This window comes from Pongo pygmaeus, chromosome 3, assembly GCF_028885625.2.
Source record: "Pongo pygmaeus isolate AG05252 chromosome 3, NHGRI_mPonPyg2-v2.0_pri, whole genome shotgun sequence".
NCBI lineage: Eukaryota > Metazoa > Chordata > Mammalia > Primates > Hominidae > Pongo > Pongo pygmaeus.
This window is the reverse complement of record NC_072376.2, coordinates 39,591,732-39,717,974: the sequence shown is the minus strand read 5'-3', so window position 1 is coordinate 39,717,974 and position 126,243 is coordinate 39,591,732. Positions and strand designations below refer to the sequence as shown.

The 126,243-nt window shown below is 43.8% G+C and overlaps 1 protein-coding gene across 3 annotated transcripts; it reads right to left on the bottom strand.

The window, feature by feature from the left end:
- Positions 1-64,712: 64,712 nt before the first annotated feature.
- RHOH (ras homolog family member H) lies at positions 64,713-119,872 on the bottom strand. Of its 3 annotated transcripts, XM_054485687.1 has the most exons (4): positions 115,438-115,895; positions 69,614-69,734; positions 68,457-69,269; positions 66,913-67,702 (listed from the first exon to the last, which is right to left on the bottom strand). In XM_054485687.1, exon 3 carries the CDS (start codon positions 69,058-69,060, stop codon positions 68,485-68,487), a length of 576 nt encoding a protein of 191 aa, XP_054341662.1. In that variant the 5' UTR covers positions 69,061-69,269; positions 69,614-69,734; positions 115,438-115,895; the 3' UTR covers positions 66,913-67,702; positions 68,457-68,484. The 3 variants fall into 3 exon arrangements, with proteins under 3 accessions (XP_054341660.1, XP_054341661.1, XP_054341662.1); XM_054485685.1 differs by lacking the exon at positions 115,438-115,895 and adding an exon at positions 119,596-119,872 and having other exon boundaries at positions 64,713-69,269; XM_054485686.2 differs by lacking the exon at positions 115,438-115,895 and adding an exon at positions 94,444-96,563 and having other exon boundaries at positions 64,713-69,269.
- Between the last annotated feature and the right edge of the window lie 6,371 nt (positions 119,873-126,243).

Sequence of the window (126,243 nt, the reverse complement as noted above, 5' to 3'; positions counted from 1 at the left end):
AGGAGTAAGCCATCGCACCCAGCCTTTATTATATCCAGTGGTTTAACAAATTTGGAGTTTTCAGTTATAAGTATTATGTATAATAATGCCGTTCAAACACAGAAAGTGAAACTATTTGAAAGTTTCTTGTAGAATTGGCTGGGAAGAAAGGCAATTCATTCTCTTTGAAGGATTTCATTCCCGGGATGTGGCTGCCTGCTTAAAGAGCAGGTTCCATTCTGTAGAGGAAGCTGGGACACAAGGAAAGACCCTCATCTCAAAAATATAGCCACTTCACTTCCTGCTGACTTGAGTTTATTTGGTTTGGTAAACTGGTTTCTCTTTTAAAACAAATGTCCCCTTAGTAAGCTAAGCTCACTGGTCGTTCACACCTGAGAACCAGAGCATCCTCTGCTGATTAGTAAGGAGTTTCGGGGAAGGGGAGTTGCGACTAGGCTGCAGGAGGAAGTGACACTTGGGGGACAATAGGCCAAGGCTGGTGGGATTGATGGGACCCGGGAAGTCCCTGAAAGCAGGGAAACAAAGAAGTGGGAGAAGGGCCAGACAGGGTGGCGCTCACGCTCTAAATCGCACTGGCTCGGCTTTAACTTGTTCTCAAGACACTGGGGACAGCACGTGACCACCAGAGGGCAGCAGCACAAGATGAAATTAACAGGGACTCTTCACAGGGCCCCTGGCTTTTCAGGTCCCAGGGAGAGCCAGCCTTCCCATCCAACCTGGATCTGCCTGGTTTTCTTTGTCCAAAGTCAACCAGGGTGGAAGACTTCAACCAAAGTGGCAGGGCCCACTTTCATACACATTCCTTCAGGGATTCCTGGTGATGGTCGTTCCCCCTCTCTAGTTCACTGATGCCATCTCTATCACACATTTAACATTGTATTAAAATAGTCTTTAATGTGGGTTATATATGCTTTTTACCTAGCCACACCCTAAGCAATCAGACCTGCGAAATGATAATTTTGGTGTGCTAGTGTGTGTATGTTATAATTATTACATTAGAATATCTGTATCACCAGAAAATCATCTCACTATCACCTATAGGATGTATATCACACTTGGAAAAACATTGCTTTACTTCATTAAATTCCCCCCAATGACCCAATGAAGAAAGTGACATTATTCTCCCCATTTTCTAGATGAGGAAACTGAGGCTCAGAGAGGTTAAATATCTTCCTCAAGAATTTTCACCAGAGCTGGGATTTGAACCAAGGTCTGTTTGACTTAGAAGGCAGTGGTCCTTGCTTTCTCCCTAGGAGAAGGGAGCAGAGATACCTAAAGATGCCTGACTCCCAATCCCACAGGAACATGCCCCCTGTGGCTCACTTCCTCTCTTCTTTGTCTTCAATTTCTAAGAATGTCTTCTTTTCACTAAACGAAACACTCCAGAATGCATTCTGCATGAATAAAGACTGCCAACTCCATGGCAGAAATAACATTCCTTTTGGGAATGTTTATCACTTCTAAAATGATGATAAAGAAATTCAACAGTTTGTATTTCTGGACGAACTAGGGGAGAAGAGGAAATAAAGTATCTACAGAGTATCACAACACACCTACAGGAAGCTGAGCAAAGTAGGCTAATCACACTGGGCCCGGAGGACGGCTGGTAACAGAAACCTCGACGTTTATCTGAAGTGACTGCTCATCTCTGGGCACCACGGTGACAGGTGTGATAGAAAGATAAAACCCTAGACTCTGCCGCTCACCCGCTGTGGGCCCTTGGTCAAGCCACTTCTCTCTGAGCTTCAATTGCCCCATCTGTAAGAGGATAACAATTCCGGCCTCAGGGGGTCATCATAGCAACAAATGAGGAACCTGTAAATTAGTGCCAAAACACCCCACTTATTACTACTGTTTTTAAATGATTGTGAGAGTAAAAAGGGCCTTCATGTTCAGAACCCAATCAGCTTAGAGTGAATTGTAGCACTTGGCAAATACTGCCTTTTCTGCTTGGAAACTTCACTTAAAAAGAAAAAAAAAATGAGGTCAAAGAGCGATTCCTAAAGCAAAAGAAAATTGCTAAACTTTAGACTATTCGTAACCCCAAAGTCCTCCTTCAGACCATGTTTCCCCTTTTTCACTCATATCTAGCCCAACATGCATAAATCCTTGCTTCTACCCAAGGGCCACACAGAGGAATGGACAGACAGGAAGAGTCTTTGCCCAGTTAGTTTCACTTCCTCCCAGGCACCCCATGGTCACAGCCCTGGAGAATTGTTTTCTGTGGCGCTGAGGGCTACATTTTCGTTTTAATCAGTGCGAGGTAGGCAAGACACTTAAGTCAGAGAGCTTGATGATGTAATGAATTTGCCAGCTGCCAATGACACTAGGACCTCATCACATTTCTTTGTTTTCCTTTCTAACCCCAAATCTAGCAGGCATCCCTGTTCTCATTAACAAAGCCTCCTATTAGCACCGTTGCTCCCTAACTACCATTGGACATCACAGAGAGAAGTTCTGTATCAAGAACAGTAGAGCAAAAAGACAGGAAGAAAGCAAGTCCCCAACATCATGCAGCCCACGTACCACCTCTGGATGGCTTACGTACGATGAAATCTCCAAGATGCCTTCCAAAAACCAGATGTCCCTGTCCTTTCTGGAACTACCGCCATCCCCTGTAACTCGGTAAGCCTCATCTCCAACCTCATCCTGCTCTAACTCGAGCACAAACATAAGTCTGTAGAACCACAATGGCCTTGGGGGCATCATTCTCTTTGCCTTGTCAACATTTCTGTTTTGTATCCCTCCCTGCTCCTGTCTAGAGGATGGTACTCAGTCACCTGAGACTCATCTTGTAGATAGAGCTTAATGGACCACAGGGAGAGGGCATCACTCCTGCTACAGTCTGATGCACACACCTGGGGCCCAGCTGCCCAACCTTCCACCACTGAAGTTCAAACAATTGCATCTTAGACAACTCCTCCACTTCTAATCAGCCCAGCATAGAGGGAGTTCGGAGGTGTCAGACACCCATCAATGGCTGAGAGAGAAAGAAATATAGTAAAAGATCTGTTAGCAGTCACTTTGTGCCCAACAGAACTCCCACTTGTCTTATGTCTAAAAAGCTGGCCATTGACTTTCAACAGGATTTCACTGATGCTATTAGAAAATATTTTACCACTAAATGAAAATAAAGATAACTGCCTTTCTGAAGATGCAAAAGGTAAGAGATAATACATAAAAATGCAAGTTAATCAAATTTCACTTGATGTTTGATGACATTCAGCATCCCAGAACATTGCTTTGGGAATTATTTTCTCCTTTGATCTTGCAGAACAGTGTGAATAGACATAGAGGCCATTTGTGTAAAAGAAGAACCTGAGGACGTAGGGGAAGACAAAAGAATTTGTCAGGGATGGGAAAAGCACACCCATTTAAATATGCAGAAACCTTAATGCCAGTGTCTGGCTAGCTATTAAGCAGTAATTCCTTCTCTATCCCTTATCATATCTACATTATTCTGCAAGATTCTTCAGTGTAAAGAGCGCTGTAAAATGTATTTTTCAGATTTATCTCGTATTTTTGCCAGATCAGCCCACCCCAGCTGCCTCTTACACAATCCTCAGAGCCCACGGAGCTGCACTGTGGGCCCTCAGATGATCTGATGCAGATATAGAACCCCTCCCCCACATTCTTTTCTTGCTAGCTTGCCTCTATTACAAACTGTCCTCCTCACTCAGATATTTTCAATCCTGGTAGTTTTTGCTTGTTTTTTGAGACAGGGTCTCACGCTGTCACCCAGGCTGGAGTGCAGTGGTGCAATCATAGCTCACTGCAGCCTCGACCTCCTGGGCTCAAGTGATCCTCCTTCCTCGGCCTCCCAAAGTGCTGGGATTACAGGCGTGAGCCACCGCACCTGACTTCCCCAGCAGTTTTGGCCATGATCTCATTTGCCTCCTTCTCCTGATTAGGTCAGCATTAGAGCATCCAAGAGGCTACATAATATGGAATAAACATAGGTCATTTGATTTAAAACAAAATTCTGGCTTTTTACTTCCTAGCGATGCAAGCTTTGTTGAGTTCCTTTTCTTAGCATTTCTGCTTTTTTAAAAAAGTTGCTATAATACTAAATCATAGGATTTTTGAGATAACTAAATGAGAAAATGTGCATAAGACTTGCAGCACCTTAAGTGCTCAGTAAATAGCAACTCTTTTTCTCCCGCTTCTATTTCCCAAAATAGTCCTGGCTGGGAAGACTCATTGTCACAGGCTACACTAAATAATTTGGTATTATTATTACTCAGATTTCATTCAATACTTTCATTCATCATTCTAAGGAACACACTAACGTGTCATTTTTGGCACCTGTCTCTGGGGAAGTAATAGTGTCGTTTTTTCATAGATCATTTTCATAACTGGCCCTTTGCCCTCACATAATACCACAGGGCGGGCTCAGATCAAAACTGTCAAGATCCTCAATGGTTTCGCACTTAGCACCAGGAAGCCTCCGTTGGTCCCTTGGAAACCGGAACAGTACCAACCAAGAAGTTTCTACTTCGCTTCTACTCAGATGGCACTGCCGAGAAAAGGTGGGAGGGCTGCCTGCTCAAGTGTGGCCTTTAAAGACAAAGTGGAGAAGAAAAAGAGGTGAGAATGTGGTGCAGTAGTCTGTGAACCTGAGATATGCCGCGGTGGGAAATAGCGGCCCCTAAGGAGCCATTTGTATAAACCAGTTCACAGCTACGTGCAATGTGCCACCTGCAAACAGAGCCTCTGAGACATAGAAAGGGTTTTCCGATATTGCTTTTACCATAGAAAGGATTATGGCTCATCTTGGTTCTTGGTGAAATTTGATTTGATGCTGCCTGCACCGTTCCAGAGTTTCTTGGTCTAAGCCAGGGGCCAGGGGCCAGAGGCCCCCTTACAAACAAGATGTTTTCTTTAAGATATAACTGAGGCTGCTATAAAAATGAGAGATAAAAACAGAAGTTTGTTTTTCTTAGGTAAGAGTGTGAGCATAAGCTTTCCAGACCTGCTGTGTGATTCCATAATGTTGGGGATGTAGTTTCTTCCTGTCTTTTTGCTCTAGTATGCTCCATACACAGCTTCCATCTTGTGATAGCACATGGCTGCCCCAGCTCCCACTATCCCATCCACACTCCTACAGGCAGGAAGAAGAACTGGAGCAAGAGAAGACATCCTGCTTTCCATTAAAGGCAGTCTGGAAATTCCAAGCATCAATTCCACAATCATCTCCTTGGCCAGAACTTAGTCATTGGCCCACACCTAGCTGCAAGGGAAGCTGGAATTGTAATCCTAGGTGGACCATCATGAGTCCATCTGGAACATTACTGTGGAAGAACAGAATGCAATATTGGGGAACAGCTAGCACTCTGCACAAAGGACTAGACAGGAATATAAACCATTGATTCCTGCCAGGTGTAAGGACATATGCGTATCTTTTTGGGCAGTGGAGCACAGAGCAAACAAGGAGAGCCCCATTTTAAGCAGCAGCCCCTTTCACCTTAGATGATATGGTCATGCAGAAATTCAGGCTCCATGTTCAATTCTGCTGTTTTCAAAAGAAACCAGGAATCAACATTTTTAAAAATAATGAAATCTCGGCCAGGCACGGTGGCTCATGCTGTAATCCCAGCACTTTGGGAGGCCAAGGCAAGTGGACCACCTGAAGTCAGGAGTTCGAGACCAGTTTGGCCAACATGGCGAAATCCCGTCTCTACTAAAACAAACAAACAAACAAAAAAAACAAAAAATTAGCCAGGTGCATTTGCTTATACCAGTAGTCCCAGCTACTCGGGAGGCTGAGGCGGGAGAATTGCTTGAACCTGGGAGGCAGAGGTTGCAATGAGCTGAGATGGCACCACTGCACTCCAGCCTGGGCAAAAGAGCGAGACTCCTTCTCAAATAAAATAAAATAAAATATAAAATAAAAATATAAAATCTTTCCATTTTAGAATGTTGGCTCAAATTTTTTTTTAGATTCTGTGTGGGCCCAACATATCTGTGGACTGGATATGGCCCAGTAGCTGCCATTTCGGGGCTCTATATTGATTCGATTTGCATGAAAATGTCCATTGTGCTTAACTCTGCCTGAAATGCAAAATTTTGGGAATCCAAAATTAGAGTTAAAAGGCAAATAGGCTTAGTAAAGAGCTGTTATCAAGACAAAGCCTTCAAAGTACTTAATTTGTTTGGCTTGTTAGTCGGGCAGTGAAACACAAGAAAATCACAAATTGGTTTTGAATGGCTCACAATGTCCAAGTAGTTACTTAACCAGGAAAATGAACTTGAAGAAACTCTCAAGTTCCATTTTTCAACATGTTTCATGTGTGAGATGGAAATGATATGCGTGGCAGCCATGCTAATGCCGCTGGATCTCCTGCTGTGGGGAGCGTGATTGATGGTCACCCCAAGCTGCCTTTCTGGATCCAACACCACGGCTACAGGGAGGCTGCACTTCCTGCCAGCTGCTCCAACCAATGACTGAGCACAGAAGGGGGACAATTCCAATAGTCCGCTTTGGCTCCAGGATTCTTTACCAGCCTGGCCAAACCTTTCTTGTAAACTTACTGCAGTCTCAGGCTCCTCCAACCCACTCCTCCTTCCTTCTCTCCTTCCATTTATTTATTCATTTATTTATTTATTTTGAGATAAAGTCTTGCTCTGTTGCCCAGGATGGAATGCAGTGGCGCAATCTCAGCTCACTGCAACCTCCACCTTCCGGGTTCAAGCGATCCTCCTGCCTCAGCCTCCTGAGGAGCTGGGATTACAGGCACCTGCCACCACACCTGGCTAATTTTTGTATTTTTAGTAGAGACAGAATTTTTCCATGTTGGCCAGGCTGGTCTTGAACTCCTGACCTCAGGTGATCTATGCGCCTCAGCCTCCCAAACTGCTGAGATTACAGACATGAGCCACCGTGCCCGACCTCCTTCTCTCCTTCCTGGTACAGATGTCAGAACTCCTCTCCCCGCTTTCTCTGGCCTCCTCCTTTATCCTTCACAGGTGTGTCCCTCATAGATCTCGTGCACCTCTAATACCATCTTGGCATCTGCTTCTCAGCAGACCCCCAACTAGCACATGATGCTAAAGACAGCAGCAGCACGTCTAGGGGCTAACTCTGTGCACAGTTCTGAGAATAGAACTAGAGTCTCTGGCAAGAATAATAATCATGGCTAACTTTATTGAGCACATACTGTGTTCTAGTACCAAGTATTTCAGCCCTGCATGAGTTGTCTTCACAAAAGTCCTCAGGTAGGTGATGAATTGCTGGTCTCTTGATTTTACAGATGTGGAACTAGGTTAAATAACTTGCTCATCTTCCCACAGGTGGTGGGCAGTGATTGAAACCCAAGTTGATATGGCTCTAAAGCCCAGTCACTCATACATCAAATATCCGTGTACTCCCTTCCCAATTTTTACTATCTTCAACTATCACCACATGCTATCCTCATGACTTTTATTATTTATGAATAGCACTCATACAATTATTTACTTTCTATTTTTCTTTAAATTAATTGATTTTGAAAACTAGAACATGTTTATTTTAAAAGGAAACACAGTAGCCCTAAGGTAAATGGTAGGCTGCTATCCCTTGCCATACATTTAAGGTAATCCCAAAGATAATTATCACAAAGACAGAGCAATATTGTCAAATTTGATTTAGACAATATTATAACATTTAACTAGACACTATATCTAACTAAAGACTAATTCCAAGGTCTGCACTCACTTTGGTTTTGTTATGTATAAAGGGAGATAAGTAGATGTTAGGTGTTAAAGATAGCTTCAAACGAAGCCTTTTTCTTGACAAAACCAGAAAGATTGAAAACATTTGAAAAGGGACTAACTTTCTCAGTGTGTGACTCAATGCTCTTGATCCTTTGTATCCCTAAAATCCTCTTGTCGCGGTACATTTTGGGAACTAACGACCGATATAAATATGGAGAAGGCTCATTCGAATAAGGAAAAAATGTATAGAATTGTTCCAAAAGAAAATAAAATCAATTTCATTACTCTCCAACCTCAACTGGTTCTCCATAACACAACTGTGCACCCTGGTTTATCTGGAGGGTGCAATCTTTTTAAAAGTAAAACAAACCGGAGCCTGCAGCACAAGTGAACCCTGCCTTTTTGGCAGGTGTATCCGGTAGAGAAACAAAACACCGCTCTGTGGTTAGGCTACTGGTGCTCTGGAGTTCAGCACATTCACAAATCAGCCTGTCTGGGAGGCGGCTCAACCACACACATAGACCCGGGGCCTTTGTAAAAATATCTCCCAGCCTCTTTAGGTTCGGAAGACAATGCTGATCCGGAGCTGAGCAACAGCGACAGGCAAGTGTGGACCACCCCACCTGCCTGGCTGTGCACTGGGCCCTTTCCAGCCCCAGCCATCATGTTACTTATATAGACAATGGATAAAATCCTACTGCACAGATTGCAGAGCTTGGCTGCAGTATAGACACATTTCAAGAAGTCATGCCCCACTGTCCAGGGTTTAACCCCAAAAGACAAGACCAATATTTAGTCACTCTGTGAATTAGTGTTTTGAGTCCCATAAGAAGGTGGAGAGGGTTTCTCACCAACCCTCCTTTCTGCCTCTGTGTTCCTCAGTCAGTTTCCATGATGTGTCATTTGTATTTGGATTGGTGAGTGGTCGGCAGATTTAATTGGCTCTGGAAGTAGAGAAAGGACTGGGATGCCACGTGGAGAAGTGTTTCCTCCGTTCATCCTCAAGAAGTCCCAGTCTAGGCCAGGCGCAGTGGCACATGCCTGTAATCCCAGCTCTTTGGGAGGCTGAGGTCAGGAGTTCGAGACCAGCCTGGCCAACATTTTGAAACCCCATCTCTACTAAAAATAAAAAATAAATAAATATATTAGCCAGGAGTGGTGGCAGGCACCTATAATCCCAACTACTTGGGAGGCTGAGGCAGGATAATTGCTTGAACCCAGGAGGCAGAGATCGCAGTGAGTCGAGATCGTGCCACTGCACTCCAGCCTAGGCGACAGAGTGAGACTTGGTCTCAAAAAAAAAAAAAAAAAAAGTCCCAGTCTTGTGCCCAGTCTTTTGCAGATGGGAACTCAGAGGCTGAAGTGAGTCACTGAATGCTGAGGTCTGACAGCAGGTCTCTGGCAGTTTCTCATGGGATATTTCCTTAGACCTCTGGATTTCTGGCATATTATTCTTTTGAGTAAATCACCACCCCCACCTGACATAAGTCGTAAAGAAGGAGAAATGATTAATACTTGCCAAATGCTGAATACCTTAAATAGCTCCCATTTAATGCTAAAACCCCATGAGGTTGAGATATATATATGTTTATCGTCTCCCCTCTACCAATGAGGAAACTGAAATACAAAGAGGTTGTTGAAGATTGCCCAAAGCGAAGAATCAAGCCTAAGTAGTCTGACCTCAGTGTTCAAACTCAAAACCACTATGCTGCCATCTGAGGCAAATATACCTGCATTCAAATCCAGGCTCTATCTACTAGTAGAGATGTGTGTCTTGAGCAAATCCCTTGACCATTCCGGCCAGATGGTCACTTTACATATGACCATCTTCTCATATGTAAAGTGAGGATAAAAATATTCCTTACTGCTTATGGCTGGTAAGAAGAGAAGTTAAATGAGGTAATGCAGGTAACATGCTTTGCATGGTGTCCCACGTGCAGGAGGAGCTCAATAAATGGTAAGTATTATTAGCAACAACATCATATCCCAAAGGATCACCCACCTTTCTGTGGCTGATCTGGGCAGGGGAAGCCCACAAGACAGAGAAAAACTCATCCTCCTCAAGTGGTCTTTCCCCTTCAAAGCTACATGCCCCACGCATGTGCGAGGGGCCCTACAAAACACTTTCAGAGCCATCAAGGATGTTTGGAGACAGTGACAAAATCCAGGAGATAGATGGCATCATAGACCTCTGAGAACCAGTCAGTGTGCTGAAGATCTACATGTGCCCCAGCACATTTCAGAGAATGAGTTCATTGTGAGGAGTGAACTGAGGAATGCCCACTCCTTGATGAGAACCATAAAGTTTGCAGAAATTCTACATATGATAGTTTTAAAACTGGTCTCAAAATTCTTTGACTCTGCCCCCAACGAGAAGTGCAGTCCAATTCCCTTACCCTTGAATATGGGCTGGGCTTAGTGACACTGGGTGACTTCTAAAGCTACATTACAAAGGATATTTTACCTTGGCTATCTCTCAGGACGCTTGCTTTTCAATTCTGCCTCCCATGGTAGGAGGAAACTCACGTGACAATGGAGAGGTTGGGTATAGGTGTTCTGGTCCTCAGCCCCAGTTGAAGTCCTAATGAACAAGCCAGCCTTTGGGATGACCCCAGCCTCAGTCACTATCTGACTGCACCTCATGAGAGGCTCCAAGTGAGAACCGCCTCCTGAACCCAATCAATAAGAAATAATTATTGTGTTATGCCTCTAAGTTTGGAGTCGTTTATTATACTGCAATAAATACTTGGAACACTCATTTTTATTAATTTATTTTAAAATAGGCTGGGTGCAGTGGCTCATGCCTATAATCCCAACACTTTGGGAGGCCAAGGCAGGAGGATCGCTCGAGCCTAGGAGTTTGAGACCAGCTGAACAACATAGAGAGAACCCCATCTCTAGAAAAAATTTAAAAAAAAAATAGCTAGGAGTGGTGGCACACACCTGTGGTCCCAGCTACCCAGGAGGCTGAAGTGGGAGGCTTGCTTGAGCCCAGAGACTTGAGGCTGCAGTAAGCCATGATGGCACCACTGCGCCCTAGCCTGGGCAATAGAGCAAGACCCTTTCTCTTAATAAATTAAGTAAATGAAATAAAAATAACTGTAATAAGAACTAGAAATAGGAGTCACTTTATGCTTTCTCCTGAGGAAAAAGTGGCGAGGTAGCCTTCTGTTGGAATAAGCCTGAGAAGTATTCTTTAGCTCCCTAAGCCATCAAAACTAGGAAAGCTTTGTTGTGGATTGACCCTTGAAGGCCTCTTTGAAGCAGGACTGGGCCCAATAGAGAAGCAGAGCCTGTTCCCTAGGCAGGTGCAGCATGTCAGGCTGTAAATATTAATGCAGAGGTTGTCAGCAAACCATCAGGCAATACCAAGTGTTTTCCAGGAGTGTTAGCAAAGTTATTGGCCCTTGACACTTGTGGAAGTGAACATTGCAAGCCCAGCAGCTTCAAAAAATGGGTATTGAGATAAACTTTCATACATATTAATATGATTTGTCTCTGTGTCCCCATTCAAATCTCTCTTGAATTGTAATCTGCATAATCTCTACATGTTGAGGAAAGAACAAGGTGGGAGGTGATTGGATCGTAGGGGTGGATTCCCCCATGCCGTTCTCATGATAGAGAGCGAGTTCTCATGAGATCTGATGGTTTTATAAGGCAGTTTTCCCTGCTCTTGCTCACTCTCTCTTTCCTGCCACCCTGTAAAGAAAGTCTTTGCTTCCCCTTCCTCTTCCGCCATGATTGTAAGTTTCCTGAGGCCTCCCCAGCCATGTGGAACTGTGAGCCAATTAAACCTCTTTTCTTATAAACTACCCAGTCTTGAGCAGTTCTTTACAGCAGTATGAAAACAGACTAATACACATATATATACAGACAAACACACAGGCACACAGGGCTCTACTACCTTGCTAACTGTGACTTGAACAAATTATGTAAGCTCTCTTTGTCTTGGTTTTTTCATGTCTAAAGTGGAGATAATAATACTTTCCTCATAGGAGAGTGTTGAAATGTAAATGAACTTCAAATACTAAGAGCAATAGAATACAGCATGCTCAATGAATATAAGTTATGACAATAATCCATACATATATGTACACACATAAAAAAGAGACTGAAGGCCAGGTGCTGTGGCTCAAGCCTGTAATCCAAGCACTTTAGGAGACCAAGGCAGGAGGATAACTTGAGCCCAAAAGTTTGAGATCAGCTTGGGCAATATAACAAGATGCCATCTCTACAAAAAAAAAAATTGTTTTTAATTAGCCAGGTGTGGTGGCACATGCCTATAGTCACAGCTGCTCAGGAGGCTGAGGCAGGAGGATCACTTGAGCCCAGGAGGTTGAGGGTGCACTACAGCCTGGGTGACAAAGCAAGACCCTGTTTCAAAACAAACAACGAAAAAAGAGAGACTGAATGAAATTACTCCAAAGAGTTACTGTGGTTATCTCTGGGACCTTTTTAACACTCTAAATTTAGTTTTTAGTGTTCAATATTTTTTAACTTGACTTAATCAGTGGGATTTTTAGGTCTAGGAAAATAAAGATGGAGGATAAATTAATGCTCAGCCATGTGATACAGATGCAAGATGTTGTAGAGGTTTGTTAGCTGGAGATCAGTGAGGACTACAACAGTCAGGATAGGTTTCTTAGGGGTGATGTTGCTCAAGATAGACACGGGAGGATAGCTGCCTTTTCCAAGGACTGGTTCCATTCACTTTTCTTCTCTCTTTCTCTTTGTCTCTCTCTCTCTCTTTGTCTCTCTCTCTTTCTCTCTCTCTCTCTCTCTCTCTCACACACACACACACACACACACACACACACACACACAGATGCATACATGGACATTCACACTGTTTTGATCTCCAACTACACCAGATGCTGAAGCAATAAAGAAACCATCCCTGTCTTGAGGAATTTCCTAATGTGCAAAGTATACACATAAACAAGCATCCTTTCAATTTAAAACAGTAAGTATTAGTATAGCATCAGGCACAAATTAATGCTTAGCCATGTGGTTAAGTAGGAGCACAGGCACAGTATATTAGCCCACCCTGGCCTTCGGATTGGCTAATTCTTAGAAATGGAATTTATTGAGAAATGTCTTAGTCATCTCTGGCTCCTATGGCAAAATAGCATAGACTGGGTGGCTTAAACAATGGCTTTTATTTCTCACAGTTCTGAAGGTTGGAAATCTAAGATTATGGTGCCAGTAGACTCAGTATCTGGTGAGGGCTCACTTTCTGGCTTGCAAACAGCCACCTTCTTGCTGTACTCTCATATAGCAGGGGTGCCAGGGCAGCAGCCCAGGGATAGAGCTCTGGTGTCTCTTCCTCTTCTTATAAGGGCACTAATCCCACCATGGGGCTTCATTTTCATGACCTAATTACTTCCCGAAGGACTCCCCCCTCTAATATCATCACATTGTGATTAGGATTTCAAAGCATGATTTTTTTTTTTTTTTTTTTTTTTTTTGAGACAGAGTTTCCTTCTTGTTGCCCAGGCTGGAGTGCAATGGCACAATCTCGGCTCACTGCAACCTCCGCCTCCTGGGTTCAAGCCATTCTCCTGCCTCAGCCTCCCAAGTAGCTGGGATTACAGGTGCATGCCACCACACCTGGTTAATTTTTGTATTTTTAGTAGAGACAGGTTTCACCATGTTGGTCTCAAACTCCTGACCTCAGATGATCCACCTGCCTTGGCCTCCCAAAGTACTGGAATTACAGGCATGAGCCACCACACCTGGCCTTCAAAGCATGAATTTTAGGGGGGTATAAACATTCAGTCCACATCAAAGGATGAGTAATGACATAGTATATGCAGTAAACTATGAGCAGTTACCTACCAAAACAGTACCCTTCAAATGTTTTCCCTCCCCATAGAATTCTTTCCGCAAACAAAAAATTATATGCAGTAAACTATGAGCAGTTACCTACCAAAACAGTACCCTTCAAATGTTTTCCCTCCCCATAGAATTCTTTCCGCAAACAAAAAATTATATGCAAGAACCCAGTAGATAAAATTAGGTTGGCTGGCCTGCTGCGGCGGACCACACCTGTAATCCCAGCACTTTGGGAGGCTCGAGGTGGGCAGATCACTTGAGGTTAGGCGTTCCAGACCAGACTGGCCAACATGGTGAAACCCCGTCTTTGCTAAAAATACAAAAACTAGCTGGGCGTGGTGACATGCGCCTGTAATCCCAGCTACTCAGGAGGCTGAGGGAGGAGAATCACTTGAACCCAGGAGGCAGAGGTTGTAGTGAGCTGAGATCACACCACTGCACTCCAGCCTGGGTGATAGAGTGAGACTCCCTCTCAAAAAAAAAAAAAATAATTAATTAAAAAATAAGTTGGCTGCATAGGGGCAGTGGTGGCCACCTCTTCCCAGAGGCAGCCCGTGAGGCATGACTTCACAATGCTTAAGGCTCCAGGGTAGGGGACACTGGGGCCACAGGACTGAATAGCCTGCAACATGGAAGACAGAGAAGATGGGTCTAGGGGAGTGGGTTAGGGTCGGGTTTTGGAGGGCCTAATGTGCTTAGCCTTTGTCAGGAATGCAGTGAGACACCACTGAGGGGGGGTTTATTTGAGAAACCTGTGCTCAGATTTGTGCCTTGAAAAGGAGTCTCATGAGAAGAAAGTGTGCTAATCCAGAGAAAGGGTCATGAAGGCTTGACCTAGGCCAGAGGCCACAGGGAGGAAGAGGGTAGGTCGCTGGAGCACTTCATTAATAGTTTCTTCCAGAAGTCGATTCCCCACTGGGAGATTTCACTGGAAGAGGCCCAGCTGCCTAAGGTGGATGTCAGCCCCATGAGTGGTCCCACAGCCTTTCATTCATACTGACTTCTTTTCCAGCAGCCATGCACCTGTGCAATCCCATTAGCACAATGGCATCAATGCCTATTATAAAGATAGGGACAAAAAAGGCATGCAGGCCAGGCGCGGTGGCTCACACCTGTAATCCCAGCACTTTGGAAGGCCGAGGCGGGTGGATCACCTGAGGTCAGGAGTTCAAGATCAGCCTGGCCAACATGGTGAAACACCATCTCTACTAAAAATACAAAATTAGCTAGGCATGATGGCAGATGCCTGTAATCCCAGCTACTTGGGAGGCTGAGGCAGGAGAATTGCTTGAACCCAGGAGGTAGAGGTTGCAGTGACCTGAGATCACACCACTGCACTCCAGCCTGGGCAACAAGAGCAAAACTCATCTTAAAAAAAAAAAAAAAAAAAAGGTATGCCGCTGTGGTTAATTTTATCTGTCCACTTGGCTAGGCCATGGTACCCAGATATTTGGTCAAACAGCAGTTTGTATATTGCTGTGAAGGTATTTTTTAGATAAGATTGACATTTAAATGAGTGGACTTTGAGTAAAGCAGATTACCCTCCGTAATGTGAGTGGGTCTCATTCGATCAGGTGAAGGCCTTAAGAGAAAAAAGACTGACTCCCTTGAGAAAGAGGGAATTCTGTCTGCACACTGCCTTCAGACTTGCACTGAAACATTAACTCTTCCTGTGTTTCTAGCCTGCTCTCAAGCTTTGGATTTGCCAGACTCCCTAATAAGTGAGCCAATTCTTTTAAAGTTAATATGGATCAATTGATAGGTAGATGATAGAGAGATGGGAATAGATGATAGATGGAGATGGAGGTGGAGGTGGAGATGGAGATAGAGAGGGAGATAGAAATGGAGGTGGAGGTGGAGAGAGATGGAGATGGAGATGGAGGTGGAGGTGGAGATGGAGGCAGAGATGGGGATGGAGATGGAGGCAGAGATGGAGGCAGAAATGGAGATGGAGATGGAGGCAGAGATGGAGATGGAAATGGAGGCAGAGATGGAGGTGGAGATGGAGGCAGAGATGGGGATGCAGATGGAGGCAGAGATGGAGATGGAGATGAAGGCAGAGACAGAGATGGAGATGGAGATGGAGGCAGAGATGGAGATGGAGATGGAGGCAGAGATAGAGGTGGAGGTGGAGATGTAGGCAGAGATGAAGATGGAGGTAGAGATAGAGATGGAGATGGAGATTGAGGCAGAGATGGAGATGGAGGCAGAGATGGAGATGGAGATGGAGGCAGAGACGGAGATGGAGATGGAGGCAGAGATGGAGATGGAGATGGAAGTAGAGGTGGAGATGGAGGTGGGGTTGGAGATAAAAAGGGAGATGGAAATGGAGGTGGAGGTGGAGATGGAGGTGGGGTGGAGATAAAGAGGGAGATGGAAATGGAGGTGGAGGTGGAGATGGAGACGGATAGAGATGGAGATGGAGATGGAGGCAGAGATGGAGATGGAGATGAAGGCAGAGACAGAGATGGAGATGGGGATGGAGGCAGAGATGGAGACAGAGATGGAGGCAGAGATGGAGATGCAGATGGAGGCAGAGATGGAGGTGGAGGTGGAGATGTAGGCAGAGATGAAGATGGAGGCAGAGATAGAGATGGAGATGGAGATTGAGGCAGAGATGGAGATGGAGATGGAAGTGGAGGTGGAGATGGAGGTGGGGGTGGAGATAAAGAGGGAGATGGAAATGGAGGTGGAGATGGAGATAGAGACGGATAGAGATGGAGATGGAGGTGGAGATGGAGATGGAGGCAGAGATGGAAATGGAGATGGAGGTGGAGATGGAGATGGAGGCAGAGATGGAAGTGGAGGTGAAGGTGGAGGTGAAGATGGAGGTGGAGGTGGAGAGAGATAGAGATAGAGATGAAGATGGAGATGGAGATGGAGCTGGAGGTGGGGGTGGGAGTGGAGATGGAGAGGGAGAGGGATAGAGATAAAGATAGAGGTGGAGATGGAGATGGAGATAGATAGAGAGACAGAGGTGGAGATAGAGGTGGAGATGGAGGTGGAGATGGAAATGGAGATGGAGCTGGAGCTGGAGGTGGGGGTGGGAGTGGAGATGGAGAGGGAGAGAGATAGAGACAGAGATAGAGATAGAGATGCAGGTGGAAATGCAGATGGAGATGGAGATGGAGCTGGAGGTAGGGGTGGGAGTGGAGATGGAGAGGGAGAGGGATAAAGATAGAGGTGGAGGTGGAGTTGGAGATGGAGATAGAGAGAGAGAGAGGTGGAGATAGAGGTGGAGATGGAGGTGGAGATGGAGATAGATCCTATTGGTTCTGTTTTTCTGGAGAGCTCTAATGCAGTGGCCTGCCCCATTGCCCAGTTAGCTGGGGATAGATTAGAGGGAGGAATAAAGTGCTGATCTGTAATGGTTTACTAATTCAACCTCCCCACACTTTCTCCCCCAACAATGGGCTCAAAAGTTGGAGCAGGCCATGCTCTTAATTGGCAGTCCTCTGATAACATCACCATCCAGCGTCACCCCTCCCAGCTAATTTTTGTATCTTTAGTAGAGACAAGGTTTCACCATGTTGGCCAGGCTGGTCTTGAACTACTGACCTCAAGTGATCCACCTGCCTCTGCCTCCAAAAGTGCTGGGATTACAGGTGTGAGCCACTGTGCCGGCCAACCTTTCAATAAATTCCAGTTATAATGCTTAACATTCAGAGATCTCTGTGCACTGGATTCAATCTCTATTCCTTGTCCCTCCTTTTACAATTGGTAAATTGATTACTGTGCCCCAGTGTTCAATGTGCCCCCCTAAGAAGATTGTGCATTCACATCCTTTGCCCTGTTACTTGCAGGCCCCACATGGGAGAAGTAGACATTCCTACTCCATTGACGCAGAGCTTGTCCACACAACTTGCTTTGCCCAGTAAAATGTAATCAGACATGACTTACACCGATCCTAGCATAAACATTAAATGGTTGTGTGGCTTGACTGAACGAAGGGCAGGTGTCCTCTAGCAACGTGAGGGAAAAGAGTGTGGAACTCATGAAGATTTTTCTACTTTTCTAGCAAAAAAAGTATCAGCTGCCCCCTCTGAAACTTTTTCTTGGAAGTCTAGATTGTACACTCTGCTGTAGTGTGGAATTATTTCGTTTTAAGCAATAAATTATTTCGTTTTAAACAGCCTGTGCTTCTTAAGGGCTTGTTAAATCACTTAAGATTTGGGATTTTTACATGACAGACCAATTGATTTCTGTGAATCTTAACTCATTGTTTTTGGGAAAAGTGTCTTAAAATAGTGTCTTGCTTTATTTTCACCATGTAGCCGGATAGGAAAAATATCTTAACAGCTAGTGCCAGACTCCCAATTTGAGTGTGAAATATCTTTGTTTAGGACAATAGCTTTCTAGGTCATTTGGGATGGAAAGTGAGACCCTGAGATTTGAGAGAACCATTCTGTTTTGGAAATAAGTATGAACCAGGGGCAAGAAGCAGTGGGAGAGAGCTGAGATAAATTTAGAGTGGAAAGAGAAAACGAAGAGAGAGTACAAGATTAAGCAAACCCTGGAATCCAGTTGGTTGAAGCAAAGAGGGATTTTTGTGCCCCCGAAAACCCTCTCTCCCCTTCTTGCATAGTAAAAGCTTTCCAGCGGGGCACACCACGGCTCTGTGAAAGACTCCATTTCCCAGACTGCATTGCAGTCAGTGTGATCATGTGACTATGTTGCAACAATGGAATGAGAATGGAAGTGATGTCTACATCCTCTTCCTTAGAAAGGAAATCCTTGGCCTCCATTCCCTCCTTTTCTCCCCTTCTGATGGGCTGTTTGTGGATGTGACTTGACTCAGCTTTGACCATGCAGATGAGGACATAACCACTCTTAGGGGATGATGACACACCAGATAGAAGGAACAGTGATTTGAGTGACTGTGGGCAGTAGACCTTCCCCTCACCTGTACTGTTAAACTCTGGACTGAGAGAGAGAGATAAAACCACTGTAGGTTGCTGGGAATGGGAGGGGGATATTACTGTTTCAACATCTTAGCCTAAATCTCAACTAACGCAATGGCAGAAATCACTATGGAGTTTTTGAAAAACAGAGATAAGGCTGGGCACAGTGGCTCAAGACTGTAATCCCAGCACTTTGGGAGGCAGAGGCAGGGGGATCACAAGGTCAAGAGATCAAGACCATCGTGGGCAACATGGTGAAACCCTGTCTCTACTAAAAATGCAAAAATTAGCCAGGTGTGGTGGCAGGCGCCTGTAGTCCCATCTACTCAGGAGACTAAGGCAGGAGAATTGCTTGAACCTGGGAGGAAGATCTTGCAGTGAGCCGAGATTGCACCACTACACTCCAGCCTGGGCGACGGAGCGAGATTCCATCTCAACGAAAGAAAGAAAGAGAGAGAGAGAGGGAGGGAGGGAGGGAGGAAGGAAGGAAGGAAGGAAGGAAGGAAGGAAGGAAGGAAGGAAGGAAAGAAAGAAAGAAAGAAAGAGAAAGAAAGAAAGAAAGAAAGAAAGAAAGAAAGAAAGAAAGAAAGAAAGAAACAAAGGAAGGAAGGAAGGAAGGAAGGAAGGAAGGAAGGAAGGAAGGAAGGAAGGAAGAAAGAAAACAGAAATAAATGAAGGAAAGACACTGGTTTCCATAGCTGGGCTGACAAAGCACAGATCGGGGAAAACACATGTGGGATGGGCCAGAAACTGAAATAATTTCACAGAAGCAGGAGCTCCAAGCCAAAGATTTCCATGATGATAGAAGCACACCTGAATTCACAGAAATCAGGGAGGGCATGGACTTTGCACAGAATATGAAATGGAAGAATGTTCCAATTCAATCTAAGTCATAGGGGACAGGAGAACACCGATGGACACCTGGGCCAAAACAGAATAATTAATCCAAGAAGGCAGGAATGTGTAAGAGTTAAGAGTACAGATTCTAGAGTTGGACTTTAGGTTCCAATCTCTACACTACCACCTACAATTATGTAACTTGAGGGAAGTTACTTGAACTTCTGTGAATTGGGTATAACAATAATATCTACCTCATAGCGTTGTCATAGAGAAATAAAATGAAGAATATAAATAAAGCATGTAAAGCACTTAGCAGAGTGCTTGACTGAGCAGAATGCCTTGTAACCACCCAATGGGTTCACCTTCCCTACTACCTAGACAGAGCCAATTTCTCAAGACGGGGGAATTGCAATAGAGAAACAGTAATTCATGCAGAGCCAGCTGTGTGGGAGACCAGAGTTTTATTATTATTCAAATCAGTCTCCCTGATCATTTGGGGATCAGAGTTTTGAAGGATAATTTGGTGGGTGGGGGAAGGCCGGTGAGTTGAGAGTGCTGATTGTTTGGGTCAGAGATGAAATTATAGGGAGTTGAAGCTGTCCTCTTGCAGTGAGTCAGTTCCTGAATGGGGACCGCAAGATCAGATGAGCCAGTTTATGGATCCGGGTGGTGCCAGCTGATCCATCAAGTGCAGGGTCCCCAAAATATCTCAAGCACTGATGTTAGGAGCAGTTTAGGGAGGGTCACAATCTTGTAGCCTCCAGCTGCATGACTCCTAAACCATAATTTCTAATCTTGTGGCTAATTTGTTAGTCCTACAAAGGCAGTCTAGTCCCCAGGCAAGAAGGAGGTTTGTTCTGAGAAAGGGCTGTTATCATCTTTGTTTTAAACTATAGTTCCTCCCAAAGTTAGTTCAGCTTACACCCAGGAATGAACAAGGACAGTTTGGAGGTTAGAAGCAATATCGAGTTGGTTAGGTCAGATCGCTTTCACTGTCTCAGTTATAATTTTGCAATGGCAGTTTCAGCCTTATATATGATAATGAAAAAATTCACCTTTATTATTAATGATAGCTAACTAATTTCATCAAAATGCTCATATGAAACCCAAGCTATCATTCAAGGCTCAGACAATAATCGCCAACTTTGAGGCTCCTTTGGCAATGTCATATGCTCAAAGGTTTCTTACCTGACCTGAGGAAGGAGGGTAGGCAGGAGGGTTTCGATCCAGCATGTGAGGTGTGCAGGACAGTGATCTGGAGCTCCATCGTTCAGATGAGAAAACAAAGTTGAGAAAGGTGCCTGTCAGTCTATTCAGGCTGCTATAACAAAATACTGCAGACTGGATGCTTACAAACAACATAAATTTATTTCTCACAGTTCTGGAGAATAGGAAGTCCAAGCTCAAGACGCTAGCAGATTGAGTGAAACCTGCTTCCTCCTAGACAGCTGCCTTCACAATCCAACCCCACCAGCAGAAAGAGTGAAGGGTCTCTCTGGGGCCTCTTTTATAAGGGCATTAATCCCTTCATGAGGGCAGAACCTCACCTCCCAAAGCCTCCACCTCTGTGAGGGGGTGGAGCAGAAGGTGAAGATTTCAACCTATGAATTTGGCAGGGACCAGTATAAACAGACCATAGCAGTGCCTGAGACAGCAAGTTAGTGGCAGAACTAGAAGTAAAACTACAGTCTCCATCATTTGAGTTCCAAGACATTTTTGCAAAACCAGATTGAGAACAAAATAATAACACTGATACTGAAGTTTCAGGCTACCTCATACCTCCTGCTCCTTCCCCCCGTGTCCCTTCTCAGTAAGCAACCCACTATCCTCTCAGCAATTCAGGCAAGAAAACCACAGTCATTCTGCCCTTCCTGTTTTCCCTTACCCCCTACATCTAATCAGCTTTCAAGTTGTGTCTATTTCATCTCCAAAATTGCTCTCAAATTCATCTACTTCTTCCCACCTCCACTGCCACCAGCCTGTTTCAACCCGCCCACAGTAGCCTCCTAATTGGTATCCACATTGGCCCTCTCATTTTTCTCTCCTCTTGGCAGTCAAAGACATTTTTTAAAACACAATTGTAATCATTCCTGTCCCTGCCTGATGGCTTCCATTGTTTCCCACAGCGTCAGGACAAAGTCCAATCAGCCACCTGGTTAGTTTTAGCTTACAACACTCTCACTGGATTTCTTTTCTTTTCTTTTCTTTTTTTTAAGATGGAGTTTTGCTCTTGTTGCCCAGGCTGGAGTGCAGTGGTGCAATCTCAGCTTACTGCAACCTCCACCTCCCAGGTTCAAGCAATCCTCTTGCCTCAGCCTCTTGAATAGCTGGGATTACAGGTGCCCGCCACCACGCCCAGCTAATTTTGTATTTTTGGTAGAGACAGGGTTTCACCATGCTGGCCAGGCTGGTCTCAAACTCCCAACCTCAGGTGATCCGCCCACCTCGGCCTCCCAAAGTGCTGGGATTATAGGCATAAACCACCGTGCCCGACCTCTCACTGGATTTCTAAGTAAAAACCACACCAGTTTTTCTGTTTCCAGGACAACATTCTCTGCTTTTGAATTTTCCCCAGTTTCCTCTGCCTAGGTCTTTCCTTCTCCATCTCCCTTCATCCAGCCAACTCAAAAACATTTTTGTCAAGCTCCTAGTGTGTGCCAAACACTGTTCTAGGCCACCGAGGTGGTTAAGCTTTTTTGTACCATGAATTCTATGAGTAATCTGGTGAAACCTTATGGACCCTTATTCAGGCTAAGGCTTTATAAATGCATAAAATAAACAGAGAGGCTTATAAAAGAAGCCAAATGTATTGAAACAGTTACCAAAGTATTTTTAAATTGTGATATAGTAACTTACTTTTTTTTTTTTTGAGGCAGAGTTTTGCTCTTGTTGCCCAGGCCGGAGTGCAATGGCGCGGTCTGGGCTCAGCTCACTGCAACCTCTGCCTCCCGGGTTCAAACGATTCTCCTGCCTCAGCCTCTGAAGTAGCTGGGATTATAGGCGCTCGCCTCTACGCCCAGCTAATTTTTGTATTTTTAGAAGAGACGGGGTTTCACTATGTTGGCCAGGCTGGTCGCAAACTCCTGTCCTCAGGTGATCCACCCACCTCGGCCTCCCAAAGTGCTGAGATTACAGATGTGAGCCACCGCGCCTGGCCTTACATATTTCTTTATTGCAGTAAATAACAAGATCTAGCAATAGGTCTAAAAAAATACTGTAACTTCATAGTAGTGATCAGCATAAATGATATTTCAAGATATGTATAAACCTGTAGCATGTGACACAGTCCCAAATCCAGTTCATACAACTGCGGTTTGTTGCCTACATTCATGACAGAGGAAATACTAAACTTCAATTAGGGATTAGTGAAAATAAAGATGCGGGTTTTATTTTTCTATGCAAATTCATAAAGCCTAAACTATCCACAGACCCCAGAGGTTCCCCTGGATTAGTTTAATCCTGGGGAATATACGAGGAAACCAGACTGACACAGGAACTTATGTTGTGGTTGGAGCAGGCTGATAATAAACGAGATAATTTCACAAGATAATTGTGATGAGTTGTTGAAGGTCAATAAGCAAAATAATTCCAGATGATAATGAATTGTTGAAAGAAAATAAAACGATTGAGATTAACTTGCAACTAGGATGGTTGAGGAGGGTGATTAGAAAAGACCTCCCAGGGCAGGGCGCAGTGGCTCAAGCCTGTAATCCCAGCACCTTGGGAGTCTGAGGCAGGTGGATCACGAGGTCAGGAGTTCAAGACCAGCCTGGCTAAGATGGTGAAACCCTGTCTCCACTAAAAATACAAAAATTAGCCAGGACTGGTGGTGGGCAGCTCCTCGGGAGGCTGAGGCAGGGAATTGCTTGAACCTGGGAGGCAGAGTTTGCAGTGAGCTGAGATCACGCCATTGCACTCCAGCCTGGGTGACAGAGTGAGACTCCATCTCAAAAAAAAAAAAGAGAGAGAGAGAGAAAAGACCTCCCAAGAGGTGACCCCAGCTAAAACCCGAAGGAGGAGAAAGAACTAGTCCCATGAAAAGCCAGGGAAGAGTGTACAAAGAAGGAGACAAGACAAGGCAGGCCCTGGCATAGCAAGGTGACATGATTTGGATCTGTGTCCCCAGGCAAATCTCACATTTGAAGGGGTGGGTTGCCCCTCCACACCTGTGGGTGTTTCTCGTTAGGTGGAACGAGAGACTTGGAAAAGAAAAAGACACAGAGACAAAGTATAGAGAAAGAAATAAGGGGACCCAGGGGACCAGTGTTCAGCATATGGAGGATCCCACCAGCCTCTGAGTTCCCTTAGTATGTATTGATCATTCTTGGGTGTTTCTCGGAGAGGCGGATGTGGCAGGGCCATAGGATAATAGTGGAGAGAAGGTCAGCAGATAAACACGTGAACAAAGGTCTCTGCATCATAGACAAGGTAAAGAATTAAGTGCTGTGCTTTAGATATGCATACACATAAACATCTCAGTGCCTTACAGAGCAGTATTGTTGCTCGCATGTCCCACCTCCAGCCCTAAGGCGGTTTTCCCCTATCTCAGTAGATGGAACATACAATCGGGTTTTATACCGAGACATTCCATTGCCCAGGGACGGGCAGGAGACAGATGCCTTCCTCTTGTCTCAACTGCAAAGAGGCGTGCCTTCCTCTTATACTAATCCTCCTCAGCACAGACCCTTTACAGGTGTCCGGCTGGGGGACGGTCAGGTCTTTCCCTTCCCACGAGGCTATATTTCAGACTATCACATGGGGAGAAACCTTGGACAATACCTGGCTTTCCTAGGCAGAGATCCCTGCGGCCTTCCGCAGTGTTTGTGTCCCTGGGTACTTGAGATTAGGGAGTGGTGATGACTCTTAACGAGCAAGCTGCCTTCAAGCACCTGTTTAACAAAGCACATCTTGCACAGCCCTTAATCCATTTAACCCTGAGTTGACACAGCACATGTTTCAGAGAGCACAGGGTTGGGGGTAAGGTTATAGATTAACAGAACAAAATGGAGTCTCCTATGTCTACTTCTTTCTACACAGACACAGTAACAATCTGATCTCTCTTTCTTTTCCCCACAACTGAATTGTAATCCTCAACGTTGGATATGGGGCGTGGTGGGAGGTGTTGGATCGTGGGGGCATATTTCCCCCTTGGTACTGTTCTCATGATAGAGTTCTTGTGAGATATGGTTGTTTAAAAGTGTGTGGCACCTCCCCACTCTCTCTCTTGCTCCTGCTCCGTGCCTACTTCTCCTTCGCCTTCCCCAATGATTGTAAGTTTCCTGAGGCTTCCCCAGAATGAGAAGCCGCTATGCTTCCTGTACAGCCTGCAGAACCGTGTACCAATTAAACCTCTTTTCTTTATAAATTACCCAGTCTCAGGCATTTCTTTTTTTTTTTCTTTTGAGACAGTCTCGCTCTGTCACCCAACCTGGAGGGCTGTAATGCAGTGGCATGCTCTCAGCTCATTGCAAGCTCCGCCTCCCAGGTTCAAGGGATTCTCCTGCCTCAGCCTCCCAAGTAATTGGGATTACAGGTGCACACCACCATGCCCGGCTAATTTTTGTATTTTTAGTACAGATGGGGTTTCACTATGTTGGCCAGGCCTGTCTCAAGCTCCTGACCTCGTGATCCACTCGCCTTGGCCTCCCAAAGTGCTGGGATTACAGGCGTGAGCCACCGCGCCCGGCCTCAGGTATTTCTTTACAGTGGTGTGAGAACAAACTAATACACATGGGCCAGGCACCAACTACAGTGTGACCACTGCGCAGTGCTGGGAGATGAAGTCAGAGAAGCAGGCACACATCAATCTGAAAGGCTGATGAAGGAAGTGCCTGAGCTCCTACTTGGGTTCCCTTCTCTGGAAAATTAGGATGGCACTGAGAGCAACCCGGGGTTATTCTGGGAGCCCTTGAGATTATGTGAGTGAAAGGACCTGGTAAACCCACCCTCCCTGGGTGCTCCCTATGGGTCACACGTCACACCATTAACTCTCACAGTTGTCATATGAAGTGCATGCTACGAGGGCCCCCATTTCTCTAAGGGGTTAAGTAATTTGCTTAAGGTCGCTTAAGTGGCACATGACAAAACTAGAATTCAGGCTAAGCTACCTGACTCTCTAAAGCCCTTACACTTGATCTTTTCTACCTCTCGTCAATTTTTTTGTTTTTTGTTTTTATGTTTTTTGTTTTTGAGACAGGATCTCACTCTGTCACCCAGGCTGAAGTGCAATGGCACAAATTCAGCTCAGTGCAACCTCAATCTCCAGGGCTTAATCAATCCTTCAGCCTCAGCCTCCCGAGTAGCTGAGACTACAGGTACACACCACCACACCTGGCTAATTTTTTTTTTTTTTTTTTTTTTTTTTTTAGTAGAGATGGGGTTTCACCATGTTGCCCAGGTCAATCTCCCGAGCTCAAGCACTCCTCCCACTTCAGCCTTCCAAAGTGCCAAGAATACAGGCCTGGCCCACACAAACTATTTCAAATCAAATTCACCCACTTCCCCAATTGCTTCCAGAACATGACTGTCCACACACGATTTTTCCCCCATGCAGAGCAGGGTCTCCAAGGAGGAGAAGCTAAAATCCAAAGCAAGCAGCTAAATGCTGCATAGCCTGAGGGAAGCCACTTAGCCCTCTGTTAAAACCAGCATAACCATGGCAACCCACTTCCAGAGCCAGGATTGTAAGAGTCCAACAGAGAAAATCAGCCTGAATCAATGGAAGGAGGCGAAGTGTTCCATTCTTTCCAAGGGCAGCTGGCTTGTCCTCCGCCAGCACCCTGAAGGGCTCAAAGCAGCCCCCTCCACAGCCCACCCCCGACCTCCAGGCTTGCTGCCAGCCCGCTGAGGACTCCTCATCCTTCTGGGTACTCTTGGTCCCCATCCCCTTCCCTCCAGAAGGTTCTCTCCTGAAATAGATGAGGGCTAAGACTTTGCAGGGCACAGAATTTTGCTGTATTCACCTTCCTAAAACAGCCCCAATCCAGCCAGGCAGTGTTTCCTTCCCAGTTTCAGGGAGGTAAGAAAAAGAGGGAGAATCAGGCAGAGGGTGAGGGCTGTGCAGACCTTTTCTCTTTTCCCGCTTACTTTTTGTCTTCTCTTTCTTTTCGCTCTTTTTTTTTTTTTTTTTTTTTTCTGTGAGAGAGAGTCTCGTTCTGTTGCCCAGGCTGGAGTGCAGTGGCACGATCTCGGCTCACTGCAACCTCCGCCTCCTGGGTTCAAGTGATTCTCCTGCCTCAGCCTCCTGAGTAGCTGGGATTACAGGCACCCACCACCATGCCTGGAAAATTTTTGTATTTTTAGTAGAGGTGGGGTTTCACCATGTTGGGACTGGTCTCGAGCTCCTGACCTCAAGTGATCTGCCCGCCTCGGCCTCCTAAAGTGCTGGGATTACAGGCATAAGCCACCACACCTGGCCTCTTTTCACCCCTTCTCCAACAACTTGAACTCAGAGCCTTCCCTTCAAAGCTTCCTTGGATGATCTCCTTCCAATGGGTGCTTCAGCCTAAAGTATTTGAAATACAGGTTCTTCCCGCTTCATCCAGGTGTGTGGGGGCAACATGAGCCCTGCCTCCTCCTGCTGCCTCCAGGATGGGAAAAGGAATCAGCAGTTCTGCACTCTGGTTTGTTTCAGGCCTTCACCCAATACACAAAGACCTTGCTGGGCTGGGGGTCATTTCAATGCCCTGGGGGCCAAGTGCTTTCCCAGCACCTTGGACCACCTCTTTTAGACCACGTAGTGCATCTTCCTACCCTTTTAATTTCACCGTCACCTGCAAGACTGAGGATGCCCCAGAAATGACAGACGGGAGCTTTTTACTGAGTCTTCAGCCATGTGCTAAGTGTCTTACACGCATTTCCTCATTTAAACTTCCTAATTATTTATGAGATGGATACTCATATGAGTATCCATGGATACTCATGAGATACAATATGAGATTGTATTATCCCATTCAATAGAAAACTATTATTTTGCAGGACAGAAAACTAATGTTTAATTTTTCCTAAAGGGATCTTGTTATGTTGCCCAGGTTGGAGTACAGTGGCTATTCACACGCACGACGATCATGCACTACGGCCTTGAACTCCTGGTCTTAAGCATCCTCCTGCCTCAGCCTCCTGAGTAGCTGGGACTAGAGAAGCTGATATTTAGGAAGTTGAATAATTTGCCCAAGATCACTTAAGCTTTTACATTCAGGTCATCTAACATCATGCTTTTTACTTCCCTAGATAGGGGTCCGTTGGTCAAAGAACGAGTCTAGATCCTTTCCACGGCAATTAGACCAAAGTTTACTTTGGGCCCCAGATTAATTTACCAACCTGAGGTGACGTGGGTACTGTTGTGTCATGGAGACTCTTACACAGATACCGTAAAAAGGTCATAGACTCCTTTGTGAATGGAAAACATGAACTGCCCCTCAGCTTACTACAGGTGTCCCACGGAAGTGCAGCCTCCACTGACTCATAGGCGCGGCAGACACCTAATGGTGGCAGCAGCCTCCTTCTTTGTTGTGGCTTCTCTCTTGAGCTCATCTTGCCAAACTGCAAGAGAGTAATCAAAATCCCTCCATTCGGCCAGGCGCGGTGGCTCATGGCTGTAATCCCAGCATTTTGGGAGGCCGAGGCAGGCGGATCACGAAGTCAAGAGATCGAGACCACCCTGGCCAACATGGAGAAACCCCGTCTCTACTAAAAATACAAAAATTAGCCGGCCATGGTGGCGCATGCCTGTAATCCCAGCTATTCAGGAGGCTGAGGCAGGAGAATCACTCTAACCCGGGAGGCCGAGGTAGCAGTGAGCCAAGATCATGCCACTGCACCCCAGCCTGGCAACAGAGCAATACTCCATCTCAAAAAAAAAAAAAAAATCCTTCCATTCAACTAAATTCCTACTCATCTCGCCACAGCTCCTCAGGAGGCAGGGAAAGCAAAGCGAAGCAAAGGGAGTGAGCGGGGGAGCAGGCTCGCCGTAGGTGGGAGGGAGATGGGCTGCACCAACCTGAACAACCTGACACTCTGCCTCTCACAGTTGACGGATGGAAAATATGTGAAGAGGTGGATGACACCCCTCAAGCTGTGCTCACAACACAACAAACACTGAAGGTTGCCAGGAAAAAAAACAGACGCTAGGAGATGGAGGCCTCATGCAAAGAAATGGGAGGGGTCGTCACGTTTTCATTCCTGGCCTGTCGCTAAGAGCCTCAGGACCTAGCTCTCCTCAGCCTGGGCCCCGGCACCATCAGGGCACTTCCTGGCTTCCCTGTCTTGGCATCGTGTTTCCCTTGGGAGGGAAGCAGCTGAGGGCAGGGTTGCAGCTCTTCGTTCCCGTGTGTCCCAGCTCCCACCAGGTGCCCACCCCATATAGCTTAGGACCCTTTAGGGAAATAAACTCATGAAACTCTGAGACCCAGGAGGCAGCCTAAAGAGTCCTTTGAAATCAGACCTGTTTTCTCCTGGGAAACACAAGCCCTTAACCTAACTAAGAAAGTGCAGCGGGGACCAGGCGTGGTGGCTCATGCCTGTAATCCCAGCTACTCAGGAGGCTGAGGTGGGAGGATCGCTTGAGGCAAGCAATTCAAGACCAGCCTGGGCAACATAGTAAGACCCCTATCTCTACATTTTTTTTAATTAGCCAGGCATGGTGATACGTGCCTATAGTCCAAGCTGCTTGGGAGGCTGAGGTAGGAGGATTGCTTGAGCCCAGGAGTTCAAGGGTGCAGTGAGCTATGATCGTGCTGTTGCACTCCAGCCTGGGCAAGAGAGTGAGACCCTGTCTCAAAAAAAAAAAAAAGAAAGAAAGAAAGAAAAAACAAAACAAAACAAAAAAAAAGGTGCAGGGGACAAGGTGGGGAATGAAGCTAGAGTGGAGTAAAGAAGGTGTGTGTGTGTGTGTGTGTGTGTGTGTGTGTGTGTGTGTGTGTGTGTGTGTGCACATATAGACCCTAATCATAGCACCATTGAGTCCTTTGAGGTAACTGCCCAATAAATAGTATTTCTCTTCCCTACCTGGGTTCTGAACAAGATAAGAAATAGAAGAGAAGAGGTCAGGCTTGGTGGCCCATGCCTGTAATCTCAGCACTTTGGTAGGCCAATCTGGGTGGATCACCTAAGGTCAAGAGTTTGAGACCAGCCTGGCCAACATGGTGAAATCCGATCTCTACTAAAAACACAAAACTTAGCCAGATGTGGTGGCAGCTGCTTACTTGGGAGGCTGAGGCAGGAAAATCGCTTGATCCCAGGAGGTGGAGGTTGCAGTGAGCTGAAATTGCACCATTGCACTCCAACCTGGGCAACAAGAGTGAAAGTCCATCTCAAAAAAAAAAAAAAAAAAAAGGTAGAAAGAAAGAATTAGAAGGGAAGAAAAAGCTGGAGGCCAAATGTCACCTTTATTACTGCTACAGATACGTAGGAAGACATTGCCTAGTGTGAGAGCCAAATGAACCGCAGAATCAGGTGGATCACCGGCCCATTCTCAGGAGTGCTCACCAGGGGTGGGCTGGGGAGATGCTACAGCCCTGGAGGAACTTGCAGCATGAAGGAGCACGGAGATCACATGCTACCCTTGGCCAGGCCTGGCCACAAGAGAATAAAGGGAAGAGCTAAACTGAACATACACAGTTGTTTCCCCAAATTTACCAAGTATCGATAAGTCACTTCATGTATTAGTCCGTTTTCACACTGCTGATAAAGACATACCCAAGACTGGGTAATTTATAAAGAAAAAGAGGTTTACTGGACTCACAGTTCCACGTGTTTGGAGAGGCCTCACAATCATGGTGGAAAGAGAAAGGCGCATCTTACATGGCAGCAGGCAAGAAGAGACCGAGAGACAAGTGAAAGGGGAGACCCGTTATAAAACCATCAGATCTGGTGAGACTTCTTTGCTATAAAGCCATCAGATCTCGTGAGACTTCTTTGCTACCGCAAGAACAGTATGGGAAAAACTTCCCCCGTGATTCAATTATCTCCCGCTGGGTCCCTCCCACAACACATGGGAATTATGGGAGCTGCAATTCAAGATGAGATTTGGGTGGGGACACAGCCAAACCATATCACTCCACTTCCAGGGTGTGGAATGTATAAAAGGGCAAAGAGAGAGACCCCAAGTTATATCAGTGAAGTTCCCTTCAGGGGAGGGAAGAAGTGTGCCCCACAACAAGCATCTGTAACATTGAATCACATGAAGAAAGTGTTCATTTACATAATGTCTCCCACTTCCAACTGTAAGCCCCTTAAGGGAAGAATTGCGATTTATTTATCATTGTTTGTCAAAGTCTTATACTCAGAAGACACGCAAATGTTTGCTGAATGAATGGAGACCTAGAGTCTAGACACACCTAAGCTCAGTTCTCCTCAGCAAATTACTGCAGAAACTTGAGCAAGTTATTTACCCAGAGGTTGTAAACCGATGGCCCACAAACCACATCCAGCTCTAATATGATCTCTTTGGCCCACCAGTGTCTTAAAAGTTTGTAAATTCGATGAAGCTTTTAAAACTTGGGAGATTTCACATAAAAGATCTGGATCTCTGGCTTCTGAAAACTTGGAAGACTTATGGTAGATTGAGGCAAAAAAAATAATGGCCTCAATTTTTCACCCCTCTCTTTGTCCACACACTGTGCAACATCGCTTTCAGTTCTTCCCATAAAGACTGAATATATCATCCTCCTTTGTCTCTGGATTGGATTTGTGACTTGTCTTGGTCAATAGAATGTGACAGAAATGATAGTTTTTCCATTCTGAGCCTGGACCTAAGAGACCTTGTACACTTCCTCTCTTTCATTCTTTCTTGGAACCTTCCAAGACCCCATGTGAACAACCTTGGGCTGGCCTGCTGAAGGATGAGAGACCATACCAAGTTGTCTCAGTTGTTCCAGCCAAGACTCAAGACATGTGAAGGGACCTAGCCAAGATCAGCAAAGCCAGCCCACAACTCACCCACCTGCTAGCCACACATGCATGAGCAATTCCAGCCAAAAGTAGAAGGCCCAACCACCTGATTCATAGGTTGTAGACAATAATAAGTGCCTATTGTTTTAAGCTACCGAGCTTTGGGGTAGTTCGTTACATAACAGTAACTAACTGAAACACTTGGCCATGTAGGGCCGGCTGTTCCTCATCACATCACTTAACTGGGGCTGGGCACAGTGACTCACACCTGTAATCCCAACACTTTGAGAGGCCAAGGCTGGAGGATCACTTGAGCCCAGGAACGCTTTGAGACCAGCCTGGGCAACATAGCAAGACATCGTCTCTACAAATAATAATAATAATAAAAATTAGCCAGGTATGGTGGCATGCACCTGTGGTCACAGCTACTTGTGAGAGTAAAGTGGGAGAATTGCTTGAGCCCAGGCAGTCGAGGCTGCAGTGAGCCGTGATCATGCCACTGCACTCTAGCCTGGGTGACAGAGTGAGACCCCATCTCAAAAAAAGAAAAAAAAAAAAATCTTAGCTGGGGCTGAGTAGCCCCTTGAGATGAGGCATGAATTTTGCAACTTCCAACTGCATGCCAACCACTATCATCTCACTGACTATACATTTGTATACCAAAAGAGATTGAGAGAACTACGTAGTCTAAGAAAAATTAGAAAGTGGAGGAAAAATTTACAGATTGCTCTCCATCTTCATGGGTTCTGCGGCCATGGATTCAATCAACTATTGATAGAAAAGATTTGGAAAACAATATTGCATCTGTACTGAATGTGCACAGACTTTTTTTCTTGTCATTATTTCCTAAACAATACAGTATAACAACAATTTACGTAGCATTTACATTGTGTTTGGTACTTTAAGTAATCGAGATGATTTAAAGTATACGGTAGGAAATTAATAGATTATATGCAAATACCATGCCATTTTATATTAGGAACTTGAACGTCCCTGAATTTTAGTATCCTGGGCTGGGGATCCTGGATCCAATCCCCGACAAATACCGAGGGATGACTGTATGTTCTTACTCTGACTCCCTGTACCTGCTTAATTTCTAGATACGCTTCAGTTTGAGTTCTTGTTTTAATCCCCCCAGCCTTCGTCTGTAAAAATGGGGTTAAACACATATGCATCAGAGGATTCTTTAGGTTTAGCGAATAGCATTGGGGTTTGTTGTTGTTGTTGTTGTTGTTGTTGTTTTTTTGAGACGGAGTCTCACTCTGTCGCTCAGGCTGGAGTGCAGTGGCGCGATCTCGGCTCACTGCAAGCTCTGCCCCCTGGGTTCACGCCATTCTCCTGCCTCAGCCTCCCAAGTATCTGGGACTACAGGCGCCTGGCTACTTTTTTGTATATTTACTAGAGACGGGGTTTCACCGTGCTAGCCAGGATGGTCTCGATCTCCTGACCTCGTGATCCACCCGCCTTGGCCTCCCAAAGTGCTGGGATTACAGGCTTGAGCCACTGTGCCCGGCCAGCACTGGAGTTTAATGCATAAACTCTAGAGCTAGACTGCCAGGGTTAAGATCCCAGTTTTGCCACTTACTAACTAAATCCATGCATTGTGCCTACTACTGCCCTGATAGATGTTCAATAAAGCTACTTTTTTTCCTTTCCCTTGTTAGAAATCTTTCTAATCTTCACAGTTTCAGCATGTTGTTATCAATCAAAGCTAACTTTAAAGGAGATTATTATTATTATTTTATTTATTTATTTATTTTTTGAGATGGAATCTTGCTCTGTTGCCCAGGTTGGAGTGCAGTGGCACGATCTCTGCTCACTACAACCTCCACCTCCCAGGTCCAAGCAATTTTCCTGCCTCAGCCTCCTGAGTAGCTGAGTACAGGTGCATACCACCATGCCCAGCTAATTTTTGTGTTTTTATTAGAGACAGAGTTTCACCACATTGGCCAGGCTGATCTCAAACTCCTGGCCTCATGTGATCCACCCGCCTCAGCCTCCCAAAGTGCTGGGATTAGAGGCGTGAGCTACCGCGCCCAGCCAAGATTATTATTTTAGAGATATACTAAGAACTGATAGAGATAAAAAAATGTCAATTTTTTGAGTATTTTACAAGAATTATAAAATTATTATTTATACCTGGTGCAGTGCAGTGGCTCACACCAGTAATCCCAGTGCTTTGAGAGGCTGAGGCAGGAGGATCACTTGAGGCTAGGAGTTTGAGACCAGCCTGAACAACATAGCAAGATCTCATCCTAACAAAAAAATTATAAAATTAGCTGGGCATGGCCAGGTGTGGTGGCCCACGCCTGTAATCCCAGAACTTTAGGAGGCTGAGGTAGGTGGATCACCTGATGTCAGGAGTTTGAGACCAGCCTGGGCAACATGGTGAAACCCCATCTCTACTAAAAATACAAAAATTAGCCGGGCATGGTGGTACATGCCTGTAGTCCTAGCTACTTGGGAGGATGAGGCAGGTGAATTGCTTGAACCTGGGAGGCGAGATGGAGGTGGTTCAGTGAACCGAGATGGAACCACTGCACTCCAGCCTGGGTGACAGAGTGAAACTCTGTCTCAAAAAAAAAAAATTAGCTGGACATATTGGTGCATGCCTGTAGTCGTAGCTACTTGGGAGGCCAAAGTGAGAAGATCACTTGAGCCTAGGCGTCTGAGCCTGCAGTGAATTCTGATTCCACCACTGCACTCCAGCCTGGACAACAGAGTGAGACCCTGTCTCTATAAATAAATATACATACATAAATTAAATTAAATTAAATATTTATTCCTTCTGACTGAGGTACAAACACCTTCTGAAGAGATCCTAGAGAAATAATAGAGGCAAAAACACATAGATATTTACAGTGTCCATTCAAGCAAGAAAAATGTATCCATAAAATAAATATCACTATGGGAAAACATGGAAATTTGTTTAGAAAAAATGTTAAGTGAAAAAAATACACAAAATAGTATGTACACATTAGTTGAGATTCTATTAAAATATAACTACAGTTGGAAATGGTTGGAAGAGAATGTAGGACAATATAATTACCGTGTCAAACATGTAAGATATTAATAAAATAATTAACAAGTATACTATAATTTTAAAATTTGGAAAATATAGGTCATTATACTATCATAATAAGTGTTTAAGTATTTACAGGGCATGACTCAGTGTATTATAATACATAATTCTATTAGCATTTATGAGTACATTTAATTTTGAGAATTGGTGTGAATAAGAATAAGCTATTATAAAAGCAAAGAAATTTGTCCCCTGAAGGTCTGCAATTTGAATGCTTACACGCAGAGACTTTTCCTCACTTCCGTTGTCACACCTGCTTGCATACCTCCTTGTGGAACCAAATAGAACAGAACAAAATTCTGACACCTCCAGCTCAGATCAAACTATATCAGGCCTGGCCAGGCACGGTGGCTCACATCTGTAATCCCAGCAATTTGGGAGGCCAAGGCTGGCGGATCACCTGAGGTCAGGAGTTCGAGACCACCCTGGCCAACATGGTGAAACCCCGTCTCTACTAAAAATACAAAAAGTAGCCAGGCGTGGCGGCGCTCGCCTGTAGTCCCAGCTACTTGGGAGGCTGAGGCAGGAGGATTGCTTGAACCTGGGAGGCGGAGGTTGCAGTGAGCTGCGATTGCACCACTGCACTCCAGCCTGGGTGACAGAGGAAGACTCTGTCTCTAAAAAGAAAACAAAAACAAACTATATCAGGGAAATAGTAAACTAAGTTTCCATCCTTGACAATTACTCTTAAATGAGGACAGGATGCTGTTTTCAACCAACCAGGTAGAAGAGCATAATCCCAGTCTGCCCAGATTTACAACCCTGGCTCCATGCCGTGTGATGGAACATCACACCTAGTGTGTTATGGTCACACTCAGCTTTTCAATATGTCCCCGTAGCTACACAAAGAAAGGACCACCTCCCTCCTCCTGGGTGCTAACACTGAGTAGAAGCCCCTTTACCCACTCTGACATTCTTCCACAGGAGGAAGAAGCAAGAACTTATTTGGGTGTGGGTAGTTTTGTGGTTTAGGTTAACAATGGAGGAAGAGGGCTATTGAATGAAGTCAGCTTAATTGATGAGCTTGGTGAAGCTCAGTTCTCTCTTTTTTTTTTTTTTTTTTTTTTTTTTGAGACAGAGCCTCACCTTGTTACCTAGGCTGGGGTGCAATGGCGCGATCTCCGCTCACTGCAACCTCCGCCTCCTGGGTTCAAATGATTCTCCTGCCTCAGCCTCCTGAGTAGCTGGGATTACAGGCGCCTGCCACCACGCCCAGCTGTTTTTTGTATTTTTAGTAGAAACAGGGTTTCACCATATTGGCCCGGCTGGTCTCGAACTCCTGACCTCATTATCTGCCCACCTTGGCCTCCCAAAGTGCTGGGATCACAGGCGTGAGCCACCGCACCCGGCTTCTCAGTTCTTCTATATCTTGCCAGTTGAATATGGACTCTTGTTTTCCTGTCTTTAACATGGATTAATTCTCTTTTTGCCCATTCCTACTTTACAGGTGGTGGCGATGAAGGCAGCTAATGAGTAATGAGTACCTACTATGTGCCAGGCCCTATGCTAAGCTCTTCATATTCATTTATCTCACTTAGTCCCCACTGAAACCCCATAAGAAAGGTATTTGTGGCTGGGCACAGTGGCTCACGCCTGTAATCCCAGCACTTTGGGGGCCGAGGAGGGTGGATCACTTAAGGTCAGGAATTCAACACCAGCCTGGCCAACATGGTGAAACCCCGTCTCTACTAAAAATACAAAAAATATTAGCCGAGTGTGGTGACTGGCTAACATAGTGAAATCCCATCTCTACTAAAAATACAAAAATTAGCCGGGTGTGATGGCACATGCCTATAGTCCCAGCTACTCGGGAGGCTAAGGCAAGAGAATTGCTTGAACCCAAGAGGCAGAGGTTGCAGTAAGCCAACACCATGCCATTGCACTCCAGCTTGGGTGACAGAGTGAGACGCTGTCTCAAAAAAAAAAAAAAAAATAGCTGGAAGACACATATTAGAAGAGTAATGAAAAGAGAAGACAATTATACCTTATTCCTTGTACGCAGTATTGGGTTTCAAAATAAACTTTAATTCTGAAACACTATTCCCTACTTGTTGTAGCATCTAAAAAAAAAAAAATGTAATTGCTCTAAGCCCGTGGAACTTGTAATCATGCGCTACCAGCTCAGAGCACCCGAAGAGACCTTCCTGATTACAGAGGCCAGTGGCCTCCTTTTGTAACTGAAGACACTGGCAGAAAAGCAGGTCACAGCAAGGCCACACAGAGCTCCAGCCCAAGCCTAATTTACCAGGCCTCCTTTAGTTCTCTGCTGGCCCCTTCTGCAGTTTTAATCCCTGTCCAGATGCTTCTTAGAAACACTGAAAATTTCACCTACCTCTCTTCCTCCCTCACTCCCTCCCCCACCCTCACCCAACCACATCTTAGGGTTCTTGGTCATCATCAAGCGCGCTGTGCCTGCTGGGCTGCCTGTGTTCACAGAGCCCCACATGCAAGTGCAGGAAGGTCTGCAGGTATGAGCTTTGGTTAAGCTGAGAGACTCCCCTTAGACTCAAGCTGTCCTCAGCCAACCACAGTCAAGTCTTATTATTCTGCAGCAGAGGGTCCTCCCACATGCACTCACATTTGAAGGCAGCTGCAGCAGAGATGTCAGCAGAACTGGCTGAAAATTGCTTCTATACTCTTTGCACATTCATGCAGTAGCAAAGATATGATATATAACTGCTATAGTTTGAATGTTTCCCCCCAAAGCTCATGTGTTGGAAACTTAATCCCCAATGCAACAGTGTTAAGAGGTGGGACAGTGTTAAGAGGCTCTGCCCTCATGAATGGATTAATGCTGTTCTTGAAGAGTGGGTTAATTATCATGGGAGTGGGTTCCTGATGAAAGGACATGATCAGCCCTCTTCCCCACCATCTCTCTCTCAAGCGCTTGTCCTCTCTTGCTCTTCCACCTTCTGCCATGGCACGATGCAGTAAGAGACCCCTCACCAGATGTGGGCCTGTTGCCCTTGGACTTCCCAGCCTCCAGAACGGTAAGAAATAAATCCCTATTCTTAATAACTTACCCGGTCTGTGATATTTTGTTATGGCAACGCAAAATGGACTAAGACAATAATTAAACCAAATACAGAGATCTATAGAAATACAGCTAATGAAGGCTCCATTCTTTAAGTTTTGAGTTAGACAAAACTAAAAATTCTCTATGAGACACACTCCAATCAAGCTTTTGCCAACATCTTTCTGCTAAAACTGCTCTCAGTAAGGTCACTGCTACATTGATAAATGCAATGGGTGATTCTCAGTTCTCTTCTACTTGAATCATCAGTAGCACTGGACGCAGGTAAAGACAGGTCCAATTCCTAGATAATGTTACTTGGTGAAGATTCATTCATGCTCTGGTGACAAAGGTTTGGTAATTAACACCAAAATGGACCAGTATTCTTTGTAGTTGTTGAATATATATTTGTGCTTAAGTTAACTGAGTACAGGTCCATCTGTGAAATAGATTCAGTTCTTTTTTTTTTTTTTTTTTTTTTTTTTGAGACAGAGTCTCACTCTGTTGTCCGGGCTGGAGTGCAGTGGCGTGATCTCGGCTCACTGCAACCTCCGCCTCCCAGGGTCAAGTGATTCTCTCACTTCAGCTTCCTGAGTAGCTGGGATTATAGGCACATGTCACCACATCTGGCTAATTTTTGTGTATTTTGTAGAGACAGGTTTCACCATGTTGCCCAGACTGGTCTTGAACTCCTGAGCTCAAGAAATTTGACCGCCTTGACCTCACGTGCTGGGATTACCTGTGTGAACCACCGTGTCCGGCCTAGATTCAGTTCTTAACTACACTTTTTGTCTTTAGGAAGAGCCAAGTTATCAAGTTTGTGTAGAGAATTGCTTCAGAGGTGGATTAAGCTAAGAAGATATAGTATTATCAACTACTACCCACACCCTTGCCACTTGGTGAGTCTTCACTATGCATCAGAAACTGCATAGTCTGTAGCAAAGGTCACAGACTTTCTGGAGCTTTCTGTAACCTCACTCCCTGGATTTGAATTCTGGCTCTGAGGTTTATCAACGTAGAGAACAAGAAAGATATACAACATGTAGGGCGTGAGCAGTTGCATAAATTGTTCACTGCATAAAGATACCCAGTCAAGGAGTGAGTGGCAGCTGTGATTCTGCCCATGCCCCTCTCACCAAGCCAGTCTTGCAATGTATCCAGTGCAAGATAATGTCCACCCACAGGAGAAGTTCTTTGCTTACAGAGGTGTGTCTGTTCAGAGGACACGACATTTTTTTTTCTTTTTTTAAATTTAATTTAATTTTATTTTTTTGAGATGGAGTTTCACTCTTGTTGCCCAGGCTGGAATGCAATGGTGCACATCTCAGCTCACCGCAACCTCCACCTCCCGGGTTCAAGCAAGTCTCCTGCCTCAGCCTCCCGAGTAGCTGAGATTACAGGCACATGCCCCCACACCCGGCTAATTTTATATTTTTAGTAGACAAGGGGTTTCCCATGTTGGTCAGGCTGGTCTTGAATTCCTGGACTGAGGTGATTCGCCCTCCTCGGCCTCCCAAAGTGCTGGGATTACAGGTGTGAGCCACCCCGCCCAGCCTGACTTTTTCCAATTTATACAAAGATGCCAAATGACCAAGCAGCAGCCCTGACACTGGGTTCTCATGACGCAGAAATTGGAGCTTTTATCCTCAATATAATTTGGTTATGGATCAGTTATATTTAGAACCCCAAAGCCCAGAACACTGCCTGGCACACAGCAGCACTCAACAAATATTTGTTGGATAAACAAATATAAAACAATCCGAGGCCGGTGGCTCACGCCTATAATCCCAGCACTTTGGGAGGCCAAGGTGGGTGGATCACTTGAGGTCAAGGGTTCGAGACCAGCCTGGCCAACATGGCAAAACCCTGTCTCTACCAAGAAATACAAAAATTAGCCAGGCGTGATGGCGCATGCCTGTAGTCCCAGCTACTAGAGAAGCAGAGGTGGAAGAATTCCTTGAACAAGGGAGGCACAGAGGTTACAGTGAGCCAAGATCACACCACTGCACACCAGCCTGGGCGACAAAGTGAGACCCTTTCTCAAAAAAAAAACAAAAAAAGGCCAAGAGCAAGATATAAGTGCTTAGTGTTGACGAATATAGTTGCACTTCTCAAATTGTGGTCCAGGAACCCCTGGGGTTCCCTAAGACTTCAGAGAACCATGAAGTCAAAACTATTTTCATAATGATACTGTTGACAAACAGAGTCGAACTCTGTAAAATATTTGAAAAGACTTTTTCTGAGCCAAATATGAGTGACCGTGGCCCATGACACAGCCCTCAGGAGGTCCTGAGAACATGTGCCTAAGGTGGTTGGGCCGTGGCTTGGTTTTATGCATTTTAGGGAGGCATGAGACATCAATCAAATACATTTAAGAAATACATTGGTTTGGTCCAGAAAGGCAGGCCAACTCAAAGCAGGAGGGCTTCCAGGCTACAGGTGAATTTAAACATTTTCTGGTTTGACAATTGGTTGAGTTTGTCTAAAGACCTGGGATAGATAGAAAGGGAATGTTCAGGTTAAGATAGAGATTGTGGAGACCAAAGTTCTTTGGAAGTCTTATAGTGGCTGCCCTTAGAGACAATAGATGACAAGTGTTTCCTATTCAGATCTTAATTAATCTCTTTAGCACTGGGAGGGTCTGGAAGAAAAAAATCTAACTATGTTAATAGAGATTCTTTACATATACAAATTTTTCCCCACAAAGAACAGCTTTGCAGGGCCACTTCAAATATGTCAAAGAAACATGTTTTGAGGTAAAAATATTTTGATTTCTTGTCTGGTAATGTTATGCCAGAGTCAGGTTGGAAAGTAAGTCACGATATATAGTATAGGGTTAAATAAAACCCATCTGATAAGAATGTATGATTCGTAGGGCATGACTTCCCAGACCCCTTAGGTAGGAATTTGGGCAAGATTAAAAAAAAAAAAAAAAATCAGAGTTTAGTCCTCAATACTAAAGCCTTACTTGTCTATTTCACTCTCATTTTCTACAAATATACAAAGTTCAAAAAGCTCATTAATATGGTTTCAGATTCCGCATCGCAACTAACCTTTCAGAAACTATAACTTAATTTTTGGAATACTATCAAAGAAAAATATATCCACAATGATCTGAAAAGGCTATTAGAATACTTCTTCGTTCTAACTACATGTGTGAAGCTGAATTTTCTTCATGTATTGAATCCAAGACAACAAATTGCAAAGTGCACCAAATTGAATGCAGAAGCAGATCTGAGATCCAGCTGTCATCTGCTAAGTTAAACACTAAAACAATTGGCAGAACCATAAGACAATGCTATCTTCTCATCAAAATTTTTTGTTTAAGTAAAATATAGTTATTTTTATTTTAAGAATATATTATTTATGCTAACATCTGCTGGGTTTATTATTGTTACTTCCAATTAATATATAAATATTTTATAACTGTTGGGCGCGATGGCTCACGCCTGTAATCCCAGCACTTTGGGAGGCCGAGGAGGGTGGATCACCTGAGGTCAGGAGTTTGAGACCAGCCTGGCTAACACGGTGAAACCCCATCTCTACTAAAATTACAAAAAAAATTAGCAGGGCGTGGTGGTGGGGGGCCAGTAATCCCAGCTACTCGGGAGGCTGAGGCAAGAGAATCGCTTGAACCCGGGAGGCAGAGGTTGCAGTGAGCCCAGATTGCGCCATTGCACTCCAGCCTGGACGACAAGAGCAAAACTCCGTCTCAAAAAAGAAAAAAAAAAGAGAAACAGCTTCCTCTATAGAGGAAGAGGTTTCCAAGCAGAAAGGACTGGCTGGCAGTGAATGCGCAGAATTTTATACTCTGGTTTGAGGAGGCGGAGTCTGATTTACATAGGGCTCATAAATTGGTTTGATCAGGTATGACGTTGACATAGCCGGTGGGGAAGGCTGGTTGCCCCACCCTGATCTTCTTATGCAAATAGGCTTTCCAGTTGATCTGCACCATCTTGTCTGCTTTTTTTCTTTTTTGAGATGAAATCTCGCTCTGTCGCCCAGGTTGGAGTGCAGTGGCACTGCCTCGGCTCACTGCAACCTCGGGTTCAAGCAATTCTCTGCTCACTGCCTCCCGGGTTCAAGCAATTCTCCTGCCTCAGCCTCCCAAGTAGCTGGGACTATAGGCGCATGCCACCACGCCCGGCTAATTTTTTGTATTTTAGTGGAGACGAGGTTTCACCGCATTGCCCAGGCTGGCCTCGAACTCCTGAGTTCAGGCAGTCGACCTGCCTCGGCCTCCCAAAGTGCTAGGATTGCAGACGTGAGCCACCGTGCCCGGCCCCTCTTGTTGGCTCTTTGCAGCACACGTGGCTGGCAGAGAAGGGAAGACGGAGCCGCCATCTTGAAAATGTCTAGTCCTTAGTTCCTGACTGCAGTCACCCCAGTAAGCTACCAGCTTGCAGGCTGCTCTTTGTTAGAAAATGATTTGGGACTGCTTTTCATTAAAAAGAAAAGCCTTACTGAGGAATCCCATGCCCTTGCAATCTGCCTAACTGATTTCTTCTTAACTCCTGTATCACTAATATAAAGCAAACTAGATTATCAGAACCATCTGGAGAACTTTGTGGAAATACAGATTCTAGGCTCCTCCCCTCTACACTGTAATTTGGTAGAGCTGGGATAGAGCTCTGAAAATTTGTGTTTCATAAGAACTCTCCCAGTAATTCTGATCGTCAGTCATTGGTAGAAACAATAAATATATTAAAAATTTGGAGAAATACAGGATCAAAATCAATTGTCAGAGAAGGCTTCAGCTATTCAACAAACATTTCTCATGTACAGACTATGTTTCAGGGACTATTGGGAACATTGGACAGACACCAGTGAACAAGACTCAGGCCCTCTTCTAAGGAAGCTCACAGACCAGTGAACGAGATGGAGGTAAAGAGTTGGACCACACAGTGTTGTATCTGATAGGGAAAATGGAGTGCTATTGGAACACAGAGACAGGGTTCCTCACTTCAGAAGAGATGACCTCAAATGACACAGAGGATCTACAGAACCAAGAGGAATGGATGACAAGGACATCATGAATGATGGCCTAGAGCCAAATGGCTGTGATGCTCCTGTTGTGGATATTGATTTAAAAGCCAGACTCTAAAATACTTTAAGAGATTTATTCTGAGCCAAATATGAGGACCATGACCCATGACACAGCCCTAGGAGGTCCTAAGAACATGTCCCTCTGTGGTTGGGTTACAGCTTGATTTTGTACATTTCAGGGGAGTTACAGGCAGACATCAATCAATACATGTGAGGTATACATTGGTTCAGTCCAGAAAGGCCAGACAACTCTAAGTGGATGTATGTCTTTGGAGGACTTCTAGGTCATAAGTGGATTCAAAGATTTTTTTTGTTCGGCAACGGGTTGAGAGTTAAGTTATTATCTAAAGACCCAGAATCAATACAAAGGAGTGTCTGGGCTAAGATAAGGGGTTGTGGAGATTAAGGTCCTTATTATGTAGATGAAGTCTCATAGGTGGACACCCTTAGAGGTAACAGATGACAAATGTTTCCTATTCAGACCTTTAAAAAGTGCCATACTCTCAGTTAATCTCTTCAGGATCCAAAAAAAAACCTGGAAAGGGAAGAGGATTCTCTACAGAATGTAAATTTCAGCCAGGTGCAGTGGCTCACGCCTGTAATCCCAGCACTTTGGCAGGCTGAGGTGGGAGGATCGCTTGAGCCCATGAGTTCAAGACCAGACATACATTTCTCCCATAAGAGACAGCTTTGTGGGGCCATATCTAAATACATCAGATAAATATATTTGAGGATAAAATACTTTAATTTCCTTCAGGGCCTGCTATCTGACATGTGGCACTATACTAGAGTTAGGTTGGAATTTGGTATCTTATTGCTACAAAAGCCTGTTTTGTCAGTCTTAAGATCTCTGTTTTAATTTTTTTGTTGTTGTTATATGGTTTTTGTTTGTTTGGTTGTTTGGTTTTTGTCTATTTCTTTTTTTTTTTTTTTTTCTGAGTTTCACTCTGTTGCCCAGGCTGGAGTGCAGTGACGTGATCTTAGCTTACTGCAACCTCCAACTCCTAGGTTCAAGTGATTCTCCTGCCTCAGCCTCCCGAGTAGCTGGGATTACAGGTGCACATCACCACGCCTGGCTAATTTTTTGTATTTTTAGTAGAGACAGGATTTCACCATGTTGGCCAGGCTGGTCTCAAACTCCTGACCTCAGATGATCCACCCGTCTTGGCCTCCCAAAGTGCTGGGATTACAGGCGTGAGCCACTCGGCCTGGTCTTTGTTTTGATTTTTTTAGAGAAAAGGTATCCTTCTGTTGCCCAGGTTCTTATTTTAATGTTAATGCTGGTGAGTTGTGCCTGAATTCCAAAGAAAGGAGGGTATAATGTTATAAAGGAGGCTATAGTGAATTCCAAAGAAAGGAGGGTATAATGTGGCATGTCCAACCCCCTTTCCCATGATGGCCTGAACTAATTTTTCAGGTTTACTTTGGAATTCCCTTGGCCAAGAAGCGGAGTCCATTCAGTCCGTTGAGCGACTTAAAATTTTATTTTTGGTTTACATGGATAGTACATTAGCCAGCCTGGCTGGGGTGCAGGGCTGGCTGGGGAACAGAGCAAGAGAAAGGCATATAGGTGGGACTAGAGGCCTTTAACCCCAACAAAAGAGCTGCTTGGATTACAGTTCAGGGTACACAATGGAGGGTAGCTTGGAGGGTGGTGGGCTGAAGAATGGGATGGCCTTTAGTTGGCAATTAGAATAACATGATTCTAGGGGCCATCCAAGGCAGTCAGGAAAATAAGCAACACTGTTCATGCTCATGGTTAAAAAAAAAAATTAGATAACCTGCCAAAAAATCAGACAGTGGGATAAAATTAATTTAATAAACCCTCCCTGAACTTTCTATGCCTTTTTCTTAGAGGATTTCATGAATCCTTTTGTAGCAGCAGCTCTTAAAATTCCGGGGTCATGGACTCTTGAGACTCTGATGAAAGCTTTTGATAGTCTCTCCAAGAACACAATGAATTAAAGCAAAAAATTGTATGTGGCTAGGCAGCATTTCTCTACTCTCATGTTCCCTTACCTTTACATCTTCTTTTCTTCTTTCTGAAAGAGAGGTCATTTGATAAGGAGTGGGGGGTGGGGGGCGACTAGGGGGGAGAAAAAAGATGCTTTCAGCAGAATCAGGCACCCGAGCTTTCCTAGAAGAGGTAGTGAATATTTGCAGCAGAAAGTTTAGGTGTAGAAATTTTATTTTGAAATATAGGAAGCCTCTTCCTGGTGTCAGAGGCATTTGAACCAGAGCAACATCATCATGAATAGGAGCTGGGTAAAATGAGGCTGAGACCTACTGGGCTGCATTTCCAGACGGTTAAGGCATTCTAAGTCACAGGGTGGGACAGGAGGTCGGCACAAGATACAGGTCATAAAGACCTTGCTGATAAAACAGCTTGCAATAAAGAAGCTGGCCAAAAGCCACCAAAACCTAGATGGCCACAAGAGTGACCTCTGATCATCGTCACTGCTACACTCCCGCCATGACAGTTTACAAATGCCATGGCAACATCAGGAAGTTACTCTATATGGTCTAAAAAGGGGAGACATAATTAATTCACTCCTTGTTTAGCATACCAAGAAATAACCATAAAAATGGACAACCAGCAGCCCTTGGGGGTTCTCTGTCTATGGAGTAGCCATTCTTTTATTCCTTTACTTTCCTAATAAACTTGCTTTCGCTTTACTCTATGGGCTCACCCTCAATTCTTTCTTGTGCGAGATCCAAGACCCCTCTCTTGGGGTCTGGATCGGTACCCCTTTCCTGTAACACTGGGAAGTAAAAAAAAGCAATACAGGGATGGAAATGTGAAAGGAAAATAAATCTCGAGACCCCAAAATCACAAAGCCAAGGGAAAAGACAAGCTGGGAACTATGTCAGGCAAACCTGCCTCCCATTTTATTCCTAAATAAGATGGCTACAAAGATAAAAAGCTCCATACTTCCCTCACAATTTACCCACAAGGAAATTCTTTGTGGACAAAGGACAGACAGAACAGAACTCAAAGTCATCCCTCAGAGGCTCACATGGGACAAATGCGTATCCAATTGCTTCCTCTGCCCTATTGTTTATGTAGAATTGCAGATTCACTGAGCCAGACTAAATTTTATATTCAGTGGAAGGTTGATCAAGGACTCTGAAGAGTCCACTGCAGCCTTTTGTCTTTTGACTACTTATGACCCGGAAGTCTCTGCCTCACGTTGTCCCGCCTTCCCAGACTAAACCAATGTACATCTTACATGTGTTGATGTCTCGTGTCTCCCTAAAATGCATAAAAGCAAGATGTGTCTGACCACCTTGGGTACATGTCAGGACCTTCCAAGGCTGTGTCACAAGTGGATTCTTAACTTTGAAAAAATAAACTTTCTAAATTGATTGAGACCTGTCTCAGATACCTTTTGGTTTATGGAAACAAGGAGAGAGTCCAAGTTTGGTGGAAGAGGGAAGGGAGCAATTAACTAGATTTTGTAGAGTTTGGTTGATGCCTCGATGGAGAAAGTAAAGAGCTGTACTCAACGAGTAAGAGTGCTGGCCTCATAGTCAGGCTTTCTGGAAATGGACTGTACCTTTACACTCATCGAATACTGTAGCCATAACTGAGGTCAGTTTTACCACTTCTTATTTCAGTTCCTTGAGAGCCTTCATCTGCCACAGCATTTGGGATGAGTCTTCTTCCAGTCAGGGCTGCTGATCACAGTTGCACAGGCTGTTCACTGAACAAGGCAGAGGGGACAGTGGAGACTGAAATCTAGCTGTGCTGGGCTTGCCAAAACTCTGTAGGCTGGCATAGGGCCGTGTGCAGGCAGAGCAGGCACCATTTTCTGACTCTCACAAAGGAGTCCTGCAGGCTGGCAGCGCCGTACCTACCACCTGCCTAAGGCTCTGCTCTTTCTCTTCTGCCTCCACCTCTTCCCTTCACCCTCACCATGGCAGAGGATTATATACTTGTCAAGTTTCCGCAATATGATGCAGGCTAGAAACACTGGCCAGGCTGCCATCTCCCTCCTCCCTCTCCCTTCCCTCTGCTCCTCCCTCTTTCCCTCATCCCTCTCCCATAGCCTCTTCCACATGGATTCGCTTTTTCAGAGAAAGTAGATTGAGGTTGAAGCAGAAAAATGACTCAGTATGTGACAAGTCATTCTCCTACCAATAGCATGAAGAAAACAGACGCAGTTTTCAGCAGCCTCTTTTCTCTCAGCCCAAGCCTCAAGCTAGGAGAAATGTTGTGAAAAAGAACAGCCCATAAATGGTCCCTGAGTGACAGCCACAGAGTTAAAACCACAGGAGGGCTCTGCCTGCTCCCACAGCTGCAGGGTGATGAGGCTTGGCTGGGTTCCAGATCACAGGCCTGCAGTGGCCCAGGCTCCAGCGTTAGTCCTGTCTCCCCGAGGAGCCCAGGCCCAGGCTGGCTTCTTCCTGCCCACTACTCAGGAGGAGCTTGGACCCTGTGGGAACTGGTAGTGTTGCCCCAAAGGCAAGCCCTCTGACTTTCTCGCTTCAGGCAGCCCCTGCTCGCCCTCAGGCACTAGGCACCAGCTTGGCCACTTTCCCAGGCCCATGGGGCATCTGCTCCTCCCATCTCAGGCCTGAGGGAGAAGCAACAGCTTGACCCGGAGCAGATGATGCAACCAGCTTTGCAAAAATCTTAACTAAGGCAATTACGACAGTGAAAGAGGTCAGACCTAACCGACCCCATCTTCCTTCAAACCTCTAAACTGTCTTTATTCATTTGTGGGTATAGGCTGAACTAGCCTTGGGAAGGAATTTAGTTTATAGTTTAAACTCTGAAACAAAATTGATAATAGCCTTTTCCTGAAAAACCCCTTCTTGCCTGGGGACCAGTCTGCCTTTGTAGGATTAACAAATTATCTACAAGATTAGAAATTACGGTTTAGCGGCCATGCAGCCTTTGGCTGCAAGAGTCTGAACTTCTCCAAATTGCTCCTGGGAATGACATCACTGTTGCAAAACCTAACATCAGTGCTTGAGATATTTTGCAGACCCTGCATTCCAGTGCAGCAGATGACACCACCTAGACTAATAATCTGGCTCAACCAGTTCTGCAATCCCACCCAGGAGCAGAAGTCAGCAAGAACAACTCACTTCGACCCCGCATGATTTCATCTTCAACCCGACCAAGGAGCACTCTCCACTCTCCGAGCCCATACCACCAAATTATCGTTAAGAACTCTGATCCCCAAGTGCTCAGGGAGATTGATTTGAGTAACAATAAAACTCCAGTCTCCCGCACAGCCGACTATGCATGAATTACTCTCTCTCTCTCTTTTTTTTTTTTTTTTTTTTGAGACGGAGTCTCGCTCTGTCACCCAGGCTGGAGTGCAGTGATTCAGTCTCGGATCACTGCAACCTCTGCCTCTTGGGTTCAAGCAATTGTCTGCCTCAGCCTCCCAAGTAGCTGGGATTACAAGTGCCTGCCACCACACCTGGCTACTTTTTTTGTATTTTTAGTAGAGATGGGGTTTCACCATCTTGGCCAGGCTGGTCTTGAATTCCTGACCTCATGATCCACCCGCCTCGGCCTCCCAAAGTGCTGGGATTATAGGCATGAGCCACCACACCTGGCCTGAATTACTCTTTCTCTATTGCAATTCCCCTGTCTTGATAAATCAGCTCTGTCTAGGCACCCAGCAAGGTGAACCCATTGGGTGGTTACGGTAATACCCTGGAACTCCAGGACTCTACTTGAGGAGATGTAGGGACAGCAAAACTCCATCCACCTCCACGCTCTTAGGGTCTCAGCTGGACCCAAAGGCTAAATTGACATAAGATCGATTAACAGGAGAAAAGCATACAACTTTATTTCATATAAGTTTTACATGGCACGGGAGCCCTGCTAAGGAAATGAAGTCCCCCAAAGAAGCAGCTAGAGTCAGTTACTTATTAATATATACTGGATTGGAGCTAGACTAGTAAGTTGTGAAGAAGCAACTAAATTATGTAGAGAGGCTTAAAAGATAAGAGTTATTTGAACAAGGTCTGTGCAGAATACTCCTGGTCTCTACTTCTCATCCTCGAAGATAAGGATGTTGTGTCTTTCACACTGGAATTTCATCTCCTGCTTTTTTTTTTTTTTGAGACGGAGTTTCGCTCTTGTTGCCCAGGCTGGAGTGCAATGGCACAATCACGGCTCATCGCGACCTCCACTTCCTGGGTTCAAGCAATTCTTCTGCCTCAGCCTCCTGAGTAGCTGGGGTTACAGACGTGCACCACTACGACTGGCTAATTTTGTATTTTTAGTAGAGATGGGGTTTCACCATGTTGGTCAGGCTGGTCTTGAACTCCCAACCTGAGATGATCCACCTGCTTTGGCCTCCCAAAGTGCTGGGATTACAGGTGTGAGCCACCATGCCCGGCCCATCTCCTGCTTTTAAGAAACAGCACAGAGGTCAGAGTGACCTTGCACCCACTGTTTTCCATGTGCCTTTAACTTAAAAGTCAATATGCCAGAATGGCATGTTTTGGGTGGCATATTCTTAATTCTTTCAGAGATCAGGGGTCCATAGTCATCACCATCATCATCATCATGTGCATGTAGGATGCACTAATACATGCTGGGCAGATACCAGGCCCTTTACATTCCATATTCACTCTCACAGCCACCTCCTGGGGTATTATTGTCTCCATTTCACAGATGACAAAACTGAGACTGAGAAATACTATAAAGCTTTCTCAGGGTCACTGAGTCCCACCAACTCCATTAACCCATCAGAATTCTCTTCTTCCCTCTCTTTAGTTATGATCACGTGTTGTAACTGTATTGCAGCCTTTCTTCAAGAGAAATGGCCTCTAGGAGTCTATTTCCAAGATTCACACTTGATAGGGCATTTTATAGGCAAAGAGAATGGCCAGATAGTCATTGTTAGACTAGACACAGAATAAAAGAATGGCTGGTTAGGCCAGACATGGTGGCTCACGCCTGTAATCCCAGAACTTTGGGAGGCCGAGGGGGGCCGATTGCCTGAGGTCAGGAGTTCGAACCCAGCCCGAACTCCTGGTTTTACCAGGAGTAACATAAAACATGGTAAAAACAGGGGTTTTACCATGTTTACCAGAACATGGTAAAACCCGTTTCTACTAAAAATACAAAAGTTACCAGGCGTGGTGGTGCACGCCTGTAGTCCCAGCTACTTGAGAGGCTGAGGCAGAAGAATCATTTGAACCCAGGAGGTGGAAGTTGCAGTGAGCTGAGATTGCACCACTGCACTCCAGCCTGGGTGACAGAGCAAGACTCCATCTTAAAAAAAAAAAAATATATATATATATATATATATGTGTGTGTGTGTGTGTATATATATATGTGTGTGTGTATATATATGTGTATATATGTATATATATACATATATGTATATATGTATATATACGTATATATGTATATACGTATATATATGTATATGTATATATGTATATACACATATATGTATATATGTGTATATATGTATATACACATATATGTATATATGTGTATATATGTGTATATATGTATATACACATATATATGCATATATATGTGTGTGTGTATATATATATATGGTTAAAAGTCAACTGGGCTGTTGTCTGAAAGTCTGCAGGGGGTCAGGGAGCGAGGCAGGTGTGACTTGTTTCCCAGAACAAGTCTTAATCCCATCAAAGTCCATCAGAAAACAGCTTGGGCGTTTTATTAGGAGCACTGAGTTTCTCCCCAGAAGGAAGTTGTGAATTACACACATACAAAAAAGGGTCTGTCCCAGACCAGGCCTGGGGCAATTTTTCTTTTCAGTGCTATCATGGTGAACATGACATTCTACTGATGACTAGACTATTCCAATTCAATTATATAATCATAAAACATGGTCATGGTGTCACAGCAATCACTTGCGGACAGAATAAGTCCAAATCATCTATATGTCTGGCTTATAACAGATATGTAATGAATGTTTTATTCTGTGAATGAATGAACTTCCCTAAACGGAGAAGGAATGAGTGAATTAGATCACCACTGTTCAAAGTGCAACCTGCCATCCAGGGCAGGTCTGTAAACTGTTACTGGATCATGGCAAGGTGAGAAAGAAAATAAACTTTTTGTCTGAGGAATATGAGCCCTTTTAAGTGATCAGGCCCAGAGAGGCATTAAAATGAGACGGCAGTCATGGCTCACTCCACCCCTACCTGTAGGAGATCCGTCAGGGTGGTAGGAAAAATTATAGGGAAAGACACAAAGCTTCTTAGAAGGCAGGGAGGTTTTGCAAAAGCTTTGGGAGAGGATTATGGCTGAAGGCAGCCAAATTCTCTTATCTGGGGGCTGAGAACAAAGGGCAGATAACAGGGGAATGTAAAGGAACTTATCTAGATAAATCTGTTTACTTATGTCTCCAGAAACCAACCTTTGCTCATTCGTATGCAGGACTGCTCTCTACTTGGGGGGTCGACAATGTTAATTACCCCAAATTGTCTTTGGGTGGTCGACAATGTTAATTACCCCAAACTGTGTTTGCTCCAAGCCTTTGTCGTTAAATCTGTACTAAATAAATGCCAGTGTCTCTGGCTTATGGGAGCTGCTGCTGCTGCACTCTTGCTGGTGGTGCTAAGCAGAAGTCCCCTAGCCACGCTGTCAGGTAAAATACCTGTGTCAGCATACTTCCTTCATCCATCGCTCGGCCAGAGTCTGCAGGACACACTCGGCAGCAACTACCACCTTGAGCTAAGTATTTATTTTGAAGCCACCTGCTATATGGACTCTAGACTGAATGTCACCACCAAGTGCCTATAAATTAACCTAACATATGCCATATGCTAGACAACATTATTCACACACTATAGTTCAACAATATATAGCCAATTACTAATCAATGTTATCTCTGTAACCCTGTGAAAATTCCTGAAAAACAACTTTTGCAATTGCCCTCTCTCCTGATTGATCCTTTTTTCCTTAAAAACTTCTCCTTTATTCTCAGGAGAACTTCTCAGTGTTTCCTGGGTTACAGTCCTTAGCCTTGTCCCAAATGGACTCTATATTAATTTTGCCTCAATTTCCTCCTTTAGGTTGACAAAGGTAAGCACAGAAATTGAGAGAATGACATATGGAAAAAGTTTGATAGCAGTTGGACAACGTCTGTTGAGTCTAATACAGGAGTTCGGCTGGCACTGTGGCTCATGCCTGTAATCGCAGCACTTTGGGAGGCTCAGGCAGGGGGATCACCTGAGGTCAAGAGTTCCAGACCAGTCTGGCCAACATGGTGAAACCCTGTCTCTCCTAAAAATACAAAAATTAGCTGGGCATGGTGGCAGGTGCCTGCAGTCCCAGCTACTTGGGAGGCTGAGGCAGGAGAATCACTTGAACCCGGTAGGTGGAGGTTGCAGTGCATCCAGATTGCACCATTGCACTCCAGCCTGGGTGACTAGGGCGAAGCTCCTTCTCAAATAATTATAATAATAAAGGAGTTAAGAAGAAACTGCTTAGGCAGATAGTGAGGGTATGGGGGTCCTCGGTAAGGTTTTCCTTTTTATTATTTATTTTATTTTATTTGAGACGGAGTCTCCCTCTGTCCCCCAGACTGGAGTGCAGTGGCGCGATCTCGGCTCACTGCAAGCTCTGCCTCCCGGGTTCACGCCGTTATCCTGCCTCAGCCTCCCGAGTAGCTGAGACTACAGGCGCCCGCCACCACGCCTGGCTAATTTTTTGTATGTTTTAGTAGAGACGGAGTTTCACCGTATTAGCCAGGAAGGTCCCAATCTCCTGATCTCGTGATCCACCTGCCTCGGCCTCCCAAAGTGCTGGGATTACAGGCGTGAGCCACCGCGCCGGAATTACAGGCGTGAGCCACAGCACCTGGCAAGGTTTCCCTTTTTAATGAAAAGTAGCCCCAAAATCATTTTCTAACACAGAACAGCCTGTAAAATCGAGCTGCAAACATAGACAAGCAAGTGGAAAGCTTGCACAGGTGAATGCCAGCAGGAAAAAAGCTACCTGGGACTAAGCATGTTCAAAATGGCGGCTCCATCTTCCCTTCTCTTTGCCAGCCATGTGTATAGTAAGGAGCAGACAATATGGCGCAAGTCAAGTGGAAAGCCCATTTAATGGCATGGTAAGATTAGGGTGGGGTGGCCAGCCTTCACCGAGCACTATGTAAACGTCACACCTGATCAAACCAATCTGTGGGCCCTATATAAATCAGACACCGCCTCCTCCAGCCTGCCTATAAAATCCGGTGCACTCCGCCACTGGCTTGTCTTTCCTTATGGAAGGCACTCTCTCTCACTAGAGAAAGAGCTATTCTCCTTTCTCTTTATTTTGCCTATTAAACCTCCACTCCTAAATTCCTTGTGTGTGTGCATGTCCTAAACATTGGCACAAGATGATGAACCCTGGGTATTTACCCCAGACGATGCCGCTTCATAATAATAATAATATAAAAAAATAGATTTACATTTTAATATGTTCTTGGTTTTTGGTGTTTTTTTTTCTTTTTTTTCCTACTAATTATTTGTCCTTCCCCCCCACCCCCCCGACTTGGAATTCACAGTGCTTTTAAACAGTATTCAGCTGTAGTGATTGGGTTTTATTTGTTTGTTTATTTTATTTTAAGATTCTTCACCACAGCAGTTAATCAGATGATAATAGACCCGCTGGGAAGGGCAGACTTCAGCATATGAGAGGTTCCATTCCTTTTTTTTTTTTTTTTTGAGATGGAGTCTCTCTGTCACCAGGCTGGAGTGCAGTGGCTTGATCTCAGCTCACTGCAGCCTCCCCATCCTGGGTTCAAGCAATTCTTCTGCCTCAGCGTCCCGAGTAGCTGGGATTACAGGTGTGTGCCACCACGCCCAGCTAATGTTTTGTATTTTTAGTAGAGATGGGGATTCACCATGTTGGCCAGGATGGTCTTGATCTCTTGACCTCGTGATCTGCCTGCCTCGGCCTCCCAAAGTGCTGGGATTACAGGCGTGAGCCACTGTGCCCAGCTGAGAGGTTCCATTCCTAAGAAAATGCCCTGGCAGAGAAAGGAACCCTGAGTCCCCTCTACACAAACTTTTAGCCAGTCAAACCTAACAACAGCCCCACCTCAGCTGACCAGTCTTTTTCTGGAGGAGAGGGAAGTTAAAGGTGTCCATTCAGGGATCCCCATCCGAAGCTTCTTAGAGCTGTGCTGCAGCTTGAAGCCTCAGCACATGTTCTCCCTACCCCACCCCCAAGCTTCAGAAAGAACCAGGGAGAATCAGAGACCTTAGCATCGAAGCAGAGCGAAATCCGAGGCTCTGTGTTGTGGCAGGATGGGGGTTTTCTTCCCCCCTTCCCCACTCCTTTCCTTCCTCCCCTCAGCCCCCTCCCCTTTCTTCCTGGGGGGAAGTCTGTTAAAATGGAGGAAAGTGACTAGGCGAGCCTAAAACACACAGCAGTTTCTTCTGACTGGTGTCAACAGTACCAAGAGGGAGGCGTGTTGGTTTCCTAGCTGTTCCACCCTGGGTCATCCGCAAGGCTTGAGCCTCCTCCGGGGACAAAGGGGATCTGATACAGCACCTTCACCATGGAGCCCAACCTTGCAGGAAAGGCAGAGAAGGAAGGCAGAAAAAAATGGAGCCCGGGGTGGGGATGCGAAGGAGCAGCAAAGACAGAGAGAGGAGAGCCGGCCGATGGTCGCCACACTCTGGAAGGAACGTGCAGGTGACTTGAAAGGAAGTTAAAGAAATCTCTGTGGCCACGCGCGGTGTCTCATGCCTGTAATCCCAGCACTTTGGGAGGCTGAAGCAGGCAGAACACCTGAGGTGAGGAGTTGGAGACCAGCCTGGCCAACATGGTAAAACCCCGTCTCTACCAAAAATACAAAAATTAGCTGGGCGTGGTGGCGCACACCTGTAATCCCAGCTACTCAGGAGGCTGAGGTGGGAGGATTGCTTGAACCTGGGAGGCGGAGGTTGCAGTGAGCCAAGATCACACCACTGCATTCCAGCCTGGGCAACAGAGTAAGACTCAGAAAAAAAAAAAGAACTCTCTGGACTTTACATCTGTCATTGTAAGATTTTTCTTTCCAGGATTGGGATGTTCCCTGTAAACCCTCCCAGTTTATGTAACCAAGGAGTTAGAGTGTGCAACCTAATAGGTGGGCCCATTATTGGAAGGGTGGTGGTAAGGAGGCCAGGCTGGGGGCCAGGTTGCCTGGACTGAATCCTGACTCTACCACATGCCAGTGTCTTACCTTAACTAAGTTTCCTCATCTGTAAAGGGTGGATGAAAATTGTACTTTTATCTTGGGTGCTTACAATAAGTAAATAAATTAATATATGTAAAGTACATAGTGCTGGGTATATCTGAGGTTATTACTATGAGTCTAAGCAAGGCTATTTATATATGTGTATGTATATATCTATATGTGTGTGTATATATATATGCATGTGTGCATGCACACATACACACACACACACACCCCTTAGAAGCCCATGGATACAATTAACAAACATGGTTACAGGTTCCTGGGAAAAATCTAGGCTAACACCCTGCCATTACACAGTGTAGGAGTATGTATATTCATTAACATACTGATATACTGATACTGAAAGCTGTTCACAATATAATAAATGAAAAAAGTAGATTGCAAATCAGATTGCACCATACGAACCTATTTTTGTAAAAATACACACATATGTGGATAAGAAAAAGTCTGGAAGGGTAGAGACAAAAAAAGATGTAACAGTAGTTATTGAAGTGATTTTTATTATCATCTTTTTGTTTCATTGCTTCTAATCTTTTCACCAATGAATGTGCAATATCCGTGGGTTTTCTATGTCTATCCTAATAGACATAGAAAAACATCAATATAAAGAATTTCTTTCCGTTATGATTTCTTTCACTTGTGCCAACCAGGCTAGATTGCAGATTTTCCTGAGGAGTATTTGGGGAAAGGGGTGGGAGAGTATCTCTGGGGTGCCCCTGAACACACAAAGCCCCAGCCTGAGTTGTTCAGGACTCACAGCTCTAGCAGTTGAGCTTATTGCTAATAAGCCAGGCAGTGCCTCTGGCTGGCTGGCGTGTCCTGTGTCTTCCTGTTCTGTACTCTTACTGGTTTCATGTGCTAGCCTTTGTCTCTGACATTTTCTTTTTTTTTTTCTTGAGATGGAGTCTCTCTCTGTCACCCAGGATGGAGTGCAGTGGTATGATCTTGGCTCGCTGCAACCTCTCCCTCCTGGGTTCAAGTGATTCTCCTGCCTCAGCCTCCCAAGTAGCTGGGACTACAGGCGCCCACCACCACGCCCAGCTAACTTTTGTATTTTTAGTAGAGACGGGGTTTCACTATGTTGGCCAGGCTGGTCTGGAACTCCTGACCTCAGGTGATCTGCTCGCTTCAGCCTCCCAAAATGCTGGGATTACAGGCATGAGCCACCACACCCAGCAGCCTTGAAACTTCCATCACAGAAACCTGAAACGAACAGGCAGAGTCCAAAGCTCCAGGCTAGAGGCTGGAAGTTCTGAGGCCTGCAGGAAGAAGTGAGAGCCCTTGGGAGCCGAAGCCTGGCTCTCAAGTCCCAACTTGCCCGAAGCCATCTGTGTGTCTTGGGCAAAGAGGAGAGTCAGTTTCTTCATCTGTAAGATGATAGGATTGGGCTAAATCCTCCCTGAGGTCCCCTTCAACTCCAAAAAATGGGAGTCCAGTAAATAACAGAGAAGCCGGGGAAAAGGTTCTGCCGTGTTGATTTAGGTTTGAGCTCAATGAAAGGGTCTACACTAACAAGAGATTAAAAAAAATTATATGGGTTTGCATGCAGTATCCAGAGAAGTAAGGTAAATACAGTTTGAGGCCTGGATTTATGGATTATTTCCTTCTTTCTGACTTTTCCATTTGTTAAACAGAGATAGCATCGATATCTGTTTACTCAATGAATGCCTAGCAGACAACCACACAGTAAGTGGGTTCAGTTAAAAAAAAATGCTCTGACAATAAGGGTGAAAATAGTGACAGCCAAGGCTTGGATGGAAGACCTCACTTCTGGTCAGTGACTGCATGTGTGTGTGGCCTGGATGAGCCATGTCACCCTCCTGGACCTCAGCTCATATACTAACACCTCACAGGGTCATCCTGAGCATCAGATGAAAGCATCATCAAATGGAAAAAAGGGAGTTTGGAGCGAGAGATCTAAGTACAAATCCTGATTCTGCCAAGCATTAGTTACGTGGGCACAGATGAGTCATTTAGCATTCCTGAACCTTAGCTTCCTTGCCTGCAAAATGAGTCAAGTAATAATAACCTACAGCATTGCTGTGATGTCATAGGAGACAGCGTACACAAAGTACTATATAACCTCTAGAGTGCTGACCAAATACTGGCAATTGTTATAATAAGACAAGGAAAAGCACTTTGGAAAATTTTAAAGTACTAAATGAATTAATGTGCGGAGATGATGACTGTGAGGATAGATTCACTTAAGAAATGTGGTTCAGCATTACTATGGGCACACCACTGTTTGATGCTAGAGCAATCAAAATTGGGTGAGAGAGGTACCCCCGGGCTGCAAACAGAAGCGATGAAGAGGAGGAAGAGAAAGGGGAGAGGGAGGAGATGTATTTGAGAAGTACACATGTGCAGTGATTTACCTAGGGCTGTCTGAAAACTTTTTAAAAAAATATCTTCAGTCCAACACCTCAGTAAGTCAATTCCCCGAGACAACAGATCTACGATGCAACAACTGCCCTTGGGTTAGCTCTGGTGACTCACTTGTAAATTGCACCCCTATCTGTTTCAATTAGTGTAAAAGTTCTACAGGCAGACTGTGCTGCCTTATTATGTTCTATTTAAACATGGCTACAAAGGACGTTCAACTGCATCAACAGTTGGGCTCCAGCAAGCTGCAACCTCGCTGCTTCTCAAGCCTGTGCTGCCACAAACATACATGCTCAGCCTGCAGATTCTTGGAATCGCTCCTCAGGGCCCTGTAGGCGAGGTCTTCACTCTGAGTCCTGTGTAGGCCCTGAGTTCTAGTCATTTCCTTCCTTTTGTGCAGAATCCATTAGAAACCGCTTGCCTGTGTAACCCCCCAGCACCACCCTGGTTCTATGAATCATGCCAATTTTCTGTTCTGCTCTATTTGATAATCCATCCCCTGAAACCGCCCCAATTCAGTCATTCCCAGCAGGCAGACAGATGGATTAGAATCCCCAATGAAGGCAGTCACTGCTGGAGGGCGTTGTGCAATATCGAACACTCATCAAGGTAAAAAGCATGTGTGTCCCTCTCAGGGCAACAGGGAAAAACCTAAGCCTGCTTTCTTTTTCAAAGAGGTTGTTTGTGTTAAAACCAGATCACTGATGTGGTCTGTCAACATCATTCGGGCCTCTCCTCTATCAGGCCTCCCTCTCCTACCAAAATGCTAAATATCCTCTCTCCCGTTTCCTAATTTATTTTCTTAATAGCACCGAACATCCATCTACATTGTTCATTGTTCTTTTTTTTGAGACAGAGTCTCGTTCTGTCACCCAGGCTGGAGTGCGGTGGCATGATCTCGGCTCACTGCAACCTCCGCTTCCTAGGTTCAAGCGATTCTCCTGCCTCAGCTTCCCTAGTGGCTGGGACTACAAGCACCCGCCACCACGCCTGGCTAATTTTTTGTATTTTAGTAGAGACAGGGTTTCACTGTGTTAGCCAGGATGGTCTCGATCTCCTGACCTCATGATCTGCCCGCCTCGGCCTCCTAAAGTGCTGGGATTACAGGTGTGAGCCACTGCACCTGGCTACATTGATCTTATCTGTTTATTTTGTAACTACTGTTCGCACCCCTATCCCTAATTAAATCCTTAAACTCTATGAAAGCGGGAACTTTGGCTATTGCACAGCTTGACACTAAGGCCAAGGTGCAATGATAGAAACATAAGTAAATAATTAGGAAACAACACAGCAAGTCCAGCTATGGAGAGATGCTCTGTGAGTCATTGAGTCCTCCACTTTCTCCGAATCAACCCCGTAAAGAACCTAAAGAACTCAGTATATTCTGAATGAATAAACAAGTGAATGGAGATGTCTTCACATATGATAAGGGACTGAGCCTCTGTTGATCCCTTCTGTGAGATACTGAAAGGTACCTATTTGTGCTAAGAAGCAATACTAGAAAGAATTCAAGTACAGCAAACACGGATTGAAAAGCAAGTGTATGAAAAGCGAACAAGTAAAAACCCCAGGTTCCTCTCTTCTTAGGAAGTTTACAGAAAAGAGCAGCAAAGAGTAGGAAGAGTGAGGTGTTCTGGGTCTGCCACCAATTTGTGGGCTTAGGCAGGTCAGGCAATGGTCTCAAAACATAATGGTCTTCATCCATAAACAGTAGAATCCTGCCAGCTCTGAGGTGTATAACAATAGAATGACACAGCTGCCATTTATTGTCTAGACATAATGTAGCCTTTACCCACATTAGCTCCTTTAATGCTCACTATGTTATTTTCTCCATTTCACAGATGGGGAAACTGACACACAGAGAGGTTAGTTAACTTACACAAGGCTGCAGAGCCTAGTGAGTGGCAGAGCTGAGATTCAAGTTCAGACAGTTTTGCTTTAGAACCTGAACTTTAAATTTTTTAAATTAATTATATCATACCCACAAAAGAATACATAAAATATATCTGGATATTTTGAAGAATAAATAATAGGAAAAAATTAATGAACACTCAAGTGCCTATGTCCCAAACTTAAAAATAGAACATTGCCAATACCTGTGACACCCTGGGACCAGAAGAGGTAATCACTTACTTGAATGATGTGTTAATGATTTCTGTGTTTAAAACAATTTTTTTTTTTGAGATGGAGTCTCGCTCTATCGCCAGGCTAGAGTGCATTGGCACTATCTCAGTTCACTGCAACCTCCCCCTCCCAGGTTCAAGCAATTTTCCCACCTCAGCCTCCTGAGTAGCTGGGACTACAGGCATGCGTCACCACGCCCAGCTAATTTTTGTATTTTTAGTAGAGACAGGGTTTCACCAGTGTCGGCCAGGATGGTCTCCATCTCTTGACCTCATGATCCGCCCGCCTCAGCTTCCCAAAGTGCTGGGATTACAGGCGTGAGCCATCACACTTGGCAGAAAACAATTTTAACCCTAATACTATTATGTTTTGCTTGCATTTGAACTTCATATAAGTGAAATCATACTCCATATATTATTTTACTACTTGCTTTTTTCCTTCAACATTGTCTATGCTCATTCATATTAATATGTATAGCTAAAATGTATTCTTTTTTATTGCTGCATAATATTCCGTGGGTGAATACACCATTTTTTAGCCATTCTCTGTTGATGCCATTGGGTCATTTCTAGTTTTTGCTATTATCTACAATGCTACCAATAACATTTTCGTATATGTCTCCCAGAAAATCTATGCCAACATATCTCTAGAGCATGAAATTTCTCGGTTAAGAGTATAGGATATTCAACACTGCTGAGTAACGCCAAAATTTTATACCAATTTACACTCCTGCAAGCAGCATCCGAGTTCCTATTGTTTCATTTCCTTATTAATGGTCAATAGTGTCATGCTTTTCTCTTTTTTTTTTTTTTTTTTTTGAGACAGAGTCTTGCCCTGTTACCCAGGATGGAATGCAATGATGTGATCTCAGCTCACTGCAATCTCTGCCTCCTAGGTTCAAGTGATTCTTTTGCCTCAGCCTCCCCAGTAGCTAGGACTACAGGCACATGCCACCACACCTGCTAATTTTTTTTTTTTTTTTTTGAGACAGAATCTTGCTCTGTAACCCAGGCTGGAGTGCAGTGGTGCAATCTCGGCTCAGTGCAAACTCCACCTCCCAGGTTCAAGTGATCCTTCTGCCTCAGCCTCTCGAGTAGCTGAGTGATACACTCATTAGTGTATCAGTAATGCATTACAGGCATGCGCCACCATGCCAGGCTAATTTTGTATTTTTAGTAGAGACAGGGTGTCACCATGTTGGGCAGGCTCAGCCTCCCAAAGTGCTGGGATTATAGGCATGAGCCACCATGCCCAGCCAATGTCATATTTTTAAATTCTCTTGCCAATATTGTGGTTTGAAAATGGTATTTTATGGATAGGTTTGTTTTCATTCCCCTGAGTACAAGTGAGTGTTTATTGGTCATGTATATTTTTTCTTCTGGGAAATATCCAGTTTAAAACTGGGCTGTTTTTCTTATTGATTTATAGTTGTTCTTTATATATTATGGATAATAGCAGAGCTTCTTGAACATAAATATATTGTTAGAAGATCCACAATTTTTGAATGTTGCTATCCCAGAACTATTCTTTTGTTCATTCAGATTAGAATTAACCAACCTCCTCCTTTCTCTTCCAAGCAAATGGATGTTAAGAGTGGTATTTCCTAGGTTTTGAGGCTCAGGAAAAAGCAATTGCCCAGACCTGCAACTCATATCCTTCAGTAGGGATTTGAGTAATCATTTAATGACAGACTATGTAGATGACTAATGAGTGTATCACTCAGAGTCCTACAGGAAATGAGATTTATTCCAGGTGGTTCAAATGAAGAGACTTGAATGAAAGCACTACTTAGGTCAGGGTCAAAGGACCACATTAAGGATGCTGCTGCATCCAAAGACGAGGACCAGCAGGAAGCCATTACCCCCATAGGGTTGAGGGCGAAGAGAGGAAGCACCGCCCTAGGGCCCAGTAGAAGCTGGAGCCATGGAAGACAAACTTCCCAGTAGAAGCTGGAGCCACAGAGGGACTCATGACTATTGCCAGATAAGTAGCACCAAAGCCAGAAACGTATAGGGAAAAAACACCCAACTGTTCTCCCCTGCTACCCTCTGATTTCCTGCCAGAGTGTCCACTGGCTGAACTCAAGTGGAAGCCAGGCAGGAAGAGATTCGGGTGATTCAGTCCACAGGGTTAGTCTCCCAGGCCCAGAGGAGGGCAGAGAAGGGTGGAAGATGGAAATGGAGGAGTGGGGGCAGCAAGCAGAGAGCAGCCAGGACAGTGGGACGTGAATTACCTGAGATTTTATTCTGGGAAGAATGACAAAAGGAAGCTCCTGTAGGAAGACTGCCAAGCTCTCACTATCACCATTTCCCTGTAGTATGTAACAAGGATCATTGTCACCATCTTAAATTAGCAAGTGTAATGAACACTTAATATAATTATAGATATGATTTTTAGCTGGTCAAGTTTAATTATGCCAAAATTACTTGGTAAAACTGGGACATTTTGTGGTTTTTTTGGTTTTTGTTTTTTTTTTTTTTTTGAGACATAGTCTCCCTGTATCCCCCAGGCTGGAGTGCAGTGGCACAATCTCGGCTCAGTGCAACTTCTACCTCCTGGGTTCAAGTGATTCTCCTGCCTTGGCCTCCAGAGTAGCTGGGATTACAGGCATCTGAAACCACGCCTGGCTAACTTTTGTATTTTCAGTAGAGACAGGATTTTGCCATGTTGGCCAGGCTTGTCTCAAACTCCTGGCCAAAACTGGGACATTTTGAAAAGTAACTGTAAAGGGGAAGTATCTCTATATATCTGTCTCTCTCTCTTTTTTTTTTTTTTTTTTTTTTTTTTTTTTTTTGAGACAGAGTTTTCGCTCTTGTCGCCCAGGCTGGAGTGCAATGGCACGATCTCGGCCCACTGCAACCTCTGCCTCCCAGGTTCAAGTGATTCTCCAGCCTCCCAAGTAGTTGGGATTACAGGCACCCACCACCATGGCTGGCTATTTTTTTTTTTTTTTTTTTTTTTGAGACAGAGTCTCGCTCTGTCATCAGGCTGGAGTGCCGTGGCGCAATCTCGGCTCACTGCAACCTCTGCCTCCTGGGTTCAAGTGATTCTCCTGCCTCAGCCTCCCGAGTAGCCAGGACTACAGGCACCTGCCACCACACCCGGCTAATTTTTGTATTTTTGTAGAGACAAGGTTTCACCATGTTGGCCAGGATGGCCTCGATCTCTTGATCTCGTGATCCACCCGCCTCGGCCTCCCAAAGTGCTGGGATTACAGGTGTGAGCCACCGTGCCCGGCCCAATTTTTGTATTTTTAATAGAGATGGGGTTTCACCATGTTATCCAGGCTGGTCTTGAACTACTAGCCTCAAGTGATCCACCCCACTCGGCCTCCCAAAGTGCTGGGATTACAAGCATGAGCCACCACACCCAGCCTCAGTGTCTTATCAACAGGAAGAGAATATCTACCTTGTGAATTGTTATGAGCATTAAATGAGATGACGTACCCAAAGTACCTACCAGGGGTGCTGGAACCAGCAGGCATTCCAATGTATTCCAATGTATTTTGTTGCTATTATCATTATCCCTAAGTATTGTTTTACTCATCTTACTCTAGCTAACAATGTTACAAGCGGTGCTTACGTCTGTGCCAATTTTTCATCCTATGACCCACTTTTTAACAAGTTTTAGGATATTCTAATCTGATCTGGAATGTTCAGCCTATGTCTCTGCATTGGGATCTACCAAAAACATAATAACAACACCATTTGAACAATAGTTTACAAATATAAAACACTTCCACAATCTTTTTTTGTTGAGACGGAGTTCCGCTGTGTCACCCAGGCTGGAGTAATGGCATGATCTTGGCTCACTGCAACTTCTGCCTCCCAATTCCTGCCTCAGCCTCCTGAATAGCTGGGATTACAGGTGCCCACCACCACGCCCGGCTAATTTTTGTAGAGACAGGGTTTTGCCATGTTGGCCAGGCTGGTCTCTAACTCCTGACTTCAGGTGATCTGCCCGCCTTGCCCTCCCAAAGTGCTGGGATTACAGGCATGAGCCACCAAGCCCAGCCCGCAATCATTATTGTACCAATATTTATATAGTATCCTAGGAATTCATATCTCTGCTTTAAGAAAGGGAAACTAAGGCTGAAAGACACACAACCCAGATTTTCTGACCCCAAAATACATCACAATTGTCTGGTCTCTCCACTCCCTCATCATGGCTTTTTATCTACCATTAGTATTGAGTTCCAGGTCAGGATGCATTTTAGAATCTACCAAAAAGCTAATGTAGACTTTAGGTTTAATCAAGAACTTTTTATGAACTTATAGCTCAAATAATTTTCAGAGCTTATCTTTTCTTGTGAAAACCTGCGTGACATCTTAGCCATTGATTATGTTTCTTTGCTTTATCTGGACAGATACAGTGTCAGGAAAAGTAGGTTCTTACTGTTGAGTTGTACTGACCCCATTCGACTTGTAAGCATTTCTTTCTCAGCACTGGGGCCGAGCACTCACAGAGCCCTGTCCCCTCTGTCATGTCATAACTCTACAGATGCACCAAAGTGAGTCCTTCCATCACATTTCATTCTGGGTAAAGGGCCCCTCCTAAGTATGTAATCCTTGAAAGAAAAGAGCCAAACTCTCCTCTTCCCTGTCACTTCCTTATTCAAAGGAAATACCTGAAACCTGAGGGGTGGAAAAGTGAGATAAGAAAAAGAGAATATTGGCCAGGCATGGTGGCCCACGCCTGTAATCTCAACACTTTGGGAGACCCAGGCAGGTGGAGCACCTAGGGTCAGGAGTTCAAGACCAGGCTGACCAACATGGTGAAACTCCATTTCTACTAAAAATACAAAATTAGCCCGGCGTAGTGGAACATGCCTGTAATCTCAGCTACCTGGGAGGCTGAGGCAGGAGAATCACTTGAACCCAGAAGGCAGAGGTTGCAGTGAGCCGAGATTGCACCATTGCAATCCAGCCTGGGCAACAAGAGCAAAACTCCATCTCAAAAAAACAAAACAAACAAACAAGCAAAAAATGAAGAGAAACAGAATATTGGCTGGGCACAGTGGCTAACACCTGTAATCTTAGCACTCTGGGAGGCCAAGGTGGGAAGATCGCTTGAGCCCAGGAGTTCAAGACCAGTCTGGGCAACATAGTGAGACCCTGTCTCTACGATAAATTTTAAAATTAGCCAAGTTTGGTGGCATGCACCCGTGGTCCCAGCTACTTGGGAGGCTGAGGTGGGAGGATCACTTGAGCTCCAGAAGTTGAGGCTGCAGTGAGCCATGATCACACCACTACACTCCATTATGGGTGTCAGAGCAAAACCTTATCTCAAAAAAAGTTTTTTAATAAAAAAAAGAGAATATTTCCCAAGCTTTTTATAACATTAAATCATGGTGTATTTCATCTCTGCCCATTTATATGCAATCAGCCTTTGGAATTATGCTTTAAATACCAAGGATTGGAACGGAGACCTTTGCAAATGATGGTGTTGTGCGACATAGGTGGGTCCCATTCTCATTGCCAGAAAGAAAAGGGCAGGACAAAGGTCAGACTTGGAATATTTTATTTAAAAATATATTTTTCCAGCTACTCGGGAGGCTGAGGCAGGAGAATGGCGTGAACCCGGGAGGCAGAGCTTGCAGTGAGCAGAGATCGCGCCACTGCACTCCAGCCTGGGTGACAGAGCGAGACTCCATCTCAAAAAAATAAAAAATAATAATAATAAAATAAAAATATATTTTTAAAAATACAGGCTACTTGACTGACAGGGGTGGAGCTGCAAGCTACATGAGGTCGGATGTGGCAAAGCCATTCAGTCAAGCTGCTCTGGGAGGAAGTGAGGCAGGGTGGTTTTGAGCAGACCCACTTGAGACTCCTGGGGCAGCCACTCACCTGCTGCATGGGCTTGGCCTTGTCACATCAACATGCTGAGCCTCAGTTTCCTCATGTAAGATGGGACTCAGTATAATGTGGGCCTACACACATGTGGCAAAAGAATGCTTCACTCGGTGGCCGGCACAGCACATCTGAAGCACTGAACAAACTTAATCAGGATGCTTCTAGCTTTCTTGTCACTCACCGCACTGGATTCTGCTGCCCAGTTAACTAGTCAGTGTAAAGTAAGACAGAATAGAATTGCTATGGATGGAATGTTTGTGTCCCCACAAATCTCGAAATGTTGAGGCCTAATCCACAGTGTGATGGTATTTGAAGGTGAGGACTTTGGGAGGTATTAGATCATGAGGGTTGAGCCCTCATGAATGGGATTATTGTCCTTAGAAGAAGAAACACCAGAAAGATGATCTCTTGCTCTACCATGTGAGAACACAGCAAGAAGACACCCATCGCAAACCAGGCAGAGGGGTCTCACCAGAACCCAACCATGCTGTCCCTGGCCTTGGACTTCCCAGCCTCCAGAACTGTGAGAGAGAAATTTCTGTTGTTGAAGCCCCCTAGTCTATGGTTTTCCACTATAGCAGCCCAGGCTGACAGAGACAAGAATGAGTTACCTGACCATGAAAATTAACTCTTTAATGTCATCAAGAACATATTTAATGCTGCTACTTGGAATAGTTAAGAATTGATATACAATAGTCTACAAAAGGTACCACAAATTTTAAAGTCTAAGAAAACTGTGTCTGCATCTAGGTAGACAAAAGTAAGTATGTGCTCATGTAGAACACACAACACATGGATTCTACCCATATGACCTATTTTTCTTCTTACCCCTGCAAGGCTGGTGAGGGTCTGCTTCCTTTCTATAACCACTGTGTGGCACAGAAGCCCAATTACTGTCTTTCTCTCCATTTCAATTCAACACAACTTTAGCTCCATTGCCTTCCCTGTGCTGAGCCCTGGGGACACTGAGGAGACCAGGAGGCAGTACTACCTTCAAGAACAGCAGTCTAGCAGGAAGACAGACACTTATTGGTTCCATTTCTTCCAGATTCCGCCACTGGAAAGGGTTTACACATAGATTCCTGGTCTCAGGTGTGAGGGTTCCCAGAGGGAGCTGTTAAGCTTGGCTCCAGCCAACAGGTGGAGGTCTCACCTGTGTGTCCTTGCCCAGTTGACAGCAAAGCCATTTGAGTGTGCCCTCTCTGGCCTTCCCTTCCTGCTCTGCTGCCACTGTGGAACCACCTCCTCTTCCCTCACTTAGGATCATGTACGGTGGCCCTTCCCACTTTCAGATACCCACCCCCATCTCTCTTCAACAAGAGAGAAAGAAAAGCCTGGGGGACAGCCCACTGCAGTGAATAGAAATTCCTTCCCACTGACATGTTAAATACTTCTCACCACAAAGGCTGGCCCTGAACACCCGCATTCGTGACTTAAGACTCTGTGTGTTGAGGGAGAAGAAGAGAATCCCAGGGATATCAGGGGATATGAGATCCCTTCCCCTCCCCTGCCTGGTCATCTTTCAAGCCCCCCAACCCTGAGCTGAGAACTAGAGACAGGGGCTCTCCAGTCAAGGGAGGCGGGTGACTTAGAGGTGAGTACAAGCCACGGCCTGGAGAGCTGAGAAGTCTGGGTGAAGGCAGCTGTGTCAGCCCCAGGGAACCGAGGCAATCCTCCCACCAGAGATCAAGACCCTGGTCCCAGGCCTTTTACTGGCTGTGGATAGGAGGAGAGAGAGAAGGAGAAAGCAATGTGTGAATGAGCACACATTTGGTTTTTGATACTGATTCTAGCTATAAGGAATTGACTACACAAGGAAACAGAGAAACTGATTTGGCTATGTCAACATAATTCTAATCAAAGTCATTTATGCCAGCCGCCTTACCTTTTGTGTGTAATAGTCACGTTACCCCATAACAATGATGTACCTTCATAAAGGTGGTTCAGAGTGTTTCCAAGTTTTGATTAGGGCAGTAATTGATTGATCTATCTAGGTGCCAGTCTTTGCAATTTCTTTCTTTCTTTCTTTCTTTTTTTTTTTGAGATGGAGTCTCCCTCTGTTGCCCAGGCTGGAGTGCAGTGGCGCAATCTCAGCTCACTGCAACCTCCACCTCCCAGGTTCGGGCAATTCTTCTGCCTCAGCCTCTTGAGTAGATAGAACTACAGGCATGTCCCACCACACCCAGCTAATTTTTGTATATTTAGAAGAGACGGGGTTTCACCATGTTGGCCAGGCTGGTCTTGAACTTCTGACCTCATGATCCACCCATCTCAGCCTCCCAAAGTGCTGGGATTATAGGCGTGAGCCACCGCACCCTGCCCAACCCAGCCTTTGCAATTTCTACCTTAAGTTATGTAGTCCTCTATTCTCAACTTTAACAGATGAGCAACACCATTGCTTTTAAACTATTCGATAGAATGGGGTTTGAGTTGTATGTGTGAGAGCAGGTTGTGTGCGAGTATGTGTGTGTCTATTTATTCAGTATTTCCCCTGATAACTTTCTGTTATCTGAGCAGTTGCTATATAGCTTTCTTTTTCCTGTGCTTGGAATTTGATTTTTCTTTTTTGAAGACTGTAAATTCTACCTTTTTTCCCTTACATACACATATATATGTAGATATCCCCCCAATAATCCTAATCAGACCTTACAATTCATAAATTATATTGCCACAACAGCTCAGTTTAGACAAATTTATAACAAATTTGTGAAATTAACAGAACTTTGAGCCCCCTGTCTTTCACAGGACCTGCAGTCGCCTGGGAACCACCCTACCAGAAGTGAAAGTGACACTCTCTTGCTTCTGTTCCAAGTCCTGTTGCCATTGCTTGGAGCAGTCTGATTCTCTACCTGAAAGACGGTGTTTCAATCAGTCTTGGTGAATGAGAGGAGAATATTTAGTGCATAACTGGAGTTGAGTGAAAGACAATATAATAAATAAATGAATGATGTTTTATCATTTCAGAAAAATATAGTGATAACTTTAAAATCATTAGGCAGTATTAGGATATCTTATGGAACTATATTTTATATCCAACGCTGAATAACAGGTAAGTAGAAAACAAGTTGCAAAGATTCATTTATGGTCATTTTTAAATTTGATTACCCATTTAAATCCAGCAGCCAAGTGGTTTCAACAGGCTTTCTACTTGAGGTGAAAATAATAACACTACAAACATATGGCAGAGCTTCGTACGAGCATTTCACTCACAGAGGAGTTTATGTTTTCGAGGATGTAGGAAAAGATTTTCCAAGTGTGAAAACTAAATATATACAAAAGCAATACATTTTGTTATTAGTTAAATAAAATGTGTCTTTAAATATGGAATTCTTTGAAAAACTCACTTCATCGTCCAAAATTATGGAGACTATTTCACTTTTTAAATCAAAGATGGAATATTCATTACAGTTCCCCAAGGGATTTTCTAACTGGCCCGGGCAAGGAGTTCACTTGTAGAGTGTAGTTAGTGAAAACATCCAGTGGCCAAGCCTCATCAATAACTGTATCCAAAAGGAGACGCTGCTTGGGGTGTACCCAGAGAAAACACCAAGCTTTCCTGGCTTCCCGGCCCTCCCTCTCCCCATTAGTCTTTGGGGCGCATACATAAGTGTTGTGTGAAGTCTTTTGGGGTTTAGAAGATCTTGCACTCGTTGATGGAGAAGAGCCTCCTTCTGTTTCGTCTCCTGGCCTGGTTGACGGCAGTTCGGACGGCGCACTCAAACACCTGCTGTACTCCCCGATTGCTAAGGGCTGAGCACTCCAGGTAGCCCTTGGCTCTGACATCCTGGGCCAGTTTCTTCCCTTCCATGGCATTGATGCAGGAGGCCCTATGGGGCCCCATCTCCCGCTGGTCAGTCTGGGTGGCCACCACCAGCACAGGGGTACAGGGCAAGTTGCTCCTGATTTCACCAATCCACTTGTTCTTCAAGTTCAGGAATGAGTTATGGTTGGCCACAGAGTAGCACATCAGCACCACGTCTGCCTGCTGGTAGGACAGGGGCCGTATGCTTCTGAAAGCATCATTGCCGGCTGTGTCCCAGAGGCCCAGGCTGATCTGGATGCCATCCATGAAGACGTCCACCCCCGTGTTCTCGTACACTGTGGGCTTGTAGGCCTCCGGGAAGGTCTCGGAGGTGAAGCGCACCAACAGAGAGGTTTTCCCCACAGCAGAGTCACCCACCAACACACACTTGATGGAACTCAGCATCTTCCCAGCCTGCTCTCCTACTCTCAAGTCCAGAATCCCAGGAAAAAGAGCTCTCAGTGGGCAGCTGCAGCACACGCCATTCAGCAAGGGGAATGCAAGCCAGGTAGGTCTGTGTCCTCAGGACCTCTGACGGCGATTTGCAGAATGTTACTTCTCCCTGCCCTTCCAAGCACAGTCTGCTTTGAAAACCTCCAAAGCCTAGTCTTCAACTGGAACAGAAAGAGAAGGGGGAAAATGAAGTCTTACTTTCTTTCTTGCCTTTTTTGAAGACAAGGGGCTTCCTCATTGGCAAACTGATTAAATGTGGGGCAATCTCAGTGTAGCCATCCAACCCCACTTGTGCAATCCACTCTTCCCCTCACAGGGAGAGCTTAGATCTGTCTTCCCCTAACACACACACACACACACACACCACACACACACACACACACACACACACACACAATGCCTCCCGGTCAAGAAGCAGAAGCTGACTTTATCTGTAAAATCACTCAAGCACTAAAAAGCACAAGCAACTGCTCTGATTGCAACATGAAAAAACCTCAGTAGCAACCTGGTGTGTGAAGAAGACGTTTCCAAACAGCTCTCTGTCGGCTTCTACTCCAAGAAGTGGCAAAGGCCCCGAGAGCGTTCTCCACGGCTTCAGTCTCTGACGGATCTAGCCACGTTGGAAACTGCAAGAAACAAGAATGTTATGAGCGACAGATACTATATGCATTTCTTTTTGTTTATTGACTAATCACACAGTCCTTGGTTTATGGGAATATGTGTTGTAATAGGGGAAAAGAAATTACTAGAACTCTAAAACTTTGCTGTGGTTTTTCCCTTGAGGTTTTTCCAAAAACTGGTAAGAGATGCAACAGACTGGCCTTAGAGTTATCTGTATCTGAAATCAGGCACTGTCACCTACACGTGGCTTTGAGCACACTGCTTGAACTCCACGCCTCAGCTTACACATCTGCAAGATTGTGATAAATTTTGGAACCACTTCTCAGAGATGCTGTGAGGATTACGTTATTTCTTTCTTTTAACATTTTTGGTGGCCATCTGTGTATCCTGAACTCCGCTATGCCCCTGGTTAAACAAAATAACTTGCTTGAAAGCAACCATATTCAGTGCCTGTCACTTAAACAGGACTGCATAAATGGGACAATCTGAATTTCATGAAAGGCCAAATAAATTCTCATTCAGTGCAGTGGGAAAGCTCCAGGCAATGAGCTCCGCTTTGGAGACAGTGTCGTGTCTGCTGCGGCACAATATCACAAGGCCAGCCCAGCTCCAGACGAAGGAAAAGTCTTTCAGACCAAAATTCAGAGTAAAGGTTATTACTGCAACCTGGGCTTGTAACCTCCCCTCCTTGGCGATCTTCCTGATGTATGTCGTGCAGGGCAATACAAAGCAAACCTACACGTCTGATTTAAAACATAATTTTTAAGTCACTTCTCTAAATCCTGGCATTCCTTTCCAAAACATTTTTTTTTCTTTTTCTTTTTTCTGAGACAGGATCTCACTCTGTCGCCCAGGCTGGAGTGCAGTGCTGTCATCACAGTTCACTGCAGCCTGGACCTCCTGGGCTCAAGAGATCCTCACACCTCAGCCTCCCGAGTGGCTGGGACTACATGTGTGTGCCACCACACCAGGCTAATTTCTTGCTTTTTTTGTAGAGACACAGTCTCACTATGTTGCCCAGGCTGGTCATGAACTCCTGGCCTCAGGGATCCTCCTGCCTCAGCCTCCCAAAGTGTTGGGATTACAGGTGTGAGCCACCGCGCCCGGCTGCCAGGACATTTTTATCCTCATCAACCCACCGTCTTTGTTGTTTAATTATACCTAATAGCCTTTGCCAATGAGTTAGCCAAATAAATAATTCACATGATACTCACATATTCGTGTTTTTAAACACAGGTAAGCCAGGTGACCTTGGCCAAATTACTTAACCTCTCTGAACCTTGGTTTTCTCATAAAAATGAAAATAAGAAAAGGACTTTCCTCATGTGATCATTGTAAGGATTCAGAATGTAAAGAGTCTGATTTAGCACAAAACCTGGCATCTGGGAATTATAGGAAGCCATCAAGTTATCCATTTCACTACTATCGGAAATGCCAAATACTGAATGTCCATATCGGAGGGACCACTTTGCCAAATGTTTACCTGGACTCTTTCTCCAGACTCACACCAGGTTACTGTCACACACCATGGTCATGGACCCCATTTGAGACTAGACCTTTGAGGAAGGACTCCTTGAGGGCTCCATAGGCTTTGGTTAAACTTTAGATCCTTAGACCAAGAGGCAACTTAAATATATGCATTTGTGACTTAGTCCAGAGCCAAGAGCTCTTAAGACATTTCTACGTTTTATTTTTTTAATTTAATTTAATTATCTTATTTTTTATAAATAGAGTTGGGGGTCTCATTATATTGCTCAGGCTGGTCTCAAACTCCTGAGCTCAAGCGATCCTCCCACCTCAGCATCCCAAAGTGCTGGGATTACAGGCATGAGCCACCGCACCTGGCCTTAAGTTTTATTTTACCCCAGTGTAGCAGGGCCAGAATTAGGAAAAATGTACACGCTTCGGGCATTTATTTATTTATGTATTTATTTTAATTTTATTTTTTTGAAATGGAGTTTTGCTCTGTTGCCCAGGCTGGAGTGTGGTGGCTCGATCTCAGCTCACTGCAACCTCCACCTCCTGGTTCAAGCAATTCTCATGCCTCAGCCTCCCGAGCAGCTGGGACTACAGGCATGCACTATCACACCCAGCTAATTTTTGTAATTTTTGGTAGAGACAGGGTTTCACCATGTTGCCAAGGTTGGTCTTGAACTCCTGACCTCAAATGATCCACCCGCCTTGGCCTCCCAAAGTGCTGGGATTACAAGCGTGAGTCACCGCACACAGCCACTGGCCACCTTTATTTATTTTTTGAGACAGAGTCTTGCTCTATCTCCCATGCTGGAGACAGAGTACAATGATGGTTCACTGCAGCCTCCACCTCCCAAGTGATCTTCCCACCTCAGCCTCATAGGTAGGACTATGAGCACTCACCACCGTGATCGGCTAATTTTGTTTAGTTTGTGTAGAGACAAGGTGTCACTCTGTTGCTGAGGCTGGGCCCGAACTCCTGGGCTCAAGTGATCTTCTCGCCTCAGCCTCCCAAAATGTTGGAATTACAGGCATGAATCACCACACCCAGCCCTTTTGGTTATTTAAATAAACTTTTCAATAAACTGACTGAGCTAAAGCCAAATTTCCTGTGTGAATATCTGCAAAAGGAAATTAATAAGGCATAACTGGTTTTTTGGGGGTTTTTTTGTTTGTTTTTTTTTTTGAGATGGAGTTTTGCTCTGTTGCCTAGGCTGGAGTAGAGTGGGACGATCTCGGCTCGCTGCAACCTCCGCCTCCCGGGTCCAAGCGATTCTCCAGCCTCAGCCTCCCTAGTAGCTGGGACTACAGGCGCCCACCACCAGGCCTGGCTAATTTTTGTATTTTTAGTAGAGATGGGGTTTCACCATGTTAGCCAGGATGGTCTCGATCTCTTGACCTTGTGATCTGCCCGCCTCAGCATCCCAAAGTGCTGGGATTACAAGTGTGAGCCACCGCGCCCGGCCATAAGGCATAATTGTTAAGGTCATGGGCTTCAAAGTCAGGTAGACCTGGCATTGAATCCGAGCTGCCCAACCGACTACCTATGGACGAACTTAGAAGATTTTCTTAACCTCCTTAAGCCTCAGTTTCCTCCTCTGTAAAATCAATATAATAATATTATATCTGCATCACAGGTTGTTGAGAGTATTAAGTGTGCTTAGAGCTTAGAGTGCAAAATTCTTTTATTTTTTTTCCTTGAGACAGAGTCTCACTCTGTCGCTCAGGCTGGAGTGCAGTGGTGTGATCTCGGCTCACTGCAACCTCCAACTCACGGGTTCAAGTGATTCTCCTGCCTCAGCCTCCCAAGTAGCTAGGATTACAGGCACCACCACCATGCCTGGCTAATTTTTGTATTTTTAGTGGAGACAGGGTTTCACCGTGTTGGCCAGACTGCTCTCAAACTCCTGGGCTCAAGTGATCTGCCCGCCTCGGCCTCCCAAAGTGCTGGGATTACACGCGTGAGCCACTGTGCCCGGCCTAGAGTGCAAAATTCTTAGCAGGTGCATAATATAAACATACTGTATGTACATAGTAAACACACAGTAAGTAGTCCCTATTAATAACATTCTCAAATAACAATTACTAAATATAATGATAAACAGTTATTAACTCTAAGTAGGTAATTTAAAGTAGCACAAAAGAGGTTTCTCCAGCAAAGGGTGTTCTGTGTGTCTCACACCCAGACATGGCTACAAAAAGAGAAAGAAAGAGACTCCTGTCTAAGCTTTGCTACCTAGAGAGTCAGAAAGGAGAAAAAGTCTCTGTTCAATCAAGTGACCCTCATGTGCCAGCCAGTTCTGACCCCAAGTGGCCCATCAAGTCAGCTTTCAGGGCCTCAGTTTCCCAAACTGTAAAGTAGTTTCTGATAGTTTTATTAAAACTGAAGCCAAAGTAGGAACATTTATTACCTGCTGCAGTGAATATGAAAACATAAACCGCTGCATTATTGTGCAGCAGTAAAGATGGATGACAAGCCTTGAGGAGAGGAGGAGCCTTGGCAGATGCCTAACTATGGAGCTGTGGGAGGAGGAGAGGTAGGGGAGGAGCTGCGGTCCAAGGCAGAGCCATACCCTATATGGACATGACAGATAATCTTCAGAATGGGTCACATGTGTCCAGGAGTGAGCCGCCGCGAGTTACATCATCAGCATGTAAGTCTGATGGGCTTGAATTCAGCGGAATTTCTCCTAAAGAAATTCCCCCTAAAAGGGCTTCTGGGTGAAAAAAGTGAGTCTTCCGTGGTATTTCCCAAGTGGCTAACTGGCAAGAGTGGCCCAAGTATGTCTCTTCGTACGGAAGAGTTACGAGAGCGTCATGGGTGATGACACTGAGTGGCCCTCCAGGCCGTTCTTCTCAGGCCTTGAATCAGATAGAATTAATGAGCCTTCACCTCCAGAGCCTCTGGGGTCTCCATAATATGATGCTCTTGCCCTTTTTCCTCTTTCTACCATTTTCATGAAAAGGGTCCCTCAACAGGCCTCCAGGGTTCACACGCACAGAGACAGAGGAGGGAAGGGAGGCTTCACGTTGCAAAAGCAACAGAGTTGGGCCCTTCTGCCCACTCTGGCAAAGAGACCAAGATAGACACAAGTGAGGGATTAGGGGAAGAGACATCCTAACCCATTTCCTCCTCCGGAGAACTGAGGCTGTTCAGTAGGAAATCCTGGTTTCCTTTTGGCCTCAATTCTAACGGCCGTGCTAACAGACACCCATTCTCCACCTGACACCCTCCACAGGCTCGCTCCGTGCCATCCTGTTGGCTGGAAAGACCTGCTCTTCACTCAGCCCCCAACTCCCACTCCTTCTGGAAAGCCTTCCTTGACCACCAGTGCTCCCCAGCCCCTGCCAGATCAGACGCCCCCTGCTGTGTTCCCAAAATACCTCTATGTACATTTGACATGGAAACCACCACTCTGCTGAAATGGCTCGTCTTCTCAGTTGTAAAATGGAATCAGATTTGCCCTGCCCTCTTCACTGGGAGCTCATATAGATCAGGTGGAAATGATAACAATACAGAAATAATTTCCGTTTGTACTTTTACAATACTTTGTACATTTGGAAATGCTCTCTTGTTGGTTTTGCGAGAAAGTCTTTTTAGAACAATACATCATAATATAGAGCTAAAGTGAAATTATGACTATTCTTAACTGATTGTTATTATTGCAGGGTTGAAGTTAGCTGGGCTTTGGTGGAGGCAGCTTACTTCAAAATGCTGATGGAATCCTCAGCTGTCTTTTTTAAAAAATGTGAGTCCATCGCCAGTTGGGGATGGCCTATCAATTACAGAGAATACATCTAAATGTCATCCTCCTCAAGGAGCTTTGGACAAAGGACCTGTGCTGGTAGCAGCTGATTCATTCACTAAGGAAATTGAGTCCACCATGAATCTCACACAATTAAATGGCCAGGAAGTCACCACGCTCCTCAGCAACCCATCTCTAGCCAGCACCTTCAATAGCCCCTTCATAGCCTAGCAGGGACATCACAGCAAAAGCAGGCCTTTCTCAGGATGGGTGAGCCCATGGGGGCTCCCCAGCTGGGAAGTGGGGCTGAGTGCTTTGTTCTTTTCTCTTTTCTTTTTTTTTTTTTTTTTGAGAAGGAGTCTCGCTCTGTCCCCCAGGCTTGTATGCAGTGGCGTGATATTGGCTCACTGCTGCCTCCTGGGTTCAAGTGATTCTCCTGCCTCAGTCTCCTGAGTAGCTGGGATTACAGGCATCCATCACCATGACCGGCTATTTTTTTGTATTTTTAGTAGAGAAGGGGTTTTGCCATGTTGGCCAGGATGGTCTTGAATGCCTGACCTCAGGTGATCCACCCACCTCGGCCTCCCAAAGTGCTGGGATTACAGGCGTGAGCCACCGTGCCCAGCCAGTGCTTTGTTCTTGTGGTGAAAGGGAAGCAATTCCAAAAACCTTAAGCAACTTTAGAAAAAAAAGGTGTAACCATCTCTAAACTTTTTCACTCCAAAATCTTACTAGTTTTCACTATCTAACAAATAGACACTTGTATATATCTTCTAAATATTTTTCAGATTTAAGCTTTTTAAAATTTCAACAGTGTCTTCACACTTGCTAGATATCAGCTAAATAGATTTCCGTGGTTTCAACAATTCCTAACTGCACAGCTATTCCTCATTGTCTTTGGGTTAGTTCCGTATTTCACTATAATTAGCTATATATATGTACATAAGTGCACGTGTAGAGATACAACTTTATGTACGTAAGGTATAGGTAAGTTACTTTTTTTTTTTTTTGAAATGGAGTCTCACTCTGTCACCAGGCTGGAGTGCAGTGGCGCGATCTCGGCTCACTGCAACCTCCACCTCCCGGGTTCAAGCAATTCTCCTGCCTCAGCTTCCCAAGTAGCTGGGATTACAGGAGCATACCACCATGCCCAGCTAATTTTTGTATTTTTTTAGTTGAGATGGGGTTTCACCATGTTGGCCAGGATGGTCTCGATCTCCTGACCTCGTGATCCACCCACCTCAGCCTCCCAAAAGTGCTGGGATTACAGGCATGAGCCACCGCAGCCGGCCGGTAAATTACTTTTATGTGGGATGATTTTCTTGGGAATGTATATATTCACAAGTGTGGCATTACTGGGTCAATGGGTCATTTTGTAACTTGATTTTACATTCATTGAACATCTTCCAAGTACTATACTGAGTACTTTGCACATATTATTTATTAATTGTTTTATTCATGTCCTTTAAAAAAGACATTTACTTAGGGTGTCCTGTGTGGCAGGCACTGTAACAGATTCTGAGGAAATAATCGTGAACAAGAGATGCTGTATTTTAGAGATTATCATGTCACAATCACAGAGGCTTCAAGAGGTTGGCAATCTTGCCCACAGTCTCACAGCAAGGAATGGCAGAGGCAAAGTTAGACCCAACTAGAGTCTGACTTCAAAGCATTGGCAGCTCCAAGTGTCACCAACACACACAGTAATTCCCATCAGCCTTCTCCAAGACATCTCAAACAAAGTTGTTTTCTATGCAAACCCAGTTTGAAGACATTTTTCCTAGCCACCCCTTTTTTTTTTCTTTAAGACAGGATCTTACTCCGTCTGTCAGGCTGGAGTGCAGTGGCACAATCAGAGCTCACTGCAGCCTGGACCTCCCAGGTTCAAACAATCCTCCTGCCTCACATTCCTGAAGAGCTGGGACTACAGTTGCGTGCCACCATGACCAGCTAATTATTTTTATTTTTTATTTTTGTATAAACAAGGATCTCACTATGTTGCCCAAGCTGGTCTCCAACTCCTGGGTTCAAGCAATCCTCTTGCCTCAGCCTCCCAAAGTGCTGGGATTACAGGCATGAGCTACTGCTCCAGGTTGTAGCCAGCTCTTCAGACCAGGTCTCTACTCCTATTCCCTTCCTACAAATAAACCAGTTCTTGCTTTTTCTTTTTCTTTTTCTTTCTTTCTTTTTTTTTTTAATAGATGAAATTTCACTCTTTTTGCCCAGGCTGGAATGCAATGGCACAATCTCAGCTCACTGCAATCTCCACCTCTCGGGTTCAAGTGATTCTCCTGCCTCAGCCTCCCGAGTAGCTGGGATTACAAGGTGCATGCCACTAGGCCCGGCTAATTTTGTAATTTTAGTAGAGACGGGGTTTCACCATGTTGGCCAGGCTGGTCTCAAACTCCTGACCTCAGGTGATCCGCCCACCTTGGCCTCCCAAAGTGCTGGGATTATAGGGGTGAGCCACCATGCCTGGCCCAGTTCTTGATGTTTTAAAGGACATCTGTTGCTTCCTGATCTGGATGCTGGTTCCACAAGTGCGTGCAGTTTGTGAAAATCCACCAAGCTGTATACCCACGTGGTGTTCACTTTCCTGTATGTAGATAAAACTTCAATTAAAAGCATTTTAAAAAATAAGGTTACCACCTTTGCGGTGAACATCTTCTCAAGTGGCATTTTATCTTAAGTTTTACTTGCAAGAGTTTATTTCACCAATCTGAATCCTATCTTAATAATTCCCCCTACTGTGTTGCTAATTGCTACAAATAATCACTAGATTTTCTCTCAAAACCACAAAAAGAAATCATTTTTAAGTCAGTGTACTTTCATACATAGATCATCTCTGTTTGAAACAGATTTTGTTCTGAAAGTTTGTTTGCAAGATGCTGGTTTGCTTGGCCAGGCACAGTGGCTCACGCTTGTAATCCCAGTGCTTTGGGAGGCTGATGTGGAAGGACCACTTGAGGCCAGGAGTTCAATGCCAGCCTGGGTAACATAGCAAGATCCTGTTTCTACAAAAAAAAAAAAAAAAAAAAAAAAAAAGATGCTGGTTTGCAACTTTTAACATAAGTTCACCAGAATAAAAAATGTTAAGCAGTATTTATATTCCTAAGCCTGAAGCATATTAAACCCCTTTATAGTTGAATTAAAACAAAACATTGCCAAGTCCTGAAGCCTTTTATTATTTCAACGTATTAAGCTCTGAAGCCTCTCTGAGCCGTGTGTCCTGCCCTCTGATCCCCAACCACACTGGGACTGTGGTCCCCTTCTCCTCCTCTGGTCCAGCAACTCTGCCCTGACTGGTCTCTTCCACTCCCAAGAGCACAATCAAGGAATCATTGCCTGAGGTCTAGAGTTCTTAGTCCAGTTCAATTTCAGAGTCAAATACAAGACTAGCCAGCTAGACAACTGCCCAGAGCACCCTTAGAACCTCACCTCAAAACTAAAGTGATGGGGAAATGCATTTCCTACTTCTTTTCTCAAAATAGTTAGAATAGCCTGAAAAACTGCTTGGAGTTGAGGGTGCAACCCCAAGAGGTGCGCTCAGGGAAGGACACGTGGTCTCTGAACTTCTTTTAGGGAATGTGGATCTTGTTTACCAAAGGACTCATGTTTTCTCAGTTGGGTATCTATCTCTGGGGCCTGAGCGGAACTGTTCTAGGAAAAAGAGAGCAAAAAGTCAAATCATGCCTATCTAATCTTTCTATAATGTCACGATGCTATAAAGTAAGGTTGTCAAACTATGGCCCATGCATGGCTGAATCCAGCACACCACCTGGTTTTGTAGGGCCATAAATTGAGAATTGTTTTTACATTTCATTATTTTATTTTCTTTTATTTTATTTATTTTATTTTATTTTATTATTTTACTTTACTTTATTTTATTTTATTTGAAAGGGTGTCTCACTCTGTCACCCAGGCTGGAGTGCAGTGGCATGATCCCGGCTCACTGCAACCTCTGCCTCCCAAGTTCAAGTGATTCTCCTGCCTCAGCCTCCCAAGTGGCTGGGATTACAGGTGGTTTTTACATTTTTTAATGGTTAAAAAAATCCAAAAGAGGAAAATATTTTATGACATGTGAAAATTATATGAAATTCAAGTTTCAGGTTTCACAAATAGCATTTTATTGGAACACGGTCATGCCCATTCATTGACATGTTGCCTATGACTGCTTTCTCGCTGCAACATAAAGTTGCAACCAAGCCTAAAATATTTTCAATTTGGTCTTTATACAAAAAAGCTTGCCAACCCCTACTAGACAGAAAGGTAGTTCAGAATAAGAAGGGGCATGTAGACCTGGGGTCAGGCAGGCTTGGGTTTGGCTCCAATGTCTGCCACTTAAATGTGTGACCTTGGGGCAATTACTTAACCTCTCTGAGCTTTGGTTCCTTTGACAACAAAGTCAACTAAGCATAGTGTCTACAGCACGGATTCTGGAACCATACTGCTTTTCAGCCCCACTGGCTATGTGATCTCATAAAGGTCACTTAATTTCTCTAAGCCCCCCTTCCCTAATTGAAAATAGGCAATAATAATGGTACCTACCTGGGGTGAGTTGATTGATGGTATTATTTTTAATAATAAAAATAAAAATAAAATAATGGCACCTACCTTACAAGGTGGTTGTACAGAATTAAATGGGTAGTGCATGTAAACCACATTGAATAGTGCCTGGCACAGAGTGAGTACCATAGAAGTATTTACCATTATTATCATTTACCTTGAGGGGTTGTTGTAAGATGGTTCTGAGCTAGTGTATGTCATGAGCCTAAAACAGTGCCTGGAATAGAACAGGCACTAGCAAATAGTAGCTGCTACGATGATGATGATGATATGAACCAGTACTACAGACACACAGGAGAGGGAGCATTAATTCTCGAGATGAGAGAAAGGAGTGGTGATTTGGGAACCCTGCATTTAAAAGGTGACAGCTGATCTGTAGGATGAGTAAGATTTTGATAAGCAAAAGAGAAGAAAGGCTTTGGGGGTGGGGAGAAGCATGTGCAAAGGCCCAGGGGCATGAAAATACATGTTTGATTTGCGGAAGCAGAAGAAGTTCAGGGAGGTTGCACTGTGGGCTGCTTAGTGGGGAGCAGGAAGTGGCCGGTGGAGGGATTATGGGAGATGAGCCTGTGATTTAATACAATCCAAGGTTGCCTTCTGCTCATCAGCAGCCACAGCACACTATTAGCTCCAGCTGACTCCAGTTAAAATTGGTTAACAGACAATTAAAATTCCTGGGTCTTTGGCATATAAAACTGTTACTAGCCAGGCACAGTGGCTCCTGCCTATAATCCCAGCACTTTGGGAAGCCAAGGCAGGAGGATCACCTGAACCCAGGAGTTCAAGACCAGCCTGGGCAACATGATGAGACCCGCCCCCCCCAACCCCACCCCTCACCACCAAGTCTACATTAAAAAAAAAAAAAAAAATTAGCCAGGCATGGTGGAGCATGCCTGTAGTCCCAGCTACTTGGGAGGCTGAGGCAGGAGGATTACTTGAGCCCAGGAAGCTGAAGCTGCAGTAAGCCATTATCACACCACTGCACTCCAGCCTGGGTGACAAAGCGAGACCCTGTCTCAAAAAATAAAAAAACTGTTACCAATCCATTCTCTTTTAACTTAAATGTTACTAACCTCTTTGAGCACCTACTCTGTGTCAGGCATTGAAGCCAAGTTAAAGAAGACACAGCTTCTGCCTTCAAAAAACTTACAGTCTAATGGCAACACCAGACATAAACTTCAGCAAGGATCTGAGGGAGGAACAAATAAAGTGCCAACAAAGCGAAAAAGGTGCTACCTGCAACTAGCAGGAATCAAGGAAGGCTTTGTGGAGGCCATGATATTAGAACATGACCCTTAAAACCACTGAGCTTGAGATGCACAGAGAAGAAAGAGAAACATGAGCAATGAAGGAAAAACCTAGGGCACCTAGAAGGGTGAGAGGCAGCTCAGCTGGGCTAAAAGGCAGAGCCCAGAATGAGAGATCAAGCTGGGCTGTAGGAAGCTCATTCTTGTGGCAGGTTAGGCTGGATTGCAGGTGGGAAAGACCAAAGAGGCAAATGGGAGGCTCCTGCCGTTGGGATCAAGGATGGCTTCATCCAGAGCAGATGCTGTGAGACAAGAAAGAGGGAGAGAGGCCCCAGCAACATCCACGAGGTGGAACTGACACGCAGGCCTGAAACAAGGTGATTCTGAGGCTGTAGGCCTGGGGGCCTGGGAGAAGCTGCTGGCAAACACAGGCAGCACCAGAGGAGAGAGACAGATCTGTGAGATCCATGAAGATGTGGGTGTTTCCCAGTGGGGGGCCTGCTGAAGAGACAGAGCACTTTCAGGAGAGCCACAGGCTGCCATCGTATGACAAGGCTATCGTTTACTGAATGAAGGGGAAGAGAAGTGGGGTAGCCAGGGTCATCTTCCTCTCCCATGAGCTTTGACATGAAATCTTTAGCTAGAAACATGTTCTCTTCTATGTTATGTAAAGAAAAAAAAATCACCTAAGAATAGGTGGGTCTTGCACAAACCAGTTTGCTCCTATATTGAAATCCATTAACATAACAGCATACGGGTCTATTCACAGACACAGGAAAAGGCTTCCTAAGCTAAATGGGTGGAAAGCAGGTTTCAAAATGGCCTGTACAGGAGATTCCAGAGCTGTGAAAATGTCTAGAGTGGTGCCCCCTGGCTTGACTCTGGGTCCTGGGGTTGTATGTGACTCCCATTTTCTTCTCCTTGCATTTAAAAATGTGTCCACGATACGCATGTGCTATTTGCGCAGTTTTGAAGAAGTGCTTCCTGTATGTTGTTTTGTCTTTTTAATGTGGGCTCAGAAGGGAACAAAAAGGCTGGGCTGGTCCCTTGAAGCTACAGAAAATTTCTGTGAATCCCTATCAGTGACTCTGAAAATTTTTCTAGGTCTACACTGCTGAATTCGTTTACAATTCCTAGAAGCACTAACTCCAACTTCTGATTCCCTTTTAAAGGTCTGTTTCATTCTCTCCTCCTTGCAAAGGGGATGAGCGAAGCTGAATAATTCTGCCTCCTGAATCACAGCTGTTCATAGCTATCCTCAGCCCCAAGCCACCTCTTCTTTCTTCTTACTCTTAAGAGTTTTAAAAGTCCAGGCTGAGAGCCAGGCGCAGTGGCTCACGTCTGTAATCCCAGCACTTTGAGAGGCTAAGGGGGGTGGATCACTTTTAGTAGAGATGGGGTTTCGCCATGTTGCGGCTAGTCTCGAACTAGCCGCAACATGGCGAAACCCCATCTCTACTAAAAACACACACACAAAATTAGCTGGGCCTGGTGGCCTGTGCCTGTAATCCCAGCTATTCGGGAAGCTGGGGCAGGAAAATAGCTTGAACCTGGGAGGCAGAGGCTGCAGTGAGCTGAGATCACACTACTGCACTCCAGCCTGGACAACAGAGGGAGGCTTGGACTCAGAAAAGTCCAGGCCAGGTGCTGTGACTCACGCCTGTAATCATAGCACTCTGGGAGGCCAAGGCGGCGGATCACTTGAGGTCAGGAATTCTAGACCAGCCTGGCCAACATGGCGAAACCCCGTTTCTACTAAAAATACAAAAATTAGCCCGTCATGGTGGCTAATAATCCCAGCTACTCAGGAGGCTGTGGCAGGAGAATCGCTTGAACCTAGGAGGCAGAGGTTGCAGTGAGGGGGGATCGTGCCACTGCACTCCAGCCTGGATGGCAGAATGAGACTCCGTCTCAAAAAAAAGAAGTCGTTTTTATAGTCTTTTAGATATTCAAATAAATTTGAATATGGCCTGGGTATTAGATGACATTTAAGAACTATTGCTAATTTTGTTAGGTGATAACTGTATTGTCAGGCCCTTATTTATCAATCAATTTGTCAATTATATTTTAAGGCCCTTATCTGGTAGAGATGTTGATGTATTGATAGGGAAAATAAATGTCAGGGATTTATTTTATATTATTCCAGAAAACAAGCAAAAACAATGGATAAAATAAGATTGGAAAAGTGTTAAGAACTACTGAGGTTGAGTGGTGGGTACACAGGGGTATATTAGCCTATTCTCTCCTCTTTGGTGTAGCTTCAAAACTTTTCATGTTAAAAGTTTTAAAGGGTGGGGGATTTTGTTTTCTTTCTTTTTTTTTTTGAGATGGCGTTTCACTCTTGTTGCCCAGGCTGGAGTGCAATGGTGAGATCTCGACTCACTGCAACCTCCACCCCCCAGGTTCAAGCAATTCTCCTGCCTCAGCCTCCCGAGTAGCTGGGACTACAGGCACGTGCCACCATGCCAGCTAATTTTGTATTTTTAGTAGAGACGGGGTTTCTCCATGTTGGTCAGGCTGGTCTCAAACTCCCGACCTCAGGTGATACACCCTCCTCAGCCTCCCAAAGTGTTGGGATTACAGGTGTGAGCCACCGCGCCAGGTCCCAAGCTGTAGTTTTATTCTTGCTCTCTGGTTATAGAGAAAATGCAGAGAAGCATCACCAAAAGAGAAAAGTATACTTTACGCTATAGTGACTTTTTCAAGTATTTGAAGGCATGTTCATGGAAGTGGCAAAACGATGACAGCACAGAGGCTTAGAGCCTGCCTCCTGGTGGAGGGATATGGAAGAGGAAAGCCACAGTCCTGGGTAAGGATTCCCAGACAAGTCAGGGAAGAAAATCTTGCACTTATACAGACTCTACCTGCAACTCAGTAAGACATCACTATCTATTCCTGGGAAGTAAGGGCCATCTCTAGAACATATTCCAACCAAAGAAGGCCCCTGAGATGACCCAAACTCAACTTTCTAACTGGTATCATTACCTTCGCTAACTTCCCTTGGCCCTCCCTGGGTAGAATTCTGCAGAATTAGCTCTTTGCAAAAGAACAAACGTCATAATGAAAATACCTTAAAAAGAAAAGAAACTCAAGAGTGAAAATGCATTACCCACACGAAACCAGATGAGAAGTCAAAGTAACTCTGAGAGTGAGGAAGACCCTCTGCCCTGGGGGTTCTTGTTGTCTGAAAAGGTGAGGGGGCTTTGGAGGTTTCTTAGTATTTTGTGTTTTCCCCTTAGACGTAAACGTAGCCTTTGTCTGTGAAAATATGAAATCTGCCTGATGTCTGGATAGACCTCCACCAAGTCCAAGATACTTCCTAGCTGTAAAGCGCCATCTCTGACTAAGAAAACCATCACATCTCAAGGTTTCCCCCATCCCCAACCCCAGAACCACCAACCACCACCACCATCCAGCACACATATTCAAGCCATTGGTGGTGGGCAGCATTTCCTGCTTTTACTTGCTGGTCCAAACAGATTGAAGATGACCTCCCTATTCTAACTTCTCTCCTCATTTTTTCTAGACCATTTCTATATATCCTATTTTCTGATTATAAAAGTAGTACATACACATTATAGAACATTTCGAAAACACTGATCCAAAGAAGACAAAAATCAGTTACCACCTAGAACCAAAAGCTGTAAAATAGTAGCGTACATTTTTCTGGGATTTTTTTGTTCAGTGCATCATTTTTTTCCAAAACTAAGAATACCATACTTTATATGCGGTTTGGCATCTTGTTTTTCTTAATTTAACATTTAGGTCTTAATTTAACATTCTATGTCAAGATTCTTGACATAGAAAATGGCTGCATAAAATTTCATTATGTAAATATAGCATCATTTATTTAACCAATTGCCTACTGTTGGATAGTTTAATAATTCCTCATTTTCACTATAACAACATTGAGTAAATATTTTTACTATAAATATATGATTATTTCTTTAGGATAAATAGATATGAGAGCAACTGCTGGAACAGAAGAGATAAAAAATTGAACCAATTTATATTCCATGTATGGGCCTGTCATTGCATCGCTCTATCAACTCTCACGGGGTATAATATTTGCAAGTTTGATTTGTTTTCATATGCATTTCATTTACAACTGGTGAAGATTAAAATTTGCTCATCTGTTTTTTGACAACATATATTCTTTCTTTTGTAAGTCATTGGTTTTACCTACTTTTCCAGCAAGACAGTCATTGTTTCTTAATGACTTTTAAAATCCTTTTAGAGATTAAGGATATTAATCTTTTCTGATTAAATGCGTTGCAAATATATATATATATATATATATATATATATATATATATATATAGTGCCCAGGTATTCTGGGAATTCCCCAAATTTCTGGTACTCCCCCTTCACTGAGCAAGCCCTAAACAGAATGTAAAGTAGCATGTTCCCTGCTGTGGAAAAAAAACTCAGCATGATGAGATGCCTGAAAGGTCATCTAATTCAACATACTCATTTCCCCCATGAGGAAACCAAGGACTTGAGAGAAGTGGTTAAGCTGCTGGGGGCCCACACGAGGCCCAGAAACTGAACCAGCTGAGTCAGCACACTTTCCATCTACACAGGATTTTTTCAGATACACATTATGCCTACATCATATAGCCCATTCTTAATTGCCTTAACATTTTAAGCACAATGCTCATATAGCTAGATAAATATGCCAAATTATTCACACAGTAGCAACCTTTATTTCTTTGCCTTTTTCCCAGTGAAAGATTTTATTGTGTACTGATGCCTTTTTACTCAAAAGGTAGCTCTCAATGTTTTTTGTTTGTTTGTTTTTGTTTTTGTTTTTCATTTGCTTGTTTTCAGACAGAGTCTCACTGTCACCCAGGCTGGAGTGCAGTGGCGAGATCGGCTCACTGCAACCTCCACCTCTCAGGTTCAAGTGATTCTCGTGTCTCAGCCTCCCGAGTAGCTGGAATTACAGGCATGCACCACCACACCTGGATAATTTTTGTATTTTTAGTAGAAACGAGATTTCGCCATGTTGGCCAGGCTGGTCTTGAACTCCTGACCTCAAGTGATCCACCTGCCTTGGCCTCCCAAAGTGCTGAGATTACAGGCGTGAGCCACCACACCCAGCCACAGCTCCCAGTTTTAATATAAAAATACTTTTTAAACATCTGTTCCCTTTCTCATCCACTTCCTTCGAGATGGATCATCTCTCTTTAGGAGAAATCATTAAGCTTTCCAGCATTCTCTAGAAGTAGGATAAACCCTTAACTTGCAGATTGCTTAAGCTATAAAAGAAGTCAGGCATTTAATAATTTGTTCTGGATATGCAGCCCAGAGCACTGGAAGGAGTGAGGTGATTTAGTTTTAGTTTCAATATGTAAGACTAACGATATGCAATTGTTTGCAAAGGGCCCATGTTGTGGAGTTGACAGTCATGGTTAGATTTTTTTTTTTCTTTTTCTTTTTTTTTTTTTTTTTCTTGAGATGGAGTTTCACTCTTGTTACCCAGGCTGGAGTGCAATGGCATGATCTCAGCTCACCACAAACTCCGTCTCCTGGGTTCAAGTGATTCTCCTGCCTCAGCCTCCCAAGTACCTGGGATAACAGGCATGCGCCACCACGCCCAGCTAATTTTGTATTTTTAATAGAGATGGGGTTTCTCCATGTTGGTCAGGCTGGTCTTGAACTCCCGACCTCAGGTGATCCGCCCGCCTCACCCTCCCAAAGTGCTGGGATTACAGGCATGAGCCACCGCACCCAGCCAGTCACAGTTAGATTTTCATCTCCCTTGCTGAGCAGCAGTATAACCTTGGGCAAGTCACATAACTACAACTGCAAAATGTGAATTGATCATGCATCGTTTGTAGGATTTTTTTTAAGGTAACTGAAAAGAATCTATCTCCCATGCCTAGATGAATGCCTGGCCCTTAGCAGATAAGGATAACAATAAACACATTTGCCAGACGCTGTTTTAAGTGCTTTATAAAAATTACCTCCTTTAATCATTACAACAAGACTGCATGTGGTCAATATCATTTTTGTCTCATTTTACAGCTGGGAGAACTAGGGCACAGAGAAGTAAAGTACCTTGCCCAAGATGACAAGCTAGTGAGAAGAGATGCTGGGGTTCAGACTCTGGCAGTCCAGCCTCTGAGCCCATTCATAGGTCTCTACCTCCCCTCTCCCTACCTCTCTCTTAGTGGGAGCCTGCCTATCCTTCAAACCTTGATGAAACTAAGCAATCCTAAAACAATGGCAGAGGGTGAGGAAGAAAGGCTGGAAATACATTTTTCTGCTGGTGGGTGATTTCCTTCTTACTACAAGCCTGATTTCTTACAGCATTTTAAAGATTCTTCCTCAATCAGACACTCTCACACACCATTTGATGAGCACAAGACCACCATCTTTGTAGAGGGCACTTGAACAGAATCCAGTGGTGTCCTTAGTGTATTTGACACCCACAACTGATCATCTATCAATCTATCAACCTCTCTCCTCTAGGTGACAAAATTATTTTCCTAGTAATGTGTAAGAATCAGGAACAGACTTTTTATTTTTTATTCCTTCTTTAGCTTTAAAACGAACAAGTTACTTTTTTTTTTTAATTGAACTTTAAAAAAATCATTCAGGTCAGGTGTACTGGCCGACATCTATAATCCCAGAACTTTGGAAGGCCGAGGCAGGAGGATTGCTCAAGGCCAGGAGTTTGAGACCAGCCTGGGAAACAGCAAGATTAGCTGGGTGTGGTGGTGCATGCCTGTAATTCCAGCTACTTGGGAGGCTGAGACATGAGAATCACTTGAACCTGGGAGGTGGAGGTTGCAGTGAGCCGATTTCGCCAGTGCACTCCAGCCTAGGTGACAAAGTGAGACTCTGAAAACAAACAAACAAAAAACAAAAATGAACAAACATCTCTACCAAAAAGTGTTTTTAATTAGTTGGGCATGGTAGCGTGTACCTGTAGCCTTAGCTACTCAGGAGGCTGAGACAGGGAACGGCTTGAGCCCAGGAGATCAAGGCTGCAGTAAGCCATGATCACAACACTGCACTCCAGCCTGGGTGACAAAGTGAGACCCTGTCTTTAAAAAACAATAACAGTAATTCAGTAAAACATTTCATGTACGAATTAAAATTTGCACTTACCAATCAGAATTAATTATACTTTGTAGTTTGCATTCTCCTTTGTTGTTTTAAATTTAAATACAAAACTCTGAGAGAATAACGGAATTGAGGTAACTCGAGTTCTGTTCCGGGGTTTCTACAATCACTGCGCTATCATTGTTTATGTCTAATCTGCAGCTTCAACTCAGGACTATGCTGTGCCATAGGAGCTGAAGATGCAACTTGGCCCCAAAGCTCTAGTGAAAGCTGTACGCACCATTAAAAACTTACTCTGACTTTATCACTGCCAGCGCATGGTGATAATAAAAAACAGACCCACACTGGTTTTACTACTGTTTTAAAATTCTATATAAATGATATACCCCCTTACTTCCTGTATTTAGGGGGGACCCCTTGCACCACTCCATCCTTTAAGTCATTGCCAGTATCTATTAAACTTTTAAATGCGGAGACGTTTTCATCCAGCAATTCCAATTCTTTCAACACGTTGTACTGATGTGTCTACACAAGTAGTTAAGATATGCAAGAATTTCCATTGCTACATTACTCATGACAGCAAAAAAAGAACTGGAAAGATCTGAAAGGTCCATTAAGAAGCAGAGGTTAAATTAATTATGCCATATCCATTCCGTACAGTCTACTCAGCATTAGAAGGAATTAGGTCAGCCTGTTCGCATTGCCCAGGAAGCGTATGATATACAGACATACCTCAGAGATATCGCTGGTTCAGTTCCAGACCACTGCAATAAAGTGAATCTTGCAATAAAGTGAGTCACACAATTTTTGTTTGTTTCCTAGTGCACATAAAAGTTATGTTGGCCAGACGCAGTGGCTCACGCCTGTAATCCCAGCACCTTGGGAGGCCGAGGCAGGCAGATCACCTGAGGTCGAGAGTTCAAGACCAGCCTGACCAACATGGAGAAACCCTGTCTCTACTAAAAATAAAAAATTAGCCAGGCATGATGGCGCATGCCTGTAATACCAGCTACTTGGGAGGCTGAGGCAGGAGAATTGCTTGAACCCAGGAGGCAGAAGTTGCAGTGAGCCAAGATCGTGCCATTGCACTCCAGCCTGGGCAACAAGAGCGAAACTCTGTCTCAAAAAAAAAAGTTATGTTTACACTATACATGATGTCTGAAAGTATACATGGCTTAATTTAAAAATATTTTATTGCTTAAAAATGCTAACAATACAGCCTGGGCAACACAATGGGACTCTGTCTATATAAAAATTTTTTTTAAATTAGCCAGGTGTGGTAGTGCACACTTGTAATCCCAGCTACTCAGGAGGCTGAGGTGGGAGGATCACTTGACTCCGGGAGGCTACAGTGAGTTATGATTGCACCACTGCACTCCAGCCTGGGCAACAGAGCAAGACCCTCTCTAAAAAAAAAAAAAAAAAAAACAACTAACAATCATCTGAGCCTTCAGCAAGTCCAAATCTTTTTGCCTCAATGTTGATGGCTGCCAATTGATCAGGGTAGTGGTTGCTGCAGGTTGGAGTGGCTGTGGCTATTTCTTAAAATAAGACAACAATGAAGTCTGCCACACTGATTGATTCTTCCTTTCATGAAAGATTTCTCTGTAGCATGAAATGCATTTTATCCACAGCAGAACTTCTTGCAAATTAGAGCTTATCCTCTCAAACCCTGCCACTGCTTTATCAACTAAGTTTATGTAATATTCTAAATCTTTTGTTGCCATTTCAACAGTTTTCACAGTATATTCACCAGAAGTAGATTCCGTCTCAAGAAATTACTTTCTTGGCTCATCTGTAAGAAGCAACTCCTCATACATTAAATTTTAACATGAGATTACAGACATTCAGTCCCACCTTCGGCCTCCGCTTCTAATTCTAGCTCTCTTGCTCCTTCTACCACATCTGCAGTTACTTCCTCCACTAGCATCTTAAATCCCTCAAGTCATTCATGAGGCTTGGAATCAACTTCTTCCAAACTCCAGTTAATGCTGATATTTTGACCTTCTCCCATGAATCACAAATGTTCTGAATGGCATCTAAAATGGTAGATCCTTTCAGAAGATTTTAAATTTACTTTGACTAGATCCATCAAAGGAATCACTATCTATGGCAGCTATAGCCTTACAAAATGTACTTTTAAATAATAAGATTTGAAAGTTGAAATGACTCCTTGATCCATGGGTTGCAGAATAGATATTGTGTTAACAGGCGTGAAAACAGCATTAATCTCCTTGTACATCTCCATCAGAGCTCTTGGGTGACTAGGTGCATTGTCCATGAGCTGTAATATTTTGAAAGGCATCTTTTTCCTGAGCAGTAGGTCTCAACAGTGGGCTTAAATTATTCAGTAGACATTGCTGTAAATAGATGTGCTGTCATTCAGGCTTTAGTTGTTCCATTTATAGAGCACAGGCAGAGTAGATTTAGCATAATTCTTAAGGCCCTAGGATCTGTTGGAATGGTAAATGAGCACTGGCTTCGTCTTAAAGCAACCAGCTGCATTAGCCCCTAACAAGACAGTCAGCCTGTTCTTTGAAGCTTCAAAGCCAAGTATTGACCTCTCACTAGCTGTGAAAGTCCTAGATGGCATCTTCTTCCAATAGAAGGCCGTTTTGTTTCCATTGAAAATTCTATTGTATACTGTAGCCACCTTCATCAATGACCTTAGCTAGATCTTCTAGATAACTTGCTGTAGTTTATTCATCAGAACCTGCTGCTTCTTTTTACACTTTGGTGTTATGGAAATGGCTTCTTTCCTTAAACCTAGTGAACCAACTTCTGCTATCTTCATACTTTTCTTCTGCAGCTTCCTCACCTCTCTCAACCTTCATAGAATTGAAGCAAGTTAGGGCCTTGTTCTGGATTAATCTTTGGCTTAAAGAAATTGTATAGCTGGTTTGATCTTCTACCCAGACCGCTAAAGCTTTGTCCAAGCAATAAGGCTGTTTCACTTCCTTATCATTCATGTGTTCCCAGGAGTTGAACTTTTCATTTCCTTCAATAAATTTTCCTTTGCATTGACAACCTGGCTAACTGGCACGAGAGGCCTAGTTTTTGGCCTCTCTCAGCTTTCAACATGGCTTCCTCATTAAACTTAATGATTTCTAGCTTTTGATTTAAAGTGAGAGACACATGACTCTTCCTTTCACTTAAACACTGAGAGGCCATTATAGGTTTATTAACTGGCCTAATTTCAATATCGTTATGTCTCAGAGAATAGGGAGGCCCAAAGGGAGGAAGAGAGGTGGGGGAACAGCCAGAGCAGTCAGAACACGTACAACGTTTATCCATTAAGTTTGCTATCTTATATGGGCATGATTCATCATGCCCCAAAACAATCGCAATAGTAACATCAAAGATCACTGATCACAGATGACCATAACAGATACAATAATAATGAAAACATCTGAATTATTTTGAGCATTACCAAAATGTGACAGAGACATAAAGTGAGCATATGCTGTTGGGAAAATGGTGCTGATAGACTTGCTCAACACAGAGTTGCCACAAACCTTCAGTTTGTATAAAATGCAATATCTGTGGAGTGCAATCAAATGAGGTATTCTAGTAACTGAAAAAAAGCAACCAGTTGAACAATCTGGGAAGGGTTTTCCATTTATGTAGAAAGATAAATGTGCAAACTTAGTCTGGTGTGATCTATACTCCCTTGCCGAGAAGGACACTGGCCCAGGCAGAGGAAAAGTCTCTGCAATGGTGGGCAAATCGAGGTTTACTGGGAATTCTCAGCTCACCTTTCACATGTCCCTTTATAGAATAAATTGTACTAGGAACATAGCAGTTACTCCCTCAATTGCCTAAGGGAGAAGAGGAACAAAGAGGAATAATCTAAGAACACAAGTTTATTCAGATTTTCTTAGATTTTTTCAATCTTCTTTTGAAATATAGACATATGTACTTTTTATACAGATAATATTGTAGATACACAGCAATAGGATAAAATATTTCCCTAGATGCTCAGCTTCTGATTAAGGATCAGAAAGATCAAGAAACTGAGCAAAACAAATACATAATGACCCTGAAACTACCAGGATATTCCAGAGCAAAATTCTTTTTTAATGGTTCAGTTCATTGCTTATGCATATATAGTGTTCTATTAACATGACATTTCAAATCCATAGAAGTCTAAAAAAAGTGACAAAATATCTGCCTTTAATTGTCTTTAAAGTAGGCCTACTTTTAAGGAGCCTAATGGGGCAGAAGATAATAAAGAAAATGTTAATGTAGTTTAGACTAGGCCCAGAGGTTTAAAAAAAATTTTTTTTTACTTAGTTAATAACGTCTCTGATCCTCACTATTTTTTCTCTATAGAAGAAATGATTTCATTTGGAGAGGTCATGCAATGGCCACACAAAGGCAGTATGGTGTGGCTGTACTTCATCACCATAAAGTACCCTATAGCTAGGACCTCAGAGAATAAAATGCTAAATTAGAGAGAGGAGACGCAATGTTCTGCATATAAATGACCTCACTCTCCGGTTTGTCCTGCAAAAAATTAAAATTTAAACAGCCAAGTTCTATAATAAAGGTAAATGCAAACTGCCAAGAGAACACTAAGGACAGAGTGTTAAAATCTTCCAGGGTGGTGGGGTGGGGAGGGGGAGAGGAGGAACATTTGAACTTGGTCTTGGAGGAGAGAGAGAAGATAGGACTGGTGGACCGCACGCAGGCAGAGGAAGCGGCTGGTGCCCAGGTGTGCACGTGGGTATTTGGAGAATAGACAGCTGGCTATGGTGGCTGAAGCACAGGTGGAAGATGATGTTGGAAAGGGACAATGGGGCCAATTTGTAAAAAGCCCTTTATGCCATATTAAGTATAAAATAACCTCCATCCAGCCGAGTTCTCTCTCTTTACTTTTCTCCTCGGCCCTGTCCCTGCTTTACCTAGCCAATGCCGTTTCTCATGCATTTTTCTGAAGCTATTACATTATTACATAAATTCACATGCTGTAGGTATGAATGCATATGATGATTACACACACATTTTTATATACAAACAACAGCATACTACTTTGCTGCAATTTCTCCAGACTATGCAACATCGCTGACACTCTCCCTGGCCTTTCCTGCTTTGACAGCTTCAATCCTGCTGTCGTAAGCTTTCCTGCCCTGGCTCTTCCTGGTGAACTTCTACCCATCCCAGAGCCCAGCTCAGATGCTACCTCTTGTATGAGGCCTTCCCAATAAGCAATATATTTCTCCCTTATTTGAGCTCACATGTCATCTTTAAATGTTTTTACATTTTTTGAGTAGTGATTACATGCCTATAGTAACATTTTAAAAGTATAAAAGTGAAAAATATACCTCCCTCCTATGGTGCCCAGGCCATTTTCCCAGAGGCAACCATCAGACTAAGTTTCTCATGCATTTTTCCAAAGCTATTACATTATTACATGAATCCACATGCATATATATATGAATGTATGTGTATAATTATCACACACACACTTTTTTTTTTTTTTTTTGAGATGGAGTCTCACTCTGTCCCCAAGCTGGAGTGCAGTGGTGTGATCTTGGCTCACTGCAACCTCCACCTCCTGGGTTCAAGTGATTCTCCTGCCTCAGCCTCCCATGTAGCTGGGACTTCAGGCACGTGCCACCACGCCCGGCTAATTTTTGTATTTTTAGTACAGATGGAGTTTCACCATGTTGGCCAGGATGGTCTCAAACTCCTGACTTCAGGTGATCCAACTGCCTTGGCCTCCCAAAGTGCTAGGATTACAGGCGTGAGCCACTGCGCCCAGCCACACACACATTTTTATATACAAACTACAGCATGTTATACTATACTCCATGATGCCTTTCTCACTTAGTAATAGATTGTAAATCTTTTTCCTTATCGGTAGATTGAGTCACCCAACTCTTTCTAAATTCCTTTAGTACAGGACTAAACAATTCCTTCCATTATGGATCAATCTTAAAATACAAATATAATATTAAATATAAACAAAGAGTCAACGTGGTGGTTGAGACTTTCTCACTATACTGTATATAGAGGCAGCTTGTGGTGATCAGAGCCCTGGACTGACCGTCAGGCTTGAATCCCAGCTCTATCACTAGTGACACAACCTTGCTCACGCCATTTAGCCACTCCAAACCTGTTTTCTCATCCGCAAAACGAGGCATTGACCTAGATGGGCTCTCAGGGCCCCTCCAAGGCTGGTAGTTCATGTTTCTGTGAACCATCAATATCACATGCTGCCTTGAGAGCAGATTTGAATAGAGAAAAGGGTGAAGGAGCAGAGAGCCTAAAGCTCCTGCCACCAGATGAACTTTTCCCGCTGCCAAGCTGTTCCTCATGCCTTCCTTGACTTCCCTAGCCTTCCCTCTCCACCCCCAGCCTTGGCCCTGCATTTTTTGGCATGCCTGCAAAAAAGCCCTCAGCCTGGGCTCATCAGCCAAGCTAAGCACAAGGGGCCCTAGCAGGTGTCTGATTTCCAAGACTGTGTTCAGTAGCCCCTGTCTTAGATTTACACAAGGTAGAACAGAATTTGGGCATGTTTTCCTGGGAACATGTTCCAGCCCAGTTTAGAGTCCACTGGTCATTGTAGACAGAACACTGTAGACAGAACAGCATATAATAAATACCTGAGAGAGCTCTTGGAAGCTTGGAGAAACCACCAGCTCATCTGCAGACTCTCAGTAGCAGAACAACCACATGGCCAAGGAGGCTGAGAGGCCCAGAGGTGAGTGTCATTTGGACTCGATGAAATCCTTCCATTCTCCAAAGCATCCTCGTGCTTTGCCGGACAAAAAGGCAGCCATGGGTCATATCACTCACTTGCCTCCCAAATGTTCATACTAAGGACAGAAGTTTTGGACCTTGTAAAAGCATTCCACACCTTAAAACAGTCAAATATCATGGACCAGATGTCCATCAGGAGAGCAACTGGTATATGCCCTAAACTGGAAAGGTGCTCCCTGACCACCGGCTCTTAGAAGGGTGATTTGTGGCTCTCACTAGGTTACCCACAGCTCCAATATGGAGTTGGACATCCATCTTTGACGCCACTCTAGTAGCCCACACAGCTATTATCGACATGTTTGAAACCAGAAGGCATAATCCTAACTCCGTTTCTAGCAGCAGGGACTTTCAGAAAACACACTCCTTGTGGAATTAATTTGCCATTTCTATTTATTTTTGCCTTAATTTGTCTCTACTTCTAAAATACAAGTCAAGCTGCCACACAAAATAACTTGTATAAGGTGGGAGGAAGACAATACACCTCTTTTATCATTGAATTCCTTACTATTGTAGAACAATATTTAATAATGTGGGGAAAAGTATGTGACAACATTGTTGTATGGATCAAAGAAAAGCAAGTTCAAATTGGTATGTGCAACGTAATCCTGATTTTTTAGTAAAAATAGAGAGAGGAAAAAGTAAACTATACCAAGATTTTAACATGCTCATACTGGTGCAATTACAAATTTTTTGTGTGTGCTTATCTATGTTTTCTGAGTTTCCTTCATAGACATATACCACTTCTATAACAAAAAAAAGTAAAAATAAAATCTCATGATCCTTTGTAAAAGAAAATATAAACACATCCTGTCATTTCTTCCCTGGAAGAGGTAACATTTGCTAGTGTCACTGGATAGTCACTTTAAGAAAGTATGGCCCAGCAGGACTGGATCCTGGGTCAGGATTGACCCCTAACTGATGAAATTACTTGAACAACTCCAAGACCCCAACCCTCCTGCCACATCTGACAGAGGAGCAAGCCTCAGTAGGTCCGTAAGTTCCCTTCTCACTCATTCCAGAAGTCCTCAGAGCAGGGCTCTTTCACACACCACTCAAAACAATTTTTTAAACTTGTAATATTCCAGTGATTTGGATTGTGTCCAACCCATCCCGCTCAGCATGCTAGAAAGATTTCTAGGAGAACTAAGATCCTAGGAATATTGGTTTCTTGGATAATATCATTGGGTTCCACTGTAATGACTTACGGGAACTTGTTTCCTTTTGTCATTGAGACCAGAATAGTCAAGTTAGTCAAAATCTGAAAGATCATCTTCTAATCCTGCCCCAAATTTCAGTCATCTGATAACCATATTTGAACTATTATTTATTTGATATGTTTTTAAAATCAACTCTAAGTGAACTCATATGGCCTTGTCCTAAGCAATTAAATAGATGAAATCATAGATTTGATTGTAACTTATAATTTTTTCTGAAAACATTCAAAGAAACATATACCTATTAAAAACATTTTTTAAATGCTTGCCCTAAAAAGATCTTGTTTCCCACCATTGGTACACACATTGTGCTTGGGGAAATTTATATCCAATCCAATCCTCAAAGTTTTCAGAGAAACTGACACTTAGAGAAATAAACCTCTTGCCTAAAGAATCATATTTTTGTGAAAAGTCCTTATGTTTTTCTTTTTTGTTTCTTTTTTTTTAATTGAGATGGAGTCTTACTGTGTCGCCCAGGCTGGAGTGCAGTGGTGCGATCCCGGCTTACTGCAACCTTTGTCTCCCGGGTTGAAGCAATTCTCCTGTCTCAGCCTCTGGAGTAGCTGGGATTACAGGCACCTGCCACCACGCCCGGCTAATTTTTGAATTTTTAATAGAGACGGGGTTTCACCATGTTGGCCAGGCTGGTCTCAAACTCCTGAGCTCAAGCAATTCACCCACCTCGGCCTCCCAAAGTTCTGGGATTACAGGCATGAGCCCCTGTGCACGGCCTAAAAACCATTTTCTTAAAAGTATCAAAGAGCTAAAAAAAAAAAAACCAGTATCTGTCAGGCCAAAACCTAAGAATAAAGGAGAAGCCAGTGAGGTAAACAGCATTTGTCAGCTGAAAGAAATGGAGATGAAAAAGCGGAAAACGAGCTGCAGTTCCGATGGCCTCATGGGGCAAGGATGACAGAAGTCAAAGGTCAGAGTCCACCCAGGGTGGAAAAACTAATGGACCCCAATATATATATTTTACTTATTTGTTTGTTTTTTGATACAGAGTCTCGCTCTGTCACCCAGGCTGGACTGCAGGGGCGTGATTTTGGCTCACCACACTCTCCACCTCCCAGGTTCAAGCGATTCTCATGCCTCAGCCTCCTGAGTAGCTGGGATTACAGGCATGCACCACCACGCCAGGCTAATTTTTGTATTTTTAGTAGAGACGGGTGTTGGCCAAGCTGGTCTTGAACTCTTGACCTCAAGTGATCCACCCGCCTTGGCCTCCTAAAGTGCTGGGATTACAGGCATGAGCCACTGCGTCCCACTTCCCAATATATATATTTTAGCCAGAACCCCAAAGGGGACACCATAAGGGTAAGGGTGAGTCAGAAGTAATTCCACCCCCTTCCCTATCCCAAGAAACCAGAGTGGGGCATTACCTTAGACTCTGTTTAGAGAAGGAAGGAAAGGAAGGAGGGAGCGAGGGAGGACCAGGAAAAGAAATACAGTGCTTGAAAGATTGGAGTCCACCCAGGTAACTGGCATAAGTTTTCAAAACCCTCTCTGAAGAAATATTTTTATCCGAGGCCCTGGGAAACTCATACCAATCATTTTTCTATGGCAATGAAGAGCCCACAAAGACAGACCTTTTATTATCTTAAGGCATGCATTACTACCTAAAGCAAGAGGGACAAAAGGAGAAGAGAAATTGCTGTGGTGCTCAAAACTCACGGTCTCCTATTTCCCTCATTCTCAGGACTCCAGCTTGGCACCCACTCCTGATACCCCCGATGTCTCGTAAGAGGAACCTCACTGGACATACGGTGTTGCCGTTTGAAAGAAAATGGGCAGCCTTACCGGGTAGCTTTTATCAAGATAATGAATTTGCCATGGTTCTTGGCTTCACCTCTTACCCTCAGAAATCTGACTCCCTCAACTAACAAGAAAGTATATGACTTTACAGAGTGAAACTCACTTTAACCAAGGTCACAAGATTTGCTTATATATCGGGATGCCAATTCATTTGCTGACCATGAGAAACTCAGCTCTCGTGAGGACTAGAATACCATCAACACAGCCTGTGTATTCTTTCCCCACGGGGAGAGCCATTGGAAAGCCAAGCTATGACACCAAGATGTTCCCTGGTCAACAGGGACTCAAAGAGGAAGGAGGTGACTGAATGATCCAAGAATATCCTTTAGCCTAAGCCTTACCTTCTCCCTCATGGTCTTATCCATGGGATCAAAGCTGGGGAAGTCCATTAGCCAAGGTTCTCTCTCCACTGACAATGCATGGATGGGCACTGCCAGAATATGATTCTCAAACATGCCTGTTTTCCATGGATGACTAACTCCCAACTTTCTGATTAGTATCTCTTCATGTGAATCCAACTTCTCCAGAGGACTCTAATCCTCTTCACGTAGTGGGCTTCCCTAGGCTTGCCTTGGTAGCCACAAGCCTACCTGAAATTACTTTCAAGAGATAATTGTAACTCAGAGGCTGAGGTGGGAGGATCGCTTGAGGCCAGGAGTCCGAGACCAGCCTGGGCAATATAGTAAAACTCTGTCTCTAAAAAATAAAAAAGAGACAACAAAGAAATACAAAAGAGCCCACCCCAGGACGTGAGCATTAGCTAACCTCCTGAAATCTCATAACCCCAAAGTGAATTGAAATGTACCAGAGGGTAATCCCCAAACACCATCTACCTTTCTCTAACCACCTCACCACCTGTGCATGATGCCCATATCTTGTAACCTTCTCGTATACTGTGCAAACATTGATCAGAAAGCTTCCTTCTGCTCCGCCATCCCCAAAGTGCCACCCATACCACCACCTGCGAACCAAATAGCAAAGGAGGAGATTAAGGAACCTGCATCACATCAAGCAAGTCTTCACAGTACTGTATGCTTCATGCATTTAAGCTTTTAAAACAAAGGAACTAGGCCAGGCACAGTGGCTCACACCTGTAATCCCAACACTTTGGGAAGCTGAGGCGGGCAGATCACTTGAGCACAGGAGTTTGAGAGCAGTCCGGCCAACATGGTGAAATGCTGTCTCCACTAAAAATACAAAAATTAGCCGGGCGTGGTGGCACATGCCTGTAATCCCAGCTATTCAGGAGGCTGAGCAGGAGAATCACTTAAACCTGGGAGGCGGAAGTTGCAGTGAGTGGGGATCGTGCCACTGCACTCCAGCCTGGGAGACAGAGCAAGACTCTATCTCAACAAAAAAGAAAAATTTTTAAAAAGGAAGTAGAAGAAGGAAAATTACAATGGAGAGGCTCAGGAGCAGCAGTCGAGGGCAGCTGTCCTAGGATGACCTAGCTGAGTGCAATCGCTACCCGGGTACCATCTGGAATTTTTGCCTCCACTCCTCTCTCACCAGAGCGATTCTTTGGTAACTAGGAACTATGCCCTCACATCTGTTGTTATTAGTTGTCTTAAGCAGACCCTAACAAGGATTTTTTTTAGAGCATTTTTGTTTTGTTTTGTATTAAGAAATCTTACTAAATCTGACTAAAATTAAATTTTAAAACCTCCCAGCAGATTCTTCCGTGTTCCATTTCCCATGAGGCTTTACAAACCTGGCCCAAGATGGGTGTGTGTGTGTGTGTGTGTGTGTGTGTGTGAGAGAGAGAGAGAAAAAAAAAAACAGAGAAATGAGAGAGAGAGAAGTCAGGAACTAGAAGAGTGAGACCCACACTTGCCATTTTTCTAAAACAAGGTTCAAGGCAACTTTCACTATCATAGTTAGCTACCCATGGGTAAACTGTGTCTCCTATTTTTTGCACCGTTGTTCACATAATGATACAGAGGGTTTGTTTTTCTACCACACAAAAAGTCTGTTTTCCCTTCTCTCTCTTTTAATGATATTCTCCTGGCTGAATTCTAGTGTCTTCCCAACCATGAGTCATCACTGCTATTCCTGCATAAAGTAGAGTGTTCTGGGCCTCTCACTTCTAAGAAGGACTATAGTTTAGAAAAACCTGATAAGATGATAAGATCCCCACAGCACATGTCTCGCTCTGAGATTATTAGAGACTCAGTTTAGGGGAACCCTCCCTATAGGGAGACGGCAATGGAAGCAGTTCCCCAATCTATCAGCAGCGGCTGCCATCCCCATGATAAGGATCCCTTGCAAGGAAGTCTGACCCTCAGGGTTTCAGCCAGCTGGCACGGCCAGCATCCAACAAGTCCCCATCAGGGAGCATCTTACCAGAAGATCCCTGCCTACATGGAGTGAATCAAGGGTGACAAAAAGTCCTCTCCCTACCAAATATATCTTCCATCCTTGGAGCAGCCCTTTCTCTTGAGGTTTGATACTTTGTTGAAATGCAAATATCCCTGGAAGGTAAAGACTTTTTTTACCATTAGCATGTTTACACAAATGTGCATCCAGTCCCATTCTTTCCTCAAAGCCAGTTTTGATTGGAGGAGAAGGAAGTTTTTAAAAAAATCACCTATATACAAAAGAGAGGTGAGGATCGGAAGATATATCTTACTGGGCATTAATCCTATTCTCTTGCCCATTCCCAGCTACGTGCAAGCCCTCGTTGACTTCAAATAGCACGGTAGCCCACCAGTTTTCCATGTCATCTGTGCATCTGTGGATTATCTGAAGTGACATTAATCTGAACTCTCAACAATATCAATCATGCAATAATTCCTCAAACATGTGTTGCACTCTAACAATAGGCTGTCAATATTCTAGATTTTGCACAGAGGACGAAGTAAACTGAGGAACTCTAATCCATCCCAAGGTCAAGTGTCCAATGTATGGATGAAGATTGCCTAGGTTCATAATATTGATCATAACGAAGATGTTAAGGAAGGATTTGGCAGTTAATTCGCTTCATTTGCTATCCACCCTACAGTCCTAGGAAGTATCTCTATTCATAATTTATAAAGCAGTTGAGGCCCAGGGTAGTGAAGTCAGGGCAGCCTCCAGATTTAATCATCTAAATCATTATGTACCCTGGGAGTTGTTTACAATGTTTTCCTGGGAAGCTGTATTTTTAAAGCATCGGATGACTCAGAAGCACAGTCCAGCTGGAGGAATACTGTTAGAGAGCCCGGGGCAGCTTTCTCAGACAGCTTTTCATTGACCATCACAATTCGAGAAGGAAGGATTTTGACATTATAATTTCCATTTTACAACTGAAGCAGCTTAGGCACAGAAAAAACAATCCAGCTAAAAAGTAAAACAAAACAAAACAAAACAAATCTCCTCTCTTTTTCCATTTTATTTCCTTTTCATCTCTTACAAACAAACTAACGGAACTATCAGAACTAATTATCTCATGAACAATCATTTATGACTCCACTGTTTGCAAAACCTCTTTTGGTCTTTGTACCATCCACATAAGAGCAATCAAACAGCTCGCTAAAAACCCAGTGAAACTACCCCCAAGACATCACCTATGATGCTTAAATGTCTTCCTGCATCACTTCATTTTTGCCATTAAAAATAATCAACATTACACTTTGGGAGGCCGAGGCAGGCGGATCACTTGAGGCTGGGAGTTCAAGACCAGCCTGGCCAACATAGTGAAAGCCCGTCTCTGCTAAAAATACAAAAAAAATTAGCCAGGCATGGTGGTGCACGTCTGTAATCCCAGCTACCTGTGAGGCTGAGGCACGAGAATCGCTTGAGCCCAGGAGGCAGAGGTTGCAGTAAGCTGAGATTGCACCACTGCACTCTGGCCTGGGTGACACAGAGAGAGGCTGTCACAAAATAAATAAATAAATAAAATTTAAAAAAATAGAAATAAAATGTGTGTTAAATAAAATGTTGTTTGTTCCATTCAACTTACAAAACATACCTCTTGAGGGACTAGTGTGCTAATATACAAAGATATACATCCAAATAAGACACAGTTCCCACTTTTAAGATGTTTACACAGTACAATGAGAGAAGACCAACAACAATTACAACATAAAGTAAGCTGTTCATTAATTTAATGTATGACATTCTCTACGGCAGGCATTGTTAGTTTTCCACTCCATACCTGTGCCTCTCTTTGTCATCAGTAATAGATAATACGTAAGCTTCAGGCAATGGATCATGTTTGGTCTAGCCCAGTATTTCTCAACTTTTTTTCAACATCATCTCCCTAAGAGCATTTTTAGACGCTTTTTTCCTAATTGCCCCATCCATGAAATTTTAATACCAGAGACAAATTATATGTCTGCATATATGCTGTATGTATAACTGTGCTTTATACATATAGAGTGAGATATTTTTCCTGCCTTTTGCCTCCCACAAAAGCAATATCCTTCCCTTAAGGGACGATATCAACAGCACCACCCCATCCACGCCCCACCACAACCCTCACCCTATTCTCCACCATGTTCCCCACACCCACCCACCCTGCCTGTTAGGAATGTATGGTCTAAGGGAATTGTTAATAATAAGTCTATTTCCTGTTTTCCACCTTCACGGCAGCTGGAGTGGCTGTGTAACCTAGTTCTACCAATGACACGGAAGCTAACATCTGTTTGGGAGGCCTCCGGGAAAATTCTTGGTTTCCTGGAAAATGAGACAGCCACTGCCAACTCATCCTCCTTTCTACCCCAACCTTTCCATGCGTCTTGAATGGAGTACATGGCTAGAAGCTGCAGCAATCATCGTGCAGCCATGACAAAAGACAACAGAATGGCAGGCAGTCTCATTGAGCCATTGGCCCAGGGCCGGAAACGCAGACCTCTGAACTTCCTGTTACGTGGAGAAATGAATCCTGGTTGCTTTAAGCCCCCGTTGGTAGGTATTGTATCACTTTCAATTATACAATTGTTATACAAAGCATTGTTAATTGATCAGCTAGGTGCCTTACAAGCAATAGCTGTCCTCTTATGATCATGAGTTATTGTTAAACCAAGCCGGAAAGAAGCACACACACACACACACAAAATGTAATCAGGAATATTACACAAATCAGACACGAGATTTCACTCCATTTAAGAGGAAAAGTCTTTTTCACTAAACGAATCAACTTTTCAAAGAGTTATATGATATTCCAACTAATATTTGGCATTTTGAATTAACAAACTTTTAGATATTTGGTATTACTGTGTAGAGAAATGGCCATGAAAAGATACAAGGTAATTTTCCTTTATTTTCCTACTTTACACAGAATGAATATATTTATGATTTACCTAGGAGATATGTCTTTCAAAATATTTGAAAGTCAATTCTTTTCTAATTGAATATTTAAGATGCATAAGGAAAATGTGCTTCTTAAAGGATCTCTTGACTGGGCGCCATGGCTCAGACCTGTAATCCCAGCACTTTGGGAGGCCGAGGTGGCTGAATTTGCTTGAAGAGTTCAAAACCAGTCTGGGCAACATGGTGAAACCCCATCTCTACAAAAAAATACAAAACTTAGCCGGAATGGTGGTGCATTCCTGTAGTCCCAGCTCCTCGGGAGGCTGAGGTGGGAGAATCACCTGAGCCCAGGAGGTGGAGGTTGCAGTGAGCCATGATCATGCCACTGCACCCTAGCCTGGGCAACAGAGTGAGATCCTGTCTCACTAAAAGAAAAAAGAAAAAAAAATCTCTTTGGGAACCTTTTTACAGGTTAAAACGTAGAAATAATCATCTGTATTCATCACTTGAATATTTTATATTTTGCTTAAAGTCTAATACTAGCTAATGCTAATTATCTCATATTTTAAAAACAGAAATCACTCACAAACTTAATTGATAATTCCAACATCTCTCACTAAAAGTCGTTTTCTATGCTTTGAGAAACTCAAAATCCCTCTAAATCTAAAGAGCCTCTAAATTTTATTAGATACAATTTAATTATAGACTTAGGGCTTTCAAAGCATTAGGTTTCTTTCAAAATGTCAAAAAAAAAAAACTCTCATGTCAGAATCATTTTAACTAATTTCGTTATTAACCTCACACCAAAAACTGACATTCTTTTAATAAGGATTATTGGCCTTTTTTTATATACAAACAATATATGCTACTTATAGAAAAGACAGGAAAAAATGAAAAACATTTTAAATCATGTAATCTTATCACACACTAGATAATTTCTAACATATTTATTTACCTCCATATTCTGAATTCATGTATAAGAATACATATATAGGCCTTTTTATATTATAAATACAAATATTATATATATATATTTTTTTGAGACAGGGTCTCACTTTGTCGCCTTTATCACCTCATACATTTCTGTTGGGCATTTTAAGTTGTTTCTTGGTTTCTCTATTATTAGCAGACACCATTGTGTTGAGAAGTCTTGCTTTTATAATAAAACACTTTGCATTGTTTTCTTAGGAATAATTCTTAAACGTGGTCAAAGACTATGAACAATTTAAAGCTGATCATTCATGTTGCTGCCCAAAACTCACAATTTTTCTGAAAAGAGGCCTTTCGAAAGCCTCCTAAAACAATTCAAAATAATAATTGAGAACAGAGCATATTAAGTGGAGAGAAGAAGGAATATTTAGCTCATTTTCCGGATTGGCTGATGATTTTGTTTATAAATTGTACTTTGGCCAATATTTTGTAGGAAAAGAAAAAACTTGATTATAATTTAAAAGTTTCTAAGCAAACCTTAAAGACTATAAAGGCAACTGAACTTGTTATTTATTCTGCATTTTACATTGGTTACTAGTTTGTTAATGAAACAGTTCTTAAGAGTTGTTAAGCACTCCCAAAATTGGCAAAGGAAAAAAAAGTAACTATAATTAATGGATAAAATAATGAGCTACGTACCTGTTGAGAAATAAAACCAATCAAGACCAAATTTATAAAGGAAGGAGCACCAACATTTAAATTCCAAATAGCTCGAGTGATTGTAGGGAAATAAAAAGAGTATGATTATTTTAGTCCTCCAAAGAAAGGACAAGTAAATCAGAGGAAGCTGGAAGATAATATAACTTTATAAGATTGGTTGGTCACAGGTCCAAAAAAAAGTAGATATAAACGTAGGCTGAAAACGCTGGTGATTTTTTTTTAACACAATTGTACCATCTAGTTTTTTTAATTATTATTTATTTATTTATTTATTTTGAGACCAAGTCTCACTCTGTTGCCCGGGCTGGAGTGCAGTGGTGCGATCTCAGCTCACCGCAACCTCCGCCTCCTGGGTTCAAGCAATTCTGTGCCTCAGCCTCCCATGTAGCTGGGATTACAGGTGTGAGCAACCACGCCCGGCTAATTTTTGTATTTTTAGTAGAGACCAGGTTTCACCATGTTGGCCAGGCTGGTCTTGAACTCCTGACCTCAGGTAATCCACTCGCCTCGGCCTCCCAAAGTGCTGGGATTACAGGCGTGAGCCACAGTGCCCAGCCACCATCTAATTTTTAAACAGAAACCACAAGAATCTAGCCCCTGCTGGAGGAGAAACTTTAATTTTTCCTTCCATATATGTGTGTGATGGGTCTTTCCTGGTGACATATTAAGTAGGTAGTACTTGGGGAAATCCAAAACTATTAGTTTGGGGTTTGAACTCTGGACCGACGTTTTACGTAGAACCCTCCTGTGCATCCTGAAAACCATCTGTGTGTTTTCATAGCTCTAGAATGTAATAGAAACACTGCCACAATCTACATTTCAATTGCTTTTCCTGAAATGTAGAGGATGAAGAAAAAGGAAAGATAGCTATAGGACTCAGAAAAAATACTCATAGTTGCCTTTTGTTAATTCAAATGATCCTACAATTATTAGCTGTATTTCTATCACATTAGGAAGCAATGTTTATGCTTCTTTCTATAGATTTTGCACATCGCGGAGGGAAAACACTGCGATGATGACTTTTATTTATTTATTTTTTTTGAGACAGAGTCTCAGTCTGTTGTCCGGGCTGGATTGCAGTGGTGCGATCTCTGCTCACTGCAACCTCTGCCTCCCAGGTTCAAGCAACTCCCTGCCTCAGCCTCCCAAGTAGCTGGGATTACAGGTGCCTGCCACCACGCCTGGCTAATTTTTGTAGTTTTAGAAGAGACGGGGTTTCACCATCTTGGCCAGGCTAGTCTTGAACTCCTGACTTCGTGATCTGCCCGCCTCAGCCTCCCCAAGTGCTGGGATTACAGGCATGAGCCACCGCGCCCAGCCTGATGGCAATTTTAATACATAAACACTTACAAATAAGATGTATACAAGTATATTTAACCTAAAAGGCATATGCCATATTTGCTACAACAAATATCCATTACTATTATATTTTTAAAGTAGATATTATTATAGATATTTCTCTGATATTGCCAGATATTCTGTGTTTAGGAATATAGTGACAATATTGTTTTGGCACATATAGGAAATTGTGGTATTGTCAATAAGTAAGGGTTTTTCTGGCTTTTCCCCTCCTATTTCCTGTATGTGCCTCCAACGCTCTCTCCTACTTCCTTATCACATGAAGAAGACAGAGAAAGACTACTATTGACATAAATTTCAGCAAGTTACTGCCCAAAGAGTAGAGCTTGAGGAAAATCAGGTTTTATCAAGAAAAAGTATACCAAAGGGGACTTTTAGGCCCCGTAAAGGTTTTTGTAGTTGATTTTACATCATTTAAATTTGACTCTAAATATATTGAGTTTCCTTTTCCTTGTTAGAAGGAATAATTACAGGCATTCTTATGCTTCTCAACCACAGTTGGGATCATTTTCAGCTCAAAACTGGAACAAAGACCAGAAGAATTTTTTGTGGCAACTGAGAAAAAAAAATGCAAGAAAGGGAGAAAAAGGTTCATAGTAAGGGTTGTGTATTTTGAGTCTCTCAAGAAGGTGACAGCTGGACTTGGAGGGAAGACAAATTAAAAGTAAGGGTCCTGCCTGAAAGAAAGGAAAAGAGCCAAGAAAGAGATGTGTGCCAGTCCATTCTCTGCATGGGCAACTAGGTTGCTAGACATAATGACCTGGCAGGGGAAAATCATCTCCAGGAGGTAAGAGGAGTAGAGACTTTGCTACCAGCCTTTGGTGTACATGGAATATTTGTGTTTTGAGGGCTGTGACTGTATGATGCAATATTGTTATTAAAATAGATATTGAAACTTACAAGAAACCTAGTCATGGATGTGCAATAATTAAAATGGTTATAGACGTTAAGGCACACTGATTACAGGAACATATTTGTTATAGATTTTCCCTTTCTATCTCAAAGACAGATTTCCAATTTTTATGCTATCCCACACCAAGAGAACCTTGACTCACCATGTATTTAGTCAATTCACATTCTTTTTCTCTGGAGTGATGAAGATGAAGTGCATTTCTCTTTCTCATCCAGTGTCAATCCACTGTAAGACCGTGACATGAGAATGCGGCCTCATCTTACCACTTCCAGCAGGGTTGGCTAATTTAAACAGACGGGTTTGGGGTAAGTCTCCATACCCTGCCTGATACCACAGTCTGGGAGGACAGGAAATGAACAAAGCCGTGAGCTTTCAGCTGAAAACACTCAGTTCCCCAAATTGCAGGTCAGATACCCACTAATGGAAGATGACCAACTGGGCTTCTGTGATCAAAAGGCTACACAGGAAAAGAACTATCTTCAAAGTTATCAAAGCCCAACAAGTTCAGCTTCAGATAAGACAACTACATCTTACACTCAGAAGCGAGCACTTTACCCACTGGCTAATGCTAATGCCTTTCACCCTAAAAGCAGCTGGGCTGGGTCTCCAGTACATTGCTTAGGGGCATCAGCTGACCCCACGCTACTCACTACACTCTAGAGTTGGCCAGATCAGTGCTTACAACCTGCCTGCATTTTTCTTTTTTTCTTCTTCTTGTAAACTGAGTCTCACTTTATTGCCCAGACTGCAGTGCAGTGACACGATCTTGGCTCACTGAAACCTCTGTCTCCTGGGTTCAAGCGATTCTCCTGCCTCAGCCTCCGGAGTAGCTAGGATTACAGGCTCATGTGCCACCACGCCCAGCTAATTTTGTATTTTTAGTAGAGACGGTGCTTTGCCATGTTGGCCAGGCTGATTTCGAACTCCTGACCTCAGATGATCTGCCTGCCTCAGCCTCCCAAAGTGCTGGGATTGCAGGTGTGAGCCACCTCGCCTGGCCCTGCCTGCATTTCTTGTGCCACCCAAGGCATCATGAGCTGATAAGTAAGACATTAAAGTGGCATCTTGAGAGACTGCTTTCCCAAATGGGAACTGACCCTGGCTTCACATGAGAGAATCCAGAACTAAGGATTTAGAGCATTAATCATATGTTATCTGAAGGGAAACAACTCTAGCCCCACATGCTACTCATTTTAAGGATCTGATGCTATAAAACTACATATGTATCCGCCATCTTACCCTCATTTCAGCCATCAATTGGAGAAGCAGCATTTCTGTCTTTAGGGGCTTAATCTGATGTCAGTAATAACCAGAACTTCCTCTGCAATGCTCCCTCTGCTGAGGCCAGAGCTCCTCACATGAGGCCTTTGGATCCCTGAGAGTCCATGAATGGGTTTTGGAGGGTCCTTATATCCCCTAGGACTGTGCAGCAAATGTTCATGTCCCTGTATGAGAAAGTCTTTAGCTCTCATCACATTGTCAAATGAATCTGTGACCAAAAATAGTGATTAGGAAACATTGCTCCAAATCATAAGCCAGTCAGTCCATGAAAAACCCTGTTAGGTGGGGAATAGAACAGTCAGCGCGTGCTTGTAGAAAGAGGTCTGATTTCAGGTGTTAGACCCTTGCACATCCAACAGACCCTGTGAGTTGCGCCTCCAATGTTAAGATGGGTTGTTAACTTATCCTTGATTTACCACATCATGTCTCAAGAGATTAGAGGCCCTGACGATGGGGAATGTGATTAAAGTAAAAGAATCATCTCCACTGTAAGAAGAGCACGAGACATTGAAGGCTATTTGAAAGCTATTACAATCACTAAACTTCCAAAGCCAGGTGAAGCAGATAATCTCAGAACCGTGGCTACTGCGATGTCACTCACTTTCATATGTTTATTTTGTGATATAATGTTGTTGTGGCATAAGTCTAATTGTTATTACTACTTTGAGTACTGAGTTCTGTACGTAAAATACTACATTTCATCAAAAAATATACTTTCTTTTCTTCTTTAACATAATGTTATCATACAGTAAGGTCCAGAGTGTTTTCTGTCCACAGCACTCCCATATTCTACCACGGGTTTAATAACCACTGCTCAATGGCCTGAAATAGAATGTTTATGGGTCCCAGACTCTCCCCATGACCGTCTTTCTCTGTGCTTATAGTTCCCCTAGTCATGGCTACTTTTAATTGGTTCAAATGCTGGACAAAATTGTTTAACTGTGGAAGAGAATTTTGTGCCACAAACTATATTCCTTTAAGGAATATCATAAGTACAGCTTCCTGGTTTTTGCTGTTTGTTTCTATAACAAATAAATAACCTGTCCCTCTGGGCTTTCTCTGTTTTCATTCCCCTTTTACATTATAAGTCCTTCAATTCTGAACCTTTAAGTAACAGCTTCACCCTCAACACACACATACACACTCTCTCACACACACACACACACACTCACAGATATACCTTCCCTGGACAAAACCAAACTGTTACCTTTATTCCACTAGTGTTTCTCAAAGTGTAATCTGCAGGCAATTCACATCGGAGTCTTCATAGGGTGAGATATGCATAGGTTAAGAATGCATATTCCTGCCAACCTCCAGACCGACCGTATCAGAATGCATGGAGATGGAACCCGGATGCTAAATTAGTTAACTCTTCCCCCACTCATCCAGGTGATTCTTAAACACACTAAAACTTGAGAACTGGCCGGGCGCGGTGGCTCACGCCTGTAATCCCAGCACTTTGGGAGGCCGAGGCGGGCAGATCACGAGGTCGGGAGATCGAGACCATCCTGGCTAACACGGTGAAACCCTGACTCTACTAAAAATACAAAAATTAGCCGGGCATGGTGGCGGGCGCCGGTAATCCCAGCTACTCGGGAGGCTGAGGCAGGAGAATGGCATGAACCCGGGAGGCGGAGCTTGCAGTGAGCCAAGATCATGCCACTGCACTCCAGCCTGGGCAACAGAGCGAGACTCCATCTCAAAAAATAAAAAATTTTTTAAAACCCCTAAAAATAAATAAATAAATAAAACTTGAGAACCATTGCTCTACAAAAATCATTTCCTCCCTGATTTCAGCCCCTATTTTTTTCGGGTCAAAATGGAGTTATTTACTTATCCATCTTGTTCACCTCTGACATCGGCATCTCCGTGTCTCTTCCTAAGAAACCTTCTCTCCCGTGTCTCTCTGGCCTTTGATGGTAGCTTTTCTCTGGCTATTTCTCAGTCCTTGAAGTCTACTTTAGCAAGTCCTCAGGACACAGTTACTTACTTCCTCCTCCTTAAGCTGCTCTAAAGAAACCCCTTTAGCATCCACAGCTCACACTGCCTAGCTCCAAACTCCCTTTACAATACCCTGCCCAGGGATTCACAGTAACATCTATTGGTTAAAGGTAAAGCCCCATGTGGTTCACAAAACTCATGGCCTTCCTCCTAAATATTAAAACTACTCAAGATCACTTATTAACAGGTGTTCTCCAAATTTCTTAAATGCACACATACCACGACTACAATAAACGAAATAAAAACAAATTCTACTATTTCACCATTCTAACATATCAAATGCTGTCATTTTTTATGGCTCACATTTAATTCTTATTCATAACAAAATCAGAATGTAATTAAAATTTTTAATTCTGATTTTCTAACCTAACACCATATCAAATATATTTTCATAACCATCATAACTATGATTTTTAATGACTTTAAAACAACCCATGGGCTGTGCACAGTGACGTGCCTGTAATCCTAGCACTTTGGGAGGCCAAGGCAGGAGGATCACTTGATCCCAGGAGATGGAGACCAGCCTGGGCAACAAAGTGAGACCCTGTCTCTACAAAAAAAAAAAGTTAGCCAAGTGTGGTGGCACACGCCTGTGGTCCCAGCTACTTGGGAGGCTAAGGCAGGAGGATCAAATGAGCACAGGAGGTCAAGGCTGCAGTGAGCTGTGATTACATCACTGTACTCCAGCCTGGGTGACAAAACAAGACCCTGTCTTAAAAAAAAAAAAAAAACCTCATGGAGTTAATGTTGCCAGAATTCCTATTGCTTAGTGTTTAGGTTATTTTCAGATTTTGTTGCTATAAATGATAATACAGTGAATATGTTCATGCATATTATTTCTTTTTTCTTTGAATTATTTATTCAGAATAAATTTCCAGGGGTGGAATGAATGGATCAAAGTGTAGGAACACTTTAATGGTTCTTGGTACATATCGTCAAATTGCCATATTTGTATTTTACACAGTTCCTCAGTAGTATGCTAGTAAATGTTTAACAACATGCTTGCCCCCCGCCCCGAAAAAAAAAAGGTGGGGAGGCTGATTTATTGTGTTTGCTGATTTTCACAGTGTACTTTTACCATAGCCAATTTCAAGCCACCAACATGACATCACTGAATGCAAAATTGAAAAGAGATGCTCAGATAGCACAATATTATATAGCATTTCCATCACACAGATAAAGAGAAGTCAATAACTTCACTGGCTTGGAAAATTTCTGAAAATATTACAATCAGCACTTGCGAGCAAGCCTATTCTAGAACACCACTGTAAACATCTCCCTTGATATTTTGCAAGAGCATATCTTTTTTTTTTTTCATTGAAATCATTGAAAATTCACCCTGTTCCCATCTGTGTGACAATGAGCATGCTTTTAGGTCCATAGATGATGCAAATAATGAATAAAACCTAATGCAAAAAAAAAAAAAAAAAAGGATGGAGTGAACATCTAACGCCTGTCTGGGTTGAATAATTCTGTCTACCCACCCTCAAGCATTCATTTTACGGTGTTTTTTTCCATGAGGTCATGTATACAAATGATTCAATCATTTATTTACTTAACGAGGCACTGAATGGATGACTATATGTAGTTCTCAGGCAAATGTGATGAGAACCATATCTTCTGTTTCTTAACCACTCTCTTCCTTGGGTTTCTTTTCTACGAAATGGGGAAGAGGTCACTGTGACTTCAGTTTTACAAGAAACTGAGTGCAGAGATAAGAAAGGTTCAACTTATGCTCTAAGAAGCACTTGAACATTCAGTAATGCTCTGGAAATTTCTTCCAAAAGCAATTCATTAGTATTCTATTTTACCAGAAAAGAATGTGATTTGGCACTTTCGTTTGAAAGCAACATCCCCTCTTTGGGCTCCCCGGAATAATATATAGCTTCTACATGTATACAACACTTTGGTTTTTAAATTAGTGGTACCCTATGTTTGCATGTTAAAATATAGGTATGACTGAGCTAAACATCCTCACAAACTTGACCCAGTCACCCCACTCCCAATAACTCATCCCAAGGAATAAACTCAAGACAAAGGAAAATACTTTCTGTGTGAAGATATTAATCACAATAGAGAGTAGATCAATTTGCCTCATTTCAGCACTTACTCAACTTATGGTTTCTGGGGCCCTGGTAGGAGACTTCTGGATTCTTGGTTCCTAAATCCCCACCTGTAAAAAGACCACTTTCCAAGTTGTTTTGGGGCTTGTATTTTTTAATCACACAGATTCCTGGACCTCATGTGAGGGCTGGGGTATGAGACATGGAATTTCAGTTTCTTAAAAGCTCCCCAAGCAGTTTTGCTGTCCAGCCAGCTTTACAAACCACTATTCCACACTGAGACACCAGACACATGATCATGGTCTCTGAACAACTGTCCACATCCGGGGAACAGTATGACAACTTCTTGTGCAAGTCGTCAAAAGGTTGTTCAGGGCATTCAAGCAGTTGCTAGAGACAAATGGCTAAAGAGCCACAGAGGAGCCCTAAGTTTCTGGCACCCTTCCACCCCCCTGGGGTCATCCTTTCCATCTCTGACACCCTCCTTGCTCTCACTGCCCACCCCAGCCCCCCACACAGTCATGCTGCCTCCCAGCCTCCACCTGTGCACCCCATCCTGACTTGTGCCCATCCCTTTTCATACACAAAGCTCCAGAGTCTCCTCCCTTAGGACACCAGTGGGACTCTAGAAGGAACACTATCATGGTTTGACTCAAGTCATCTGCACACATAATTAGGAATCCCCTGTACAATTAACACGCCGGGTGGATTTGCATTTTTTTAAAGGAGGCTTTTAATCCAAAAAAATATTTATAACCTAGAGAGTGGAATGGGGAAGCAGGATGCTTTTTAATCTTGGCTTTCACCCAGATCCAAGCATCCCAAACCCAAATAAGCACTCACTGCCACAATGATCCCCACTCCTAAGTAGAAATGGAATTTTAGCTGTGCCTTGCTAGCACTAAAATTAACACATTGTAAGATAAAATAATTTAATTTAAACTGGGCAAGGAAGAAAGGTCATGCTCTCTGCCTCTAATGAAAAGCACCTCTAGAATTCCACCCCAAGCATTCAGAGAGCGACGTCAACCAAGGAGGCCCACAAGTAATGCAGTGGATACTCAGAGGACCTCTTTCATAAGCTAGAGAAACTGTTACCAAACGGCTTAAAATAGCAGTTTCCAAGCTTGTTTTCCTTCTTTCATATATATTCTTACTAGAAAAACACCCGACCCCTGTGCCTTGTCCATATTTGGTGCTCAAAAAACGTTAATTCCCAGCCTCCTCCTGTCACCCTACTTTCCCTGGAAAGGAATGTTGGGATTAGGAGAGTTAGCTTTGCAGGCTTCTTGCTCTTAAGCCAGGGCTCATAACACCTTCATTTGTGGCAATAGCCAAGTCCTTAATAAGAATCATAAGAGTTGCATCTATTGAGAGATTTTTTTTTTTAATCAGGCACTAGGCTACATGCTTTATGTATTTTTATCTTATTTCATCTCTACAACAACCCTCTGAGGTAGGTATTTTCAGTTATTATTACTGTTATTAGAGCTATTTGTGAATTTCTTTTTAATCTGAGCGTTGAAAAGTAACTTCTCTGAGGTTCCCACAGCCCAGAAATGATAGAATGATAGAATGGGGATTCGACACAAAGCGATCTGGTTCGAAAGTTGGGTTCTTATTCACCGTGCTGTATGTTTGTTATTATATGGGTTCAGATATTTTATGGTCCAGAAAAAAAGTGTCTGAATTATTATGATCTACTGACTCTCTAAACAACGTCCAGAAAAAGAACAGAAGCATACCCATGCCATCTCATTTAGACATGCAAAGAAAGTAGCACATATTTCATGGGATTTGGGGACTGGCTTTTGAGGAATAGAGACTTGCTTATCATTCATCAACCAACTCATCCTCCAAAGAGGAAGGCCACTTTAATTTCTGGATAATTGAAGGGCCTCCTTAAAATGTAGAAACCAGATGTAGAGGTCTTACTGGTATCCCGAGCCACACGAACCTTTCTCTGCATAAATGATGTCCTAAAGGAAGACAGTAGAGGGCAAATGGAGGCCCACAGCCAGGCGTAGGGATGCAGAAAGCAGCCCCAAGTGGGAAGAGGCCACGCTCGAAAAGCTCCCTCTCACGTGGAATTCTGCTAGTGCCGTGAGAGCCGAGGAGGAGCAGCCGCAGGGCAGAAGGAGACCAAGGACTATTGAATGGGGTCACTTCTCCCCAGTGCCTGCAAGGTCCTTGCTTTTGTGTCCACACCCTAACTGTCTAATCTGATTTCCTGCAATGTGTAAAACAAACTGTCTTCTCTTCTCCAGTGTCTCTTCAACTGGCCTTATCATCGCCAGGTCAGTCTCGCCTTTGTGCCTTTGCCCACAAGGTCCTCCCAGTCTGAAATCACCTGCCCCTTCTCCTTCTACTGACACTTCGCATCCTTCCAAAGCCCAGATCTTCCCGACAACTCCAGTTTGCCCCCAGGCCCCCTCCATGGAATTCACAGAACTCTTCAAGCCTGTGCTGCCCTGCTCATCACTGAATTCTCATCTTGCATTGCTTCCTAAATTTTACTTCTTATCACAACTACCAGATTATAGGGTCCTTTGAAGTAGAGATTTTAAAAATATTTCTCTTATATCCTCCACAGCACCAGCTTAGAATCAATAAGGGATCACCAACTACTTGTTGCCTGCTTGAATACATCAACGGCAACTTTCGTTTAGTAAAGCACCTACAACCGGTGATTTCCCAAACTTTGTTTAGTTACAACTCAGGCTACTGACTGGTACCTCGTAGCATATCTCCAAATCAAACCACCTCAGAAGAAAAGTTTAATTTAATTTAAAAATACATATTATACATCATAGAGCACTTTTGGGAAATGGGCATTAACATTGGCAATAGGTGAAAAACACAAGCTAGAAATTCCAGATTGAAATCTACATCATTTAGACTTCGGTTCTGCTTCTTTTCTGAACTAGACAACTTTAAAATTCATATTTGCACAACTTAGAGAATCTTTAGATTTACTTCATCAAACCTTGGGTAGTATTTAAACTACCCGTACAGTTGAGCTCAGCCACAGTCGCAAGCATATGCATTCTCTAGAATATCTGGAGAACCAAAAAGCCAACTATTGTAACTTTTCGTGTTTCAAAAATCTTGTTAGGACTGTAGTGAGAGGCAGTGAATATCAAAGCAACACTCCCCCACCCGACCCCCGTCCCCCTATAAATTGATTCTACACCTTACAGCAGGTAGATCAGAGTCATTACGATGTTTGGCCTAGAGTAAAAGCTAAATAAAATTAGAAAAATTTCTTTTGACACCAGAGAAATACTTTTAAGGAAGCAAAATCCTTACCTGTTGCAGAATGCCGCAGAAATTTCTTGACAGTAAAATGACTGACTCCGGAAATCAAATTTGTTCAGCAAAAGGAGGTGAAAACAAAAGCGGCCCAAGCCTTTTCACTGTGGTTGATTTCCTCCTAGGATCAACCTCTCCCTCATTCCCGAGAATATTAACTGATTCACACTGGAAGAACTGAAAATACAACTGTTGGGCTGGCAGGGAGTCCACCCCAAGATGGTTGGGTTTAGTGTGTGTGAGGCAGCAGGAGCAATCCGAATGTGACAAAAGAGATTAGCAAGTTCCTGTGCCTAAGTCAATTTCCTGTAGCCGGCTTCTCCGCAGAGGGGGTTTCATTTGTGTGGGTTTAGGGGGGTGTGTGTGCACGTGCGTTTCTCTCCATTAGAATATGAAACTTCCCCAGATCAGAGGCAGAATAAGGCCTTTGCCGCACCACTGGGTTTGCGTTTAATTTATTCCCCACCCCACTCCGAGACTGTGTTTCTCTCTCCCTTAGCCCCATTTTCCTCCAGCAAAGCCCTATGTAAAACTGAAGAAAGGAAGACTGAAGAGTCCAAATGACTCCTCATGGAAGTAAAATTACCAAAAAAAAAAAAAAAGTCCATGCCACTGACCAATCTTGGTTAATTTGAGCTTAGGAAACAACATCTTAGAACTTTCCCCCCATCAGCTTGGGGAAAACAAGAGGTGGATTGTCTGCTTTGCTTTGCTGCATTAAAAACTATCAAATAATATTTTGCAAAGAACAGATGCAGGCATAGTGAGAGTTCAAGCAGCCCCCGCAGTGCGTTCACCCCTATATGGACGAGCACCTGGGCTGGGAGGTACCTGGTGATGAGTTGTTTTTTCAGACTCCTCAGAGTTTCATTATTTGCCTGAAAACACAAGTTTATTTGTTTTGGCCTAATGGGCAATCCAGGTGTAGAGACCATCTGCAACTACTTAGGTTATGGCTAAATGCCTAACCCAACAAATTGAACTTCTGTGATGTGGTCACAACCCCCTGTGCCCCAAATCCCTGAATAACTGTTGATGCTACTGCTCACGGTGATAGCTTGGTCAAAATACCTGCCGATCATAAGGATAAAGTCAACTCCATGCCTTTTATTTTATTTTATCAGTGCATCGGCCTCACACTCAAAGATCTGAGTTTCATTGAGCTGGGTTGGGACCAGACATCAATATTATTTTAAACCCCTCTGATTATTCTAAAGTACTGCTGCCACACTAATGGATGAGAAAGAGGAAAGAATATTCCATGTAGAGGCAAATAGTATGTGCAAAGGCCCTGAGGTGGGAAAGAGGTTGACATGTTCAAAGAAGTGAAAGCAGATGACTGTGCTTGCAGCATAGTTGTAGAGGGAATCAATGGTACAAGGTGAGCATTCTTATCAACAGACACCCAATTACCACGTTCACAAGACTTCCACATGAATCCAAGTGTCAATTTGTTAATGCACAGTAAGAACTCAATCTGCCAGCTGAGATCCTCGAGCCTTCTGAAGAGCACATTATCTCCTAGAAAATCCTCTGTGGGAGGCCAGGTGCAGTGGCAGTGGCTCACGCCTGTAATGCCAGCACTTTGGGAGGCCAAGGGGGGAGCATTGCTTGAACCTAGGAGTTCGAGACCAGCCTGGGCAACATAGTGAGATCCCATCTCTACAAAAATTAGCTGGGCAACATCTGTAGTCCCAGCTACTCAGGAGTCCGAGGCAGGAGGATTGCTTGAACACATGAGGTTGAGGTTGCAGTGAGCTGTGATCCACCACCACACTCCAGCCTGGGGACACAGCAAGACCCTGTCTCAAAAAAGAGAGAGAGAGAGGGACAGAGAGAAGGAGGGAAGGGGAGGGGAGGGGAGGGGAGGAAGGAAGGAAGGAAGGAAGGAAGGAAGGAAGGAAGGAAGGAAGGAAGGAAGGAAGGAAGGGAAAGAAAGGAAAGAAACGGAAAATCCTCTGTGGAAAGCCAGATCACCATGGTGATGTTATCAGCTGAGCAGAACATAAGCTTGTGGATATTTTCTTTATTTACTTCTGGTTTTGTTCATCAAAGGATTTAGAGCATCTTGCAAAAATACTTACACCTTAGCAAAATGAAACTATTAAAAACAAGAAATTTGAAAATGAGGCCAAGAGAAGTAAAGACAAAAATGACACTAAAACTGGGGGTGAGGTTAATTACAGAGAATGTATGCCACGTGGTTCTATGCTCTTCACCAACTGGTATGAAGCAGGAAATACCACCACACAGAAAACTCATTGCCCGCGGGAGAAACATAAACACATAGCTCAGAATCATGAGGTCTTCCTGGCTCCCCAGTGCTGAGATTAAAGAGAAACTTTGCCCCCTGGATTCCCATAGAGAAGACAACAAGGCTGAAGTGAAACACCGTGTTTAGACTCCACGCAGCCAGCCACAAGTCTGTGAGGTGGTTCCTTATGCTGTTCCTCCATGTATAGTGATTGCATCTCACTGAAAAGTTTACTAAAAGCAACTCCAGGGTGTGTAGCAGGGAGAGTGCAGCAGGAGATTAATAAGAGCATGCCACCCCACAACACCACTTTGATGTTCCAGTTTTATCCAGAGATGAAAAATGACTTCATGGGCCGGGCACAGTGGCTCACACCTATAATTCCCACACTTTGGGAGGCCGAGGCAGGCGAATTGTTTGAGCCCAGGAATCCAAGACCAGCCTGAGCAACATAGCGAGACCCAGTCTCTAAAATAATAATAACAATAATAATAGGCCGAGTGCTATGGCTCACGCCTACAATCTTAAAACTTTGGGAGGCCGAGGAGGGCGGATCTCTTGAGGTCAGGAGTTCAAGACCAGCCTGGCCAACATGGTGAAACCGCGTCTCTACTAAAAATACAAAAATTAGCCGGGCACGGTAGCTCATGCCTGTAATCCCAGCTACTCGAGAGGTTGAGGCAGGATAATTGCTTGAACCCAGTAGGCAGAGGTTGTAGTGAGCCGAGATCACACCACTGCACTCCAGCCTGGGCAGCAGAGTGAGACTTCAACCTAAAAAACAACAATAATAATAATAATAATAATAAAGAAAAATGATTTCAGATATGCTTCAGAAAATTCAGGATAAAAAGTTTGTCTCATCCAAGTTTCTAAAAGATTTAAAGGGGCAAAGAGTTCAAAATTGGTTGCCCCTCCAACAAGAGATCCAGTGTCCTTTAAGGGGGACACTGTCTCCCCTTCAGAAAGCAGAGGAGTCAGACAAGGACAGCTGCCTGTATGGACAGACCCCCTCCATCTCCTAAGTAGAAGGGGAGATGAAGCTCTGCCGTTTGGGAAAAAAAGCAAGAAACGCCACCAGCATGATTTATAACGAGCTCCAGGCCTCAGGCCTTGTACTATTTTCTGCACGAAAGTGGAGACGTACTCCAGAGTCAGGATGGACTGGGTGTGTCCCACCCCATCCTGGAAAGGACTAGGAAGGGCATTGTCATACCGGGCTGCGAGACCCCTGTCCCTTTCACCCCCTGGCTGACCACCCTTCTGCTTCTGAAGAACTGGTTTTCTGTGCCTGGAATTGCCAGTTTTAGATGATCTGGTACAGTCCAGTGTTGGGTTTCCTCCTGCTCCTGACTTACACGCCTCTAATCTTCACACACTTTAATCTCAGAGAGGATTTTCTTAGGGGGAGGGGACAGGGGGTTGCTATCTAATTTTCTTCCTTCCTTGAAAATGTCTTTTTGGTGTTTCTCTCTTTCTCTCTCTCTCTCTCCCCACTCCCCTCCTCCCCCACACCGCCCCTCCTCTCCTCTCTCTCTCTCTCTTGCTCTCGTTCTTTTAACAGACTTTTAACCGACAGGGGTAGTGGTGAGGGGAGGAAGCAAACGCTGAAAATACATGCAAACATTCACAGACACACAAGCACCCAAGCCCCAGGGCGTGTCCCTTCTGACACTGTGCAGTCTGTCCTTGGGATGGGGTCGGGGGAAATCCTGGGGACTTCAGAGTGGCAGGAGGAAGGAAACCATGGGTCCACAGTTCATAACTGGGAATCAGAGTCCCCCTCTGAACCATCTTCCAGGAAGCCATCTGTAGCCACCACCCACCTCCACTGCAAGCCCAGTGAGGTGCCCTCCCAAGGGCTCCATAGCACGTCGTGTTAACACGGCCGGAGCACTCACCAAATGGCCCTGCAGTGTTCACTTCAGAGGTTCCAGGGCTCAGAGTCCAGCCTTGCCCACTCAGAAATCCAAGGTACTGAACAACCACTTTCTGATCAATAGATTGATGCTCCCATCTCACAGCTTCACAGCTGCCCTTTATGGTAAACACTTTAAACCCTATTTTAACAGCCAAGGAAACAAAGACTTCAGCTGGTTAAATGATTTGCATAAGACCCTATGGCCTAAGAAAACCAGAACCAAGATTCACCCCATTCGTCTGTCCTGGCTGTCACTCCCACTGCCTCCCCACAGAGAGAACTGAACCACCGTGGGCAAGGAGGAGCAGCCAGAGCCCCAAGGCCCAAGGCCCATTTTCTTGGCCCTAAACATGCCCCCTCCAGGATTCCCTGTGCAAACGGTCTCCTTCAGGTCAAGGTGAAAAAGCAAAGACTTACTTTCTCAAAACCACCTTCATCAAAAATGTTCTCTGATATGGCAAAAGAACAGCTTACTTTTATTTTAATAGTCTCCTGTGAACAAAGACCTCTTTTATTGAGGTTTTTTAAATAATATGACAACTACTTGTGTACCCTGAACTCATGCATAAGTACTATGTTTGCTCATTGCAAAGGTGTTGTGCCACTTACGCCAGCAAAAACTCTTAATGACAATTGTAATTGTATGAATAGTAAATCTTAGAAACCTTGAGACTTGAACCATCTACTAAATTATTTCAACGCTGGGTTAGTAAGATGCCTTTCCCTCCCCCTTGCTATTAGCATATTAACTGAAATGATTTAGATTCAGTGGGTAGCTTTTAATGTTTACACAGACCCTCATTTATGCCACCTAATAAAATATTTCAGTGAGTTGTGAAGATAGGTAATAAGTACTAAAACCTTGTCTGAAGGCTTTGAATTTCAAACTCAGGCCGTTAGTCGTATTGCAATTATTCTCACCCAGCTCCCCACTGGATGATGAACAACTGTATTAAAACAAAATATCCTTTCTTTCTGATTGAGAGATTTCATGATGGGAACTATAAAATGTTAAGAGAATGATCTTAATTCTGATGTAACTTTTAGTGTAAAAATACATTCATATAAAATACTTTTTAAATTCTGAATATTGAAATAGCTTCAAAATGCCACAGGCTAGAAATCTCATGGGTGATTTCCTCTTTATGCATTTTAATTCATTATTAAAAAAAAAAAAACAGCCTCCCTAACCAGATAATAGCATCTGAAACATCTTCTAGCTTCCCTCTTATTGCCACAACCATAAAAACATCATTTCCCCTGCTGTTATTCTCATCATTTATTTTCTCTTTAAATATGTTAATGTATCATAACATATTGCTTTTTGTTTCAGTGAATATTTGGTTCTCAGGATTCTCAACTGCCATGTTTATTCTGGTTTGTTTGCCCTGGATTACTGTGTTGATCTAGCAAACATTCACATCCTGGTTCCTTTTATTGCAGAGCCATAATTCATAAGAAGACAGGGTCTTGTTGCGGAAGATGATAACACCCAAAGTAATAATTCAAGCTGTGGCTCTAAAGTTATGATACAACTTTTTTTAAAAAGTCTGTCAGAGCAGAGCAAATGTAGTCAAATGACCGTTTCCCTTCAAAGCAGTCCCTCGATAGCTGATGCACTTTTGCAACATCACAGACATTAGTCAAAGTGCATTTAGACCCTTTTTACAATATCCTTGAGAGACAGCTTAATAAACTACAAAACAAAACCAATATCTGCATTCTGTTCACAACTTGTTTTTGACTCAAAATAGTACACGGCTTTTTAACCCACCTTATTCACTGGATGTAGCTCCGAATGGCTGTCTCCTAAAATCAAATCCACTCTAAAAGGAAAAAGATTTTGCCATCGTTGACAAAGTTTTTAAAGATTGTGTGGCAGGCTCTGAGAGTGAGTCCAGAGGAGGAGTTTAAAATGTGGTGTTAGTAAGAGCGGTATCTTTGGGTCAAGGGCCCGAGCTCCTAGGGAATGACTGCAAAGCACAGGACATGCACAGTGATGTAGAAATTGATCAGCGTGAAGAGTGAAGAAGAAGGTCATCATTGCTTCTTCTCAAACTCATGTCTTACTCGTTGCATTGATAGGGATCTTCAGTTTGAGCACAAACATCACAGGGTAACTGCAACCCAGCACATCTGCTCACAGCGGGCGTTGCAAACATTTCAGTTGTAAGGCAGGGCAGACCGAGTGTTAATTTGCCATCTTTTCAAAATAACAGATCTCCTCACTGTTCTGTAAGGAACAGGTTGAAGCTTACACTGAAAGGCAATCTGAAATTTTGGAGAAAGTATACATTTGGATTCAGACAAAGCAAGATTCGAATCCCGGCTCTGCTTATTACTAAGGATGAGGCCCTGGTCTGCCCAACTGCAAAACAGGTATAATATCTAACTTGGAAGAGTTCTATTTAAAAAAAAAAAAAAAAAAAAAAAAAATCTGACTCGTGGTTGGAATACAGTGAGTGCTCAATACATAGTGGCTGTTATTAGCCACTCCTGTTTTGGATTTTTGCTTTCTGGAGTTTTTTTCCCCCTCCATCCCTCTTTAAATAACAACTGTTGAATTGAAAAATTTGAGAAGCTTTGGCAGGGCCCGAATTCACGTGGAATAAAGTCATAGAAGCTCACATATCACTCAGAGGATTCTAATGTCATGTGTTTATTGTCACAATGAGTTAAAAGGATACAGAAAATTTAAAATCAAATTGTTAATGATATTTTATTCCTTTTGCATAATCTGAGCAATGCAGAATCTTCAGAGGTGCCTCCTGAAGCCATCTGGTTGCCCCATTACAAATGCCCTAAGATAAATGAGAATTTATCCTTTCATTCAACAAATATTTACTGAACACTTGCTATAATACTTATTGAGCACTGGGCTAGGTGCTAGGGAGATAGCAGCGAACAACAAGAACAAAAATAGCCTGCTCGCCTGAGTTTATATCTACGTATTAGGAAGACAAGCAATGAATACGAAACTCTAGTAGCAGAATATGTTACAGTGAGCTAATTACTAAGAAGAAAAGCAAAGTAAGGAAGGGGGATAGAAAACTTGGAGGGTGCATATTTAAAAAGGATGGTCAGGAACGTCCTTGATAGAAAGATGAAAAATGTGAAGTCTTTTAAAAAATATCCTAAAGCCATTTTAATGTTCAATGGTCTTATTTTGTGTGTGTGTGTGTGTGTGTGTGTATCTGTGTGTGTGTGTGTGTGTATGTGTGTTTGAGACAGACTCTCCCCCTGTCGCCCAGGCTGGAGTGCAGCGGCACAATCTCTGCTCACTGCAACCTCCACCTCCCGGGTTCAAGCGATTCTCCTGCCTCAGCCTCCTAAGTAGCTGGGATTACAGGGGCCTGCCACCATGCCCCTGTAATTTTTGTATTTTTAGTAGAGATGGGGTTTCAGCATGTTGGCCAGACTGGTCTCAAACTCCTGACCTTAGGTGATCTGCCCCCCTTGGCCTCCCAAAGTGCTGGGATTACAGGCGTGAGCCACCGCGCCTGGCCTATTTATGTTTTTTGAGACGAAGTTTTTGCTCTGTTGCCCAGGCTGGAGTGCAGTGGTGCCATCTCAGCTCACTGCAACCCCTACCTCCCGGGTTCAAGCGATTCTCTTGCCTCAGCCTCCTGAGTAGCTGAGATTACAGGAGCCCGCCACTACGCTGGGCTAATTTTTATATTTTTAATAGAGACAGGGTTTCACCCTGTTGGCCAGGCTTGTCTGGAACTCCTGACCTCAGGTGATCCACCCCCCTCGCCCTCCCAAAGTGCTGGGATTACAGGTGTGAGCCACCACAGCCCGCCATAATGTTCAATGGTCTTTATCATCGGCATAAATCCGTAGGTTTAATGATCATCAGGTATCACCAAGTCCTGGCTCCTCCTTGCTGATGCACAGTCCACTTCCTGTTCTGCCCATACCTGCGAGCGGGAGAAGCTGACCACGCAGCTTTACCCGGGGGCCAAGTTGGTGCTCATCTTTCAGCCCCATTCCTCCACTTCACTGCTCAGTCTTCCACCTTTCTGAGTCTCTTCTCTGAATCCTTGAAAGTCTTTTCCATCACAGACTGCCATGGAGAGAACTATAACCAGAGCCAAGTACCTAGTGGAAAATTCCAGGGTTGTAGGATTGTAGGAGCTTTTTCAAGACGCAGCACCACCATGCTGCCTTCTTCTTCAGCTTGTTATTCTCTGTTCCCTTGATGGTGTTTTGTTTTGTTTTGTTTTGGTTTGGTTTGGTTTTTGAGACGGAGTCCCGCTCTGGCGCCAGGCTGGAGTGCAGTGGCACGATCTTGGCTCACTGCAACCTCCGCCTCCCAGGTTCAAGCAATTCTCTTGCCTCAGCCTCCTGAGTAGCTGGAATTACAGGCACACACCACCATGCCCAGCTAATTTTTTTGTATTTTTAGTAGAGACGGGGTTTTGCCATATTGGCCAGGCTGGTCTCAAACTCCTGACCTCAGGTGATCCACCCACCTCGGCCTCCCAAAGTGCTGGGATTACAGGCATGAGCCACCGCACCCAGCCTCCCTTGATCTTTGTAATCAGGGCATACTGATAATTTCATAATAATGGTCACACTGGCTTACCATTTATTAGGCACTACATTAGTCAGTTAAGCACTTTTTTTTTTTTTTCTGAGACAGTCTCACTCTGTCACCCAGGCCCGAGTGCACTGGCGCCATCTCAGCTGACTGCAACCTGCGCCTCCCAGGCTCAGGTGATCCTCCCAACCTCAGCCTCCTGAGTAGCTGGGACCACAGGCACACACCACCCCGCCCAGCTAATTTTTGTACTTTTTGTAGACTGGGGTTTCCCTATGTTGCCCAGGCTGGTCGGAAAATCCTGGGCTCAAGGGATCCACCTGCCTCAGCCTCCCAAAGTGCTGGGATTGCAGGCGTGAGCCACTGCATCCGGCCCAGTTAAGCACTTTATATGTATTTTCCCACTTAATCATCCCAATAATTATTAGGCAGGTACCATTGTTATCTCCATTTGCAAAGGAGGAAACTGAGGCACAGAGAGATTAAGTATCTTGTTCAGGGCCATATGGGCAATAAACAGCACAGCCTGATTCCATAGTCTACCTTTGCACATCTTCATGGTGGTAGCCAGTTGACTTCTGCCAATATCTTTGGTATCCTTGACTTCAGGCTGCAGCTACATCATTTAAATATTACTTGTTAGGTCTCTCCACTAAGTGAGTACCCCAACCACTCAAGCTAGTTTGCCTGATCCTGAATTCCAAATGGCTTATTGACAAAGATCAATTTTCAACTTCAAAGGCTACTATTATTCTCATCCAAAAGAGAAGAAACATTTTCTTTTGTTGTTGTTGTTGTTGTTTTTTCCTCCCTCCTCCAGAAGAAACATTTTCCTTTGCCCTCTCTCTGTTCCTTGCATTTTTAAAGAATGGTTCTTTGCCTCTTTTTGTCTTTTTATTCCTAAGATGCCTGTAATTTCCTGGGTTAGCGCAAGTTTTAGACATTCATTTTTAAATACCATTTTTATTAGCTATCACCATCATACAACTAAGCAAAAGGAATTCCACCCACTAACGCACAGTTTCTGCTGATAATGTGAACGACATGTGTGAGAATGGCTTTCATCTGCCCTCCTGAGTTTTGGAAGATGTTACAGACATATGCTGATTTATAGATGAGATGTGTGATTGTCTTCTGAAAGTCACTCAAAACTAGAATTGATATGACTTGTCAATTCATAATCTGAACAGGTTAGCTCTCTTAAGTGAATAAAATGCATCTTAAGCTGGGCACAGTGGCTCACGCTTGTAATCCTAGTGCTTTGGGAGGCCAAGGTGGGAGGATCACTTGAGCCCAGGAGTTTGAGACCAGCCTGGGCAACATAGCAAGATCCCATCTCTGCAAAAAATAGAACAATTTTAAAAATAAATAAATAACTGCGTCATATAGTGACATATAACCAACACAAGGAAGTCAGGTATGTCCTGAGTTGGAAAGTAAATGACCAGTGTCATTTTAATTACACGTAGCCATTTAAATTTTTTTTGCACAAATGTCCAGAATGTGTACAGATTTTTGGTTTTGGGTGAATGTAGGTTTTGTTTGTTTGTTTTTGGAGATTCCATTTACAGTATTAAATTGGTTGAGAAAATCAGCTTACCAGAACACAGCACACTCCTTAAGTTTTCCTTACTTCAAGAGAAATTTTATATTTGACCTGTCGGCAAATCAGGAATAATCTGGCTAAAGCTTTGGGAAGCCAGATTCAGATTAGCATATCCCTTCTTCCTCACCAATTAATTTCTTGTCTTGGAGGTATTCCCTGCTCAAGATAAATGATAAATGTTGAGTCAGTTAAGTAAAATTGTGAATTTCATTCACTTTACTACTGATGCAATTATCATGAAAAGAACCAGCTTAAAATATCTGGGTGAAAATGCGTACTTATTTATAAATTGCAATTGGGCCCATAGATAAAAAACAACAACAATGACAACAACAAAATATGTCATCCAGATGAGACTTGACACCAGTTGGCATGACTTATCAGGAAAAATAGTCATGGGCTCAATGAAAGAGAGACAAGTATGGGCACGAGTCAACCATGTTCTTCTTGAAGGCAATGATTTCCTTTCTTTGCTCCTC

Bases quoted from the DNA above. Each gene is read 5' to 3' on its own strand.
- RHOH (XM_054485685.1), bottom strand. From the start codon at position 69,060: ATGCTGAGTTCCATCAAGTGTGTGTTGGTGGGTGACTCTGCTGTGGGG.